Source organism: Vipera ursinii, assembly GCF_947247035.1.
Source record: "Vipera ursinii genome assembly, chromosome: 2".
In the NCBI taxonomy this organism is placed as follows: Eukaryota; Metazoa; Chordata; class Lepidosauria; order Squamata; family Viperidae; genus Vipera; species Vipera ursinii.
The window spans coordinates 213960284-214104462 of record NC_139513.1 but is presented as its reverse complement, the minus strand read 5'-3'; the positions used below and the strand labels follow the sequence as shown (position 1 = coordinate 214104462).

Sequence of the window (144179 nt, the reverse complement as noted above, 5' to 3'; positions counted from 1 at the left end):
GGCAGCTGGTGTTACTTAAGGAGGCATTAGCCCACTATGTGAATGTGTAACAATATGAGCACTGTGACTTCACTGCCTCCTGGGTGGGATTGTCTATAGAATTATTAAACAAGGTGGTTAAAAAAAGTGGGGAAAATGGTGGCAATTACTTACTTGTAAGTGGAAATGAATACATAACTAAGAGAATATCCACCCCAGTTTCTTTTTCCTTGAACATATTTATTTGTAAATATCTGGGGTAGCCCAAACTAATATACCCAAAGATAAGTTTTTCTAAGGAAAACTTATGTCTAGAGCTTCTGCATATAAATGGAATCTAGAGAATATTTAGGATTAAGGTAGACCCTATGAGTAAGTGCCATATTTCTTATTTAACCTACACACTCTGTCAACACCAAATGTGACCAGCGATTTTCTCCACCCACAAACCCAGCCATTCTCCAACAAACCATACATTGCAATTATTTCAGACCAATTAAAATTCATCATAGAGCTGGCAGCAGCATGAATTATTGGTCAAGCAGCTAGCATATCGTTAAATTTTATAGTTAAATTCAAGATTACTGTTGTCCATAAATATTCATGATTAAACTATGCTAGTTAATTTTCATGCATAGTCAAGCTTGGAAACAAGGCTAAAATTTGTGAATCTTTAAGGATGATGAATGCTACATGACCATGTTGGTATTCTATACCTCACCTCACTAAAAAGCATGGTAAGAAAATAGGTTCATTAACTGCAGGGAAGAACAGACTATCCAAAGCATAAGACAAAGCTTATTTTAAGGGCAGGGATGCAGATATGAAAAATCAGAAGTTTGAACAACCAGGAATTAAAACAGAGGACACAGAAAAGCAAAGATGCAAATATAGATTTGGCGCAGCTGTCAATCATTGCCTTCTGGTTTCCACTTCTGGTCATGAACTTCCTGGTGATGTAGGATTTTTTTTTAAAAAAAGAAAAAGAAAATAGTGTTTTTCTATGTAAATTCACTTTATTTTGTAGTTTCTGCTACCTTGAATTATATAAGAAATAAAAATAGGAACATTAAAGTTGTCTTAAAGGTGAAGATGAAAATAATAATAATAAAAAAACCTACCAGGGATGATTTAGTTGAGTTTTATGGTTCCATCAGATCCAATTTTGTGTAGTGGTTAAGTGCCGGGTGAGAAATTGGGGACCAGGAGTTCTAATTTTGCCTTAAGCATGAAGCCAATTGGGCAAGTTTGGGCCAGTCCTTCTCTCTCAGCCCTAGGAAGGAGACAATGGCAAACCACTTCTGAAATCATGGCAAGAGAGCTTCCAGGAATAGTCAGCAGGAGTCAAAAGTTATTTGAGGGCACCCCGTAATTTTCCCAAAAAGGGTCCTGGAGATGAGGAGGGGGGGACATTTATCATTCAATGTAAATTATTCCATCCATTTTTAAACAAGGTCTATTCAAGATCAAAATCAGCCTAATCAAAATAAAAAAATAAAATAAGAAGTCTTATTGGGGTGGGCACTTTGTTCTGCCCTATGGGCCTCCTGACCTCTGTCCAGTCCTTTCCCCTGTCCAGTCCTGTCCAACTCTAGGGGTGTGTTTGTTCATTTTCTTTTCTTAGATGAGTGAGCCAGCATTGTCTGAAAATGCTTCAGTGATCATGACTATAGCCGGCAGGACTATATGCTGAGGCACAAAGAACACTGTTACCTTCCCACCAGAGTGGTACCTATTTATCTACTTGTATTTGTATGCTTTTGAACTGCTAGGGTGGGCAGATGCTGGGGCAACGAACGGGACCTCCCTCCATCACACAGCGCTTGGGGCTCAAATATGGGTGCCAGGTTTCCAGTTGGCAAGCTCAACGTCTTTAACCGCTGAGCCATCACACACATCCCCCCCCCACCTCGGTTAAATACTATACCTGAGCTGCAAAAATCCAAATCACCTCTAGAGAGCAGAAAAGAGGCAGATTCCGCCAACTGGTGGTAAAATGCATCCTTGCTTTAGGGCTGGAGAAGCAAATTGATCTAAAGTGGAGAGAAGCCTCCAAAGGTTTCTTCAAACAGCTTTCTAACAAATATATAGGCAGTTGTTTAGGTTTAATGTGCTAAGATTCCTTTATGTGTGTTATGCAGGCCTTCGGTAAACTGTGTTTATATAGCAATATTTCCAGCAGCAATATTTTTGGTCTTTAGAAATAATCATATCTGACAAGCGCAGCAGAAATATGTATTCTTTAGTATCACACTCCCTGCAGCCTCCTGCAAAAAGCTGCTCGGACTGAGGAGTTGCATGTAAGTCCTTTGGGGAACCAAACACAAGCTTAGAGCCCATGTTCCTACCTTCCAAGAAGCATGAGTAATGTCTTGTGTGCATGATAAGTCTGCACTTTATCTCACAATGCATTTACACGTAGAGTACCTGATGGAGAGAAGGAACGGAGAACTTCACAGTGCAAATTCTTATAGAGGAGAGGCCTTTTACAGAGTGGGTCAGAAGGAGATTCCATTTCAGAAAATTGAGGAAGTCAAATCATCTTTTGGAAAGAGCCATCAGATTGGCGAATGTCTGTTTTCTCTTGCAGGATGGCTCCAGATACAAATGAAAACTCCTATCCAAAATTCAGAGGAGTTTTGCCAGGTAATAAACACAATGGAGAAGGAGAAGAATGAAGAATCTAAAGCAGCCTTCCATCGTTACATCATTACATACAGAATACATTTGGAATAGAATAGAATAGAATAGAATAGAATAGAATAGAATAGAATAGAATAGAATAGAATAGAATAGAATAGAATAGAACAGAACAGAATAGTAGAGTAGAGTAGAACAGACCAGAACAGACAGAACAGAACAGAACAGAACAGAATATTCTTTATTGGCCAAGCGTGATTGAACACACAACGAATTTGTCTCTAGTGCATAAACATTCAGTTGGACAATAAATATACAGTATGTGAACCATAAGTGATATATGACTATATTATGATATAATTTGATAGAACAAAATGCACAAATAATAAATGATGCTATGTTCTCACTTAAAAATAGCACCAGTCCTGTAACAGGAAGATACATTGCCTTCTGGAAAGCTGTCAATAAAAGTGGGACTCTGCAATTTTCCAAGGCCACATTCGACAAAGAGGATACATCTTGGACTCTCCAGGGCAGCGTTTCCCAACCGTGACCTCTTAAAGATATGTAGACTTCAACTCCCAAATGTACTTATCCCAGACTCCAAAAGACCCTTTTAATTTCTATATTAAAAGTTATACAGTTTTGCATTCTTGAGTTGTAGTGATAAATCTCTTTACACTTGTTCATAGTTGTCCTTGCTTCAAGATGGGGCCTCTGCCTTCCCCCATTTAAGTCTGCATTCCTGTGATAAACCTTTGTCCCCTGCTTCATTTATAACAAGATTTGTCTTTTATAATTGTCTATGTTTCAAGTTATGTTTCAAGTTATGTTTCAAGTCATGCCTTTCAAGTCATGCCTTTCAAGTTAAGATATGCCTTCTTGACTGATGACAACCCTTGTATTCTCTGTTAGCATTTGTAATATGATAAGCTATGCTTTATTGTTTCCTGTGATGACCTTTGCTCTCTTCATTAGCAGATGTATGCAATGAGTTATGTTTTCCCTTTGACCTTCCATATTTCCATATGTTGCTCCCTCATGTGTACTTTCCCCCTCCCAAATGAAACAGCATAATAAAAGGAGGGTGTGTGGAGCTGTTCGGGGGCTCACCATCCACCCCGGGCACTCCGTGCTCCCTCACCTTGAGCAAACTTGTATTGGTGCCTCAGTTTGTCCTAGGACTCTGCCTCTGAATCATCGCAGTTCCCAAGTGTGACCGTTGGAACGTCCGGCACACTGGGTCGGTGGCAAAGGGCAAGATCCTTCCATATTCAAGGTGTTCACCCTTGCGAGGGTCCCTCTAAATTCTCACCCCTGTTACGGGGCTCTAAGAGTTGAGGCCAGAACCCTGATCAACCGCTCAGCGCAACAACTGGGGGCTCGTCCGTTGGATCGCGGCTTCAACTCCACAGTATGACTCCTGTCCAGGGGTGTACTGCCTGCATTCCTGTTCTCACGCACCTCGGAGAAGGCTTTTACTCGTGAGTAATGGGCTCCTCACTTTTCAAAGTTTCGTCAGGTCATAGGGACGAACTTTTTAATATAATGCAGAAGGCTAATTTTGTTCAAAAACACAATGGCACCATGGTCCATCTTGTAGGAAAGAGACTTTTAACAAAACTTTTACAATATATTAACAAAAATTGTCTGGCTTATCCGGAATCAGGCACTTTGTCTGTTATAACCTGGGAAAAGCTAGGTAAATATCTTCACAGTCATCCCAGGGCGCCTGCTGACATTCTGTCTGCATGGCAAGCAATGATGGCAGCATTAAAACTCTTGCCATCTCCTTTAGATCTGACATCTTCTACCTCTAAACCTCTTGATCACTCTTCTGATCTTCTGCCTTCATCTGTGCCGCCCCCACCCTCTGAAAAATCAGAGAAACTTCCTCCTATTGCTGTGCATGTCCCCCCCTCTGCTTTGCCTCCGGAGAATCTTCCTTCTACTCTTTGCCCTGCTGTGCCTGTCTCTCCCTCTGACAAAGAGGAAAAAGCCTCTGAGCTTGTTGCCATTAAACCCCCCCCCTCTCCCCTTCCCTCCTCCTCCTTCTCCAAATCTCCCTCCTCAGCCTCACTCAAGAGGCACCTTTTGTTCACTCTATGCTTACAGCTCATGCCTCCGGGACTTTCACTGATTCTCTTTTTCATTAAGCCTTTTCAGTTTCTCCGCCTCCCCCTCCTTATGAGGAAGATTTGTCATCTTGTTCTCCTGTTAATTTTTTGCCGCCACCAGCAGCCGGAGGTTAACCAATCCACCCTTGCATCATGACTTCATCAACTATGTGCAAGGATTTTTAATACGTATAGGTAAGCTAACATGGTTTTGACTCTATCACAATATCTTGTTTGGGAATCTGAATATAAATAAAAAAGAAATAGAGAAAAATTCTTGTTGGATTACCTCAAGGAGTAAATAGGGATCAATTATTTGGCACAGGACAATTTGTTACAAATGACCAACAGGCTCAAAGCCCAAGGGAGGCTTTTAATTTGAAGGGGCTTTAGCAGCTTTCCACAAGATATCCTCACGGAAAAGCTAAAATGTCTTTTGCAAAAGTTTATCAAGGTCCCAATCAGGCTTATTCAGACTTTGTGGATAGATTGCAGGAAGAAAATACAAGGCAAATAGACAATGAATATGCCCAAAATGAACTCCTGTTAAAATTGGCTTATGTGGGGCTTGAAAGAGCCTCTTGGGGCGAGCTGTTCTCACTAAAGTCCAGGGGCGCGCCTGTTGATTTCAACTGCCTGGACCTGTCTGAGATCTAGCTAGCTCTTTGGATTATTGTTTTGACCTAAAACCCCAAATTGATATGTGTGTTTTGTTCTGTTTTAAATAAATGTTGTTTTATATGTGTGCTTTGTTCTGTTTTAAATAAATGTTGTTTTAATAGTATGTGTGTATATATGTCTGTCTGTGTTGTTCTGTGTTATTTCCAAGACTTGGAAGAGGGTCAAAATCCTCTCTGATAACACCAAACAAAAAGGCCTTATTTAACAATGTATGGTTTGTCTGGAGAAAGTATGAAATGGAATTTTTGTAATGTATGGTTTGTCTGGAGAAAGTATGAAATGAAATTTTTGTATGTGAAATTGTTTATGCAAGCAGTCAGAATGGAAGTGAATGAGTTAATTTGCTGATATGTAAAGCCCAGCTACCACCCCCCACCCCATCCCAAGCTGTGAAAGGAACAGTAAACTACAGATTTTATTGTTGTAAAAGCCATGGATGGTGTGTGAGAGAAAATGCATGTAAAGGAGAGCAAACTATTTTTATTTTTTATTTTTTTGGTGGTGAGATTTTTGTAAAGTTTCTTTTACTCCCCCCCAACTCTGCTGTGTTACTTTAAGAGTGAGAAAGGGAGAGACAGCCAGAAGGAGGGGGGGTGGCTGGTCCTTTTAACCATTTTTTTTCTCTGCTTAGAATTCCAGTCTGAGAAAGGGGGGTGGATGTGAAACTTGATGCCCACTCTTGCAGTTTCAGCTTGCAATTTTTTTTTACTCGAAAGAGGAGAGATTCTTTGTTGGACAAGTTTTTGGAATTCTTTGAGTTTTAGTTAAACATCACCCAAAAGAAGTTTTTGGAATTCTTTGAGTTTTAGTTAAACATCACCCAAAAGAAATTACTCTGATCTTTTTGTGGAGTTGTTTTTTGTTTTTTTTTTGTTTTTTTTGATGTTTTTGTGTCTGTGTGCAGGACACATTGATAGAAGGTGATATCTGGGAGAATTTCCCTCCCTTAATCAGCACTAGCCTGTGGATTTTATACCTTACAACAGGCTCTGAGATAGTTAATTATTTTAAACAGGCCTGGACTATTTACTGCTGCTATTGTTTAATGTGCTAACCAATTGAAAATTTTGGAGTGGATTCATTTATCCCACACGCCCAAAGTTTCTGTTTTAACCAGAGAAGCACAATTAGCTCAATTGATTTTTAAAATCTGTCACCAAACGAAAGCCTTGATTGGGCTGGAGATAGACACTCTTTTTGTGCCTATGTCTTTGCAAATTTGGGAATCATTTTTTCAAACCTCAAGTGAATTGCAATTTTCCTTAGCTGATTGGCATGGCAAGGTTTCTTGCCACCCACCACCCGATTATCCGTTTGCAATGCAAATTGTTCGCACTAACCAAGCAAACAACACCCCAGCGGTCAGCTCAAAAAGCTGAACTGGCTGCTTCAATTTTGGCTTGTCAATTTTTTTCATTTCAACCTTTGAATCTTATTGTGGATAGCTTTTATGTTTATCACACAATTCAAGTGATTTATGGATCTTATTTATCCCCCTCCATTCAACCAGATTTGTTACAACTTTTTTTAACCTTGCAAAATTTGCTTTTTGAACACCAACATCCTGTTTTTGTTGCTCACATTGTAGTCATCAGCCTTTTCCAGGTTTTTTGCAAGAGGGAAACAATGTTGCAGATCAGGCTGCCTCCGGACCTTCAGCCTGTTCCTTGCAACCCCTCACCCCCTAGGAAAGTCATTTATATTTTCATCAAAATTCCAAAGCTTTGCAGAAGCAGTTTATTTGCATGTTTCAATTGATACCTTTTCAGGATTCATCATGGCCACCCCCCTAAGGGGAGAAGCCACCAAACATGTAATCAATCATTGTATTCGGACCTTTGCAGTGCTGGGATGTCCAAAAGAACTCAAAACAGATAATGGCCCTGCCTACAGCAGTCAAGCCATGGCAGAATTTTGTCATCATTGGCAAATAACACACAAATTTGGAATTCCATATAATAGCCAAGGCCAAGCCTTGGTGGAAAGGGTTAACCAAACCTTGAAACATGCTTTAGATCGTTATAAAAATCAGAACAGGGGAAAACGAAACCCCAACCTCCCAGCAATGCAAGAAAGTCTTAATCTTTGCCTCTACACTCTAAACTTTTCCAACTTGACTGGCTATCCCTTAACCACAGCTGCAGAGCAGCATTTTTCTTCTTCTTCTTCTTCAGATCTCCCTAAGCCACAGGTTTGGTATCGAGAACTTCCAGACCTAACTTGGAAAGGCCCTGCAGACCTTCTCACTTGGGGAAGAGGCTACGCAGCTGCTCAACTGCCAGACAAAGTGCTGTGGATCCCAGGTCGCCACGTTCATCCGTATCATGCCTCCACAAACACAACTGCAGAACCCATTAAAGATGACAGCATGGTTTGTGACTTTTTTCAGCTTTGTTCTTACACCACTAAAACACAATTCTATCTGAAAGCTTACCCCAGACGTCAACTCCACTTCTCCAGCTATCCCATCCAGTTCTTTACAATGGCTCACACCTTTGACATTGCTTCCAGTCAAAAATGACTCTTTTCACACTGTTTTTGCCCATCGCGTGGACCCAGAAGGAACAACCTGTTGTTAACAACGAGTCTACCATCATCATCTATGTGAACTCTGTAGCTCATGTTCCTGTCCAAACTTGAAATGGTTTCAACTTTCAGGAATTACTTAGCTCCTGGTTTCCCAAATTACCTGGTTTACAAGCTATTGTAGCTTTTATTAGTATGATTGTATTAGGATGTATTATTTTACCTTGTGTCTTGCCTATTTTTATCAGAAGTATTACTAACAGTATTTCTTTGACTGTGCTTGACTCCATGGCAGAATTATACTTGGTATCAAGGAATGTTTAACTTTTCTCCCTGGCTGACCACCCTTTTCTCAGCTATAGCTGGTCCTTTAATTTTATTATTACTTGCATGTACAATTGGCCCATGTGTTATGGGTAAACTTTTAGATTTTCTACAACGAAGGCTGAGCAGCATTAGCGATGACATTCTGTTGATGAAACACACTGTTGACAGTGAATACAAACATCCTCTTTTAGAATTCACTTCTGACCCAGAGACTGATGCACCCTCACACCAACACTCTTTGAAAGGAACACTGATGCCGGCACAGGAGGTATCGTAGGATTTCTCTTTTTCCCGCGTAAGTATCCTAGAAGAGAAAGTTTTGGACATTGAGGGGCCTTCTCAGTAATTGGCTTTAAAAAACAGAAAAGGAGGAGTTGTACTTATCCCAGACTCCAAAAGACCCTTTTAATTTCTATATTAAAAGTTATACAGTTTTGCATTCTTGAGTTGTAGTGATAAATCTCTTTACACTTGTTCATAGTTGTCCTTGCTTCAAGATGGGGCCTCTGCCTTCCCCCATTTAAGTCTGCATTCCTGTGATAAACCTTTGTCCCCTGCTTCATTTATAACAAGATTTGTCTTTTATAATTGTCTATGTTTCAAGTTATGTTTCAAGTTATGTTTCAAGTCATGCCTTTCAAGTCATGCCTTTCAAGTTAAGATATGCCTTCTTGACTGATGACAACCCTTGTATTCTCTGTTAGCATTTGTAATATGATAAGCTATGCTTTATTGTTTCCTGTGATGACCTTTGCTCTCTTCATTAGCAATGTATGCAATGAGTTATGTTTTCCCTTTGACCTTCCATATTTCCATATGTTGCTCCCTCATGTGTACTTTCCCCCTCCCAAATGAAACAGCATAATAAAAGGAGGGTGTGTGGAGCTGTTTGGGGGCTCACCATCCACCCCGGGCACTCCGTGCTCCCTCACCTTGAGCAAACTTGTATTGGTGCCTCAGTTTGTCCTAGGACTCTGCCTCTGAATCATCGCAGTTCCCAAGTGTGACCGTTGGAACGTCCGGCACACTGGGTCGGTGGCAAAGGGCAAGATCCTTCCATATTCAAGGTGTTCACCCTTGCGAGGGTCCCTCTAAATTCTCACCCCTGTTACGGGGCTCTAAGAGTTGAGGCCAGAACCCTGATCAACCGCTCAGCGCAACAACTGGGGGCTCGTCCGTTGGATCGCGGCTTCAACTCCACAGTATGACTCCTGTCCAGGGGTGTACTGCCTGCATTCCTGTTCTCACGCACCTCGGAGAAGGCTTTTACTCGTGAGTAACGGGCTCCTCACTTTTCAAAGTTTCGTCAGGTCATAGGGACGAACTTTTTAATATAATGCAGAAGGCTAATTTTGTTCAAAAACACAATGGCACCATGGTCCATCTTGTAGGAAAGAGACTTTTAACAAAACTTTTACAATATATTAACAAAAATTGTCTGGCTTATCCGGAATCAGGCACTTTGTCTGTTATAACCTGGGAAAAGCTAGGTAAATATCTTCACAGTCATCCCAGAGCGCCTGCTGACATTCTGTCTGCATGGCAAGCAATGATGGCAGCATTAAAACTCTTGCCATCTCCTTTAGATCTGACATCTTCTACCTCTAAACCTCTTGATCACTCTTCTGATCTTCTGCCTTCATCCGTGCCGCCCCCACCCTCTGAAAAATCAGAGAAACTTCCTCCTATTGCTGTGCATGTCCCCCCCTCTGCTTTGCCTCCGGAGAATCTTCCTTCTACTCTTTGCCCTGCTGTGCCTGTCTCTCCCTCTGACAAAGAGGAAAAAGCCTCTGAGCTTGTTGCCATTAAACCCCCCCCTCTCCCCTTCCCTCCTCCTCCTTCTCCAAATCTCCCTCCTCAGCCTCACTCAAGAGGCACCTTTTGTTCACTCTATGCTTACAGCTCATGCCTCCGGGACTTTCACTGATTCTCTTTTTCATTAAGCCTTTTCAGTTTCTCCGCCTCCCCCTCCTTATGAGGAAGATTTGTCATCTTGTTCTCCTGTTAATTTTTTGCCGCCACCAGCAGCCGGAGGTTAACCAATCCACCCTTGCATCATGACTTCATCAACTATGTGCAAGGATTTTTAATACGTATAGGTAAGCTAACATGGTTTTGACTCTATCACAATATCTTGTTTGGGAATCTGAATATAAATAAAAAAGAAATAAAGAAAAATTCTTGTTGGATTACCTCAAGGAGTAAATAGGGATCAATTATTTGGCACAGGACAATTTGTTACAAATGACCAACAGGCTCAAAGCCCAAGGGAGGCTTTTAATTTGAAGGGGCTTTAGCAGCTTTCCACAAGATATCCTCACGGAAAAGCTAAAATGTCTTTTGCAAAAGTTTATCAAGGTCCCAATCAGGCTTATTCAGACTTTGTGGATAGATTGCAGGAAGAAAATACAAGGCAAATAGACAATGAATATGCCCAAAATGAACTCCTGTTAAAATTGGCTTATGTGGGGCTTGAAAGAGCCTCTTGGGGCGAGCTGTTCTCACTAAAGTCCAGGGGCGCGCCTGTTGATTTCAACTGCCTGGACCTGTCTGAGATCTAGCTAGCTCTTTGGATTATTGTTTTGACCTAAAACCCCAAATTGATATGTGTGTTTTGTTCTGTTTTAAATAAATGTTGTTTTATATGTGTGCTTTGTTCTGTTTTAAATAAATGTTGTTTTAATAGTATGTGTGTATATATGTCTGTCTGTGTTGTTCTGTGTTATTTCCAAGACTTGGAAGAGGGTCAAAATCCTCTCTGATAACACCAAACAAAAAGGCCTTATTTAACAATGTATGGTTTGTCTGGAGAAAGTATGAAATGGAATTTTTGTAATGTATGGTTTGTCTGGAGAAAGTATGAAATGAAATTTTTGTATGTGAAATTGTTTATGCAAGCAGTCAGAATGGAAGTGAATGAGTTAATTTGCTGATATGTAAAGCCCAGCTACCACCCCCCACCCCATCCCAAGCTGTGAAAGGAACAGTAAACTACAGATTTTATTGTTGTAAAAGCCATGGATGATGTGTGAGAGAAAATGCATGTAAAGGAGAGCAAACTATTTTTATTTTTTATTTTTTTGGTGGTGAGATTTTTGTAAAGTTTCTTTTACTCCCCCCCCAACTCTGCTGTGTTACTTTAAGAGTGAGAAAGGGAGAGACAGCCAGAAGGAGGGGGGGTGGCTGGTCCTTTTAACCATTTTTTTTCTCTGCTTAGAATTCCAGTCTGAGAAAGGGGGGTGGATGTGAAACTTGATGCCCACTCTTGCAGTTTCAGCTTGCAATTTTTTTTTACTCGAAAGAGGAGAGATTCTTTGTTGGACAAGTTTTTGGAATTCTTTGAGTTTTAGTTAAACATCACCCAAAAGAAGTTTTTGGAATTCTTTGAGTTTTAGTTCAACATCACCCAAAAGAAGTTTTTGGAATTCTTTGAGTTTTAGTTAAACATCACCCAAAAGAAATTACTCTGATCTTTTTGTGGAGTTGTTTTTTGTTTTTGTTTTTTTTGATGTTTTTGTGTCTGTGTGCAGGACACATTGATAGAAGGTGATATCTGGGAGAATTTCCCTCCCTTAATCAGCACTAGCCTGTGGATTTTATACCTTACAACAGGCTCTGAGATAGTTAATTATTTTAAACAGGCCTGGACTATTTACTGCTGCTATTGTTTAATGTGCTAACCAATTGAAAATTTTGGAGTGGATTCATTTATCCCACACGCCCAAAGTTTCTGTTTTAACCAGAGAAGCACAATTAGCTCAATTGATTTTTAAAATCTGTCACCAAACGAAAGCCTTGATTGGGCTGGAGATAGACACTCTTTTTGTGCCTATGTCTTTGCAAATTTGGGAATCATTTTTTCAAACCTCAAGTGAATTGCAATTTTCCTTAGCTGATTGGCATGGCAAGGTTTCTTGCCACCCACCACCCGATTATCCGTTTGCAATGCAAATTGTTCGCACTAACCAAGCAAACAACACCCCAGCGGTCAGCTCAAAAAGCTGAACTGGCTGCTTCAATTTTGGCTTGTCAAATTTTTTCATTTCAACCTTTGAATCTTATTGTGGATAGCTTTTATGTTTATCACACAATTCAAGTGATTTATGGATCTTATTTATCCCCCTCCATTCAACCAGATTTGTTACAACTTTTTTTAACCTTGCAAAATTTGCTTTTTGAACACCAACATCCTGTTTTTGTTGCTCACATTGTAGTCATCAGCCTTTTCCAGGTTTTTTGCAAGAGGGAAACAATGTTGCAGATCAGGCTGCCTCCGGACCTTCAGCCTGTTCCTTGCAACCCCTCACCCCCTAGGAAAGTCATTTATATTTTCATCAAAATTCCAAAGCTTTGCAGAAGCAGTTTATTTGCATGTTTCAATTGATACCTTTTCAGGATTCATCATGGCCACCCCCCTAAGGGGAGAAGCCACCAAACATGTAATCAATCATTGTATTCGGACCTTTGCAGTGCTGGGATGTCCAAAAGAACTCAAAACAGATAATGGCCCTGCCTACAGCAGTCAAGCCATGGCAGAATTTTGTCATCATTGGCAAATAACACACAAATTTGGAATTCCATATAATAGCCAAGGCCAAGCCTTGGTGGAAAGGGTTAACCAAACCTTGAAACATGCTTTAGATCGTTATAAAAATCAGAACAGGGGAAAACGAAACCCCAACCTCCCAGCAATGCAAGAAAGTCTTAATCTTTGCCTCTACACTCTAAACTTTTCCAACTTGACTGGCTATCCCTTAACCACAGCTGCAGAGCAGCATTTTTCTTCTTCTTCTTCTTCAGATCTCCCTAAGCCACAGGTTTGGTATCGAGAACTTCCAGACCTAACTTGGAAAGGCCCTGCAGACCTTCTCACTTGGGGAAGAGGCTACGCAGCTGCTCAACTGCCAGACAAAGTGCTGTGGATCCCAGGTCGCCACGTTCATCCGTATCATGCCTCCACAAACACAACTGCAGAACCCATTAAAGATGACAGCATGGTTTGTGACTTTTTTCAGCTTTGTTCTTACACCACTAAAACACAATTCTATCTGAAAGCTTACCCCAGACGTCAACTCCACTTCTCCAGCTATCCCATCCAGTTCTTTACAATGGCTCACACCTTTGACATTGCTTCCAGTCAAAAATGACTCTTTTCACACTGTTTTTGCCCATCGCGTGGACCCAGAAGGAACAACCTGTTGTTAACAACGAGTCTACCATCATCATCTATGTGAACTCTGTAGCTCATGTTCCTGTCCAAACTTGAAATGGTTTCAACTTTCAGGAATTACTTAGCTCCTGGTTTCCCAAATTACCTGGTTTACAAGCTATTGTAGCTTTTATTAGTATGATTGTATTAGGATGTATTATTTTACCTTGTGTCTTGCCTATTTTTATCAGAAGTATTACTAACAGTATTTCTTTGACTGTGCTTGACTCCATGGCAGAATTATACTTGGTATCAAGGAATGTTTAACTTTTCTCCCTGGCTGACCACCCTTTTCTCAGCTATAGCTGGTCCTTTAATTTTATTATTACTTGCATGTACAATTGGCCCATGTGTTATGGGTAAACTTTTAGATTTTCTACAACGAAGGCTGAGCAGCATTAGCGATGACATTCTGTTGATGAAACACACTGTTGACAGTGAATACAAACATCCTCTTTTAGAATTCACTTCTGACCCAGAGACTGATGCACCCTCACACCAACACTCTTTGAAAGGAACACTGATGCCGGCACAGGAGGTATCGTAGGATTTCTCTTTTCCCCGTGTAAGTATCCTAGAAGAGAAAGTTTTGGACATTGAGGGGCCTTCTCAGTAATTGGCTTTAAAAAACAGAAAAGGAGGAGTTGTACTTATCCCAGACTCCAAAAGACCCTTTTAATTTCTATATTAAAAGTTATACAGTTTTGCATTCTTGAGTTGTAGTGATAAATCTCTTTACACTTGTTCATAGTTGTCCTTGCTTCAAGATGGGGCCTCTGCCTTCCCCCATTTAAGTCTGCATTCCTGTGATAAACCTTTGTCCCCTGCTTCATTTATAACAAGATTTGTCTTTTATAATTGTCTATGTTTCAAGTTATGTTTCAAGTTATGTTTCAAGTCATGCCTTTCAAGTCATGCCTTTCAAGTTAAGATATGCCTTCTTGACTGATGACAACCCTTGTATTCTCTGTTAGCATTTGTAATATGATAAGCTATGCTTTATTGTTTCCTGTGATGACCTTTGCTCTCTTCATTAGCAATGTATGCAATGAGTTATGTTTTCCCTTTGACCTTCCATATTTCCATATGTTGCTCCCTCATGTGTACTTTCCCCCTCCCAAATGAAACAGCATAATAAAAGGAGGGTGTGTGGAGCTGTTTGGGGGCTCACCATCCACCCCGGGCACTCCGTGCTCCCTCACCTTGAGCAAACTTGTATTGGTGCCTCAGTTTGTCCTAGGACTCTGCCTCTGAATCATCGCAGTTCCCAAGTGTGACCGTTGGAACGTCCGGCACACTGGGTCGGTGGCAAAGGGCAAGATCCTTCCATATTCAAGGTGTTCACCCTTGCGAGGGTCCCTCTAAATTCTCACCCCTGTTACGGGGCTCTAAGAGTTGAGGCCAGAACCCTGATCAACCGCTCAGCGCAACACCCAGAATTCCCCAGATACTCAGGTTGGCTGTGGAAATCTGGGAGTTGAAGTCCACACATCTTCCAATGGCCAAGGGAAACCCTGCTCTATGGCATCAAGTATGACATTAAAAACAAGTTCCAAATTAGCACAGGTTTGTGCAAGACCTACTCAGTCTCTAAGACTCCCAGTCCAAAAAACATTGATCTAAGAAGCTTGTGAAGCCTGTTTTCCAAATTTCTAGTATGGGGGCCTTTGCTATAAATTGCTCTTATATTCCATGGGGCACTATTACTCAGACATGAAATCTGCTCCAAGTTTAGCTCCTAGAACTAAGGAGGCATTTGGTTATACCAGGGGTAGGCAACCTCAGCTCTTTTATGACTCATGGACTTCAACTCCCAGAATTCCTGAGTCAGCAGGAATTCTGGGAGTTGAAAGAGCTGAGGTTGCCTACCCCTGGGTTATACCCTTCCCAACCTACAATTCACCGTAAACCTAAGGCTCTACTGCCACAAATATAAAAGAGACCAATGGTCTTTATGTGCAGGGTTAAGTGATCTATATGCTAGTGATGTTTGGGGCTGTATCTCCCTGAACTACTATAGATTAGGCAAAGCTACATTACGAGATTTTGACCCAGGATTAAGGGAAGTGAAGAAAACCCTGCAGTTTCAACGAGTCCCTTCTACTAAGCTAATTGATCTAAGTCACAGGTGTCAAACTCGCCACGTCACGTGATGTGGCATGACGTCTCGTGACTTTTTTTTTTTTGCATTGCCGGAGCTGGGGTGGGCGCAGCCTCCGCACGATGCAACTGGCCCACAGGCTGGCAGTTCAACAGCCCTGATTTAAGCAGTGTCTTTCCAAAAGGGAAAATTAGGGCACTATTTTAGAGAGACTTGGAGGAGTCCATTGAGGGATAGTGGGGGGCTGCAAAGAGGGTCATTAAGTAGAGTTGCGTTTTAAAAGAGAGATTTCGTACAAAAGGAATCTGTTGGAGAATTCCCAAGATCCATCTCCATCCAAACAGAAAGAAGTCAGGTCTTAATGTGCATTCGCACGTAATAAACCCCTTTGGTTCCACTTGAACGAACAAGTATAAACTGAGATGGGGACTGAAAATGTGCACCTACTGTTCCCACCCTGTAAGGTCTGGATAATCAGCATTTCGCAGATGCAACGATGGAGGGCTCCCAATTCACAGCTTACAACTTTGCAAACTCTAGCCTCCCTCCTTCCCATCGCAAATGATCGAAAGGAGTACAAAGCCAGTAGGGATTTAACATGAGCAAATGTGAGAAATTATGAAGGTAGCCCAGACAAGAAGCATAGCCAGGAGTTCCAGCTCTGTCTTTATGGTAAGGTTACATCAACAAAGTCTTCTAAGTCTGAAAGTGCCCCTCCCACTTTTACTCTCCTAAAAACTAGAGAGGATCCCCTCTGAGGCACGTTCACCTCCCACCCCACCCACCCTGTTCTCTTTCAGACTCGAGTTCTGTTTATCAGATGGTTATCTAGATTGTGGTTCTTCCTCCTACCTCCCATTACAAGAGGATGATAGTATCACGTTGGAACAAATACTTCTTTGATTCCACAGTTAGTCCATCCTGTTCAGGGGAGATGAGGATGGTTAAGCCAACTTTTTCAGCTGGTTTTTCTTCTTTCCTGGGTTGGAAGAGCAGGCATGATCACCGGCTAGGTCAACCTGCAATAGACCACATTTCCTCTGGAGGTCTTACTTTCAGGTGCTGCGACGAATCCATCTGGGCAGTTTGACTATCACACTTCACTGGAGGGTCAGCAAGATTCGGTAGGAATCCTATCCAGGTGATGTCAGGCAATCCTTCCTCTTGTATTTACAGTTGAGAATATAGTGAACAGGCGTCAGGGAATAACACACCACTAACATGCGAAGCCAAAATATAGCTTTTACCTTTCTGGAAACAGACTGAAATTATTTACAGAAGGACAAACAATAGGACACTGGCCTTTCACCCAGGCGACCAAGGTCCTCCTTTGCAATTTCGAACACAATCTCAAGGGGAGAAAGACCGTGCTTTCTGTCAAGGGTGTGTGTATCTTGATCCTATAAGAGCCCTGGTGGTGCAGTGGTTAGAAGGCAGTACTGCAGGCTAATTCTGTTGACTGCCGGCTGCCAGCAGTTTGGCAGTTCCATTCTCACTGGCTCAAGGTTGACTCAGCCTTCCATCCTTCCAAAGTCAGGAAAATGAAGACCCAGATTGTTGGGAGCCATATGCCGACTCTGTAAACCATATAGAGAGGGCTGTAAAGCTCTGTGAAGTGGGATATAAGTCTAAGTGCTATTGCTATTGCTATAAGAATAAATTGGAGAGCTGCTGAGCAGGCGAACCAGGATCACTACTAACTTTAGCTAATGGAGTGTTGATGTCTCAGTTCCATCACTCTACATAAACAGAACTTTGGGGTGGGTGGGTGGGAATGAGGAATTTGGAAATTTAAATTGGTACTCAGAGCCTTGCAAATGGTTTTTAGTTACCTGACTGGTGAAATGAATGTTGTCTATGTCACAAGCTGATCAAAGTGATAAATGCCATCTGTAAATAAATTAAGTTGGCAATCTCTGCCACCATGGTGGCATTAACACCATGACAGCCACATGCCTCTATCCACCTTGGAAAAAAAATTAAACTATTATTTTATTATTATTTTTTATTTTTTGGATTTATATACCGCCCCTCTCCCAAGGGACTCGGGGCGGTGTACAGGGCAATTAAAACACTATAAACAGCACATAATATACAAAAATTAAAATGAAATTAAATCAAATAGCCCTAAACAATAAACACATTCTAAAATTTAAAATTTTTAAAATTTAAGATGTAAAATCCCAGTCCCTCAGTCCAGGCCGGCAAGTTCAAATAGCCAAGTCTTCAGGTCACGATGAAAAGAGCGAAGGTTGGGAGCCATCCGGAGCTCAACAGGAAGCTGATTCCAGAGGGCAGGCGCGCCCACAGAGAATGCTCTCCCCCTGGGGGCCACCAGTCGACATTCCCTGACCGACGGCACCCTGAGGAGGCCCTCTCTGTGGGAGCGCACAGGACAATGGGAAGTTAACGCCGGCAAAAGGTACTCCCATAAATAACCCGGACCCATGCCATTTAGGGCTTTATAGGTCATCACCAGCACTTTGAATCTCACCAACAAACCATGAAAAATGTTCTGCAGGGAGAGGTCTGCAAGAAATATTTATAAAGTATGGCAGATGGTTTGCCTGTGATCTGACTATGGCAGGGTTGTCAAACTGCCGGCCCGCGGGCAGATGCATCATAGCAAAACCGTGCCCACTCCATTGCCGGCAATGGCAAAAAAGTCATGATACGTTGTGACGCGTCACGTGACGTTGCGAGTTTGACAGCCCTGGACTATGGGAACCCTGAGCTGCAAAATGTAATTCCTTGGTGAAATGGAGAAGCAGAGATATTGAACTTCCTGAAGGAAAAAAAAAGTATACCAGATAGATGAAACAGACTGAATTGTCCCTTGTTTCTTCATACTGGTATGGGATATCTGGTGTGTTGTCAAACTTCTCAAGGGGCTTCAGGTCCTTTGGGAATACATTGCACAATTGCATTGGTAAAGTTTGTGAAGGTAGGCTCTTGGTTGGAGAAGTCTGGGATCCTCTAGAAGCAGAAGTCCCCAACCTTTTGGGCACCAGGGACCGGTTCCAAGGAGAGAGGTTTTTCCAGAGACCGTAGGGTGCGTGGTTTTGTGTGCTGCCTGCATCCTGCGGATGGGGCTTTGCTTGTTTGTGTGGCCCGGTTGCTGGCATGCCACAGCCCAGTACTGGTTCACGGAGTGGGGGTTGGGGACCTCTGCTCTAGAGAGGATAAGTCTTCAGACAAGAGCTTGGATTGTACTGCAGCCAAAATTACAGCTGGCCCTGAGCACAGCTGCAGTGTGCCAATTTGCATCAGCAATCTCCAAGCAATCTGTGTTGCAGGCTTCATACCAGAGAAAGCTAGAGGACAAGAAAAGAGCACAAAGCAAAGCATGTATTAAAGAAACATGGTAGATAAAGCTTCCCTGGGATAACTATCTTGTCACCAAACAGTACTAAAAAAAAAGGTCAAACATCAGAAAGATACTTTGAATCTGAGACAATAGCTGCCGTCTGCTGTGTTGCAAGCTTGCAGGCACAAAAGCCGTAAGAGAAAGGGTTAAGTTGGAGTTAGCATAAATAGTCCAAGATCAAAGAAGAAAGAACTCAGAGGTAAGAGGTACAGAGTCACATGATAATTTGTAGGAAATGGTCTCTATTGGGTCCAGCAAAAGAGAAGCCAGATTTGGGGGTTACATTTTTAACGCTAAGAAGGATTATCTCAAGCTGGTTTGTCTTCTAGGAAAAAAAATATTTGCAGATGCTCATTCTTGAGGAGTGCATGGACCTCATGCGAGACATCTACAATGAAGGCATTGATCTTGTGATTTACCTAGTAACAGAGCTGCTGCTGCAATAGTGTGCAAGCGAGGTGGGAAGCCCTTAGCAACTGGATCATGTTCTTTTGAGAGCTACGCCACTGGTTTGGGATGTGGGCTGGCAGATTTATATAGCACCTCATTTGCACTGCCTCCCTTTCACGGCAACATGTTTTGAAGGCGGGGACAAGAGTGTGTGCTTAAAAAATGAGCTGAGGTTCCCTGTCCCAAAATAAAGGATGAGAAGCGACTTCTGTAGTGAGAGAATAAAATGGTTTAGTTAATGCAGAACACTCAGGAAACCCTCGATGGAGTAATCCCCACAAACCTTCTTAAAGCCCATTTAGCTTACAGGACACGGGTAAGAAAGAATAGCAGAAATACTGACAAGTTTCAACTTACATTTGGGAGCAGGAGTAGGAAGACCTCTGGAAGCCAGCCTGGCAATTCTCCTTGAGAGGCCTTATGACCCTTGGGCATCACCAGCTGGGGCCATAAAGATAGGAGAGTTTTCTAGCACGACTCCTCCAAAGCGGCAGTTATCACGAAATTGTCATCATATTGCATCAGTGTAATTTCTTCTGGGAAGATCAGATCTAGCAAGGTCAGAGAGTCCCAGACCCCTGACGGATAGTATCAAATGCATCAGGGCTCCCAATAACTGATATTGTGAATTAGACTCTATAAGTGTACACACACACACACACACACACACACACACAGTGCAACAGAGATTCACAAGAGTGAACTGAGTTGCATTTGCAGGAACGGAAGCAGTAATTGTGTTTGGATTATGAACAGCAGGGTGAATTAGTGCTACACTTCCTAAATCTTGAACAAAACACAGCGTTTTCCTCGTTCATCCCCTCCTCACTTTTTAGGGTTTTAGAAAAGGCAAGACAGGAAAGCTAGCAGGTGAGAGAGTAGATTCCAAGATCCCTTGACTGAGGGGCCTTTAGAGGAGCCAGATCTTCTTCTGCTTCCTAAGAAACTGGATTTTGAGCAATGGGAGGAATCTTACCAGAGGGAGGGATCTTAATTTGGATCTGTGTCACTCTTCACAAGAGACTCAGACCACGAGAGGAATTCATTCCCAAAGAAATGGAGTAGATAGGCAAGTTCCTCCAGTTGGCCACCAGATCGTCCTCCGTGTCCCACTCGGTAGCAAACACTAACAAAATAGCCAGCAAAGATTTTTCCTGCAAGTCCAGACCAGCTTTGTCTGGGTCAGGGGTAGGCAACCTCGGCTCTTTTGTGACTCATGGACTTCAACTCCCAGAATTCCTCAGTCAGCTATGCTGACTGAGGAATTTTGGGAGTTGAAGTTCATGAGTCACAAAAGAGCCGAGGTTGCCTACTCCTGGTCTAGGTTATAGTAAATTGTTCTATTCCATTTGCATGAGACGTTTCATCCCAATATTTTTACAGGAGGGTAACAAGACATAGCCAGGATGAAGAGGACCTAGTTGTAGTCTCACAAGCTCAGAAAGAGAAGAAGTAGGCTTTCTTTCTATCCTGTCCACGTGGATAGTCTTCAAGGAGGTAGGGAGACCAGAATTAGGTTATCAAATAGAATAGGTTGCACCAGTCTGTTAACAAAAGGACATTCAGCTTAGGTACAAATAAACAAAACCATCCTGGTTCACAGGGGCGGGGGGGGGGGAGTTCAAGTTAGCAAAATTGGGGCCCTGGTTGACCTAATAGGAATATGGGATGTTATATTCACAGAACCTCCAAAGAACTAAGGAACAGAATTTGCTCTTAAAACTCCCAGGACGTGAGCCATACTAGAAGCAGGAGCTATTTTTTTCCTTGCCTCTGTACATGGCAGTAGAAACAGAAGTTCAGGGGGTTAATACAGGATGGTGTATTTGGAGGACAACACTATAGACTTTACCTGAGCTTAGGATCCATGAATCTTCTTGCAAATTTTGGATAACAGCCAAAATTTGGACAACAAGAGGTCCCATAGGCCAAATCCAGCCCAGAAGGAGTGGAAGGAGTGCAAATTTAGGCTTAGAAGTACCAACAAAGGAGAGAGCATTTGTAACTCAGGGTTGAAATGAAGGGTCCTTGACGCTCTCTCAGCTTGGTTGTCGTCTTGCAGATGTTTCATTACCCAAAGTAGGTAACATCGTCAGTGCTAGCAATTTTAGCTCTTCAGGTTTGCTCAAGTCATTCTGGGTAATGACTAGGAGACATGCCGATAGAAGTGTCGCCATCTCATCCATGTACTCTTTATCCCAATTCTGGCATCACATTACAGGAGAAATTTATCCACAGAATTCTTTAATAACAGGGTCGAAGCGGAGTCTTTTATGGAAAGGCAAATTATGGCAGCAGAGGATACCATAAAAAGAGGTAGGGATACAAACCCCATATTTTTTTATTTTTATTTATATGTTTATCCCACCTTTATTATTTTTATAACTCAGTGAACTCCTTCCTCCTCCTCGTATTTTCCCCTTACAAACAACCCTGTGAGGTGAGATGGACTGAAAGAACATGAATGACCCAAAGTCACCCAATTGATTTTTTTAATACCTAAATTTAAATGTATGTTAATTGCAATAGTATATGATTAGTTCAGCAGAATAATTTATTGGATATAGCACATTTTGGTTGTACTATGCACAATGTTAAAATGATAGCTAGGTATAGTAATGATAGTATTATAAAGACGATAGCTTAAGCTAGATTAAAGCGAACCTCTTTGACTAAGAGTTATTAACAATATATTATTTTTCTAGGAGTTATCTCCCAGTGCTGCTTCTGTCTGCTAGTGCAACGCTATTTGGGTCTAAATTTGTACAGTCCAGGCGACAATTTATTTCCCTTTGGGAAAGTGAATTTGGGAGAAGAGGTAATTTACTAGCTTTGCCTAACCTCTATTTCTTTCAATTACACTGTCCATCAGATTTCACATTTCTCCAAATATTTTGTGGCATGTCTTCATTCTTTGAAATGACTTCACCATTTAAAAATGATACTAGGTATGTATTTGGACTGCATTTTTCTTTTAAAAAGAACTGTTTGCATTTTATATAAGAATAAAGTATGGGCAACAGTACACAACACTGAGATAGGCAAGGAGGAAATTGTTAATTCCATCAGCCTCCATCCTGATAACAGATTTTTTTATTACTACATCATGTATTTATTTCTGCTTTGATATTACATTTATTACCACACTCTTTACATCTTCATTGGGCTCTTGAAATCAGACACCCTAGTGTGTGCTTCAAGAGTCAATGCTCTAAATATCTAGTGATTGACTAACGTTTTACAGGTGGTCCTCAACGTACGACCACAATTGAACCCAAAATTTCTGTTGTTAAATGAGACATTTGTTAAGTGAACTTTATGACCCCATTTTACGACCTTTTCTGCCACAGTTGTTAAGTGAATCACTGCAGTTGTTAAGTTAGTGACAGGATTATTAAGTGCCTCTTGTTAGAATATGTTGTTGAAAAAATGGTTTGTTTAACAGAGTATTATTAATACACAGTGGAAGTTGTACTGGGACTTTTAGGCAAACAGTAATGCACTAACACGAGTTTTATAACTTATTTTTACTCAGACAACAAAAAGAAACACAGTAAGAAATAGTCCAAGTATCAATCCAGTATCATGCACATAAAAGTCAGTCCATAAAAACATAGTATCAAAATACAAAAACTGCTTACCAATATCAAAAACAATATACACTGTAGCAAGCAGTTGATTCTTGAGAGAATAAATATCAAGTTAGCAAACAAGAGAACAAGAGGTATCCAAACACTAACATCAAACACATATACAAGAGCAACTATGTGTAACATCTAACTCTCTTTTATGTGGAATAATTACAGCCACACCCTTAAGCCGTTTAACTCCTTAAAGGTGCTTTTACTCCATTATATAATATTGTCACCCAAATCAAGTTTAATCTCTAACACCTCTGGCTTCCCCTTTGACTTCGCTTGTCAGAAGGTCACAAAAGGGGATCATATGACTCCAGGACATTGCAACTGTCATAAATATGAGTCAACTTCCAACCATCTGAATTTTGATCACGTGGCCATGGGAATGCTGCAACGGTTGTGTGAAAAATGGCCCTAAGTCACTTTTTTCAGTGATCTTCCAACTTTGAACAGTCACTAAATGAACTACTGCAAGTCGAGGACTAAAGAAGCCATCAAATGTAAACCAGGATCATTCATCAAAAATAATATGTTTTGTGGAATAAAAGAAAGGCATATCCTCCCATTCCACAAAACTACAAAGATAATTTTTATTTTAATTCCATTTATATCCCGTCCTTCTCCGAAGACTCAGGGCGGCTTACAAGCTTAGCAGTAGCCTTCATTCTATGTATATGCCTGCTTATTAGGGCTTTCACACACACACCCCAAGCGGCATTATTACAAAGTCAGCTTAATTGCCCCCAACAATCTGGGTCCTGTGACATTGAGAATCAGGCATCCAATTCAGTGGATTTACTGTTGCTTGTAGCCACTTATGGTGGCACTAGAAAACTAGGTAGGGATCATTTGTAACTCCAGTTGGTGGGGTGGGGTGAAATGTGGTAATACTTCAAGAAACTGGATGTGTCATCATCAAACAAGCTCTATTTCCTAGATAAGATAGTGAAATAAGGGAATGGGAATGGATTTCCAATAGGAAGTCACTTATTTTTGGACCTCCAGAGGAGACAGTATAAAACTGCCTTTGCAGCATTTCTTCTGGAACCATGGCTGAGCAATTAACAGACTAAGAGTTAGAAGGGACCTTGGAGGTCTTCTAGTCCAACCCTCTGCTCATGCAGGAGATCCTATATTATTCCAGGCAAGTGGCTGTCCAGTTTCTTCATAAAAGCCTCCAGTGATGGAGCACCCACAACTTTGCTCTTTCCTGATACTTCTTTCTCCTTCGTGATATCTTCTCCTGATGACCTTTTTTATAAAAAATAACCCCTTCCCATCTCTGAAACTTATGAATTTGTAGCTGTAGCAAAGTTGTAATCCAGGCTTGATGTGTAAACTGGGCTATTCAAAACTTTTGAAAATGATGCAGTGTTGAGTATGCGCATGCCTGTGGGGACAACTCGGAGCAACGTCTGAAGCAGTAGCTACAAGCTTTGTAGATGATGCATTGGTTTCAATGATTTGAAAAAGAGAATGAGTCTTGTGAAACACCTGTTTTGAATGCTTGGTGCCGTTGTAGATGCCTTTCTTTGCAGTACAAATATTCATATTTCTTTGCACATACACATACACTCTAGTAATATATCTTATGTATTATAATATATCTGCTAATATGTCCCATTCTAAGAACCATAGTGGTGCAGTGGTTAGAGTCCAGTACTGCAGGCTACTTCTGCTGACTGCCGGCTGCGAGTGAAGCAGGTATACTGTATAAGTCTAAATGCTATTGCTATATCTTATGACATATTCTCATTATAGCAAAAATAAAAATAAAAATTGGCATCCATAAATTATACAAACTGCAGTCAACTCAGCATCCATTCCAAAGAGTTAAGGCTTCACTACCTTTGTTGGAAAGCAAGCAAAGAGTAGACCAAACATGCTACTTGGAAGAGATAAGCCAACAGCAAACACTTGCAGGAAAGAACTGCAAATTTCAAAAGATGGCAGCCTGACAAGCAAAACTTGTCAAAAGTCCCATCTCAAATGTTTCTGTGGTTTGACGTTCAACAGAGAAGAAATCAGGCCCGGATTAAGAGGAGAACATCCTCACATACTGAATTCCACAGGGCAGTCATTTCTGTTGATAGTTTTCTGTCAAAATATATGATCGGGGGGGGGGGGGCGGGGCGGGGGGAGAGATGTGTGTGTGCTTTGTGTGCGTGAACCTCCTTTTGAAGTTCTTAAATGCATCAGAAGATACTGAAATTGTACTCAACACCTTCATTTTTAAAAATGTAGCTGTCTAGTTCTGAGAGATACTAGACAATAACTTCACATCATCAACATCTCAAGCGATGTGTCTGTGGAGATTCTCAGTCATCCAGGTCAGAGTTGTCTCTAAAGTCCTTTTTTTTCTGTCTCTTCAGATTGTCCAGTTGCCTTTTGAACATCCCCCTCCCCACCTTTGACATCTCAAGCAAGAGCATCCTGCATCATGTGCCTCGCTGAAAGAAAGCTGAGGATAATTCTGAAGTTCCTTGCGGTTTTTCACGCAAGACTCCTAACTTGTTTTGGTCTGCAGCTTCCATCAAGTGCATCCAAAAGAAACAGTGGTCAGCTTTAACAGGAATTATCTATTGTAACTGAAAAATCATTAAATAAGTGAATGATTTTTTTTAAAAAAAATACTATGTAATCTTTAAATGTACAGGTAGTCCTCGACTTACAGCATTCATTTAATGACCGTGCAAAATTACAACGCCACTGAAAGAAGTGGCTTATGACCATTTTTCACACAACCGTTGCAGCATCCCCTTGGTCAAGTGATCAAAATTCGGATGCTTGGCAACCGGCTCATGTTTATGATCGTTGCAGTGTCCCGGGGGGTGGGTGGGGGGAATCCCCTTTTGCAACCTTCTGACAAACAAAGTCAATGGGCGAAGCCTGATTCACGTTACAACCGTGTTACTAACTTAACAACTATTTATTTATTTATTTTTGGGACTTACATGCCGCCCTATCTCCCGAAGGACTCAGGGCGGCTAACAACAATAAAAAGCAACAATACAAAAGTTAAAAGAAATTAAATAAACAGCCCCAATAAATAAGTTAAACTAAACAATTAAAAGTTAAAACATTTTAAAAACCCTGTCGTCAGTCCAGGTCAGCCTGATGAAAAAGGAAAGTTTTAAGGCCGCGGCGAAAGGACCGGAGATCCAGGGCCATCCGGCTCAAGGGAGAGTTGGTTCCACAGGGCTGGCACTCCCACAGAGAAGGCCCTCCCCCTGGGGGTCACCAGCCGACATTGTCTAGCCGACGGCACCCTGAGGAGGCCCTCTCTGTGTGAGTGCACTGGGCGATGGGAAGTCGTTCCTGGCAGCAGACGGTCCTGCAAATATCCCGGGCCTAGGCTGCACTGAGTCACTTAATAACTGTGGCAAGAAAGGTCGTAAAATGGAGCAAAACGCACTTAACAACTGTCTTACTTAGCAAGAGAAATTTGGGGCTCAATTGTGGTTGTAAGTCGGGGACTACCTGCATTGTTTTTGTTTTATTGGAGATTATTTTGTTTGCAGAAAATGGCAAAAAAAAAAAGCCAGAGCAGCACTTGCAAAAATCACAGTTATGGAATTGGGTGGAGGACTGTTTCACAAATCATGTCAATCTGATCCTTACAGAATTGTTCTCTTCATCTTTTCTATGTAAAAGAGGAAAAAAAAGGACTTAAGAACTTATATTTTTTATGGCAAGCATAAAACATTTAACAGACTGTTTCAATTATTCATTAAGCACTGTCTGAATTTACATTTTTACAAATCTGTACGTTAGAACCTTTCAAAGGAGGGAGGCTTTTGTCTCCTGTTTTAAAGGAAGTGGGGGAAACACCCATCAGTGATCACAACAACAAAGTGCTTTCTTCCAACAGTGAGATTTCCCATTAAACACCACTTACTTCAACTGCAAAGCTCGGTCGGAGCAAGCAGCAAACAGCAGAGGGTTTACACTGCATACAAAGTGGATTCATCTTTGAACAAGAATTCTAAGAGAAACGAGAGGATTTGAATTTCTTACAAGCGTACTAAGAACCAAACAAATCAGATACAGATGGAAAATTTTACTTGCATTGAAAGTCTTTCTGGAAACAAAGAAACAGAAAAAGACCAGAGGCCTCTTCCTTCCATGAAAAATTAATTGCTCAGAACTCTTTAGACAAGGAACCTCTTGACACTAGATAACTGGGAAAGAAGAAGATGGAAAACTAGACACAACAACAACACTGAACTGTATTCACAAAGGGGGGGGAACCCCATTGATTTCATTGAATTTAAATGGACTGACTTCACCTAACGAAAGACAATTGTTTAATACACTTTAAAAAATACAATGCTGTACTGTTGGTTTACAAGAAACATATATACTTTTCCAAATTAACATATCATATTAATCTATTGAAAGAGAGAGAAAAAAATAAGAATATCCAGTAGCAGGAAAATGAAGGAGTAAAACTTTTTTTTTTCTTTTTACAACCGTGTAATCCCTTTTATCGGGGTAGAGTCAGGGCGACCAAATGAAGCTGGACATTTGCTGGACGGATGCCCTTTCTGACACCTATCTATGTGAAGTTCGCACCAGATATTCTCTCTTTGTGTGCCCTGATAGAGAAACAGCTGTTGCTGCCTAGGATTGAACTCTCAACCTTCTGAGCAGGAGGTGAATGTCCTCACCTCTAGGCCACCACGCCACTCAAAGGAGTAAAACAAATACCTGAACCAAAAGGTTCACGATCACTGAGGTCAAGTAAGGTAAAGGTAAAGGTTCCCCTGCAAATGCGTGCTAGTCGTTTCTGACTCTAGGGGCCGGTGCTCATCTCTGTTTCAAAGCCGAAGAGCCAGCGCTTGTCCGAGGACGTCTCCGTGGTCATGTGGCCGGCATGACTAGATGCCAAAGGTGCACGGAACGCTGTTACCTTCCCACCGTAGTGGTCCCTATTTTTCTACTTGCATTTTTTTTACATGCTTTCGAACTGCTAGGTTGGCAGAAGCTGGGACGAGTAACAGGCGCTCACTCTGCTACGTGGCACTCGGGATTTGACCCCCCAAACTGCCGACCTTCTGATCAACAAGCTCAGCGTCCTAAAGTAAGCTTCAATAGCTTGCGTGGGCATTTGCAGATGCTGGCCCACGAGTTATATTAAACCAGCACTTGTGTTTTTAAATGACAGCTGGCCTCAAAAACTGGCAACCTCCACTTTATTATTGTGCTTATCTCAATGTAAGCAGAAAATCCTAAACCTAAGCCATGTGATGATTGGCATTTGGCATCATTACTGATCAACGTTTATTATATGACAGTATTAAAGTTGCCTATTTCTTCAGTGGCAAGAACTCTGTTGTCTGTCTCCAGTGCTGTTCAAATAAACGTGGCTCAAGCAGCTTGCATACAGGTAGTCCTCAACTTACAACTCTTTGTTTAGCAATCATTTGAAGTTGCAACAGCACTGAAAAAAAAAATCACTTATGACCGGCCCTCGCATTTACACCATTGCAGCTTCCCTATGGTCATGTACTCAAGGCTGTAAAATCAGGAATGAGTGACTTAACAACTACCTTGCTTAGCAATGGAAATTCTGGTCCCAATTTTAGTCATAAGTCAAGGAGTACCTGTAAATTGAGTCATGGGGAATTTTGCTCCTTCAATCAACCAAAACACAAAACAAAAGAAAAAAGCAGTAGTTTATCTTGTCACCTGCAGGGGAGGAACTAGAAAAATGAAAACATAATGGAAGAATGTTATTCCTGAAATTAAGAAAAGAAGTTTATAGAATGTTGGCATCCCTTAATGTCTGAAATAAAAAGGAATAATTTTATGAAATACTTTTGCAAATGCTTACATAAATTATGGGTGATGAAATATTGATTCTGGAGACAAAAATAGAAAGCTGGACCTAGACTTAGCAAAATTTTCTCGAGGAGGAGAGTTCCATAAAAATGTTTTCCAGTATACGGACATACTCGCTTTGACAGGTGCCTGGAGATTACAAAATCCAGATGGAAAAAAAACCTGTACTTTTTTGTCAGCAAAATATTCTAGAATTGACAAGTATTGGCCTCTAAGGCTCTTGCATCACCTATCAAGGAAAAAGATTCTCTCAATGACATATGTGGATCAGAAAGCAACGTGATTCCAGGAAGAAAGACTATCTCTTAAATAAAGCATGAATAACAGGAAGTTACTGCAAGAAAATATACTGCTGAAATGTAAAGAAGAATCAAAATGCTTTTTAAAAAACAAATACAGTTCCTGGGCTATTAGAAACAACCATTTGGGAACTTAGTAAAGCTTATATATAAGAGGCAGTATTGTAAAGTTTGCAAAAAAATAGAAAAAAAATGGAAATTACAACTGGAAGAAAATAGAATTAGAACAAATGTGTACCATTAATCCAAAATGATAGGCATTGAGAATATTAAACAAACAACAATTAGACTTACTAGAAACAGAAAAACTCCAAAAGGAGATAAAATGCATGAAATAAACCAGGAAAAACATTGGCATATAAAATTAGAAAACAGAAGGAAAGAAGAGCAATAACAGCAAGAAAGAAATTGTTATATATAGGACCAGAAATTATAAGAAAAGTTTCAGAAATCTTTAAAAAATTATATGTCAAGAACAATGTTGATAAAGAAAGCTTGAAAACCTACCGTGGGCAGTCAGAATTTAGTGACCAATGTAGACAAATTATTTTTTTTTTAAAAAAAAACCCATAACAATTCAAGAGATTAAAGAAATTAAAGATTGTGAAAGTACCAGGCTCAAATGGGTTTACAACCCAATACTGCAAAATGCTAAAGGAAAACTGTTAAAACAAATGCTAATTAATTATGCAAATTAATTAAAGTGACAAAAGCAATACAAAAGATATGGGAAGAAGCATAGCTACAGTGATTTGATTTACAAGAAGGGAAAGATCTAGTGAAAGCTCAGTCTTACAGACCAATTTCTCTGCTGAATGTCGATTATAAGATAGTCAGTAAATTTAGCAAACGAGGCGGTTAAAAGTGAACCAGATTGGAGGGCAGCTCTGGAGATCTCCAATGGGGGTGGAGAGAAAATTCAACAAATCTGTCCCTCCAATTTTTGTCTTGTTTTGTTTATTGAAGAAATGTGGGTTCTGGGGCGTGGGTGTTAAAAGCAAGGGAAAATTTCTGGGAAGTTCATCTTGAAACTGCTGCCTTTGCAGTTTTCCCAAAGGCTAGTACAGGGGTAGGCAACCTTGGTTCTTTTATAATAAATAATAATAATAATAATAATAATAATAATAATAATAATAATAATAATAATGTAAAGTTGGAAGGGACATTGGAGGTCATCTAGTCCAACCCCCTGCTCAGGCAGGAAACCCTATACCATTTCAGGCAAATGGCTGTCGTGTCTCTTCTTAAAAACCTCCAGTGTTGGAGCATGCACCACCTCTGGAGGCAGGTTGTTCCACTGGTTAATTGTTCTAACTGTCAGGAAGTTTCTCCTTAGTTCTAGGTTGCGTCTCTCCTTGACTAGTTTCCATCCGTTGCTTCTTGTCCTGCTTTCAGGTGCTTTGGAGAATAGCTTGACTCCCTCTTCTTTGTGGTAGCCCCTGAGATATTGGAACACTGCTATCATGTCACCCCTCACCCTTCTCTTCATTAAACTACACATACCCAATTCCAGCAACCGTTCCCTATATGTTTTAGCCTCCAGCCCCCTAATCATCTTGGTTGCTCTTCTCTGTACCCTTTCTAGAGTCTCGACATCTTCGACATCATGCTGGCTCAGGAATTCTGGGAGTTGAAGTCCACGAGTCATAAAAGAACCAAGGTTGCCTACCCGTGGCCTAGTAAGAGTCAGGAGAGGGCGTGTAGTCTCCGAACAGCCAGCTGATCTGAAACCAGATACCATTTCTGAAAGAAATTGTAAGATCAGAGAAAATGGCACCTGCTTCCAGAAGGCACGAGAGACCAGGCCCAAGTCTTGCAGGGTTCTGGCAAAGCTGGATGAGGGAGGAGTAGTTTTGAGGGTGCTGTAATGTCCCTGTGGTCAGTGATAAGGGTGAATGACTGCCAGGGCACTGAAGCAAGGTCATACGTAGCGGGGTGGGTGAGTTGAATGGCCACTAAGTGACCAGTCATATCTCAAGGGCTACTTGTATATGATCTCTTCTTCTATTTTATTGTTCTGATGCCCGGTGTCAGTTGGAATTGGACAATCCTTTTAAGCCCGCGTAATAAATCAGAAATAAATATTTCTTTTTTTTAAAAAAAAATTACAGTGTTACGCTACGTGTTTTTTATTGTTACCTAGATATCCGCAGGAGCACGCATATACTTTGTTTAAGAAAGCACTTTTTTAAAAAAAAATCATTCAAGCAATTGCATGAAGAGGATTTTTAGATTAACTCCCACCCCCCTCACCCCCCAAAAAATCAAATAGAAAACTGGGCTGTGTTTTAGTGGGTGGGGAGAAAGATGTCCAATAGCCGTAACCCTTCCTCTTTGGCTGCAGTCTCCATCACAGTCTCATCCCTCCCTTCCCTTCTTCCTCCCCCCCCTTTAAAAAAATAAAAATAAAAATCTGCTACTTACAAAGAGTCACTTTTATTCATTGGTAATTTCCTTCTCAAAAGCAGCAACAATTGTCAGAAAGTTGAGGGTGGAATCAGGGTATGGTTAGGACAATAAGATGAATGTTCTTCTACTTTAACCTTAATCAGGTTCTTAATTCAGATTGGCCCCTTTGAACTTGTGAATTTATTTTGGAAAAAGCCATTGTTACAGCTGATTATGTTATGAATGATACAGTTTTGGATCGACCCTCTGATAGGAAATGAAGTGTGCTGACCTCATTTACCTGGACCAGGTCAACCAGTATGCTTCTGATCAGGGAAGCAAAACAATATGGCCCACCACAGCATTCTTTCCAGAGTGAGTGGAGGAAGAATAGCAGAATAATAGACTTGGAAGGGACCTTGCAGGTCTTCTAGTCCAACCGCTTGTTCAAACAGGAAACTCTTTAACATTTCAGACACATGGTTGTCCAATCACTTTCTGAAACCTTCCAGTGTTGGAACACTAACAACTTCTGGAGGCAGGTTGTTCCACTGACTTAATTGTTCTGTCAGGAAATTTCTCCTTAGTTGTAGGTTGCTTCTCTCCTTGGTTAGTTTCCATCTGTTGCTTCTCGTCCTGCCTTCAGGTTCTTTGGAGAATAGGTTGACCACCCTCTTCTTTATGGCAACCCCTTTGATTTTGCAACACTGCTATTATGTCATCCCTAGTCCTTCTTTTCATTAAATTAGACATATCTAATTTCTGCAACTGTTCTTCATATATTTTAGCCTCCAGTCCCCTAATCATCTTTGTTGCTCTGTCTTTATTTTTACTTTTGGGGGTATGTATAGGGTTTGTGACCTAAGAGAGCAAAAGCACCCATTTCCCCCCCCCCCCTTAAAGTCTCAAAGAATAGAGGACCCTGGACCCAGCCATATTTGAAAGCAGCTTTCAATAATTCACCTACCACAACTCCTACAATAATCCACCTTGCACTGACCAAGACTGTTCTCATGAAAAGCTCCTGCAGGGAATTTTGCCTGTGACTTAGGCCGCTTGTGGGCATAGTTGCAGGATTCACGGCCGTTCCTTGATCATCACTCTACCTTTCACAGCTTCTGTGTATTTGAGAATGGCCCTGCCTATAAGGTAAAATCCCACATCTTCTCTAACCTGTCTGTTATTTTCCCTGCTGGCCATTTTACAAGACGTGATGGGCTGCTATAACTACACCAGCAGCTTCTATGCCTGGCAAAACAGCAAGTATCTTGCGGGTTTCTTGAAGCAGCTAATACACACCTGACACAAGTAATGTGTGTTTTTAGGCTAGCACCACAGACTGGAGGATAAAGAATACTGTCAGAGCTCTTCATTAGCGAAGACTTGACAGGATGTTTTCATGGCTCTGGAATGGCTTCCACGTGCATTTCAATCAGCACATTCACAGCTCCTGAAATTATGCAGAAAATGTTAGATGTTGCTCTCTCTGGAAGACATACAGAGGAGAATCACATTCATCATACTTTAGGCACAAGGCAAGCTGAATTTTAGCATAGCTGCTGCATCTGTTAGCAGCACATTTGGTTCTGTCTCCCCTTGTCACCACTCCGAAGCAGCCCTGACAAAGAAAAGCAGACCCGTTGGGCACAACTGAAACCAAAGTGCAAATTAGAATCACATCTCCTTGTCTCATTTTGGTATCACTTCCCCTCTTGATAAACAACACTTAGTTTCACTTTCCAACTCATGGCAAGTAGCCATTGCTAACATGTGCATTGGGGATCAGTCACAACAAATTATAGCCACGTTACTATGAATCAGGGCAGAGGAAGGAAAAAAAAAGAAGCATCAGCTGTTCAGTGGATTTGGATAAATATATTTCTTTTTAGAGGCAGGAAACCTGCTCTTGAGGAAAGAAGTTAAATAGAAGGAGTCTGAAACACGTGGAGTTTATTATTCTAGACCAGCGGTGGCGAACCTTTTAGAGACCGAGTGCCCAAACTGCAACCCAAACCCCACTTATGTATCACTGGGTACCAGGTGGGCGTGGCCCACTGGGTGGGTGTGGCTGTGGTGGTCGTGGAAGATTGGGTGGGTGTGGCCAAGGTAGATGTGGTCACCTCAATGTTGCTCATGGGGAGGGAGACCTGTGGGGAGTGAGCAGGGTTGGGGGAGCTCCAAGAGGTCTCTGGCAGGTGGGGTGGTAGGCAGGAGAGTCATCCTGCAATGTGAGGCGAGGCAGAGTGGGGGTGCCATTGCCATGGGGCAAGGAAAGGGCTGGGCCAGCTGCTGCCTGACACCATTGGCCCCTGCACACAGAGGCCAGCGGGTGCATGGGGGCCAACAGTGTCCGTCAGTAGCCACAGCCTGCCGGCAGCTCAACAGGCGCACTCTGGGACTCCGCAGCCCGTCACCAGCAGTTCAAAGAAACCGCTTCCAAGATGAATGGTCGGCCAACAGCTGAGGAGGTGATGCAGTGGGTCATGCCTGGAAAAGGAGAGCGTGCGAGGCCAGGAGGGACGGGATGGGGGGGAGGGAAACCAGCCATGCCACGATGCATTCAGTCACGTGGGACTTCGGTGAATTAGCAGGCAGCTGGTTGAAGGACAGTTGCCACCTCCGGGGCATGGCGCAGGTGCCCACAGAGAGGGCTCTGAGTGCCGCCTCTGGCACCCGTGCCATAGGTTCGCCACCACTATTCTAGACAGTTTTTTAAATCCAAGATGATAAATCATAATGTTATTATTTTTTTAAAAAATCATTTATATGTGACAATTCGGTTGTGAACAAACTCTCTAAGTGGAAGCCCCAAGTTATCACTGGCCGTGTGGCATGTATCACTTAAATTGTGATAAATTGAAACTCCTCTCTTAGGGATAAACTGCCAGGCTGGCGTAGTGGTTAAGGTGCCAGGATAGAAAACAGGAGGCTGTGAGTTCTAGTCCCACCTTAGGCACAAACCCAACTTGGCGAACTTGCGCCAGTCCTTCTCTCTTAGCCCTATGAAGTGGGCAAGGGCAAACCCTTTCTGAAAAATCTTGCCAAGAAAATCACAGAAGAGAACCAAACGACAAATAAGGAGAAGACCAGAAGGAACAGCTTGCCTCTGAAAGCTGTGAGTGCTCCAACACTGGGCATTTTTCAGAAGAGATTGGACAGCCATTTGTATGGCATGGTATAGGGCAGTGGTAGGCAACCTTGGCTGTTTTATGACTCATGGACTTCAACTCCCAGAATTCCTGAGCCGGCTGGCTCAGGAATTCTGGGAGTTGAAGTCCACGAGTCATAAAAGAGCCAAGGTTGCCTACCCCTGGTATAGAGTCTCCATTTTGAGCAGAGAGTTTGATTAGAAGACCTGTTAAGTCCCTTCCCACTCTGTTATTCTGTTATTCAGGCACTCGCCAAGGGTGAAAGTTGACTTGAAGTCAGACCAAAAAAAACAACAACAGAGAAAACCTTTAGGGATAGGCTTTCATGGACTGGAGTGGCAGGCTCACAAGAGTAATTGGTAGTCAGATAGTAGAACAATAATTACCCTTTTTTGCAGTATTGCAGTAGCATGGCTGTTTCTTTCAGAGTTGCTACTCTGGAAAAAAAAGATAAGGCCCTTTCCGCAATTGTCAGCTCTGCCTGCTCAAATGTAAACAATCGTTTTCACAGCGCTAGCAGATCGTCCAGTTGACCCCATCTTGCCTTCCTCTTCCTGTTCTGTCTTCTCTCCATTCAACCAGCTTTCCACTGCGAGGGAAGGAACAACCCCCCCCCCAAAAAAAATATCAACCATGCTTCTGGAGGCTCAGGGAATTCCAGATGTGCCAATTCCCACCCCAGAGAACCTGTTCTGATCTGTAGCTTTGGAGGAAGCATTTCCTTCGCAGCCAGAGCTGCATAACTTGAGGAGTCAATTAGCTTAGTTTTCCAAGATGCCCAGAAGCCCCACAGCATTGTGGGGACATGCAAGAACGTTGCTTAGCTAAGATCGCTTTGTTCCTTCCATATATGGAAGGTCTCATAGCATTTAAACAATGCTACCAGTGTACTTTTCTTTTCTTTTTCTTTTTTACAGAAAGGGGAAACAAATAGGGCGTTTCCCGGGACCACCTATTTTTGATTCTTTCACACTTGACAGTCCACCCGAGTCTGAAAAAATCTATTTGAACAGTTCTGACAGCTTGAACTGCGTGTAGAAATAAAAATTGAAAGAATGTGAAGGGTTGGTGTGGGGTTCCCCCCCCTGCAAGTCATCCATTTTTAATTACCTACAATCTTACATATAGGAAACCAGGGAATATTTACTAGGAGGAAGGTATTACTAAATCGTAGCGACTTAGGATTACTTTGAGCGTTCAAGAGATGTGTGCTGTTATCAAATAAAAATGGAGCCTGTCGTGTCTCTCAAGACTACTTGTCAGTCATAGTGCCTGCAAGACACCCTCCAAATCCCCCGCTGGCTCTCCATTTTAGGCACTGTTAGCTTTGTCTGGAAGACATTTCCCTTCACTTTTGTTTCTTTGCTAAGCAAAAGACTGGGGTGCAAAATTAAGCCCTTCTCTGTGCCTTCTTATCGTTAATCTTGTCTTGGAATGGAATGGACTAGAATGGTGGCATTTGTGGCGGTGCAGGGGTTACAATGCAGCATTGCAGGGTGATTCTGCCGACTGCCAGTCGTTCATTTCTGACCGGCTCAAGGTTGACTCGGCCTTCCATCCTTCCAACGTGGGTAAAATGAGGAGCCAGATTGTCGGGGGCAATAGGCTGACTATGGAACCGCTTTAGAGGGGGCTGTAAAGCACTGTTAAAGCGGTAGATAAGTCAAAGTGCTGTAGGAGAGAATGGAATGGAACGGAAAAGTTTATTTGGCCAAGGGTGTACATGTGTACAAGTGCCCCCCATGTACATACAATTCATCATACAGTAGCTGGGAGTTACACTGTGCCTTAGATTTGGTCTTACACTGAGTCATGGACACACACTTTCTCTGTGTGGGAAGACAAGACTGATGTTTTTATGACAGATTATCCCCAAAAAATTGCACTTGAAGGAAAAATCCGAGTTAGAGTTGTCTCTTTCAATATCCAAGCAAATTGTGAAAGCTGTTTATCTGGAAAAATCTTCTGCTCTGTTACCAAGAGGGTTTGGTGGTCGTTATGGAGATAGATGAGCTAGTTGATCTTAGATGTAGGTTTTACAAAGGCAATGTGTTTGCAGGCTCCTAGCGTGCAGTGCACTCCTCTTGCAAACACCAACAATTCTAAAACACGCAGGGATGACACAAGCTAAGCTGGCTTTGTCTTGTATTCACAAGTAAGAAGACATAGTAGTAAATACGTGCTCTGTTGAAGCATGGTAACTGAATAAAATATTGGGATGCTTGCAAAAGATACAGGATAACTCCTTGTCAGACTTTCCAGTGCCAATTATGGAATAACACCTGAACAGAGTGTTTAGTTGGGCAAATATCAGCTGTGGGCCTATCTTTCAAATAAGATGCTCAATTGCAAATCCTATCCATTATTCCAGACTGTAGACTGCTCAAACGTGTGTGTGTGTCTCTTTCTCACCCCCACCATCCATTTAAATTTTGAAATCCAGGAGTCAGAAGAAAGATTTCTTGTTAGTGTCTAGACTTTTTCCTGATATCTCAATTCCTCTTTCTCTGCATATATATTTTGACGCATGAGGGAGTGAGACAGACAGAACCAAAGAGAGCATTCAATCAAGAGCCCCATTCGCAGTGTGAAGGGCTACAGCTCATTAGCAAGGTTTAAACCATCATGTGATGTCAGGCAGGGAAGGAGAGCCAACCTGAAATTTGACGAAAGGGTACCGTAAATGTTTGTGCTTGCTTCGCTATGTAAACAAAGCTTTCTTGCACATACAGGTAGTCCTCAACGTACGACCATAATTAAGCCCCCCAAATTTCCATTGCTAAGTGAGACAGTTGTTAAATCAGTTTTGCCTCAGTTTACAACCTTTCTTGCCATAAGTGAATCACTATAGTTGTTTAGTTAGCTACACGGTTGTTAAGTCACTCTGGCTTCCTCATTTGACTTTGCCCTCAGGACACTGCAAACATCATAAATATGAGTCAGTTACCAAATGTCTGAATGTTGGTCACATGACCACGGAGAATGCTGCAAGGGCCGTAAATGTGAAAGAGGTTCTTAAGTCATTCCCCCCTCCCCCCAGTATTGTTGTAACTTTGAATAGTGACTCAATGAATTATTGTAAGCCGAGGACTACCTGTACTGGAAGTAAAACTATTTTGCCCATTTCCTCACTCATTGGCTCCACAGGCAGAGTACAGTCATGGACATACAGTAGGTGAAGAAGAGAAAAAGGAGATATTGTCATTCAAAGGCTGAGCATCTGGCCCTAAGCTAATTTTGGGACAGATTGGAGGAAAAGAATGAAGCCACAGAGAAACTGGTTCTACAAACATGGGCTTCAAATGTCAGTCGTAGCACTATAAGCTTGCTCATAGGCCAGGGGTAGGCAACCTTGGCTCTTTTATGACTCGTGGACTTCAACTCCCAGAATTCCTGAGCCAATTGAAGTCCACGAGTCATAAAAGAGCCAAGGTTGCCTACCCTTGTCATAGGCCAAGCCGCAGGCGTATTTCAAGGGCTGTTGCTGGTTGACAAGTGTCTTCCTTCTGCTACCTTGAAAATGGAAGATTTCAGGGAGATGATGGGGAGAGGAAAGGGCATTTATACACATATCCACATAAGTTCCAGGAGACCACTCCTCCCCTTTTTTAATTGCCTTTGGTGGCTCGGCTATGAAACAGCTGCGACCGCAACAGTTCCAGCTAACTGCTCTTAGCTACTAAAAAAAAAAAAATTAGAACAAGGCAGCACAACGGGAAGATGCTTTATCAGTAAAATATTAATACATCTTTCAAGCCTCACGGCCTTCTTCTTTTCAAGTGGTCTGCTGACACAATGGAAGGGTTTTCTCAATATTCACCCATGCTTCCCTAAGAAGGAGGGAGGGAGAGAGATTTACACCCGTTATTTCCAGTTTGGATAGATCCTTGGAGCAGTACTTAAACTCCAGAGAGGTGACCGTACTAGTCCGTAATAGAAAAGGGAGGAAAATGAGCAAGAAAGCTGGCAGCACGTCAAGAGACTGACGGAGACAGGAGCCAGCTTCACATCCTGCGTGACAATGAACTAGGCTCCCAGATTCGTGACAGCTTTCATCACAGTCTGTCTGTCCATCTTTAAATGGGTGCAAAATCTTAAAAAGAGTGAATAAACACAGCAAACCAAAACTGCAATATGATTTCGATTGATGACAGATGGTTCTCAACTTACACAGCCCATCGTAAGTCAAGGTATAGGAGCAGACTTGATTTTAGAGCCGTTTTCAAAATGCTCACAAAGTGAGTCACCGTGGATCATGCGGTCGTTAAGCAATTCAGCATATCTAATGGGCATTTTTTTTACCATTTTCTGCTGGGAGATTAAATTAAGCAACAGTCGATGAGCACAGATTCCATCTCTGAGGTTATTACCTAACTTGCTGGGACTTCTGAATGTTGCAATATGGCAGCTTCTGAAGGGCCAGAAGTTTCAACACTATCACCACACAGGTAGTCCTCGCTTTATGTGCCTGATTTGTAACTTGTAATTCCTTCATCTCCAATTCCTCCGATTTCAAGGAATGGGAGAAGAATAACACTAGGTCACAGACAGGACAACCATGTGAGCAAAGATGGTAGCTATAAGCACCCTACGCAAACAGCCTGGAGTATTCCTATTGTGTGCCCGCTTACTCTCTTGCGATTCCTTCCCCTCCAATCTCACCACTCTGCAAGAGGTAAGAAGAAAATGGGTCAGATATAGGAAAGATTGCCTACAGAATTTTTTCCCCCTCAGTCTCTCATAGGACAAACATTGGGAGAAGAAGAATGTAGATTAATTCTTTTCGTTTAACAATCCTAGCACTGAGGTGAGCATTCAAAGGCAGGGAGGGGTTAGGAAGTAAATAAAAACCAGAAAATGAAATTGATTAGTCTTGCCAGTTTTAAGCCAGCTGCCCCAGCATTCCAAAGGCAGGGAATTGGGAGAAAAGGAAAAAGCACAGTTGCAGTCATATGATTTTCTACTTAGTGTCACTTACCACAGAGCTGCTGATCCCAACTGTGGTTGTCAAACAAAAATGACCAGTATATACTGTATATACGTACACATACATTCTCTTTTCTGATAATCTTAGGGAAATCTTTGGAAAATGTTTATTCCATTTTTGAGCATGTCACTGACACATTATATTAAAATGAAGATCTCATGCACATAGGCTGGACATGCAATTAATCAAGATTGGGTAATCACCATACATGACTTTTAATTTCACATATATCCACAGAACTATAGTTTAAAAATTATGCCAATATATGGCTTCTGTCAACCATTATTAAGAAGCCATACATCACTGAAGCTGAATCCAGTTTACAACATTACGATAGATTAAAATTCATATTTTACTAGCTCTTGCATATGTTCTTCTACACCTTCTTGTATGTCCCCAATGCAGGAAGAATTGTTGCAAGCTTTCAATATTTAAGAACACTTAAAGTTAAGCTGATCTTGCTGATCAAAAAATTGAAAGTAAGACAGAAACATAAGGAGGAGGTTGGTATGCAAAGTTGAAAATCCATTGATTGTAGGTTTTAAACAGGTTAAAATTAGTGTCAGCATTCTCCCATTCCTGGGTGGAAAAAAGCAAGCGTTTGTAAATTCTCCATTTTTGGAAATACATCTTTTAATTATTATTAATTTATTACTATTATAGCTTCTGTTGTGGGAGCTTTCCAAAGTTACTCCAAAAGTCTTTTGCCATATACACAAAAAAAGCAAAGCAGCATGAAAATCAACACCCCAAAACATTTCCTTACCTGGAAGTTAAGTTTCATTTCTTCAGATCTAATGTGAAACCCAGATCCACAGCTACAGTTCTGAACCCCCAATAGGACAAAACTTGTTTCAAAAATTCCAAATAATTATTTACCTGCAAAAAGTATGAACTTAAGCAGATAGTAAGCAAGTTTCTAGAATGAATCATAAATTGTACACGAACAGGCATAGTGGCTGACATGGATATCAACCTTCATCTAACAGGGTTTTTTTCTTCTATATACCATAGTTACCTAGTAAATCAAGTACAGGTAGTCCTCAACTTACAACAGTTTGTTAATGACCATTCAAGATTACAATGGCACTGAAAAAAGTGACCTATGGCCATTTTTCATACTTACAACCATGGAGGCACCCTCATGGTCACATGATCAAAATACAGTTAAGCAACTGACTCATTTTGGAGTGTCCTGGCGTCATTTGATCACTGTTTGAGACCTTCTAACAAGCAAAGTCAATGGGGAAGCCAGATTCACTTAACAACCGTGTTACTAGCTTAACAACTGCAGTGATTCACTTACCAACTGTGGCAAGAAAGGTTGTAAAATGGGGCAAAATTCACTTAACAAATGTTTCACTTAACAACAGAAATTTTGGGCTCAACTAAGGTCCTACGTCGAGGACTAACTGTACTTCCTTCAGATAATTAGCTATGAATGGGAAGAAGGGGAGAGAATTGATTATATAATAATAATAATAATAATAATAATAATAATAATAATAATAATAATAATAATAATAATAATGGACTTTTGAAAACAAATGGAGTAATAATGCAAATGACTGCAGATATTACCGGTGAAAATGTTTTTGAACTTCAGCCAATGCTTAGAACAGGGGTGTCAAACTCAATTTCATTGCGGGCCGCATCAGCACTGCGGTTGCCCTCAGGGAGCCGGGTGGGTGTGGCCAGGGTGGGCGTGGCCCACTCAGTGGGCGTGGCTAGAGTGCGTATGGCCTAATGGGTGGGCAAGGCCAGCTCAACATCATTCGCATCAAGGGGGCCTATGCGGGCCTGGGCAGGAGTGGGACAGATCTGAGGGTATCTGGCAGAAGGAGGGTCTCTGGGCCAGGGCCAAGGCAGTGGGGGCCGTTCCCTCACTGTTTCCAGGTTGGCTTCGCGGGCCACATGAAACCACTTCACGGGCCAGATCCAGCCCTTGGGCCTTGTGTTTGACATGTCTGGCTTAGAAGGAGCTGTCTGCCTGTTAAATTTTAATCCCTGCTTAATACCTAAATACCGCTAAGCTTGTAAGCCGCCCTGAGTCTTCGGAGAAGGGTGGGATATAAATGGAATTAAAATAAATAAATAAATAAATAGGACTTCTGTCTTCTTTTCTTCTTTCTTCCTCGCTTTCCTTTGCCTGTTGCTAAAACTGCATTTTTCTTCTTGGTTTCTCCCCCCCACAATGCCTGCTAAAAGGAGGAAGGGGCTTATGTATCTGTGTATCTATGCAAGAGAACAGTTTGTGTTTGATAGAGATAATGGCTATCTGGATAAGACACTAATATGTATTTGATCAATTTCATACACTAAGTTTATGCAGATAAATCTAGAAGAACACTGATCCCTGCGTATTCCATTTGGGGAAGGAATTAAAATCTAGCAAAAGGTAGGGTATGTAAAATGCAGGGAAATCACACCTCACTCTAATCACTTAGAGGGACACAAAATCGCTTTTCAGAAGGCAAGAGTGGAGGAAAAAATGAAATCAATAAAAATCACCATTTACTTTTTAACTGTGTCCCATGAACGGGGTTCATATCTACAAATTATGTGTTTGCTTTCATTTCTCTGCTCCTGGGAAGTCTGAACATTTTCTAAAGCCCCATCCAAAGGATGACCATTATGTCGATGGATATGATGGTTTGGTCTAAAGGTTTATAAATCCAAACCTGACAGCAAATGAAAGTTACTATAAGCCAGTGGTTCTCAACCTGTGGTCCATGGACCCCTGGGGGAGGGGTCACAATGTCATCACAGGGGGTCCGCAAAGGGTTTAAGAAATGTTATGATTTAAACCTTAAGTCTTGGTAGTCTACGGCCACGATCCGTGGCCACAAAAGGTATTCAAAGGGGGTCCATGGTGAAGAAAAGGTTGAGAAACACTGCTATATACTTTGCCATTTCAAACGGTTGCTTCAAAAAGCTTCAAAGTCACCTCAACGCACAGGCAACCTAACCTTTTTAACAAAACATCGTTTCACGATGCATGTAACCAGACAATGAATTATTAGGAATTGTACAGAAAAAGTAAATTAAGCAACTTAAAATTACAGTACAAAGGGAGCAATCTAAACCACCAGCTTACAAAATGTTTTTCAGAAATTTCCATGTGCATTCAACATTCTGCTAATTTTAATAAAAGCTTCCCAAAATGAAGGCACTTACCATTTAAATGCAGAATATATAATTTAATCTAATGCCAGGAAACCTGCATGAAATACAACTATTCTGAATATGTGCCTGAAAAATATTTTTAAAGATTAGTAATGACACATTTAAATATATTAAGGTTGAATTTGAAATCGCATATATACCGTGTTTGCCCCCAAATAAGACACGGTTTTATATGTTTGTTTGCCTCCAAAAGAGGCACTAGGTCTTATTTTGGGGGGATGTCTTAGGACCGCCACTGCCAGGCCTCCTACATCCCGACATCTGTTGCGCTGCTGCTCAATTTCTTCAGTGGCCACTTGCCACAACTTGTGGCCGGATGCCATGTGGCACATTGCACTGTTGCCGCTGCTCACAGGAGGCAGCATGGTGCTTCATGCCTTGCCTCCCCTCATGGCAAGAAGCCATGCGGCGCTTTGGGCTGTTTCTGCTGCACGCGGCAAGAAGCTACATGGCGCTTTGGGCCATTTCCACTGCTTGCAGGAGGAAGCTGCATGATGCTTCACACCATTGCCACCGCTCGCAGCAGGAAGCCACGAGGCACTTTGGGCCACTGTTGCTGCTTGCAGCAGGATGCGTGGTACTTTGGGCCGGTAGCAACGCCATCAGCAGCGGCAATGGCATAAAGCACCATGAGGCCTCCTGCTGCAAGTAGTGGCAATGACCGAAAGCCCTGTGCAAGCGGCGGCAATGGTGTGACGAACCAGGCAGTGTGACAAGTGTGGGGGCGTAAGAAGCCTGGCTGCGGCAATTCTACCAGTAAACGAGTGTGGGGTGCGTGGGGCAGCTCCCCACCTCGATTTTTAGGTGTGCGTCTCGCCCCCAAACTAGGGCTTACTTTTCGGGCAGGGCTTATATTAGGTCCGCCCCCAAAAATCAAGCTAGGGCTTACTTTCAGTGTAGGGCTTGGTTTTGGTGAAACATGGTATCTTGTCAATAGAGTTAGAAAGTTGTTAATATCAGAATCACAGTAGCTTAGTTTTTCTGTCTCTCCTTATTGATAATCCAGAAAATTATCAGGCTAATCCAGAGTCAATTTGTCTTTTTTTTAAAAAAAATGAAATGGAACTAACTAAAGAAGTTCTCCTTAAAAAGTTTATTTTATTTATCTGGTCACAAATCCTGAGATTTTAATTTTCTCAAAATGTTATTATTACAATGCCAGCAGCATCTTCTGCTATAATAACCTGGGATAAATGTGGTGGTGTGATGATAAATGTATAACAACTGGCTCTGCTGACTTCAGTCATTATTACCAGGCTAAATGGTGAGATGCCACATAGCTGATCAGCATGGTGGGTGCCATTGCTCTGTTCTGTTCTCAGCTGGTTTGCAAACTTCCTGAAAATTTAAAAATTGGCCACTATAAACTGGCTCCAGGAAAAGGGTGGGCGGATGACTCATCAGGGTGAAATATGAAAGAAAATCATTAAAAGTATATATTGCTGATGTGATTGTGGGGAAAACTGAGAATAGAACATTCATAAACAATTAAGAAATAATGGGTAAGTTAGTTGACAGTTGATCTCACAAAAGGCAACTTAGCTTTGCTGTCAAAAAACCTGGGAAGGAGCATATTAAATCATTTAGAGATGCTGCCTTAATTAATTCAGTATAAATAAGAATTGGAAATTTTGATTATGGTTTCCAAGATTTTAACCTGCCTGGAAGTAGTGCAGTGCTGGTACAGTGCAGTATTCTTAATCCTGTTCATCTTAATGGGATTAGATAGCTAACTCTTTTGAGAAGCGTACTTCAAAATCTAGAATAGGCAATCTGCTATCTGTGTTGAAAACTATTTTTGTCTGACTTTCAAAGGTTGCAAGAGGTGTGTTGCTAAAAACCAACAGGATGTTGCCAAACATTGGTTGTGCAGTTTTCCCTCTATTTTAGGTGGAAAATTCAGAATAAGGTGGGTTTAACTCTTTATAGACTTATCACACTTCAAACTCCTCTCTTGCCAATGTGGTATTATTAAATCATTTCTGCCTGCTAAAATGCCCCAAAGCAACTAAACATTGGGAGCAGTTTACACAGATTTGCTTTTTTTTCCTTATTCCTTAACTAGTCTTAAAATGAATTTAGAACATTATTAATAATGAGCCCAAACCAAAAGGAATAGTTTGCATATGTATAGTATAGCGTGTGGAGTACTGCGTAAAATACACAGCTGAGGGATCTTTTGAAGACCACTGCAAAATTTCTTATTTCACTTAGTTTTGAAAGCTAACTGTGGAGAAAATGAGAGCCAGTTTAGTCTTGTGTGGTTAAGGCACCAAGCTAGAAACCGGGAGACTGTGAGTTCAAGTTCTGTCATAGCTATAAAAGATGGCTGGGTGACTTTGGGCCAGTCACTGTCTCTCAGCCCAATTGTGGTTACCGTGAAAATGGGAGAAAGAAGTTCTGTTGGGTATGTATGCTGCCTTGAAATATTTGTAAACATAATAAAGGTGGGGTATAAATAAATAAATGGCTAAACAAATACCAGCCTCATACATAATACCATATATGAGGCTGGTATTAAGATAACCTCATAATAGAAGATATCTTGATATTTTAATAATAGCTGGGGGGAAGTGTCATCTATGACTTTTTATCATATTGTAAACTGACCAGAGTGTCTGTATTGGGAGATGGGTGGCAGATGGGGGGAGACAGGACATGAAGGGCATACAAATTTAATAAATACATTAATGGCTGCTCTTTTTTTAAAACTTACCTTACATTTATGTTCTAGTCTATCCTCTAGTTGTAATCTGAGGATGAGCAAGCTAGAGATTGAAAAATATAAGATGGGATATTCTTCTGGTAGAGACAAATGACAACTGATTTTCATGCCTAATGAGAATAAGTTCCAGATAGATGCCAGCTCAGTGGTGGAATATTTATGCTGTGTATGTAGAAAGCCAGCAATCACTGAATCTGCTATTCCCCATTCCACTGATTTTAGGAAGCTGCTGCCAAAAGAAAAAGTCTGACAAGATGGGAACACAATATGATTCTATCCAAAACTCTCTCATATGTCACCTATCCAAAAAAAAAGTTCATTTACAAGAACCATAATTTCTATCAGCTGAGAGAATACATCAGTGGTACACAAAAAGATAGCCAAATTCTTGTGTAGAAAACCTGTTTCCATGGCCTTTGTCATTGAAACTTGGTCCTTTTAAGTAAGGTAAACTCTCGCCAGTGAACCCAAGGGTGCTTTTTCAAACAAGGCAACTGGCCTTCCTTGATTTTTCTTTGAAGACGTTTTGCTTCTCAGCTCAGAGCCGAGGAAGCTTCTTGGATGCGAAGAGAGACGTCTTCAAAGAGAAAAACGAGGAAGTCCACTTGCCTTGTTGAAAAAGGACCAGCTGTGACCTGGATGACGGAGAATCTCCATAGACTCTCACCAGTGAAAGACCTTTAGAAAAAGACGGGAAACTCTGTTCTAAGAGGTATTAATAAAATACAGGAAAGGAGATATGATCGCCCAAGCATTAGATAAAGCTGAGTATGGTCATAGACTACTGGCATCAATAGTTCAGTGGGAAAGTCTTCTCTTTTGTACTCAGAAATTCCCTGGTGTTTCTAGGTAGGCGTTCCGTTGCCAACTATAGGGGGCAGTGCTCATCTCCATTTCAAGGCCATTGAAACAGCACTATCCGAAGACATATCCATGGTCATATGGCTAGCATGACATTATGGAGTGTTGTTATCTTCCCACCAAAGTGGTACATATTTATCTACTTGCATTTACAGCTTTCAAACTGCTAGGTTGGCAGGAGCTGGGCAAGGACGGGAGCTCACCCTGTTGCATGGCGCTTGGGTCTTGAACCTGGGCTGTTGGCTTTCCAGCCACCAAGCCCAGCGTCTTAACCACTGAGCTACCATGCCGCCCCACTAGATAGTGAAGGGAAGGGGGGAAAAAACCAATCTGAAACTCAGGAAAAATTGCATTTCTGTCAACTTTGTTAATGATCTTGATTTGGGATAAGGCATAATTGTATTGAAGAGTTTGTTTCTATTTTTCTATTCAGTGTTTATGCCAAATGTACCCTTCTCCTGGAGGTTACAAAGAGTCAAGGTAAGTAGCAGAAGTGCCACGAACACCTTCCATATTCTTGTAGTCATGTACACTCCACTGGAGGCTGACCCATCCACCCTGACACAAAGCTTTGCACGACAATCAGTACTGTGGATTAGGTCATTCCAGATCCAAGCTAGAATGTGGGGTGAGGAAGAAAGAAGATGACCTTTGCAATTCTCTAAGTTACAAGGAAACAACTTTTAAGGGTTCTGGCATTGGCTGGAAACCAAAAGCTGAAGTCCTCTACATCTAAGCCTTGTGGGGGCTGCTTTTCATTTTGGCTGGCATGGAAATTGACAAGGAGAAAACGGAAAAGAAGAAAGACTGAAGACAAGAAGATACACAACCTACGGTTTCCATGCGATGTGTAATGAAGCCCTGCCATTTCTACATAGTTCTGTGTTGGACAGGAATGGGGACTGAAAGGAGAGGGAATTAAAGAGAATGCAGGATGTAGGCTGTGGGTGTGTATATATGTGCGTGTGTTTACACACACACACACACACACTGAACCAACAAGCTACAGGCTCCGGGGACAATTGATTATATAAATTACATCACTTGTTTGAATTGGTTGCTGTTCTCTTCTAAATACTTCCTTAGTTGATTCATGTTCAATGATCTTAGAACATTCCTACGTACGTTAAAATTATCTTTGATGTTTGCAAATTCTAATGTGATGGTCTCCTTTAGATCATCAATTTGGCTTATAGGGTATGTCCTGTATCCTTCTAATTTATTAAGAATAATCTTCTGTATAATTTCTTTTTACTTTCCTGTAGCTGCAGTATACAGGCAATAGAAATACACTTAATTTACAGGCTAATTAAAAGCTACCCCTACCCGTTAATTAGGAAGATTTGAGATACTAACCTACTGATTAAATGTTAAAGTTCTTCTTATGCTTACGATAAATAAGCAACAGCAAGGAAACCGTGTAGTTGCATATGTGCATGTGCACAGCTGATGCATATATAAATAAGGAGACAGAAAAATGTTACAATTAATTAGAAAGGAAATCCTTTTACATTGTCAGAACTTAACACATTATTGTGAAATTCTTTCTTCATGAAAATGGAAAACCCAGAGGCAGAACAAACTCTAGGCAGAGAGAGAGGAAAAATGGCTAAATTCTACTTTTTAAATTTCTAAGCCCATTAGCCAAGAAGGGTGCTAAATGTACCATCACTGCTTGAAGTGGCACATAAAACTTTATTTTAATAAAGGACAAAAGGCTCAAGTTGAAAGAAGAGAGCGCTATATGAATAGTGCGAAATTTGTAAGTCTTAAGAAACAAACAATTTGGCACTCAGTCAGCTGTTGATAGGATCTGCAGCTTGAAGAATCTCAGCAGATTCCATATTTTATCTCACTTTGATAATTTTACACCAGAGCTGATATCCAGATCCCCTATTCAACTGAGCCTTCTAAAAGAAAATTCTAAAATCTGTTTAATAGACGGTGTCCCCCACATCAGAGGTAACATTTATTCAGCAAATTTAAAGCATTATACATAATGTGAATTGTCTATGCTTGTCCAGTTAGAATTGTTAACCTACCATCAGAAATGGTTAACATTTCAAATTGTACCAGGTTGTATTTAGTTGATTATGTCACCAGCCACTGAGGAACTGACAATTCAGATGAAATATCATTTTCTCAATTAAAGCTTAATGGACAATGCCATGTATAATAACTGAAAGCCAATGTGGCTCGCTGCAAATTCTCAAAATAGCGACATTTCCAAAATTCCAACTCATCACAGTAACAACGGTTTTCAATTCATTCAGATGTCGAATGCTTTTGCAAGCCCTGCTTAAAAATTACATGCTCAACATAAACAACTGGTCACCTGAACTCCAATCTGAGGTAAGACACCTGAAACCTCTCTTGGCACCATAGAAAGAGGATAGTTCTGAATATAAACTGCTTTTATGGGGGCATTGAGGAAATTTAAGGATAATTTAAGTTACTAGGCAGGATCTACTGAATTCCCATGCAAAGCAAAAAGTATAATTGTGCCCCTTGGCTGAAAATAATGCCCAAACCTGGTTAAAGCTGATGAAGTCAATATGTAGAGTTTAAATTGGATGCTTACATCCATAGCTCATTTCCTTAAAAATTCTGAGGTATTTTATTGCATGTCATTATAAAATCACAGATTGCTTACTAAGTTTCATACTGCAATTGGCAGCAGAAATTCAGTTGATTAGGTCCACGGGTTTGGTTCAGGGAATACCTGCGGTGGGGAAAACATTTGGGAAGTTACGTTAACCAGCTAATTCATTAACCAAGTAAGAATATAGCCAGATTTCCTAGATTCATGCCAAGCCTTATGTTTTTGCCAATCCAGAACACAGTTATTGAGAATGCAAGCCAAATGGTTAAGTCAGCCTTTGTCTAACAGTAGCTTGCAAACTGCTTTCATGGGATATATTCTGCCCAAATGTATTTTCCTCTGAAGGAAAGGAAACAAAAATTTTGATCCCAGGTTGTACATTTCTAGGAGCTCACAACTGTTGAGTGAGTTGCGCATATGGAGGTCTATGATCTAAGCATGAGTAGGATACGGAATCATTATGTAATAAATGAGATTCTACCATTAGAACTTACATCTCGGGGAGAAAAGAATGAAACCTGATCATCTGGAAGTAAATTGTCTCATTTCGTCATTAGATGTGAATTGAGGTCTCTTAACCTTGTATTTCCTAAAAATAACTCCCTTCAACAAGAAATTTAGCTTGCTCTTCTGATCTTCAGAGAAAATCACTAGGCATCCAAATTATATAGATGACATTTGATAAAAGTTGACTGTTTCAAGAAAAAGCTTTCCCCAAACATTTTGTCCTTTCATTCTTTTAAAAGCTTGCATTTATACTTTTTGATCTTTACTCTGCAGGCAATTGTTTTGGCTTTCATTCCATGGTTTTTAAGTTCCATTTGAGGAATTACCTCCCAACCTTTGGGGATTCAGCTACCTGTCAACCAAATATGTGTAGAAATGCAAACTATGACGTCAGTACCGTTTATTCCATGGCATACGATGCTTCTGATTAGGTAAAGGTCATGTGGCCAACATGGCTATATGCCAAAGGCAAACGGAAGCCGTTACCTTCCCATCAAAGTGCTACCTATTCATCTACTTGCATTTGCATGCTTTCAAAGTGCTAGGTGGCAGGAGTTGGAGCAAGTAACAGGACCTCATCCCACTGGGAGGAGCTCAGGGCTCAAACCCAGGCTGTCAGTTCCCCAACTGACAAGCTCAGTGTCTTTAACCACTGAGCTATTGTGCTTCTGATTATCATGATGCACTTTCATACGATACTTGGTTATGTAACCTACCTGTAATTTATAGATTCCTGTACAAGACATCCTGGAATCTCATTGTAGTTTGTAACCTTTCTAGCTTTTTAAAATTCCAGTATACATTGTTACTACTAAAAGCAGTGTGTGTGTGGGGGGGGGGGACTTTTTTTTGGGGGGGGACTCTTATGAGGTTAAGACACAATTTCACTTTTGGAATGAAAACACTGCTCCAAATCATGGAGAGGAGAATGTGCATGCAAAACCTGTGTTAAGGCTTGCCTGTTCCTGTTTTAAGTGAAAACCAATATCCTTAATTTTATAGATGTATTGAATGTACTACGTTGCAAATTTCTGCAAAAACCCAGCTAGTGCCATGACTTCTATCACAATAGAAGAGATCACAATAGGAATTTACCTAGAACAAAATGGCTGGAAAGGAAGCTCCTTTACTCAAGTTCTTTTATCTCAATCCATCAAAGTTGAATTATGGTGCATTTCACTTGGTATATGCAAAATATCTGAGCATGAGGAATAGAAAATATTTCTGGGATAATAATTATTCCTATCTCAAATGGATTTTGAACATAGCGAATTCCGCTTTAAATTCAGTGCATATAAAGTTCTACTTCATATAACCCTTCATTAAGATAATTTGTCCCTTTAAAGTCTTTTCTCTCCATATGGAAAAAATAATTTCTATGATTTTCATAATTAATTAAAAGTAAACACAGCTTGGAGTTAATCTAGGTTGCAGAAATAGGCAAATTCTGGATTCTAACATTTTCTCCATTGGCAGATTCTTTCCAGGTTTCTTATTCTTATCAGCGATATATACTGAAAATCTGAAATTTTGTTTTTCTCACAAGGGTTAGAGTTACACAATCTATGTAAACTGATGCCCTCTTCAATAAAAGCTTAATTTCTTAGTGTCATCCATCAACACTGGATGCCAACCAATGAGCAGAAGAGAATGCAGGTTGCACCAAGGTGCTCCTGGAATGAGGCGAATGTGGGTCAGAAAATGAAAAATAAAAAGGATGTTTTACATTAGCTAAACAGTTGAGTTTAAGGTTGCTGTTTTTATTTTAACAGCTGCTAAAGTGATACATTTCACAAACTTAATCAATTGACTTTTTCACCATTGTCATTTCATTATAATTTGAAGAAGAGATCATAATATCTATTTTAAGCTAGTTCTTTTAGAATGGTATATATATCAGGGGTGTCACACTGACGGCCCGCGGGCCGGATGTGTCACAAGGAAGCCGCGCCCACCCCATTGCCGGCAATGGGGAAAAAGCTTCGATTCGTCGCGTGACATCACATGATGTCACAAGTTTGACATGTCTGGTATATATGGTTTTAATGCAAACCTGGTGCAGTGCATCCAAAGCCATTTAGGAATGGGTGACATATCCATGGATAAAATGCACATGAAACAAAGCTGTCTGCTAGATTCTATGACTCGATCTGATATTCCTTGATATGTTGCTCTTTCTTCAGACAGCAGTCTCAAGTACTAATTCTTCACAAAATAACGCATCCTAGGAAAAAGGTTTCTTAAATTTTCTTCTGCTATAGGATTATTGAATGGGAATACTGAGTAGAAAGCTTACCATGCACGTAGGTATTAAGATTTGATATTGTATTAAGAGACCAAGATGCTGTGGCATGCTTAGCTTTTGAGGGACGGCTCCTGCACTAGATAGTTTGAATTTAACTTAAAAACCTAGGGGGAAAATAAATCCAGGGAGGTACGTTCAAAAGAAACATGAACTATTAAAAGACCTCTGCACCACAGTATTCTTTCCCTTCAACTTTTGTTTATTGATGTACTGAACATGAAAAAGTACAAAGGATCCAAACACAAAAGAAAACATGTACAGCCTCTTTTAAATACTCAACAGAATATATTTTTCTACTCCAACAGATGTGAATTAAGTCATACTGTACAACTTCAAATAAATACCAGCCTTACATTTTATTAAGTGCTCTGTTAAACAGTGTAAAGTGAAACCTGGTAGACATGCCTTCTCACCAATGCCTTTGTTCTTGCTACCGTAGAATATAGTAGCAGAGAGTATTAGCTACGTTTTCCCCTCCCCACAATAGATCTCTTTATTGTTATTATTATTACTATTGTTCTCTTCCAAAGCAGAGTGTTTGTGTTAGTACAGAACAATTGCTCAACGCACCTCGAGTGAACGTCTTTCAAGAAAGTCAATCAATTTGAATAGCATTGAATGGATCTAGCATGAACAATTGCTTTCACTTTGACACTCTTCTTCCAACAGTATTATGTACTGTACTATACTGAAAATTTATAACTACGATTTTTTTTTAAAAAAAGAAATAATCAAAAAAAGCAACCGCAAAGATCATGTACAAGTATGTTATGCATAGCACATTGCTTGTTCTAAGGGGAAGCATGTGAGCATCTCAGTTTATACAAAAAGCAGGACGTAACTATATAGTTGTCAGGGCATCCTGGTGAAGGCACAGCAGCCTTCAGCTTTTTAAAAATTTATTATAAGCTAGATGCTAATCAGAAAATATTTGTACTTTTTTGACCTTAAATTTCTTCCATACATGGTAAAGACTTTATTATTTCCCCAAATAAGTGATTTTAAGCATCATACAAAGTTAAATTTCAATAGCATACAGGTATTTATGATTCTGGTATGAAAAATGTAAGGAATTTGTTCAAAACCTATGGTTATACTCATTTTTTTTACCACAAACATATTTATAAACAAAAAAGTAGCATCACCATAAACAGCTGAAGCTAGACTATCTACAGACAAAATTTGCAACGTATCTGATCCACTGTAAATTCAAGTCCTCAGGACAACAAAAATGAATAAGCAGACCTCAAGTAACAATCTTAATGCCATTTACAAAGAAAAAAAATACAAAAACATTTGAACATCACTTGGCATGTTAAGTAAAGAAAATAAAAAAAACCAGAAGAAAACTCGAAGTATTAGCTGAAAAGAGGTTCATCAACAAAAGATCTTATTTACATTACACAAAGCTCAGGTGTTAGCCTTGAACATAACTTTCAAAATACCTTCAAATATATCCAATGCAAGACTGTTTCTTCCTGGTCTGCCACTATGCAAACCATGTGCAAACATCTTTTTTTTTCTTTAAGACAAAACAATTCTTCAAACAATACTGCAAGTACATCACTAAACACCATGAGCTCTATCTGAAGGGAATTCTATAGGAAGAACAGATTTTTCCCCCATCTCAGTTAATTTAAATTTCTTGCCTGCTCTTATATACTTTTAAATTTTCTTCTGTTTCAAAATCACAAGTTTAATGTGAGCCATCTATCACATAGTAACCAGGATGTTCAGAGATTGCACCAACGATTACAAAACCAAAGCCAGCAGTGCTTTCTCCCAGTGATTCCATTTCTTGAGTAACAAAGATCTCTTAAAGAATTTCTACATCATAAATCGCTCTAAAGTGTTTTCCCCCAACCACTGCAAATTTCCTGGTAAGTTTTAAAAGCTCACTAGGTGTCATATGAAGAGATTTCTCAAAGTATTCAAGTCAAAATATTTGTTCCAGGACCTGTAAAAAGTTTCTCCAAATTTTCTCTTTTTTATAAAAATAGATGCTTTGTTTTTTTTTTAAACCCACATCAAAGAGGCTCTTATCTCTTTGGCAAGGTACAGCTTTACGAAAAGTTCTCCATTAATCTTACAATAGGCTTTTATAATGCACCACCCCCCCTTCCCCAACCCAAATCATAATTACAAAATAAATATTCTTAAACTTTATAAATAAAAATGTAAACTTCAAAACACTTCTTGAACAGACTAAACAGCAAGGCATTAAAGTGTAACTCAAACACAACATAAGGTTAACCTAACTCAGGAATTTTAACACAAAGCCTCAATATCTACTCACAGGTTCAAGGCAGTCGTGTAAAAGAAAATTTCTTCCCTTAGCTCAAACATTTTTTAAAAGGTCCACCTTCTTCAAAGAAGGCAATAGAATGCATTGTGACAGGTAAAAACCCTGTACCTCTTGTCCATATTCAAACATAAGATATTTAAGAAGTTTAATTCAAATACTAGCAATAAAAAATCTCGCAATATTTCTTAGGATGCTAGTCTGTTATTCCCCCATCTCAACACTGACTTACAAAGACATTTACTAATGTATAAAGTTTCTTTTAACTTGCCTTTGTCGAATAGTTTTCAAATATAAATTGGGCTGAGGACAGACACCTCATTAGGCTTTGTGCGTTTTGTTTGTTTTAAAGGAAACCTGCAAGACTCTGTCTCCAAGGCGGTATCCATTCAGGCTGGCTATTGCCATGGCGGCCTCGTCATAGTTTGTCATAGTCACAAATCCAAAACCTTTGCACTTGTTTGTGTTGAAGTCGCGGATAACCTTCACATTTGTCACGGCTCCGAAGGGTCCGAACATTTGCCACAGGATGCTCTCATCTGCATCAGGAGCTAAATTGTATACAAAAATGCACCATCCGGTTCCCGCATGTCCTGGGATATTGATCCCAGCCAAACTGGTCATTCCGTCAATGGTCATTGGAGAAAACCTGCTAATCAATGTAGAAGGGTAAAAAAAAAAAAGACAGACAAAATACTTTTTTTAGAAGAAAACTTTTTCAAGATTAGAATGAAACCTATTTTTATATATCAACATGCTTTCAAGAAACTTAAACCAAGTGCCTTTCTGCCTATATCAGGGGTGTCAAACTCGGAACATCGCATGAGTGAAGTATCATGACTTTTTTTGCCATTGCCGGCAATGGGGCGGGCACGATTTCGCTATGATGCATCCAGCCCATGGGCCGGCAGTTTGACACCCCTGGCCTACATCTTGTGGGTCAAATGTTTCTTCTTTTAAGTATGCTTTTTTGTTACATTATTTATAGATATATACAAAGGCAGTCTGGTGTAGTGGTTAAGATGCTGACCTAGAAACCAAGAGACTCTGAGTTCTAGTTCTGCCTTAGACATGAAAGCCAGGTGGGTGACTTAGGGCGAGTTTCCTTCAGCCCAACCCACCTCAGAGGGAAGTTGTGGGGAAAACAGGAAGAGGAAGGATTATTAAGTCTGTGTGCCACCTTGAGTTATTTGTAAAGAAATAAAGGCAGGATAAAAATATTTTTTTTTTTAAAAAAAGCACTTGATTAGTGTTATAGTGCCATTTGACCAAAGGTATGTGCTACTTATGCGACTTGATGCCCTGTAGTAAGTCTTTCTCAAGTCAGATTATTCTGCTTTCTGCCTGGGCTGGGGATAAGCTGTCTAATTCAATTACTTTCAACGCTGATATGACAGAAAAGCAAATTGTAGTCTGCTATTAAAAAGTCTAAGGAATATTGTGATTGCCACATTTGGAATGTGGTTAACCAAGGATCTTGGGAATTTGCTTTTTGTGCGTTGGGAGTAATGCAAACAAAAAGATTATATAAAAACTAAGCAGTTTGATTTTAACAACTAAAGTAAGGTAAAGGTAAAGGTTCCCCCGCACATGCGTGCTAGTCGTTTCCGACTCTAGGGGCCGGTGCTCATCTCCGTTTCAAAGCCGAAGAGCCAGCACTTGTCCGAGGACGTCTCTGTGGTCATGTGGCCGGCATGACTAGACGCCAAAGGCGCACGGAACGCTGTTACCTTCCCACTGCAGTGGTCCCTATTTTTCTACTTGCATTTTTACGTGCTTTCGAACTGCTAGGTTGGCAGAAGCTGGGACGAGTAACAGGCGCTCACTGTTATGCGGCACTCGGGATTCGACCTGCCAAACTGCCGACCTTCTGATCGACAAGCTCAGCCTCCTAACCCACTGAGCCACCACGTCCCTTTCTTTTAACAACTAGCTTTGTTCAAAACTCTAGATCTATTACCAGATGAGTGGATTACTTTCCCCCCCCCCAAGATGGTTCCAAATCCCAGTTCTCCAGAACATGGGCTGCAGAGAGAGGCTCTGTTGAGAGAATACATCTACTAAAAATTCATGTTGTGCTTTTAGACCAGGGGTGTTCAAACTTGGCCCTTTTATGACTTGTGGACAGCATGCCTGGTAGAGGAATTCTGGGAACTGAAGTCCACAAATCATAAGAGGGCCAAGTTTGAACACCCGTTTTAGACAGAACCAGACAGAAATCTCTATTGTTTTAGCTAAGGACTGGCTAGTATTATCTTCTTTTAAAAAGAGAAAGGAACAGTAAGATTTTTGCTTATAGTGCTAGTATATTCAATTTCAGGAATCTTTTAATTCCTTTTCAAAAACTAAAATGCTCATCTCCGTTTCATAGCCGAAGAGCCAGCGCTTGTCCGAGGACGTCTCCGTGGTCATGTGGCCGGCATGACTAGCACGGAACGCTGTTACCTTCCCACCGTAGTGGTCCCTATTTTTCTACTTGCATTTTTACATGCTTTCGAACTGCTAGGTGGGCAGAAGCTGGGACGAGTAACAGGCGCTCACTCTGCTATGCGGCACTCAGGATTCGACCCGCCAAACTGCCAACCTTCCAATCGACAAGTTCAGCGTCCTAACCCACTGAGCCACCGCGTCCCTCAAACTGATAAGAACAGATACTACACTTGATCTTAGCCAAAAGGCCGAGAAGCATAAGTATATAAGTATATAAGACCTCTGAATTCTTTCAAAATGAAAGACAAATACAAAGGATTCCAAAATAAATCATTTAAATGGCAGGTACTGGATGGCCTAAACCAGGGATAGGTAACCTTGGCTCTTTTATGACTCGCGGACCAACTCCCAGAATTCCTGAGCTACCATGGCTGAGCACGGCTGGCTCAGGAATTCTGGGAGTTGAAGTCCACGAGTCATAAAAGAGCCAAGGTTGCCTACCTCTGCCCTAAACAATGGTAGAAAGCTGATAAAGGAAGTGATAAATGGAAATGAATCATTAACCTCTGTACATGCAAAAGTCACTCAAGATAAATCAAACACATGAAGTACCATTACTCTTAGTTCAAACAATATGTTATTAGTAAAGTTAATTATGGATGTAACACAATTTGTCATTACCTCTTTACTCCGTAAGCCATATTGAGCAGATTGTCCAACCTGCAAAACACATTTAGCAAAGGTTTACTTAGCCTTTCAATATTTTACTTTGATTATATTATGTTGCTAGGTTTTCTAAACTATACTGTGTGGAAAATTGCAGTTGTGCAATGATAATGCACTGGCATTGCTTGAATTTTGCTGAGAAGATACTGTCCACAAATTCTCATAAATACAGCTTCAGTTCAAGTTGATATTGGGTAATTATGTAAAAAAAAAGGCACTCAGGCTCAGCCTTTTAATTCTGGATGAGCAAGGCCATTAGGCATGTCTGAAGTGATACTGTATACACATTAACATAGTTCAGATGCTTTATTTAATATAGTGATCCTTTTAGAAATATGAGCATCAAAGACTAAACAATTTTGTCAATATTTTCATGCCTTACTCTGAGAACTGATTGGGATGAATGAATGAAAAGTATGTCTGTGTGCATACTTCTGCAGAAATTCTACTAGCAATTTTATTTCTCAAGATTTTAGATTATGAGTGTATGATTACAAAATTATCTTGATGCTCTGTACATTTTAAGCTGTTAAGGTTTAGCCTTGGTTAAATGCTAACTGCCAGAAAGTGCAGCTATGTCAGAAATCTATCATTTCAGCATAAACCAACAAAGGCATACCAATTTTCTTTTTTTTTAAGTGCCCCATTGCGTGGGCATGGCTGCGGTGGTAACGGCAGACTGGGTGGGACTAAAAGGTTCAATCAATTCCAACTTTGTGAGATATATTTTCCCCGCGAGAAGTTGAAAATGATTGATTGAACCTTTTTTTTTTTGCACACGGTAGCGGAGGCCTAAAGCGAAAAGTTTTTATAAAACCCAGCTGAAGGCCTAGGAATGGGGGGACGGTGCCTGTGCCCACAGAGAGGCCTCTGCGTGCCACCTGTGGCACTCATGCCATAGGTTCGCCACAACGGATATATGACATTATTTTTGCAGTTAAACCTCCTAATAACAAATTCCAAATTTGGGTATAACTTCTGCAATCTTCACATATTGATAATTGGGTATGATTTATTTTACTTAAGTAGAAGCAAATATAGAGCCCAATAAAACAGGCCATTTTGGTCGGTCGTTAAAAGTCTTCCATTCCCTAAATCTAAAATATGTTGTTAATTATGAATTAATAATTGCATGAAAGGGAGAGAAGACCAATGAATGAGGGAGACAGTTTCTTTTCCTTTTTAGAGTTGATTGAAAAATGTGTGAGAAGTACTGATAGTCATTAATGAGCTGTGTGTTTTACAGACTTCCAAACCACGTTGTAAATTGATAGGTCTTGTTTTTTTAAAAAAATCATGTTTCAGATAATAATTGCACATAAACCAGCTCAAAAAATGTCCATAAGATGATACTCAAATTATTTATTGAATGCACCAGAAATATGTATTTTACCAGTTTGGGCTCAAATATGCAAATTTTAACAATCAGGTAACTGGCAATATTTATGGTTTTAATGTAAATTCTAATAATCACCAATTTCACCTGGGATTGTTGGCATGTGAACTCAAGTCTTTCAACACGTTGAACACAAAATATCACACATTTAGATTCCTCTAGAGAATAAAGAATGGGAAGATGGAATACTGCTTTTGAATTACTGTACTGTAATTCTTTTAAGTCTTTACCTCTTAGAATATTTTAGTGACGATAGAGCATTATGTTGCTTTAACAATAGCACTGCTTCCATTTAACTACTTCCACTCTCATGAGCTTTATTGTAAAATATACACCTTCTAACAAAACTGTCAATTTACATCCATTACCAAGTAGTTAAGAATTGTGTAGAAGTTGCCATTAAAACAGTCTCCATCTATCTATCTTTGATTGTGAATAACAGTGGCCAATAATTTGAACCCAACCATCTCTATATCCGTGATGTTAAGCAAGTAGTAGTGACTGAACAGCAAACCAGCACCGATGAAATATGAATTACAGTTTTTTAAAAAAATACGTATAATGGTAGCTCCATTAAGAAATCACCGACTGACTTGCAAGTTTCAGTTGTTCCTGCATTTCCAAATAAGATCCAGGCAGGAAAATATACAGATTTTTTTAAATAATAATAATAATAATAATTATGTTTGTACAAGTTTGTATATTGTTTCCCAATGTGAAATAAGGAACATGAAAACAATAGCATTTTTCAATGTCATATGTTGAGAAGTGGAATCTAGTCAGACATTAAAATGCTGCTTTGGTTGTTGCACATAATTAGCCTGCTAAGATTAGCTGACATTTTGGCATCTTCTTTATGCAGCTGCAGATAGATATGCAATGGCATGAGCTAAAACTACTGATTTAATATTATTGGTTTCTGTAACTCAGAACGAGCTTTTCACAGGACTGGATTCAGGACTAGCTCTGCTCCTTCTCTTAAATTCCCTAGAAGGAACTTAACATTCTGGAAAAAAAACCATGAAATTTCCTCCTATCTTTTTGTCAGGAACTAAAATAAATGTAATATAAAGCTCCAGTAATGAAACACTGGAAAATACCCCCAAAGCAGGGGGAAAAGAATAACAAATTTCAGCACTGTGCCCTCTGCTGACTTCCTTGCATTATTGCTCCCCTGTTCATTGTCATTCTCAATAGTAATTTCCAAAAAAATAACATCTCTGCCCACAAAAAAGGTTAGTTCTCCTGCCAAAGCTAACCTGAATCACAGCTTTATTAAACTATCAACACTCTCGATAATGGCAATCCAAGGAATCATTTTCATTTACGAGAAGAGACCAAGTAAGCAGCATAGAAGAACATATTCTATCAAGCATTTTAGTGACTGTTCTCGCCATGCTGGTGGAAGGCCTAGAAGGCCCAAAGTCTGAAATAGCAATAGCACTTAGATTTATATACCGCTTCACAGTGCTTTACAGCCCTTTCTAAGCGGTTTACAAAGTCAGCATATTGCCCTCAACAAACTGGATCCTCATTTTACCGACCTCAGAAGGATGGAAGGCTGAATCAACCATGAGCCAGTGAGAATTGAACTGCCAAACTGCTGGCAGCCGGGAGTCAGCCGAAGTAGCCTGCAGTACTGCATTCTAACCACTGCACCACCATGACAATTTTGGGATGATATATGTATTTTAGTAAGAAGGCTATCCATTTAAAGCGTCTAGTACAATTCACACACCTCTAACGAAAAGATGAACCATACTGCCAAGCTTCAAACTTTGAGAAATTTTCTCTCAAAGAGAAACAGAGACAGAAAAACTCATATTCTTCGACTCAGCTGTCTCATTTCAATACAAGACTTGAAAATTTCACCTTCTGTATGGTTTTACATTACTTGGGAAAGTGAAACTGAATTAAATCATAGAAAGTTTAATTGAAATAAGTATTCAAACATATATTCACTCCTATGATTGGCTTTATGGTGCAATTCATCACTGAGGACTGTTTTTTTTAATCCCATTTATATCCCACCCTTCTCCGAAGACTCAGGGCGGCTTACAATTTAAAGCACAAACCAATGTGCTTAGCAATAGCCTTCATTCTATGTATATGCCTGCTTATTAGGGCTTTCGCCCCCCCCCCCAAACGGCATTATTACAAAGTCAGCTTATTGCCCCCAACAATCTGGGTCCTGAAGAAAAAAAAATACAAATCAACACATTTTATCTTGGGTGGACAGGTAGCCGTTGACTGACCCCAGTTCGTTTAGTGACTGTTACAACAGCGCTGAAAAAAAAATGACACAACCGTTTTTCACACTTATCTTTGCCGCATTCCCATGGTCACATGATCAAAATTCAGACAGTTGACCACTGACTCATATTTATGAGAGTTGCAATGTCCCAGGGTCACCTTTTGTAACCTTCTTACAAGCAAAGTCGATTTGGAAGTTAGATTCATTTAACAACTATGTTACTAAGTTAACAATTGCAGGATTCACTTAACAATTGTGGCTGGAAAGGTCATTTAACCATTGTTTCACCTAGCACCAGAAATTTTGTGCTCAATTGTGTTCGTAAGTTGAGGACTACCTGCAAAACCTTTGCAGTAACTTAACGACTTGTGGAGATACTTGGGAGTGTTCTGACTTTTAATTTTGAGAATGGCATTAAGAATACAATCTCCTATCAACAATTGTGGACTCAAGTCACAGTTGCTCTTTTAAGTGTGGTGCTTATCAGAGCCTGTACCAAATAAAAAGAAAATTTCAAAGTACGCATATACTTTCCCAGTGTCTGAAGCCTACAAGCTTTCTTTAATTGCTTTTAAAACACTTTTAACTAAGAACAATAGTAGGAATACAGCAATGGCAAGCATAATGTACTTGAATTAGTATACTAGCACTGGATCTAAATATCAGATACTCATCAAAGACAACTGCAAAGGTAAGGTCTTTAAAACCTATTCAAACACATAAACACACACACTCTTCTACATTTTTGTGTGTGCAGCTATGCCTTTCTAAACTTCACGGAGGAACCTGAACAATTCCTAAGTTGATATGAACTGAGCAAGTAACACCGTTCACATTTGGAACCCATGGCTCTTTTATTTGATAAAACACCACAGCAGAATGGATTAAAAACTCAAGTAATCCTTAACGCTCGATGTTAAAATTGTTCTGGACAACATGATTTAATGTGCTGTTTTAAAAAGAAAATGGAAAAGCAATGCAGTTCAGTCCATTTTTATGGAATGGAAAGACACGGGCAAAAATGAATGGCAACCTTGGGATTCGTTCCTCCATTTCCAAACCTGTATGCACATTCCAGCGTTCTGGGCCTATCCCTTTCACAGTCATCTACCACCACTGCTGATATAATGAACATCCTTTAGACCAGGGGTAGGCAACCTCGGCTCTTTTATGACTCATGGACTTCAACTCATGGGAGTTGAAGTCCATGAGTCATAAAAGAGCCGAGGTTGCCTCCCTGGCTTTCGACGATAAGCCGGCCCATGGCATTGTGAGAAAGATCTAGTCATGTTTTTTTTTAAGGCCACTGGAGATTGTGTGCCCCAACCCTGGCACCAACTATTTCTGCAAAAGTTCATTTACCTCTTTTTTTTCATGTCAGTGCAGCAACAATTCCCCAGTGGCCTTACATCAGGCATGAGGCAATCTGGAATTCTTCTTCTGACCATTTCTAAATCTGCCCTGGCACTCACTTCTGGAGCAGGCAGTCTGCCTATGGAGAAAGGGCAAGTCTACTTTCATTCAATATTCAGCGGCTTCACAGAATATATCCTTTGAACAACAAAAACAGAGCAGAAACTGAATACTCCAGAAATCCACTGAATACTGAATAAAAAACATTTGAGGGTTGTTTTATTCCCCCCCACTTCCTGCTCCAAAAGAAGGGTTCACTAGAATGGATGCTTTTCTGGGTGAACAAATTTAACAGCACAACATGAAAAGAAGCTGTTTGGATTAAATTGTTTAGGTGAGATTGCCATTGGCCAGGTGTTTAAATAAGCACGTTTTTTAAAAAAAATAATAAAGTCCCAAGGTTTCTTTAAAACAAAGTTTATCTGAGCTTTCTGCTACTTGATGAGCACAACTAATCTCTTTCTCTTACATTCCGGTAGGAAACTAGCATCAAGTTGAATATAAGCCTGTTTATCCCCTCTCTTGATCTCCTCCTCTCTCACAAACAAATCTTTTATAAAACAACATTAAAATAAAAGCCCTGAGCAGTTAGTGAATGTAGATTAATACAGTATTTGTTTCAATTCACGCCATCTGTCTTTTTTTAGCACACTAAAATATCACAGAGAAAAACGTATGGCTGACAGCACTGTGTCTGTGTCATCGGAAGAGAGATCCATACAAAATAAAGGAAAACTCCCCATTCCAAAAAGTATGCAGAGTAATTACAGAGACTCTAGCGCAGAAAAAAAAAGATTTCTTCCAAAGAAGACTTAATACAGAAACAGGATTTAGACGGCTTTTCTACTTTGTAGAAACATCTTATTCTTAACAGTTTAACAAATATCCCTAAAACCATCTTGCAAACTGAACAACAGACACTTTCCAGTTAAATATTGCTACCTACCTATGTAAAACTCTCTTCTTTTTATAGCTGCCAACAGATGGCAGTACCTCAAAGTACTTTCTGCTGTGTCTGTCAGATATTAAATTTAACAACCCAACAGTTTTCATGTGAGGAAAATACATTTCTCCAGAGATACTGGTTGAAAAGAAAATCCAGACCGGTTGACATAAGAAACAACGTACGGTTCCACATACCTAAAACGTTGAGCTTGCTGAGCAAGGGGTCCAGGATACCTCCTGTTTGGAGACTGGTACAGCTGGGAGAGGATGGCCTGATTTGTTTTTTGGCTTGGATTGTTGGCAAACTTTACGGTGATGGGTTCCGTGGCCCCGGGAGGTTTCTGTCCATTCAAGCCCTTGATGGCTTCTTCAGCTTCAATCCGCTTGTCAAACCGGATAAACCCCACACCCCTTGAAACTCCTGGAAAAAAAGCACAAATGAATCCAGCAATTATTTCTAAGCATTACAATAGCCTCCTCCTGCTTCAAAAGATCTCTAGGATGTTTTTTTTTCTTTTTAGGTATAAGTAAGCCAACAGAATCATAGAAAGCAAAACACAAAAAAAAAACCAGATTCGACAACTGAAGTGGATTTTTATAAGAAACAATATAACATATAAAGCATTTGCGAACGAGGAAGAACACAAGAGATGGAAACCAACAGGTGGGTGAAACCACATCTATTTATAAGAGACACAGCAAAGTGAAACAAGGCATCAAAATACGGGCAAAAACTTTTGTTATGCCCTCCCATATGTTTACTCCTAGTATTTAAGCTTTTAAAAATAATGGCTTCTTAAATGTGCATTTGATGATTATGACAACAATGGGTGATGCATCTGAGTCAGAATGAATCTGGCTGTTTGGTATTACATAATGCTATATATATATATTAATATTACCATTAAGTTGAATTTATGCTGATAGTTCCTATTGTTCTTTACTATTTTTTGACAATTTTTAATTATTTATTACAAGCTGCCTAGAATTGCCTGACTGAAACAGCACAGAAGCATCTGTACTACCGCTGTAACAAATATAATATTTATTTGTTAATATTAAAGCTGATAATAAACATGGGTCAGGATTTAGTGTAATATGATATATTTACATTACGTTATTTACTTTAATTTAGACTGCCTGAGTCCAATTAACTCTAGGAAGTTCACAAATATCTACACGAAAACCAACCAATGCAAACCAAAAACAAGATGGCATCCAGACACAAAATACAGACAAATAAAAATAACAAGGGGAGAACCACCAGGACTGCAAGGCTTTATGGAATGCGAACAGGCTTGGAGCCCAAGATTTCAGGGCAATATCATTCCAAAGGATGGGTCCTACAACAGAGAAGGTGGCTTCCTGAGTCTCAATAGCTGACATTGTTTAATTGAAGTGATCCAGATCAAGCCAACTCTGCTAGCATGTACCAGCCATACAGAAACTATGGGAGTAGGCAGTTCCTTAAATAACCTGGCCATATGCCATAAAGGGCTTTGTAGGTAAATAACCGATACCTTTAATTGCAGCTAGAAGCAGACTGGTAACCACTGCAGCTCATGGAATAGAAATATCCTATAAGCATACTGAGGCATGTCCATCACCTCACACATCACTGCATTCTGTGGTTGAAACTTCCAAGTGGTTTTCAAGGGTAGCCCATGCAGAGCGTACTGCAACTCAAGCCTTGAGGTGACTAGAGTTTGAGTGACCAAATGAAAAAACCTCCTGAATTAGTGCACCGTGTTCAGATAAGCAAAGGCTTCCTTGGCTACAGATGCCACCTGCTCTGAGCAAGAGCTGTGAGTTCCACTAAGACCCTCAGACACCGTCCTTGATTGGGAAATGCTACTCCCATCCAAGAGTATGGATGAAAAGTTCTCGGACCCAGGAAACTTTTAACCCAACCAGTAGAAGGGAATTTTGGTAGCAGACAACAGGATGAGACATTTCTATTTTGCCATTCAATTTCCACAAGACGTTTTACTACTGAAAAAAAAAAAACCCATCAGGAAAATTAATGTTGTTGCAAACAACTATATGGAGACACACAGAACACTGTGTTGAACTATATGTTCATGTTGTGTATAGCATGTTTAAATGTGTGTTATGTATGTGTACACTTTTGAGAGCAAGCAACTAAATTTAATTTTAAATGACAATAAAGGTTATCTTATCTTACCTTACCTTACTCTGTGTAGCTATGCTTTAGAAGGAATTCTAATTTAAGGAAAATTCCCTGACATACTTCTTGAGTTCTCAGTAAAAAAACCAAAAAACCTTGGGTACCAAGTAATTAAAAAAAAAACTATATACATGCACTTGTACCAAATACTGATCAGATAAAAAGCCTATGGAAACAAAGTTCAACGTATTGAAAACCAAAACATCTAGATATATTGTTGATTTGTATCTACGCTGTAAAATGACAACTTCTCCCAAACCAGCAATAAACCTGAAGTGAGAGAACTGAAATGCAGTAAATAAATTACACAAATACATAAATCAAAAGTGTAACTATAGGGGTATTTAAAATAAGACAATTGACGGTCTTGGAAAGCTTATGGGATATTTGCTTTATAGGTATTGCTATTATTACAGGGGGAAAGACAAGAAAATGTTTAAACGTCTAAGGGAGAAAAAAGGAGAAAATATCTGTTTTGATGACCACTTTAAAGTAGACTTTTAACAATTAACCTGGTAACAACTATCCATAACAATCTGTCTTATGCTATCACCACACACTTCTGCAACCCTGTCTCCTGCAGCAAAACACCTTTGTTTTCAAGGTAAACAGACACTATCCTCAGAACCCTGCAATCTCTAAACAGCCAATATTCTCTTTTTATTTCTCTTAGTCAAGGCATATGAAGGTTTGGATATTTAATTTGGAATACAAGAAGGGAACAAGGCAAAAAAAGGATAGACCCACTTTTTTTCCATACAAGGAGGATAGGTGGCTTTTTGTTTTCTTTTCTTGTTGCTTGTAAAGTGCTATTTGCTTTGTTCTGCTAACTTCTGATCTAATCTGGTGCTATCAGAGGAAACTATCCTTTATTAGATGGCGTTTTGATCTAGTAACAGACCTTTTCATCTCTCCCTTGAAGTGATTATGATGAAGACAGCCTCCGAGAAACCCAACACAGCAATCCTAGGCTTCCCGACTTAGACAAAAAGCTCCTGCTGTGTTCAATGAGACTTATTCCCACACATTACGCACAAAATTGTAGCCAAGATTTTTTTAATACTTTGCAAAGCTACAATTCTATGTATATTTACCAGGGATCAATTCCACTGACTTCAATAGGATATGCATAAGGTAAAGGTAAAGGTTCCCCCGCACATGCGTGCTAGTCGTTTCCGACTCTAGGGGCCGGTGATCATCTCCGTTTCAAAGCCGAAGAGCCAGTGCTTGTCTGAGGACGTCTCCGTGGTCATGTGGCCGGCATGACTAGACGCCAAAGGCGCACGGAACGCTGTTACCTTCCCACCGTAGTGGTTCCTATTTTTCTACTTGCATTTTTTACGTGCTTTCGAAGTGCTAGGTTAGCAGAAGCTGGGACGAGTAACAGGCGCTCACTCTGCTACGTGGCACTCGGGATTCGACCCTCCAAACTGCCGACCTTCTGGTCGACAAGCTCAGCGTCCTAACCCACTGAGCCACCACGTCCCTGTAGGATATGCATAGGATTGTGCAATTAGATAGCTAAAAGGCATTATTCTACTTATTTATGAATTATATCAAATAGCGGTTTTGTATTATGACAGAATTTATACTGTTACATTTAATAGAGAAATACTACAGTATAAAAGTATTTTGCAAAAACTTTTTTTTCCTAAAAATGTCATTTTCCCCCCCTCAGATCTTCAAAATTTTGGAGATGTTTTGTCTTTAAAGAGGTAGCTCATTTAAGCTCAGATAAAATAGTTCTGAAATCTTGGCTGCAGCAACTTGTGATCCATTAATCAATTCTTTCTATCAACAGTGATGACTAAGAAAGAAATAATAATATATAATACACACACACACACATTATCGACTTATCTGAATCTATAGAAAAGAATATTTGTAGCTCAGGGTTGAAATGAGAATCCTTCGATCTTGAGGTTGGGTTGTTTTCTTGCAGACATTTTATTACCCAAATTAAGTAACGTCATCATCTGACAATGTTACCTAGTTTGACTAATGAAACGTCTGCAAGAAAACAACCAAGTTTATAAAGCACTAAAAACTACTTATCTGAACCTGAACATCTGACATTGGAACACGGCTATTTTTAGTGGGAACAAAATTCGATTTGAAATTTAAAAATATAGTTGACAGGTATACTCTCCACAAATTTAATAATTTTCCATTTGCTTAAGCAAGTTTGCTTAAAAGCATGGTGGTACAATTCCAGTAAATACCACATTAACTCACATGTTCCAGAAATTCCAGATTGCAAATCTGAACTCCAAATTATTGCATTTCAAATTCTAGTTTTTCATCTAAATTTCCTTTTTTTAAAAAACTATCTGTGCAGCTCAATTTTCTCAACTGTCATTTTTTAGTTACATACATTGTAAATTATAAACAAAACTGAATTTTATCTCTAGAAACTCTTGAAGCTCCTTTGTTTATAACTTTATATTTGAAAAACATTTGGCGACATATATTCAGGTTTGCAAGTAGGATCAATTTTGCTTAGGTTGGTTTTAAGGGAAAATTTAAGTGAGTGTCTTGATGCATAAGACTTTGAAAAATCCAGTAGGCATACATGCAAGAAGCACATAGTACTTTGCTCACAATTCAAAAGCTGTTTAAAAAAATCCCAGTAGTTGATGTAACCCTATCAATTCAATGCCAAAAATAAAAATAAATGTTAAAATACAAATCTAATTATACAATAATAGATAACCTTGCTTTTTGAGAAGCAGATTCGTTTCATCATTCCTGTAGGAAACAAAATGTTGCATGCTATTTTTGCACTAAATGGGACCCAAGTGTTATTTTAAAATCTCCATATTTTATTAAAACAAGTCATAAATGTACCCTTTTTTTTTGCTTAAAACTTACTTCAAACTTTTGAAGGAACCCAATCAGGTCGTTAAAATTTAAGTGCATACACAAGCCTAATGAGTATTTTCCTAACATTTTCTAATATCTATGAAAATAAAGCACTCAAATTCTTGTAGGGAGTATGTTCCATAGTATAATCTGCCCAGTGCATTGCATTGCTTCATTCAAGATGCCTTGGTGGAGCAGTGGGCTAATGCCTCCTTAAGTAACACCAGCTGCCTGCAATTAGTGCAGGTTCGCATCCCACCAGGCTCAAGGTTGACTCAGCCTTCCATCCTTCCGAGGTAGGTAAAATGAGGACCCAGATTGTTGGGGGCAATTAAGCTGACTTTGTAATAATGCCGCTTGGGGAGTGTATGAAAGCCCTAATAAGCAGGCATATACATAGAATGAAGGCTACTGCTAAGCTTGTAAGCCGCCCTGAGTCTTCGGAGAAGGGCGGGATATAAATGGAATAAAAATAAAAAAATAAATAAAAATAAATATCACATACAGAAAGATAACAAAACCAATGTATTCACTGAGTTGGCAATAACTGGAGAACAAAGATTGAATTTAATAAAAAATGAACTCCTCAATATTTATGTATCAAATCAATCTTCCTTTCAGTCTTATTTTCTTAAATCCAGTGTTTTGTTTTTCTCAGGATCTTGCCTTATACTAAGATGGAAAAATGTGAATTGTAAGGTTTGTTTTAAAGCCTCAATAATTATGAGTTTCTATTTCACATTTTCTTAGTTTAAGGAAACTGCTAAGCACAAGGCTTTCCCTTTTTTGTTTTAAAATATACACTGTTTTTTTAGCATTTTATAAGGAATACTTTTATTCAGTGCTCGAGATTACAGCAACTATAAATTTATTACAAGGCATGAAACAGGCTTCAAATATGCAGCTTCAAGGTGAAAATGACTCAGCCTTGCCTGACTGCAAACCAGGAGTTATTTTTATCCATGCATATTTATGAACAATTCCAGCAGAAAATTGTATTTTCTGCCCCACATAAACTTTTTTATGTTCAATATTTTGAAGGCTGAGAAAGACAGAGCAGAGTAGGTTTCTACTTACCAGTGACTTGGTCAACAAGAATGCGGGAAGTAATAATACGTCCATATTGGGAAAACAGCTGTTCCAGTTCTTTCTGAGTCATAGTTTTGGGCAGACCACTGACGTACAAGTTTGCATCTCTAATAGAAGCTGAGCTTGGCCGTGCATAAGAAACCTGCATAATGAAAAACAAACAAACCTTGGATCATGCAAACGACCGTATAATTCAACTAGAAGGTTGCCTATTTCTAAAAACACATGTGTAACTCTACTTTCAGATCATACATCCTTGGCCATTTGTATAGGAACCTAATGGGATTATATTAAACCACAAGGAGACCCAATTTGTCTGGGATCGGCACACTCTCTGTGGCTGTTCTTCTTAGTTGCCCTAGAGCAAGGAAGGGGAACCATGGGTCTTTTATGACTCGTGGACTTCAAACTCCCAGAATTCCTGAGCCAGGGATTCTAGGAGTTGAAGTCCATAAGTCATAAAAAGACCATGATTCCTCACCCTTGCTCTAGGCTGTGGTGGCGAACCGCAAAGCCCTCTCTGTGGGCATGCGCGCCCTCGCCCCAGTCCTAGGTGTTCAGCTCGGTTTTATAAACCCTTTTCGCTTTAGGCCTCCGCTGCCGTGAGCAAAAAAAGAAAAAAAAAGAGTCAAATCAATTTCAACTTCTCGTGGGGAAAAAAAGATCTCGCGAAGTTGGAATTGATCGAACTTTTTAGTCCCACCCAGTCTGCCGTTACCACCACAGCCACACCACCCAACTGGCCACGCCCATAAGTGGAGTTTGGGTTTCCGTTTGGACACTCGGTCTCTAAAAGGTTTGCCATCACTGCATCTACAGTTTCCTAGGGAAGTAAAAAAAGGCAAAAGTGGACAAGAAATTTGTCAAGCCACATATTAATGGTGGTACCAAATCCTACTGCACCACTGCAGTTTTTTTTTAACCCTTTAACCAAAAAAAAAGTTACAAGCCAGGAAGCGAGAAGACAAATACAACCCTTGGACTTGGTAATGGCAGCAGAAAGGGCTAAAAAGAACTGATAACAAATATTCACGATTATATCATCTAGAACAGGGATGTCAAACTTGCAACGTCACGTGACGTGACATATCGCAGCTTTTTTTCCCATTGCTGGCAATGGGGTGGGCAGTTTCGCCATGATGCATCTGGGCTGGCAGTTTAACACCCCTGATTTAGAACGTATAAATGCTCTTCAAATGTATATTGGCAATATGAACAACGTCAAGGGACATTTTATCATGCTTGATGAATAGATAAAAAGCTGAACATTTTTGGATCCCCATATATATACTTTGATACACAGAATTTTAAATATTAATATTCAGTTGAAGGCAGAACTTTATGATTAATGGACAAGCAGTTAGAAAAAAAAAAGCTATGGAAGACTATTTCAATATGTGATCCAGCCACTAAGGAGGAATAGTTGGTGAAGTTGACAGGTTTTGCTGAAAAGGGTAAATTAAGTTATTTGATTAGAGAAAAATCTACATTTTTATGTAGAGATTATCTACATCTATTGGCGAATGGAAACCTCTTATGGCCTTCTTGCATAAAAATGAAAAAAACAAAACTTCTGACTTAGGGTTTTGGCAATTAGATAAGATAGACTGTGGAAAGAATAATATAAGGTAATTTTAACAAGAGAGGTTAAAATGTATTTGTATTTATAACTGCTGTGTAGAATACTGGAAGTTACCTCTTTATACCTTTTTCTTTGTTTTCTATTTATTTAACCTTTTCTTTTCTCACATTTTTTGCTTTCACTTTTTGCCTTAGATTTTATCCACCTGTTGAAAAGTCTTAAGAGCTATTTTCTTTCTTTTTTTTTTAAAGGGACAAAAAATGGAGAGAAAGGGAAGCAGTGCAGCATACGGTAATATTTCACTTTGTCTTGTCATGTGCCATGCTGTCAGATTCATCCCACCATAACTGCATTGCATAACCCCTTCCTTTACCTGCTGGTGTTCTGATGCTGCTACTAAGCAAGGCTGGGGTAGTGATGTCATTGCAACCGCTCCTGTGCCATAAACGTCTTATTCCTTGCTTGCCAGGAAAAAAAACAAAAAACAAAACACCACACCAGCCAGCTGGTTTTTTCCTCATAATTGCCAATTACCAACAAATAGCAATTTTTTTTTTTTACTGGCAAGGAATAATTAAGGCATCTTTATTTCTTGTTTCCGACCTCGGTCCGGCACCCGACCTTCGCTCCTTCCAGCGCAATCTAAAGATCTACCTGTTTGAACAAGCCGGCCTGGCCTGATGGGTTTGGGTTTTATTGCTTTTTATGTATTTTAACTTATTGTTATAGTTTTTGGGCATCTTGTTTAATCTCTTTTAATTTTTGTATTCTTGTCTTTTAACATGTATTGCCCTGTTCACCGCCCTGAGTCCTTCGGGAGAAGGGCGGTATACAAATAAAATTATTATTATTATTATTATTATTATTATTATTATTATTATTATTATTATTATTATTATTATTATTATTATTATTATTATTTGGAGTTTTAAAAAATTTTGCCCCAGAAATGAAGTTATGTGAATTGATTTCACTAGTTATACATTGGACACCCTACTGATAAAACTACTATTAAGACATTATTAATTTCTGTCTTGTTATGAGTGAAGCTCAGGAAGCCAAAAATATTTTCTGTTTTAAGCTGAGAACTGAAGTATAAACATATTTCAGGAAAGCTTTAGTCCCCTGCCCCCTTATTTGCGCTTTTCATTTATTATATTAGAGAACGTTGGCAGGAAAATTACATGTATGTATGACAAATGCAAAAATAAATGCTACCCCATGTTAGCAACTGCGTAAAATGTTCTATAGTTATTATTAAAAAAAGAGTGACTTTATTTAGAGATGTTATTTCACACAGTTTAGAATGCATTTTTTAAAAGTTACCGGTAAGAAAGTGTAACCTAAACTTTTTGAAATTAGTGCCAGCTCGTGAAAAGGTGCAGTAACTAATCATCAATGTTACAGCACAATGGTTAGGATAAACAATAAACATAAGCAAATATATAAAACTGTTTTATCACACATTTTTCTTGGTAGGTCAGATTAACATTTTTAAACGTACTGCTTTTCAAATAAGGAGTTGCACTGACTTTTAGAAGTCCTTTGAGATTTTTATCGCTGAGATTTGATAAGGTATCCTTTCAGTTATTTTAATCCAATTGAAATACACAATCCTTTTCACTGAAACCCTAATTTTAATTTAGAAGTATGGCCTGGAACTCCTTACATTGTCTTAAAAAAAGTCTTACTTCATTAAAATTTCATTTACAATGTTATACAATACTCTTACGTGATTCGTTAAGACACACTAAATTGTCTAAAGAACATTTATTTGCCTTGCAAAATTGCTTGGCCCAATGCCAGCTAATTATTTCCCAAGCAAATTGGCACTTTGGAGCTCCGGTGCACAAACACTTTTCACTCACTGAAAAAGATATTCTGGGACTCTTAAGTCAGAGATGCCAAAGTGAATAAGAGCCCCAAATACAAAAGTATTTCAAAGAACGCCGATCAAAATAGCAGCCTGTCTCTTGAGTATAAGTAGCCCTAATAGGAAGCAGGTAGAAATTGTACAAATTTCATTTGGAAATTCATTCTGTGTGAATTCTGTAGCTAGGGTGGCCCAGTGGTTAGAATGCAGTATTACAGGCTAACTCTGCTGACTGCTAGCAGTTCAATCCTCACTGGCTGAAGGCTGACTCAGCCTTCCATCCTTCCAAGGTCGATAAAATGAGGAGCCAGATTGTTGGGGGTAATATGCTGACTCTGCAAACCTCTCAGAGAGGGCTGTAAAGCACTGTGAAGTGGAATATTAGTCTAAGTGCTATTGCTGGTGCTATTTTTATTTTACATTTTTAGACTTAATTATGAACTGAAATTTATTTACCAAAAATGTATACATTTTTGAAATTTCAACATTTAGAAATGGGAAAAAATTAATTGGGGATGGTCAGTACAGAAATCCGTATACCCATGAAAATAGCATTTGCAGAAATTGTGCCTAACAGAGTAAAGTGTAAACTGTGCACCATAATGATCCAGTGTGGATTCAATTAATTCTTAAAATATCAACCAGTCTTATCTCAAAACTGACTACTATGCTGAAATTGCTTAGGTCTGTTTACTCATAGCCTTGGGAGAGTCACAACACTATTCACAGGAAGTGATAAAAATCAATAATGAATCTGCTCTAAGTACATAGGAAAAAGATATAAGTAAAAAACAACATATTTTTGAGAACATCTCTTCTATAAAAAATGTTGCTTTTGAAGTTTGGGGTAGGAGAAAAAGGGAACAGCTGAGCTCTGGATAGCCAAATTACAGTTTTATGGGTGTCCCTGCCTCAGTCCTGCATTTCAATATGTTGTCTTCCATTCTAACTAATCAATATCTGTTTTTGAAAGAAATATATTCCATTATATGCAGGTTGCATAGCATCCAAGAAACAGAACAATTTATAATTTAATGATATTTAAAAGTTCAACATCGTGTCATCGTTTCAGAATTGCCAATTTAACGTCTTATTTTAAAAATTGGTTTTCATAATTTTGTTTGTTTGAAAACACATTTACACATAATCATAAATTGTTTCTATTTGAAAAATATACATCCTCCAATAAGATGTAATCGCCTTTGCACATTTCACTACACAAAATCTGAGTACATTTTGTGAAGTAAGACTAATGCCACTGCATAAATAAATTTCAGTTACTAAAACAACATTCTGTTTGGCAGTTTCGATTTCTTTTTGGATTAACCAATATGCTATTGATCAGAAAGTTTTCAATGAAAATAAAAACTGTATGGATTCACACAAATACGTTTAATTGACTGGAAAACGTCCTGTTCAACTTTTTTTGGGAGGGGGGGAGAATCCACATTACTATTTATTTAAAAAAGAATCTATGTTAGAATAAGGATAGGATCCAGTATGGGTTGGTCACCGAGACCAGGTTATTTGTCTTATAAACTTGTGCTGGAGGACAATGCTGCAGGATCTAATCTGGGCTGGCCACCAGTGCCTGTTGTAAATCGCTTTTTAAATGTTGACTGGGGTGTAAATACCACACACGGAACAACAGAAGATGGGTCCAGCACGAGTCTGAAAGCTTGGAAGACTAAATCTCTAGTCCTTGGGACCAACCCAGATTAGATCCTGCAACATTATCCTGGGACACATATATTCGCCTTCATTCATGAGAATAAGGATAATTGGATATAGATTTGAGTTTGTTTTAAACCAAATATGAAGACTTAAGTTTCATACTCACACCAGCCATGTTTATGGAGATTCTCAACCATGCAGGTCATGGTTATCAGAACTGAAGAAACTTCTTTGATGAAAAGCAAAACATTTTCAAGGAAAAAAAGAACTAAATCCAGTGCCTTTTGAAAAGCACCCTTGGGACACAACAGCCACGGTGTAATTCCCAAGGCCAAAGTTGGAAAACTCTGCCTTCATGCATACGCTTACTTTTGAATTGGTTTGGTTGCTAAATTGGAAACATTTCCCCAAAATATAGCAATTATGGCATCAATACCTATTCATAATTAATAGTATTAAGCCTAGAGATTAGACAAAGCAACAATTGCTTAGCTTCATCCAAGCAAAATTTCTGTTCATTTACTTGAGTTGTGAGCTTGGGTAAACGTGAACAAGAACTTGGGATATAGGCTTTACCAATTTTAAATTTCGCCCAAAGATAAGCTGCCAGTGTAATATTCTCCATCTTAGTAAGTCTGCTAAGGCAGAGTTCCCCAACATTTTGGGCACCAGGGACCGGTTCCGTGGAAAGAGGTTTTTCCGCGACTGGGGTGTGTGGTATTGTGTGCTGCCTGCATCCTGTGGATGGGACTTTGCTTTTTTGTATGGCCTGGTTGTGGCATGCCACGGCCTGGTACTGGTCCACGGACTGGGGGTTGGGGACCCCTGTGCTAAGGCTATTCAGAATACAGGTTTACCAGTCTTTTGAAAGGCAAAAGACCTGCATCTAAAAGCAGACAAGCTGCTGGGTTGATGGGTAGAAGACAAGCATTCAACAGTCATAGTTTAAGAATCTACGGCTCTACCTGAAGCATGAAATCATCGAAAAAAAGCAACTAAGTAAGATTTAGCATAACTGAAAAGCCAAATTCACAATTCCTAAACTTCTTCAGCAAACAAGCATATCAACTAGCTGCTTTAATTAAAAATCCTACAAAAAGCATGTGTTTGGTAAGATGGTGAGGACTTAAAGCTGCCCTTTGTGTAATCTTTCAGTGCCTTCAACTCTAAGATAAGGCTGCTTAAAAATCTGCAATACTGTGCAAGCCTAAGGGCGATTGAAGACTCTCCCATAGCTTCTCTTAAGTTCCATACTGCCTCCTTACTTTTTTTTAATTTGGTGACTACGCATGACAACCATTCTAAGAAAGGACATCTCTCCCACACTCCATAACAGCTACACACCCACAAGTTCACATAATTCAATATGTGCCTACTGCCAAAACAAATCTTGAAAAAAAGGATTCACACATGTGCAACTGCACCACCACATCCTTCTATGTATTCTTCTACAATTTAGTAGCAGGGTAGAGACTTACAGTTTGGTGTAATTGGAACAATTAAAGACATTTTGTAAGCAGCAAGATCAATTTTTATGTGTTGCCAAAATCTAGCAAAAATAAAAGTCACTGCTTTGTGGGCATTACTAAACTTAGTTCAATGAGCAGTTATCTATCTACTCTGGTTATCTGGAGCAGAATGAGAGATCTCCAGGACTATGTCTATTAACCTAATTTTAATAGGTGTTCAGTTAATATGGTATTTTTTGTGCAGCACACCACTTCAGTTCTTTTGAAATAAAAAAAAATGTTATGTAAAAAAAACCAAGAATGTGTTGTACACTGAAGGAACTGAAGATATGTAAATGTGGTACAGAAATTTTGATCAACTCCTCAATGCAGGGGGAAAAAAAAACAGATCCATTTTTGAATCTCTTTTTCCTCAGGACATAAAAGTAGTAAGCATGTGAACACAATATCCTGAAATTCTACAAATTCCCCAGCAACTATATGGGTAGGCAATCTGACTGGAAAAATTATATCAAAGTATGCTTATTTCTTCCCTCACAGTTCCTTGGTATCAACTCCACACGTGTAAGCTGCTACCAACAAAAGAATGATATCATTATTTACCCTTTTCTAGATTAATTAAAAGGACGCGGTGGCTCAGTGGGTTAGGACGCTGAGCTTGTCGATCAGAAGGTCGGCAGTTTGGCGGGTCGAATCCCGAGTGCCGCATAACAGAGTGAGCGCCTGTTACTCGTCCCAGCTTCTGCCAATCTAGCAGTTCGAAAGCACGTAAAAAGGCAAGTAGAAAAATAGGGACCACTCCGGTGGGAAGGTAACAGCGTTCCGTGCGACTTTGGCGTCTAGTCATGCCGGCCACATGACCACGGAGATGTCCTCAGACAAGCGCTGGCTCTTCAGCTTTGAAACGGAGATGAGCACCGGCCCCTAGAGTCGGAAACGACTAGCACGCATGTGCGGGGGAACTTTTACCTTTAGATTAATTAGAGCTTCTGGGAAATGACAGAGAAAAGGGATTTTAAATCCCTTGCTCTTTTTACAACTGCATGCAAGTGCTCTGAAATTAAAAGACCTATAGGCACTTAGTTGCATAATATAAAGATTTTATCTAGTTATAGCACAAACCAAATTATTTTTGTGAAGTTTAACTGATATCTTTCCATAAAGATTTACTGGCAAAGCATGTTTCCTATCTATCAGCAACGGATTAGTTATTAGATTAGAATACTTTTGTTAGCACTAACAATATAATCTACTTATTAGTGACAGAATCAAATTCTTAATAATAAAATGTGCAGATGAAAATGGATTTGAACACGGTGCTAAGCAATGGCATTAAGAATATGGCTACCTTCCTTAACCCTTATCTACTTGTTCCCTTTCCTTGCTGGCATGAACAGGAGACAAGAAGCCTTCTTTTCCATGTCAAATTACTTGCAACTTCCTTCCTGTTAGTACACATTACAGCAGGCATGTCCAACCTTTTGGCTGCCTGGGCTGCACTGAGTAAAGGGGCCATTATCTTGGGCTGCATATAAAATATATGATATTTTAAACGTATACAAATGCACATAGAGGGCTAATGCCTCCTTAAGTAACACCAGCTGCCTGCAATTAGTGCAGGTTTGCATCCCACCAGGCTCAAGGTTGACTCAGCCTTCCATCCTTCCGAGGTAGGTAAAATGAGGACCCAGATTGTTGGGGGCAATAAGCTGACTTTGTAATGATGCCGCTGGGGGGAGGGGGCGAAAGCCCTAATAAGCAGGCATATACATAGAATGAAGGCTACTGCTAAGTTTGTAAGCTGCCCTGAGTCTTCGGAGAAGGGCGGGATATAAATGGAATTAAAATAAAATAAATAAAATAGTATTGTTAAATTTGTTCATGGTGCTACTTCTGTATGCCGCCTACTGAAATCACCTGCTTTTCTGGACTGGTTATACCCATACTACTTGTTGAGATCTCTTTTTGAACGAGACAAAAATCAACCCCTGCTCTGTGGACTGGTACTGGGCATGCCAGCAACCGGTCCGCACAAACAAGCCCCATCCACGGAATGCAGGTTGCACGCAAAACCATGCACTCTCTGGTCTGCGGAAAAAACTCTTTCCACAAAACCGGTCCCTGGTGGGGACCTCTGAACTAGAGTACCTATTACTATTACTATCCCGGGGGGGGGGGGGGAGACGGGTCTTTGCATTTAGTTTTTATCAGAGCGTGCTTCTTGAAGTAAGCTGATGGGAGAAGGTGGTTGAATAAAATGATTCTTAAAAGGAAGACATGTTAGAAGTATATAAGAAATATAAGAATCCATAAGAATCCTCTTTGTATCTTTGTTTTGCTCTGGACCATGGAAGCCTTTGTGTTTGTAGTAACCGTCTTTTTTGCAATTGGAAAAGATAAAAAATATTTTCTTACTTTTATTTTCAGGATATATAGTTAAGTGGAACTATGCAAGAATTTAACGTAAGTGATTAACGTTACTGTATAAGCACTTATGTTTTTGTGCCTTGCTAAGATGATACAAAATACGCAAACACACAAATTGTTCTCTGGCAAATGATCACAGTGGATGGTTATCAGTCCAGTCCATAGTACATGGAGTTACTATTTTTTTTCTGAAGAGGATCATGGGAGGATTTGGTCTTTTAGATAAATTAATTAAGCATCACCAATGGTTCAAGGTATGCATTTGATGGTGTTTTTTCCCTTATTTAAATAAAATGATTATTATTCTTCGGTTATACCACTGCTATAATCTTCTAGTGTCTTGCTTAAAAAAAACATAATCAGCAAAGAAAGTATTCATCATTATTCACCCTGAAATAAGGCTGAAAAAACATTTACTTGGCAATGATATCCCAACAAACCTCATGCCAATGTCTCAATTGGTACCAATATCTCAGCCAACTTACACAGCCTTGCCAGGTTGGGATCAAAATAATAATTTGCAGCAATTCAAGCATACAAACAGATGACTCAGAACTTTTATAACAAGAAACAGAAAATGCTGAGTTACCTGCAACAATAACAAAGCTATTGTCCCGCCCCTGCCAGCCACACGGGGTTCAGCAAATATTTTCTGTTCTGACATTTCAAGTTGCTGGTTTGAACAATGAAAACTAAATATGAATTAAATGATTTATGGGGTGAATCATCATGCACTACCAGGTTCTGTGGTGCAAATGTTTCTGAATTTTTGATGAGTACCTAGTAGTCTTAACATAAAAAAGAACGCTAAAATGTGCATTTTATTTGAAGAGTTCACCATTCTTTGCAAGGGCATTTGAAGCATGCATTCAATACATTTCCTACCTTAGCATTCCATAAATTCAATGCCACGCAGATTTGTTGGACAATGCACTGTGGTTATTTTAATTGTACAACGTAAGTAAGGTGGTTTTAGATTCTAATGAACTAGTTAGAATCACACTCCATAGAATAGTTATCATAGTCTCCAGTTACCTGCCCTTGCTTTTCTTGGGGAAAAACTATTGATCTCACATTCAAGATCTCCAAGCCAGATGTACAGTGTCGTTACACGACATAACAGGACCAGCAATGGGGTGGGCGCGGTTTCAACGTGACACATCCGGCCCATGGGCCAGCAGTTTGACATGCCTGATGTAGACTTACTGTTCCTTAAACAGATAGGTCTGACTAAATCTATGACTATAAAATCAGACAATGCACCTTTCACAGTTAAGACAGCTTTTGAAAAGAATGTAAATCACATTGTGTATCATGGCTACCTACATAAAGTCTTCAACTGACTTTAATGCATTACTGGACCTATACATTTCTATAGCCCTGTTCGGTAAAAGCTTCAGTCACTCAAAGGCATTCAAGATTCCAATTCCTGCTGTTCTGTTCATCAGATAATCTGCTGTTCTGTTCATCAGATTTTGTTTTCCTATGTCTGATTTATTTGCACTGGCCTATTCCAACAAACTCTGATTTGCTAAATCTGACAACTCTAGCATTGTCTGTAAGCCTCATATAACGACAGAATATTCAACAATCAGGTTGACTAGGAAAATCAGAAGCAGACAATACTTAACACTCCTACCTATTCCTGTAATGAATGTTCTTAAAAATTATGCATTTTTGGAGTTTGGACTGGTGAGGTTTAGTTATTGCTATGTTTTTCAAAAAGCTTGAGTTTAACATAGGGGTAGCTAAAAAAACACACCCCAATTTTAACTTACCCTGCATTCTGAAAATCTTTTTATTTAAAAAATATTTTTATACTAGTATTTATGCAAACCCTTCAAAAATGCAAGCTGACAAAAATCAAGCAATTTGTATATAAAAAATAAATAACAAGCGGCCATTTTTAAAGTCTTCCTATACACTGTTTAGGAAGGGGAAACCCCATCCTTTTGTCCCAACAAAAGAATCACATCTGCAAAAGGCTCTTCACTTTATCTTGAGTACAGTTCTGTGGTATTTAATTACCCTGTCAAGAGCACTAAATGATTTGGCACCAAGCCCTTTCACTCAATCTCTGCTGATTGATAGCATCAATAAAATTCACTCACTTTAATTAAACTTCCAAATAGGATCTCATTTTGCCACTTGCTAGGATCAATGTTCTATCTATGATATGGAAAGAACAAAACACAAAGGATCTGAAGGTGCTTCTTCCTCACCTTCACACTTCATTTCTTTCAGATATTCTAAAGGGGTTATATACAATACATACATATTTTACAGTTCTCTTGACACATTCACTAATAAAAAAATTGCCATTAAAACTCATCTACCTATGATTATGTGGCACATGTGAGCACACGCATGCACATATGCAAATATATACATTAAGAGTATAGTATTATTTTCTTGCAAAGCTGTCTTATCGTTCCTAGCGATAGTTCCTAGTGATAGTTCTATATTAAGCATTTTACTCACTGAAGAAGGGACGCATTTAAAAATTTATAATAAACACAGAAGTCTGTTCAACGGGATATGAAATTGGTATATTCATTTTGAAAGAATTGTTGTTGCAAGTGCTAGTAAAATAGGCTGCATCGTGTTGAAATTTTAGGGTTTTTAGGCATGTGTTGGATTTGTCGATATATTTAACTTTCCTTAAAAAAACCCCCACATTTTAGAGAATGAACTCCCAAAGAGGCAACTAACTGTTTAACTCTAATCATTGTGTGCTTCTTCCACAGAGAAAATAGTTGCAATGAAAACCCAACGAGAGTGGGATGAACTTTTCAAATTCCTCTTACTCACTCCTTCACGATAATGCATTTATAACTTTTAAATACCAGGAAGTGGGAAGAAAACCTACTTAATTAATTTGATGAAAAATAACTATGTTATTCTGATAGGTAATAATGTTACATAAACATTAATGTTGGTCAGTTCTAAAATATTACATAAATAAAACTTCAAAAAGAATTACCTGACCAGCCTTACTCCTATAGAAAACTAACATGCTTTATAGATTAAGGCAGGAATGGATAATTTATGGTCCTTAGACTAATTTTAAAAGTTGACTGCAAGAAATCAGTTCAAGATTTTGGCCAGAGCCATTTCTTTCTTCCCTGGAATTTACTGTTTGGGAGATAGAGATAGGGTTACACACACACACACACACACACACACACACACACACACTCCTTACATAAGTTCGACTACCACATGTACCCCCACAACCTGGCCCTGAGAAAATGCAGCACAGGTATTTCATTTAGTGACCGTTCAAAGTTACAACATTACTGAAAAAAGTAAATTATGACAGTTTTTCACCACTGCAGCATTCCCATAGTCCTGTCATCAAAATTCACACTTGGCAACCGACTCATGATTGTTGCAGTGTCCCAAGGTCATGTGATCCCCCTTTGCAACCTTCTGACAAGCAAAAGTAATGGGAAGTCAGATTCACTTAACAACCATGTTACTAACTTAGCAACTGCAGTGATCCACTTAAAAACTGTGACAAGAAAGGTCGTAAAATAGGGCAAAAATAAAAGAGCCTTGGTGGAGCAGTGGGCTAATGCCTCCCTAAGTAACACCAGCTGCCTGCAATTAGTGCAGGTTCGAGTCCCACCAGGCTCAAGGTTGACTCAGCCTTCCATCCTTCCGAGGTAGGTAAAATGAGGACCCAGATTGTTGGGGGCAATAAGCTGACTTTGTAATAATGCCGCTGGGGGGGGGAAGCCCTAATAAGCAGGCATATACATAGAATGAAGGCTATTGCTAAGCACATTGATTTGTGCTTTAGATTGTAAGCCCCCCTGAGTCTTCGGAGAAGGGTGGGATATAAATGCGATTAAAAAAAAATTCATTTAACAAGTGTTTTGCTTAGCAAGAGAAATTTTGGGCTCAATTGTTGTCGTAAGTTGAGGGGGAGGAGGAGAAATGCCTTTTGATTATGGAATTTCACTGGTTGAGAAACATGAGTAAAATGTTATTTCAACAATTCTACATTACATGCTTTCTCTGTGACTTGATGGTCACTTGGCCCTCATGCTAGATTCCAATCTCCATTAGCCCCAGATAGGAAAGGTGATGACTAAAAATATTGGCTTGCAAAAAAGCAAGGACTCCAAAATCCAGATTTAATAACCCATAAGAAGGGAGGATATAGCCAGCTGTGATTTCAGATACCAATGAGAAGATGATGTAACTTTCCCCATACCTTTTTTCGTTTAAAATCCACAGTGTATCTCAAATGACAAGAAAATCAATGTATTATTTTAGGAAAGAAGAGAACAATTGTGGCTCATAGGCTAGAAGTTTCCCCAACCACCCCATTAGTCACCTCCAAACCTCTCTCACTGCAACAAGCAAATTTCAATGACTGTTCCAAAGACATAATCAGCCATGCCTCCTGCAGCCCTCAGGCAAGGCAAAAAATGAATTTATTTGGAACTCTTCTGTCTATGAAAATCATGAGACAGTGCACAAGGGAATTCAAAGAAGGAAAATTCAGCTGCTGGGAACATTTATCAGGAAAGTCTTAAATATAGTGCTTTATATTTTATATTATTGTTAATATTAATACAGTATCACATAACTTGATAACATACTGGGATTTTCTTTTGATATGATTACAAATAGATGCAAACTATCTGTGTAAACTGCAGCAAACAAAGGCAATACCTTGTGAACAAATTATAATTAGTTCCCAAAATATATAGTTTCTGGAAATACATAGGACAGGTTACTCAAGCTATTTTATTCTAGCATTAATTTTACTCTCAAGGGTTTACATACTTTTATAGTTTTGGTTTGAAGTCTCAATCCATTCAGAGTATTAATTGCCTTTTCAGCATCCTTAGGGTCAATGTAATTCACAAATCCATATCCCAAACTCTGTCCTGGAGATTAAGAAAAGATAAGAAAGGGGAAAAAAGTTACATGAGTACATGAAGGATTCACATTTGCATTTGGATTCTGTATTAATAAAAATCATTTAAAGGTACTATATGAGGGAAAAACAACTTCACAATTTGAGTAGCACAGTCATTGAAACAAGAAAAATGAAAACACATTTAAAAGATGGTAACAATGCTATAATCTTATATTTAACAATTAGTAAACAATTTTATGAACAAATGAAGACATCGCTTATACTTCTATTCCTTATCCTTCCAATTCATCCCAAATCCACAATTTGCTGAAGCAGTAGCTATCAATAAACTATGAGGAGGGCCGATAAAGACGAAAATGGAGATTTGATCTATTAGAGCGACAATTCAATGACTATAAAGCGGTTGCTCTCTCTTTGAAAAAATGACAACTGGATGGTCCCCCTGGATTCAAACAACGTAGGAAGAAAGGGAGACACATTTGATAAGTTAAAGGCAATGATATGGAAGCCTGCCTGGCACAAAAAGAAAGCTAGAGTTAGATTTAAAAAATGGGTTTTTTTCTTAATGTTGGGATTTGTAATAATAAAGCTTAAAATCTCTTTTAATGGGCCAAGGGGAACTGTTAAAAGATATAAACTGATTTTATATTTAGGACCTAGATTTCTAAGGGAATGAAAATTAGCTACTAGAACATAACTTTGAATTATATTATAGAACTTGGAATGACACAACAAAAGATACTTTGTTAATCATTGATGAATTACAAAGATGACAAATAGAATGGTTTTTAAAATAAAACAAGAATCCACTTAAATGAACAATCTACGTATTTCAGATATGATAATTACTATATAATGAAATAGGGGAAATGTGGGTTACCCGAAAGTTAAGTTTTTTAGGTACTATAGGCTAATTTGGAACACTGTATTGAAATTAGATAAAACTTAAAAACAGGACGTGGATAAGTATATGTGAAAATGTATTGATAATTGCTCTAATTGACTGTGTCACAACCAGAAATGTATTAATTTGATTTTGATATTGTGACAGGGAATTGGAGAGGGAATTTTTGTTGAGGTACCCTGAGCTATGTACAAAAAGATTTTTTTATTGGACTTTTGACTATCCAGTCACCACATTGCTTCATAAATATTTGGATGTAAAATTAATAAAACTTGTTTAAAAGAGAAGACCAGTTCAACATTCTGCCTATAATACGATTCTGAGGATTAAGGGCCCTTACAACCATTAAAAAAACAAATCAGGAATGTAGCTAGTATCTAAATTTTATGAGTGATGAATCACAATCCACCAGAAAAGGTAGATAAAATAATTTCATAGCAAGAGTCAGCAAACATTTTCAGGCAATATGACATTGTTTATTTTGTTTGTTGTTTGGGTTGAAGACCAAAAAAATCAGGGTAAAATTAAAGAGCTTCTTGAAAGTAGTTTGACAAAGAATAGCAATCATAAAGTAATCACACTTCAAAGTCAGCATGTATGGCAAAAATTGCTACTGTATGGAGATCAAATCCAGCATCTTCCGCAATTGCTGAAGTTGAATTGCAATCAACTGCAGGGGCACAAAATCTCACTATTTTCTCATGGATCACTTTAGCAGGAAAGACATTCCTAAAATTCCAGAATTTCATAGGGACAAAGAAACAACTTTAAAAATGATTTAATTTAAAATTTTAAAAATGCCCAGAATTACATGGGATAGCAGGTGAAATCACGAACATCTTGAGTGAACTAGCTTCCTCATAAAGTTTTGATCCTTTAAAAATAATGCAAACATGTAACTGCATTGATGGCTCTAATAAATTCTGCAAGTTGTGTTTTTTATATTTGCATTCTACATTTCCAACAAACGGTGGCAGAGAAGAATAATACATTTAAATATAAATCAAAGGCAGAGTAAACTAAAACAAGCTAAGGAAAGATTCATGAAAGAAAAATCAGTCAACAAGCCCAGCTCCAAACAAATTGCATTATATTTATGCATCATCTCCGGAAGTAAAGAGCTAGTCTGAGCATCACTGCATTGTCTAGTTACTTAGCCCCCCCCTTTTAAACAAAGGATTCATCAACTCCTACTCAGTGTTTTTAGAAGTTTAGTGAGGAATTTTTTTAAAAAAAACCTCAGAAAATATCTTAAAGCTGTGTAGAACTTAATGGAGAAAATATAGCCAAAACCCACTGCTGGAATAAAATAGTATCTAGTAAAGTTGTTGGCTGTTATATACTTTTTAATAATCCCTGCCAATGGCAGTTTTCCAAATTAACCTATATTCACACATAAGAGAATGCTAACACAGAATATGTTCTACTTTTCAAAGTCTTTCTGATCTGGAAAGTTTTAGATGTGTGAACTCAACTTTTAATTTTCTCAATAATGGAAAATTATAGACCATCCAGGCACAAGAAAACTGTTAATAATATTATCAGAAACCTGTAATTTCATTGCATTTTGGTTCCATTTTGAACCATCTTCACCCACCTCCTTTTAAAGGATAATACTTCAAGGATTTAACAAAACAGATTATAGTCAATGAAAGGCAACCTCATAATAAATAAGCTAATCTTTAAAGGATCAGAGGAACTCTACTTTGGTGCAATATACTACTATTCTCACTGCTGTGAAAGCTGTTTATAAGCAGACAGAATTAAGACATGTGATTCACATCTATAAATGAAAAAAATGGTACAATATGTAAATAAGATGCAAGAATGATGTATAGAAAGCAGAAGCAAAATATATAATCTAAAAAAAAAACACCCGCGCACTCATTGTATAATGATAAATAATAGCAGTGATACAATATCTAAGAAAATAGTAGGTATTATAAGTAGAATTAAATTAAGGAAACAGCAAAGCAAGAATGCAATCCATAATACTAGATCCAGAAAGACATCAAAGCATCAACACAAGGAAGCTGTTGATACACCAAGGTATCAATGACACTGGAGGTTCTTGAAAGGATAAAATATTGGGCCCTTGGACTCCAGGATTTCATTATTCTCATGATTCAACCCTGGAAAATCAACAAGAGGCAGACATTTTAGAAGCGAGTCAATTTTTGTGTGAACTGAACACATGCCATATTACTGAAACAGATCAAAATTAGCACTACGCTGACAGAAAACTGATATATTCTCCTCAGCAGTTTGCTTGCCAAGTTCCTAAAGAATCTATCCAAGTAGAAAAACCTTAAATAACCATTTCAACAGCTTGCTAAAAGCAAAGTAGAAACGGAAATGATTTAATAATTTACTGAACAGGATTTACATCCTGACCCAACTCACAGTGAAGGACCCCCTAATCCAACTTAAGTATTCCAGATAAACTAGTCCTCACCTTACCACCATAACTGAGCCCAACATTTCTGTTTTTAAGTGAGACAGTTGTTAAGTGAATTTGCCCCATTTTACAACTCTTCTTGCCACAGTTGTTAAGTGAATCACTGCAGTTGTTAAAGTTGGTAACATGGTTGTTAAATGAATCTGGCTTCTCCATTGACTTTTCTTGTCAGAAGGTTGCAAAAGGTGATCACATGACCCTGGGACACTGCAACCGTCATCTATGTGAGTCAGTTGTCAAGCATCTGAACTTTGATTATGTGACCACGGGGATGCTGCAACTAAGTGTGAAAAATGGTCATACATTGTACACAGGGAGGCTTATCTCCCCATACATTCATGCTGAAAAGAAAGATGCAGGACAAGTAGTATAGGTAGGATATACAGAGAGGAAGAAATAATTTCAAAAGTAATGATAATTAAGAATGCCTCAGAAGAGATCCAAGAGACCGATTGAAAGAACTGATAACAAGTATAACTAGGGAAATGCAGTGTGACTTTATTGCAGGCAGGATGCTTGTATAGCTCTAGACTGTTTTGCTTTTCAGCAGGGAAATATTTGAACAGGTTAAAGAAAGCATATGATAAAGTAAATAGGCTTGAGTTGTAAAATGCCTTGTATTATATGGATGTAAGAAGAGCACTTGCGAGAATGTTTAGCAAATGGTTTGATTCTGAGCAGGGAATTAGACAAGAACGTAGGATAATTTCCTCGGTTCTTCAATGCATTTTTGATTACACAGAACGAGGATCATGTTGCAAACAAATACACAAAGGAAGAATGACTGGGTTGAAAGGAAGGGGGAGATGGAGACAATTGTAAGTGGATGGAAATGATAAGATTTTCAAAAATATGCCTGTGAAGTGAACAAAAAGCCAATATATGATGCAAGATATGGATGTGGTAAAAATAATGGTGAGCTCCAAAAACATACAAAGGTATCTTCTTGTATCTTTCTGATTTGGTAATCACGTAAGTCTAATAAGCAGGCATTGAGAAATATACTAAAAGGTACTGGTATAAATTAGATTTACAGTAGCTGCACTTTCTACTCTCCCACCTTCTGTCTCCTGCTTTTAATTCTGTTTGCTTTCTATTTCTTACAGTTTTCCTGTGCTTTGCATGATACTACTTACCCTGAAAGGGAGCGAAGAGGTGGCTATGTAAGTAGGTCAAATCCAATAAAATAAAAAATAAAAAATAGAGAGGTATACAGATTTATAAATCAGAAGAACATTGAAAATAATCCAACATAGAAAGGAGAATACAAATATTTAATAGATTAATCTAATTTGAGATTAAAGACTAGAACAGGTAAGACCAAGTACACTTTATTTAAAAAGACATTCACAGTTCTGTTAGCTTTCCTGAATTGGTCCTGTTCCTTTTTCCTGTAGAAGTAAAAGTCTTCATCAGGGTTCAGTCCAAGCCGGGAATAAACAACATGGCAACTGCTTTAGAAAGAAGGTTGTAGTTTATTGAAGAGGAGAGCCAGACAGAAAGATGGCTCTGGAAGAAAGAGAGCGAGCAGATGTAGCAAGTTTTTATACCCTCTGGGGCTCTTCAGGTTGTTTCCTATTCATGTTTGAGGCTTTGTGTTGTGTACTTTGACCTGAGTCTGAGTGTCTCCCTTTGGCATCTGTGGGTTAATCCTATTATGTCCTTCTTAAGAGTTTGGGTGGGGTATGTAGATTTTAGGTGTCTTTGTCTTCCTAAGCTTCTAGCTGAAGGGCTCCCACCTTCCTGAATGGATTATCACATCTGCATTTCTACAGAACTGGTTTCTGCTTGGGGAAAGGAGTCTTGGGGCTATTAAGAAAAACTGGGCATGCTTTTCTGCCTCTTTTAAGATGTTTTGAGGAAATATAATATTCTGCCCTTTAAATATTTCCTTCTCTAGGGGCGGCTGACTCCCCACATTCCCAAATAACATTGTTTCAAAACATAGCAAAACAAGTCCTCAGTTGACCATGATAAAGGATGGGCTTGTTCATGAAACACAAAACATAATGGGAAAACCAGTTCTCCTGTCGTCTATATGCCTTTGGAAAACTACTCCAGAGAGGAGCTGGTGCGCTGCTTACTCTGAGCTAATGAGGCAAAGTATAAGGCTACTAAATGAAACATATTTACAGGAAGTATGGGAACCTGAAGGAAAATGATTTCTTCAATGTGTCTATAGATTAGATGGTCAGGCCCTTCCATAAAATGTTTTATTTAGAACAAAATCATCTTAATTGTAACATAGCTGTTAGAAAACCAAGGCGGACCTGTGATGACACTTTGGAAGTGCAGACAACTTTCCAAGAGTCGACACAAAATATTTGCAAGTCTTCTGAAGACTGAAATATGCAATCTGAGCATGAAGTGCCTTCCTTTAGATAAGGTTAACATTAAAAAGTGCATCTAGCAACCATTTTGTAATCTTGCATCAATTGAAACAAATAAAACAGTAATGTGGGACAAATTCACCAACTGCTGACATCCTCAGTAAAATCTACCATCTCTGTAAAGCCATACAACAGCTTCCAAGACCACCCTTTTTACTTGTTCAAAAATATCCTTGTTGCTTTTTTTTTTATCAAATACATAATTTTCTTGATCCCAACCTAACTGCCTGTATTATACTTTTGGCCTGCAAGATTCAATCTCATGATCTAGATCTATCTTTCCTAATAAAACAATGTATTAAAGTAGATTTGCCTATTTCACACTGACCAATGAATACTGTCGGTGAAGGGGATTAGCACTTTCCTTGATTAAGCTTTTCTAGATGCTATTGCTTAAATATGGTATCACCGATGAAAAATTTAAACTCCCGTTAAAACAACAGTTTGAAACCATCTTACCCAATATGTTTACATTTTATTATTTCTATTACATTATTCTATTTCTATCTTATCTACTAACAAGAGATTTCTTATTAGTCTTTCCTTTTTTCTGCAAGATGCATTTTATCATAGAGTCTTGACTTTGTGATAACTCAGTTTGCTTACATAAATTAGTCAGTAAGGTGGTTCTCATATCAATTAAACAAAATATGATAAACCGTAAAAATAAAGTTAAATTATGGGTATTATAAAAAATGGAATATATTCCTAGAGAGTTATAGTAAGAGCTATAGCTGTGATCAAGTGATATGTAACAATGAAAGCTCAGAAGCCATTAAGTCTACTAGCTAAAAATTGTGACATTACATAGCTACTAAATTTCAGAGGGTTTGGTAATTTTGACGTTATAGGCCAAAGATCAATTTATACTGCAAGTGTAGTAAGCAATGCTGCTACAGATCAAAGCAAACTCGTTAATCATGTTATTTTTAAAAATTTATATAGCTGCCCATCTCACAAAACAAATAAATTTCGGTTGTCTGCAATGAAGTTAAAGAAACAAAAGTTAGCAAATTATAGGTGACTAGAAGGCAGGGCTAGGGAAAGAGTTAAGTGTATCATCAATTTAGAGTTGTTGCATTCACACAAACGGCCTAAGTCCAACCCCTCTTGAATTCTGTTGACCCTTATTTGGCGCCAATTTAATCCTGAAATATAGTTGACTAGATTGTGTATAGGCTTTAGCAATAAATCTTCTGAACTGGTCCTGATTCTTTCTGCCAGACACAAAATATCAACAATTATTATAATTATTATTAAAAACTATAAATGATAACAATAGCAAAGAGATGTTAATAATAATGGAATCATACTTTCGTGCAGCATCCTAATGTTTAGGAAATTCTACAGAATTGCTTACTTTACTTCAACACAGTAAAAAGTTGCCTAGATCAGAGGTTCCTAACCTTTTGGGCACCAGGGACTGGTTACATGGAGAAAGCTTTTTCCGTGGAGCAGAGGGGGCGTGGTTTTGTGTGCTGCCTGCATCCTGCAGATGGGGCTTTGCTTGTTTGTGCGGACCAGTTGCTGGCATGCTGCGGCCCGGTACCAGTCCATGGACCGGGTGTTGGGGACCCATGGTCTAGATCTAGGGTCCCGAACCCCCGGGTCTGCGGCCCAATGGGAACTGGTCCATGCAAGCAGTGGATGAGAGTGTGAAGCTTCATTTATACATGCATGGGATAAGGTTGAGCATGCGAACCCATCATCTCCCCCCTGCCACTGTTGGTCTGTGCAGCCAAAAAGTTTGAGGACTGCTGGTCTAGATAAAATGGATATAAACATCCCTACATTAAGAGAAAAATTGAATTAATGTCATTAACAGTTCCTTGTTCAGCATAGCACCAGACATTACAGCTATTCCTACAAGCTAAACTCAAATTAAAAAATACATAAGGTCATACTGAAGTTACTGTTATGATGTAGTTCAAATATTCCTGAAGGGGCTTTAGAAAATTGCTAAGGCCTGAAAATCAACCCTGGTAATGACAGGCAAATGCCATTAGTAAAAACCAATTTTATAATGTCACATTAGTTTACAAAAGAGTGCAACAAGCCAGGAAGGAAAAAATAATAATAATGTATTCAGTTAATTTTTTTAAAAATGCAGGATATGTAATCTACAAGGCACTAAGTAAATTACAAGACCGACCTCAAATCCAGCTTTCGCTATCCCAACCCCCCCAAAAAACCCACCAAAGAGAAAAAGAAAGCAACTGAGAAGATATTTTCATAAGGGGTCAGATAATTCTATAGCAGTTTCACGCTGAGGATATTCAGTTTCTATTTTGCAACAAAAAAATAGAATAAGGATTTCCTGAAGAGACAAAAATCAGATGTCTCAGATTAGACCTGAATTACCTATGAAAATGCAAAAACCTTGTTTCTGCAGTTTCACATTTCAAGGACAGAAGGATAATTCAGCATCTCTGCTCCCCAATACTAGAATTTCACTTCTTCTTTAAGAAAAAAAAACAACAACAAAAAACTGTACATGCACAAGTTTATCTGAAATCATTCATTTGTGAATGTGCATGCCACACAGTATACAACAACTTCATGCCAATTATCTCAGAGTAATAATTATAAAAATATCAAACTTTGACAACTAAAAGACAGGGGCATCATTCGGAATGTCAGCTGTCATGAATTAAACATGACTGCTGTACATCAGAACTTGAACGCAATATAAAAGTTCAGACATGGCTAAAGTCACCATTGGCAAACTTTTTGAACTTCAATGCTGAATTGTCACCTTCATAAAGGAGACAACGAAATTAAACTACTGAATCCAATGAAGTAACACACATCTTAGAACTCCTCTTAGAATTGTCTTAAATGTCTAAGGTAGGGATTCCCAACCCTCCAATCCGTGGACCAATACTGGGCCACGGCATGCCAGCAACCAGTCCGCACAAACAAGCAAAAGCCCCATCCACAGGATGCAGGCCGCATACAAAACCACACACCTTCCGGTCCACGGAAAAACCTCTCTCCACGGAACCGGTCCCTGGAGCCCAAAAGGTTGCCGACCTCTAGTCTAAGGTAATGTATTTTTACTCTAAGAATAAGCAGAGAACTATCTGGATTATGAGCCACAGATGCACAAAATCAAGGCATTAAAATCCCACAAGCAAGAAATAGGTTAGGATGATCCAACTATCTTCCTGCTTCCGTGCCACACTTTTCCTATGAATAGATGACATTGCCAAAGGAAATGCAACTTAAGAAAATAACAGTAAAGGTAGTGAGGAAAAGATGTCACCACCAGTCACGTTTCTCAAATATCCAATTCTGTCTTGAATCCTTCACATAAACTTCTTGTGCTTCTCCTAAGCTTTGAAAGCAAACGGTTTTCCTAATTAAGACATAAAAGCCAAGCTAATCATACTCCTCTTTTCTATTTCAATTTAAAAAAGATTCAAGTTTCTGACTTTAGTACATCCAACATGAAAAGTTACAGTCAGAAACCAAAATAACATTAAGAGTCTAACCAGTTTTTTTTAAAAAAATGCTGAAAGCAAACCTTCTTGTTCATTAATATCTTTAAGGATGAATGTTTAAAAATTTAAAACTTTTTTCTGTATTTCTTAGATTTTTTTTATATTCTAGCCACCAAACAAACAATGCTAGTTAACATTAACAACTTTTAGAAAAGGAGGAATTATACTATACGAAATCCATTCAGAAAATTATAATGCAATACTATGATATGGTAAAAATCAATTAAGTCACTATTAATTTATTACCAAAGTTATTATATGGTGTTTGATCAAAGGAATGATCCTGTCTATCCAAAATGAGCAGTTATTCACTGAAATATTTTTTTTTCATTGTACAATCACATGCCTTGTTCATGAAATGTCAGGTATGATGAACCAGGATAACATGTTAAGTTCCACCTAAGCCAATTTATTGCTCATGCCTATACAAGAAAATCTAGTCAACTAATGGTCAGCACTAAATTGGTGCTAGATAAGTTAATGGAATTCAAGAGTGGTTGGATTTAGTTCGCTTGTGGAAACATAGCAGCTTCAGACTGATTCCTCTCTTGACTACACCCCCAGGTTTTGCCTCCTTCTCCTGCATGAAATTATATGGAAAGGGCAGGTTAAGTGGCTGCACTTTATCTTCTACTTCCAATGTTTTGCCACTGTTGATAATTTTTGTGTTACTACTTATAAGAAAAAAGTTAAGAAAAAATATGCACAGCTGGAACTATATTCTCATTTAGTAACTTTATTAGCTATCTAAGCCTCCTTATATTTAAGAATAGCGTATGTACAGTATGTGTGTACAGGTGAAACTCGAAAAATTAGAATATCGTGCAAAAGTTCATTTATTTCAGTAACGCAACTTAAAAGGGGAAACTAATATATGAGATAGACTCATTACATGCAAAGCAAGATAGTTCAAGCTGTGATTTGTCATAATTGTGATGATTATGGCATACAGCTCATGAAAACTCCAAATCCACAATCTCAGAAAATTAGAATATTGTGAAAAGGTGCAATATTCTAGGCTCAAAGTGTCCCACTCTAATCAGCTAATTAAGCCATAACACCTGCAAAGGGTTCCTGACCCTTTAAATGGTCACTCAGTCTGGTTCAGTAGGAATCACAATCATGGGGAAGACTGCTGACCTGACAGTTTTGCAGAAAACCATCATTGACACCCTCCATAAGGAGGGAAAGCCTCAAAAGGTAATTGCAAAAGAAGTTGTATGTCTGGAGGAAGAATGGAGAGGCACACACTGCAAGATGCTTGAAGTCCAGTGTGAAGTTTCCACAGTCTGTGTTGATTTGGGGAGCCGTCATCTGCTGGTGTTGGTCCACTGTGCTTCATTAAGTCCAGGGTCAACGCAGCCGTCTACCAGGAGATTTTGGAGCACTTCATGCTTCCTTCCGCAGACGAGCTTTATGGGGATGCTGACTTCATTTTCCAGCAGGACTTGGCACCTGCCCACACTGCCAAAAGCACCAAAATCTGCTTCAATGACCGTGAGATTACTGTGCTTGATTGGCCAGCAAACTCGCCTGACCTGAACCCCACAGAGAATCTATGGGGCATTGCCAAGAGGAAGATGAGAGACATGAGACCGAACAATGCAGAAGAGCTGAAGGCCGCTATTGAAGCATCCTGGTCTTCCATAACACCTCAGCAGTGCCACAGGCTGATAGCTTCCATGCCACACCACATTGAGGCAATAATTGCTGCAAAAGGGGCCCAAACCAAGTACTGAGTACATATGCATGCTTATACTTTTCAGAGGTCCGATATTGTTCTATGTACACTCCTTGTTTTATTGATTGCATGTAATATTCTAATTTTCTGAGATTGTGGATTTGGGGTTTTCATGAGCTGTACACCATAATTATCACAATTATGACAAATCACAGCTTGAACTATCTTGCTTTGCATGTAATGAGTCTATCTCATATATTAGTTTCCCCTTTTAAGTTGCGTTACTGAAATAAATGAACTTTTCCACAATATTCTAATTTTTCAAGTTTCACCTGTATATGAACAGGTGGCCAGTGCAAAATTAAATCTGATATAATTTAAAAGTGAACCAAAGTGCATTGAATACAGTCTATATCAATGTTCCCCATGTATTTAATAATTTTCCTTTTGTGCACCATTAAAAATTACAAGTCAGTAGCCAACTTTCTGAGGCTGCAGCCCTGAGAACTCCAGTTGTGCATGATATGTATGACAATTTAGTCAATGATTGTTTCAAATGAGAAATACCACTTTTTAAAAATATTAGATGGATTTTAAAACCATTTCAAGGAAATACAGGGAGTGCAGAATTATTAGGCAAATGAGTATTTTGACCACATCATCCTCTTTATGCATGTTGTCGTACTCCAAGCTGTATAGGCTCAAAAGCCTACTACCAATTAAGCATATTAGGTGATGTGCATCTCTGTAATGAGAAGGGGTGTGGTCTAATGACATCAACACCCTGTATCAGGTGTGCATAATTATTAGGCAACTTCCTTTCCTTTGGCAAAATGGGTCAAAAGAAGGACTTGACAGGCTCAGAAAAGTCAAAAATAGTGAGATATCTTGCAGAGGGATGCAGCACTCTTAAAATTGCAAAGCTTCTGAAGCGTGATCATCGAACAATCAAGCGTTTCATTCAAAATAGTCAACAGGGTCGCAAGAAGTGTGTGGAGAAACCAAGGCGCAAAATAACTGCCCATGAACTGAGAAAAGTCAAGCGTGCAGCTGCCAAGATGCCACTTGCCACCAGTTTGGCCATATTTCAGAGCTGCAACATCACTGGAGTGCCCAAAAGCACAAGGTGTGCAATACTCAGAGACATGGCCAAGGTAAGAAAGGCTGAAAGACGACCACCACTGAACAAGACACACAAGCTGAAACGTCAAGACTGGGCCAAGAAATATCTCAAGACTGATTTTTCTAAGGTTTTATGGACTGATGAAATGAGAGTGAGTCTTGATGGGCCAGATGGATGGGCCTGTGGCTGGATTGGTAAAGGGCAGAGAGCTCCAGTCCGACTCAGACGCCAGCAAGGTGGAGGTGGAGTACTGGTTTGGGCTGGTATCATCAAAGATGAGCTTGTGGGGCCTTTTCGGGTTGAGGATGGAGTCAAGCTCAACTCCCAGTCCTACTGCCAGTTTCTGGAAGACACCTTCTTCAAGCAGTGGTACAGGAAGAAGTCTGCATCCTTCAAGAAAAACATGATTTTCATGCAGGACAATGCTCCATCACACGCGTCCAAGTACTCCACAGCGTGGCTGGCAAGAAAGGGTAAAAAAGAAGGAAATCTAATGACATGGCCTCCTTGTTCACCTGATCTGAACCCCATTGAGAACCTGTGGTCCATCATCAAATGTGAGATTTACAAGGAGGGAAAACAGTACACCTCTCTGAACAGTGTCTGGGAGGCTGTGGTTGCTGCTGCACGCAATGTTGATGGTGAACAGATCAAAACACTGACAGAATCCATGGATGGCAGGCTTTTGAGTGTCCTTGCAAAGAAAGGTGGCTATATTGGTCACTGATTTGTTTTTGTTATGTTTTTGAATGTCAGAAATGTATATTTGTGAATGTTGAGATGTTATATTGGTTTCACTGGTAAAAATAAATAATTGAAATGGGTATATATTTGTTTTTTGTTAAGTTGCCTAATAATTATGCACAGTAATAGTCACCTGCACACACAGATATCCCCCTAAAATAGCTATAACTAAAAACAAACTAAAAACTACTTCCAAAAATATTCAGCTTTGATATTAATGAGTTTTTTGGGTTCATTGAGAACATGGTTGTTGTTCAATAATAAAATTAATCCTCAAAAATACAACTTGCCTAATAATTCTGCACTCCCTGTATGGTACTTGCCCGATGGAAAGCTGTTCAGAACTTTCTCATCAGGCATTATATTAAACCCAGTATAAGTGTGTCTGGTTTGCAAGCTTGTTATATGATGCCTTAGGATTTCCCCTCTTTCTGGATTATTTCAACATTGCTTAGTGGGTTGTTTGATGTTGTTTGCAAATGGGTTCTTCACAGTCTAGAATTAACTGTTTAAGATAGGTAGTGCATAAATGTTTGAAATAAATGAATTAATGTATGAATACCCAAGAGCACCTTTATCTCTCTTTCACTATAAGTAAGATATTTACTAAATTTGAAATAATGTAGGCAAAAATGTACAGATTTGATAAAGTAACACCAATTGTTATAAACTATTTTTACCACTATAAAGAGCATGAAACACTAATTTACAACTTAACAGTTGGTGGGGAAAAATAGGAGTATGCCTTTAAATCTGTTACTATTCTGGTGACTTGGGATGAACATGAAGCTATTTAAGGAAAGCTGATATTTAAGTGTTCTCTGGTCTTGCTGGAACACTTATACCTGGGAATTGTTTAGGATGCTATTTTAAATATTTCAAAAGAAAAATATGTGTTTACTGAGGTTATCATCAAGTGATAAAAAGCTTGGTATTAAGACATGAAGGTTTTTAAGGGTCAACCAGCACTTCTGTTTTTAAATAGCTTTTTCCCTGCCTTCCTATAATTAAAATCACTTAAACCAAAGAATCTGTCATTCAATATTCACTTAAAAGAGAAGAAAAGTCAGCAGCCAAGTATATGAAAACTATTGGCGGCATTCCTTCCATCCTGTGCTACTGCAGCTTTTCCATTTTTTTAATACCTTGGTTCAAAGGTTTCCAGTTAGTAATGAAAAATTTAAGACACACCAACACTGTAGCAGACAATGAAAGCTTAGTAATATAGTATAGATATTATTCTGAAATTCAGGAGTTCTTAAAACAGGTGTCTTCAAACTTGGCTCTTTTATGACTTGTCTTCAACTCCCAGAATTCCTCAGCCAGCATGCCTGGCTGAGGAATTCTAGGAGTTGAAGTCCACAAGTCATAAAAAGGCCAAGTTTGAAGACCCCTGTTTTAAAACATGCTCTGGGGACCCTTGAGAATCCCAAGACCATGTCAGGGCATCCATGAAGTCAAATAACTTTTTAAAATGTTTTTTCTCAGATTTAATTACTAGTAAATATTGATAGATACAATTTGATGCATTAATAGATACGTACTGAGATCAAAATGGTTGAGAACTATTGCTCTAGATCAATGGTTCTCAAACTTTTCTTCACTACTGACTCCCTTTAAATACCTTTTGTGGCCACGGACCATAGCCATGGATCCCCAAGACTTAAGATTCAAATCATAACCCACTGCTTTAGGATGTTAACATGCAAACAAATAAAGCTATCTTGAACTAAATTAGACTCCTCTATTAGATAAGGGATCATCCAAGGTTTCTCCAAGTTCTCTTATCCCGATCCTTTTTTAACTGGAATGACAGATAGCAGACCTAGAATATATGTGACTGTGGTTGTTCTGTCATTGTATTATTTTCCCACCCCAAAAGCAGAAGGATCTAGATGTACTTTAAAAATCCAACTTCATGAAAAATAGGACGAATTACTCTGCCTTGTTTACTCCTAACTGCCAAACAAGGGTTAATGAGTCCAGTGAAGGAAGCACAAAAATTAGCAGGCATTAGAATAATGTAGAAGAATGTTCATGATTTTTAGTTCTTTGACTTTGCAATTTATGGCAAAAGGTTTGCTTGGTAAATCTTTGAGGGAAGTTCAATCACTCCCATCCTTCAACCAAGAGGATGTAGCGTGGCCATAATTTTCAGAGGATTAACCCCTAAGCAGAACCTTTTGAAGGAAAGCGACAATTCCGCACCTTATTTTATGCCATTGGCCTATCAATCTGGAGATGGACTACTGCTAATTAAGAGCTGATCTCCTAACTCTTTTAAACAGAGTTGGAAGGCTATAGTCAACTGAAGGGATTATCATACACTGAAATACTACATTCACACAACACTTGTGTAACCCATTAAGCAAAACATTAACGTCTACCGATGATAATTTCTCTAGGACAAAAAATCTAAAACAGACACTTTCATAAAATGGAATGAAAACCAACAGGTGGGAAAGCAAAATAAGCTTTGGAGAGTTTAGTAACAACATCCTTCAAGTATTCTAACCGAGGAAAAGTTGATCCATCAAGGCTGACTCCAGTAACCTCATGATTAAGAAGCCTGACCTTGTCGGTTTTTCTCTTCACTGAAATTCTTGATTTTTCATACCAGGTCCTATTACTTCAACCAGCCTCATACAGATAACAAAATGGCTGGACAGCAGTCTGTCGTCATAACTTATGAGATTAATGGAAGCAAAAGATTTTCCAGAAGAGAAAAATACTACAGAACAAGTAAAATAAGGCAAGATTGCAATATAAATTACTAAGAATTTGAAGAAGGAAGAGGATGAAAGATGAACGCATATCGAAGTGAAGGGGAAAAAAAATCTACTGGTATAAAGGGGCTTCAGTCCCAAAGACAGCAAGAAAAACAGGGATAACGTATGGCATCATAGGCCTGGAAGGGATTTCAGAGGTCTTCTAGTCCAGGGCTTTTCAACCTTTTCACAGATTGTACCACTTTTAGGACATGACAATATTTGAGTACCACCAGTGCTTAGGAAGGTGTCAAAAACTTGATGACTAAAAAAAAGGGGGGGAGGATTTGGGGTTTACTGATTCATTTGTTGTTATAGAAATGGCTGGTTTATAATATTATGGAAAAGTAAAAAAAAAGTTGTGGTTTAATGTTAATGCTTCCTTCTACTGGAATAGAGGAACTCTGTTCTTTTTCCCTTCTCCCCCTCCCTTCCCCCCACTTTTTCCTCCCCACTGTGTCCTACCATTTGCTTTTGTATTCTTGTATTTTATTCTATAATCTAATACGCTATTACAAACTGTAGGGGGAAAAAAAGTACCAGTTTTAATTTCTTCAGTGGCTGTTCCTTTGCTGAATCACTTTCCCTTTGCACTGACAAATGTAGGATGAATTTATCCATGTTTATTAATATGCACCACTACCAGCTAGCTGAGGGGGGGGGTCTTCAAAGTTGTGGATTTGAACTCACAGAATTCCTCAGGCACCCCGCTCCCAAACCCTTCCCTGTACCCTTAAAGACACAGTAATCAAGTGCAAAGCAAGAAAATAAAGAAACACAAACTCTGTTGTTGTTTTTTTTCTCTCTTTAAGCTGCCTCAAGCGTGTCACAATGTTGCAATTCCAGACAGAAAGGCTGGGGCAACTGCGAAAAGCTTTAGCTTTAAATTAAGCCAGTTTACCTTCCAAGGAAACTTTCTAAAAGCCACAGACAGACTCAATTAGAGGGGGTAAAACTAATTACATTTGTTTAAAGGGATTAACCCTTTCCTTTTGTCTTTTTTTCCCCTTCCCCCACCCAAACCACGTTCTTTTATAGCCTCCTTTCTCCTCCCCCCCCTTTTTCCCCCTTCAGTTCACCTCCAGCTCAAAGCTGCTTCTGGAAGCGCCAATCAGCTGGAGCTCTGACGGGTCCTGGGGATTCTGCCCAGACAGTCCTGCAGCTACAGCTGCCTCTCCCTCTCCCTCACGCTTGGCTCGCTTCAGCTCATTCCCCTCCCCTCCTACACTTGGCTAGCAATCACTACCACCTACCATGTGGCAAAGTACCACAAGTGGTATACGTACCACAGGTTGAAAAGCCCTGTTTTAGTCCACCCCCTGGCTCAAGGCAGGCATCTTTATTTAATAAGTGTTTATTTATTTAATAAATGTTCATTGGACAAACACTTCTGCTCAAGCCAGGAATTTCAAAATACCAGCACGCCAGCAAGGCTGCTCTTTTAAAATCCAGGTTGCTCTCTGCAGCTTTAGCCTTCTTGAGATTTTTTTTGAAAACGTTAAGTTATTCTGAGAGCTCCCTGTGAATGACAAGACACCCACGTATGCCTTTTATGTTTATGGATTTAGCCTCTGTTGTACTTTAAATGTGGATGGTTTAATTCTGAGTGCCTCGTCTGGTTGCTCTTAATTACCATAATCCACTGAGAACCCTCTTTTGATTGCAGCAGGCACAAATGTGATAAACAAATAAGAGGAGTTACATTCTCCCAAAAAGAGACAACCAGTTGGTAGGAAAATAAGAATTTACTTCCCTGGGCTATGGGGAATGCTCAAGGTGAATCTATTTCCCTATTAAATGGAAGGTCATACAGAGCTTTTCACAGCCAACAGATCCATTGTACAATACCATCCTGACTGAATTAAGAAAAGACCTTGTCCTTAAGTAAATTCTAGATTTTCCAGGCCAGATTAGAACATAGGACACCTAATTTCTACAGAGACAGGATTGTACAAGCACTGTTACGTTCACTTCTTAGCCTTCTCTGTATTCCAGCTGAAAAAAAGCTAACATGTAAGTAAGCCAATGCTTCTCTTTTCCATATTAATTCCAAATGTAATTCAATTTAAGACCTTCCAGAGAATCATGTAGGGAATCTCATGAAGCAAAGAAAGATCATGCTTTTGATTTGGTCCTCCTTATCTCTGCAATTTGAAAACATTTTATGGACATAATAGATATCTTTCAGAGAAGCAGCGCCCGAGTGGAGTTAGGCCTATGCAATTAAGAGACCAAAGTCCAATCAGACCATTACTTTCACGTGGAATCCCCAGCAATCCAAGGAGTTATAGTAGTGTGTCCCTAATGAGCTAGTTACATTTCAAGATAGCTTATACCTTTGCCCATTAACCCACTGCTACAACGTCTGTAGTAAAAGCAAAGTCAGGAAATGAATCTACTCTTATATCTAGCACTATACATTAGCCTTTACCTGCTGAATCTCAGCCAATGGAACTCAGAAACTCCAACAACAAATAAGAAATGTTGAGTGTTATTTGAACTTTCATCCATTTACATCCATTATAATTATTCTATGGGATTTCGAGGGAGAAGAAATGGCACATTTCAGGAAGTTATTCTTAATTATACTGAAAGAACAAAAGTTGGTTTTGTAACAAAAACCTCCACTGAATAAAACTTATTCAATAAAGGAACAGATAAAAGGCATGCAGGACATCACATAGCATCCTTGAGACTTTGCCATTATACTGCCCAATGCTTATGAGTATTTTGGTAAATGCCCAGCATTTATATCAATATAACATGGGTGTTTTGCAACAGAAAAAGCGGTAATATGTGTTTTTGGTTTGTAGTGGTTTTGTTTGGGGGATGTGTGTATATGTGTGCAGACTTATATTCCCAGAACTCTTCCAATTTGGAATGTATATCTATGATCTGAATTATTTAGCAGATGTTAAGTTCTGAATAAACAGGTGAATAAAAAAAACCTGTTTGTTACCAGAACGAACTTAATACTTTGTTCATCTTGTTGAAAGGCTTGAAATCTATGACAGTCTTGACAACATTTTTATTTCAGATCATCAATAAAAATGGAAAAGAACGCGGAGTCAAAACTGGAAAGTGCTTGAATTGCTTTCTTTAGAAAATATTCTAGTAAAACCTTATTTTTTCTGAAACTGAAAAACTCAAAACTAGCGAAGTTCATAATTTTGAGTTTTAATCTAACTCAAAGCCAATTACATGTGCCACACAATTAAAACCAGAACAAAGTCTGAAACAATTTTTTAAAAAATCAGAAAGAACATCATGTGGGAGGGAAAAACACATATTACAAACAAAACTAACAGTGCACATCAAATGGGAATATCATCAATCCACACCATATCCCTTCTTGCTCCAAGTCTTCAGCTATAACGCAGTGAAAAGCAGGAAGGTAAAAGAAAAAAAACAGGTCAAGCCAAGCATTTGGAAAAAAAAATGCTTCATAACGTTTCTTTTCTGGAAGCACTAAAGCTTCATTTTTTTCTTGCAGCTTTAAAGTAACTGCATCCTCTGGAATGCTTAGTGACTGCTTCAAAGGCTATCTCCAAGCACATACATTTGGTTGCGCTTATTGTCCAGCCCAATTTGCTGGGCATACCTGGTAGAAGAAGCTGCTTTAATATTTAAAGGGGGGGGGCTGTTCCACTACTACAAAAAAGCTTGGTAAAGCACTTCTTTCAAATATTTTTCATGACCCCAGAAAAATAATAGCTTGGATTCTTAAGAGATGCCACCTGACCTCCTCTCTCTTCTCACTAAGCAGCACCTTATTTTCCTATGAAACAAACGAACAAACAATGTGACTGAACCTGCATATCTTCTAGAATGGAATCAGCCACGCCATACTCTAGCCGCATGCATCATCCACAGCAAAGTAATTATTATTGCCATCTATATCTGGTATGTGCAGACCAGAATGCTAAGAGGACAACTTTAGCTATAAAGAAAATGAATGTGTTTTCAAATCATCTCTCAACAGACTACTTATTTTATCAAACTGAACTAGTAAAATTAAACCACAAAGTTAAATGGTGTCTTAATTCTATCTGTTGGGGCAGAGCAGTCAAACCATTCTACTTACTAAACAAGGACTTCTGTATATGTCCCAAGGCCATTTCCAGTACATGTTGCGACAGACTGCAGTTAATTTGCCCAGGTCCGGAAAACATGAACTACCTTGCTACATGACTTATTGCACAACTCCCAACAACTTATATTGAATTGTTGGGAGTTGAGCAGCATAAAAAAATAAAATCACATTCATGTTGATGCCAGAGATTCCTTTACAGCCTCGTATAGTAAGATGGTAGTGGAATCCTTTGAGAATGCATCAGCCTTCAAAATTTGGTCTAGAAAACTCTTGCGAGAAGATGCTGTGTCAACCTTCTCAAGTCAGGTCTGAGCAAGAAGAAGAAACTAAATCTTTACTGTAATTCAGGAAGGGTGACAGCCACTGAACAGATTGTAAGTGATCCTCTTTTTCCAGGCTGCCCCTAAGTAACAAAGCTTTGACTTCCCTTTTATCGTGTTCATTTACTGACGCATGGATACATTCTTTGACAATGCTGCTCTGAGAATTTTTTCTAATGGAATACTGTAATAAAGTCCTAAGTGGAGTTGTCCGTCTTGCAATTACATTGGATGGATCTCTGGCAATTTCCAGGTTTGTGAACTTCAATTCCCAGAATTCCATAGCCAAGATGATAACGATAGCTGTGGCACAAGACCCACTGCATGTTTCTAAATGTACGAATAGTACGCCACTGAAGAGTTTCTATTTGTGAAAATTAATTTTCTCAGTGCATAAAAGGCCAGGAGCCAGGATTCCACAAGCAACCAAGAAAGCATCAAGAAAAATCCCTAGAGTGACTGGTTTAGTAATAATTCAGTAAAGAATAAAAATGTACAGTACTTCCATTTTCCCACTCTTATAATAATAGCCAGCAGGCAGTTAGGCTGGAGAAACCCGGGGGGGGGGGGAGAACAGGTTGGTATGGATGCGAGAAACAATCCCAAGCCTTCATGTTAGCTTTTAAATTTGTGAAAATTACTACATCACGTTTTAAGTCCAAACAATTGCTAGAAGACTGCCAGTCTTCAATAGTGTACTATTCACCATTACTAAATCAGCCTTGCAAAGACATATCCCATAGCTAACAAGGAAAACACACAAATACCTGTTCAGCAGTAAATAACACTGAACTGTGAAGAATTATCTAGTAGACCGGGGGTCCCCAACCCCCAGTCCATGGACCGGTACTGGGTTGCAGCATGCCAGCAACTGGTCCGCACAAACAAGCAAAGCCCCATCCTTGGGATGCAAGCCGAACACAAAATCACGCCTCCTCCGATCCATGGAAAAACCTCTCTCCATGGAACCAGTCCCTGGTGCCCAAAAGGTTGGGGAAGCAAGTAGGAAGCAAGTCTTACTATCAGCAGCTTATCATCCAGAAGTCTGCTTTAGTTATGTTCTATGGTTTGTTCAGATTTAGCTAACATGTCATACAAAGACTAAATCATATTCTCCACTAAGCTATGTTTATTTCAATGCTTAAAGGTCAATACACAAGTGTTTATAAGAACAGCATGGAGAAAGAAGAAACTTGATTATCCAATTTTTATCAATCCTCTGCATGACAAAAGCATGAGAAACAAAATTTTAGATGGCTATATACTGCATATTAGCAAAACAACGTATTGTCGAAGTATTGATATCCTCTCTAGGGGGAAAAAAGATTTCACCCAAAATATATGGTACCAAAATTTAAAATCAAGAGGAAAAAAGAGACTTTAAACAACAGCGTTGAGCTTCCCCTTGTCTTATTATTTACTTAAGTGTTGGTTGTGCCAATTTATTAACACTATCATCAAATCAATCAATCAATCAATCAATCCAAAACACAGTGAAAGTTTAATTCTTTTCCAGCAGTTAACTATACTGGGTAGTAAATTAGTGCCCTCTAGTGGTTTATGTAAGTAACCCATTCAAAACAGAAATTGACACATTACTCTACAAAGAGATGGAAATTTCTTGTTACATAAAATTTAGACTCGTATTTTAGGGAAAATGTAAAAACATGTTTTACAAAGAGAAGAATGTTTTGAAACAATTTATAACACTTAGCTTATTTATAGCGCTCCATTCCCTTTATATCTTTTATAAATACAAAGATACACTTATTTTACAAATCAGTGGGTTCTGACTATTCTAAGTTAGTGCTTCCTAAACTTTTTCCTTCATTATCCAAAGCCATTTTCTGGGTTCAAAAAAACAGTCGTGTTCTTTATAAAGGTAAGACTGGAAAATCCTACTTGCACATGCAGGTGTTTGCAAATAGCTCCCCCCCCCCAGTTCCCACAGGATGTTCCTTGTGAATTGTTAATCAGACATATTCCACACGATTCTTCTTTTCTTCAAATAACCTTTTGCACTGTCTGCTTATCCTAAGCTTGATCATTAACCTAAGCTTTGTAAAACCATTAATGGTTCGGGTGTTGTTACCCAACGAAAAATCACTTTTACCCAATTCTGGGTCATTTATCCAGGTTTGGGAAGCACTGATCTAAAAGGTTTTTTAATATTTTGTTTAAAAAAAAACTAGAAGAAAAATAAAAGGAAGAGATCAGATTTAGAAAGTTAAGAATGTCTCAGGGACTGGACAGTATCTAAATGTATATAAACAAAATATCAACATGGACCTAAAAGCTGTTTACGTGGAACCGGAGATGTTTATCCATCATTTGAGTAAACATTTGAAAAAGACAGAAAGGCTGCAAAAAATAACAAACCAAAGAAATTAAAGCTATGAAAGGTAAGAAAAAGAGCTAAATCTGGTTTACATGAGCAATATCTATAATAAACTGACACCTTTTTATCTCTACCAACCATTCTTTTTCCCGCCACATTTATATGCCACTTCATACAATGCCGCCTTCCTTCCTTTTTTTCATTTTAAGAATCTCATCTAGGCACATTTTTTCTCTTCCACATGGCCCATTTGTTCTTTCATACATTCGTTTTATGATTTGTGACATTTATTCTCTCTGTATGACTAAACCAGTTCAACTTACTTTGCGCTCAATCACATTCATTCAGCTTCTATCTGTGGCCCGACCAACACACTGCAATGTCACTACAAGCATTCCTTGTACACCGATGGGTAAATATGATGCATAATCTAGTAGACATCACTTATTTTTGTCTTACTGTTTGGTCAATGTGTAACTTATTCATTAAGCATTCTGCTTTTTCCCTCCTTGCATGCTTTACTTTCTTCATATCCTATCTTTCTCACATTTTTTTTCATGTGCAATTTTCATAGGAAACACGTTACAGTACAAGTCGATTCACTGTTATTATATGCTTCCTCTACACATTAAATGCACAATAAACTTGATTTCTCACACTCATACATTTCTCAATGACCTGCAGGAGAATAATATCTGGTCTCCACTTTTCTTCATTACTTTGCATCACTTTGCTGTTCCATCTGGATAGCTCTCTTCACAAACTTTGAAAACAATAAATCATTCTGCATTTTCTTTCTACTTTTTAATCTTCACAATTCCTTGATCTCTTTGATTACATTCTTTACTATTATCTTTTATAATACCACTCTAGAATGCAATCTTATCTTCCTTGTTAGATCATTGCCCATGCATCCTGTGCCACAGTTCCCATTAGCATAGCTTCCCACACCACGATTTTGCTTGGTAATTCTTTCCACTGTGTGGTTTTTTTCCCCCACATCTTTTTTTCCTCCTTATATCCACTTTCCATTCATTGTGCATGGACACTGATCTATCTTTTAATATTTCTTCTATACAAAACTCACAAATTCTATTTCTTCAGTATTAGTCTTTTCATCTAGATGGTATATTCTTATTTTTACTTTTCCTCCATGCCCATTTGCCCAAGCTCCACTTTTGATACTGCCAAAAAATGTTCTCTCTTACACTCACCTCATCTGTCTTCACTAATTCCCTCCATTTTTATCATAAACAGTGAAATCAATATGCATTCAATTTTATATTCATTTCTTTACCTTTTATATGCATGAATAGCCTAATGCTCAGTGGCGTAGCGTGGGGGGGTGCAGGGGGGGCCGGCCGCACCGGGCGCAACATCTGGGGGGACGCCCATTAAGCTCGCCGGAGGGGGACGATTCTGCTTCGCCGAGGGTCGGAGGAGCGAGCGAGTGGGCGGAGCGTAGAAAGCAACCGCATTCGCTGCGCCCAGCCAGAGCGGGATCCCGTCCTCTCGCGGCTGCGGATCGCCTCCTTTCTCGGGTGGGGGTGGGGAGGCTTGGCGGCGTCTCGCCTCCCTCTCTTTCTCCCGCCGCGGCTCTCCTCCGCTTGGCTCTCAACCTGCAAGCCCGGCCCCCCCGACCCAGCTCCCGCCCCCGTCTCCTCCTTTCCCGGAGGTAAAGGTAACAACTGCAGCCGCCGCACCTGCGGCTGCTTGCTGCTCCTCCTCCTCCTCCTTCTCCTCCTCCTCCTGCCGTATTGACTCTCTGTGGCCACTCGGTTCCCCCTGCAGGAGGTGATCGGGATGCCCCCCCGACACACGTCGCCAGCAGCGAGAGTTTCCAGCCAGTCTGGTGAATCTTTGGGGCGAGGTGCCAAAGAGAAGGAGGCGGCTTGGCTTGGATAAGCAGCGTCTGGGCAGAAAATAGGTCAGGCGCCACAGCAAGTATGAACTCCTGGGGTTCAGCCTAAGCAGGCAAAGCTGCAGGGTGGGTTGGTTGGCTTTTCCGGCTTTGGAATAACCTTGGGAAGCTGAGGCATTGTAAGTTGGAAGTCATTGTTTGTTGCCTAACATGTTGGGTCACCCCACACCACATGCTAAGCCATAAACCGTGGTTGGTATCCAGGGTTTAGGACAAGATGGAGAAAACTAGCCAATTGTGGGATCATAAATCTTGATGAAGCCCATCATCGCTCCATGTGATGTATGCACTCAATCTACAAACGTAGTCCAAGCCTATTCACATCTGTTGTAAGGTCATTCTCTCGTGGGGTTTATCTTGACATCCACTAAGAGTGGAACAAACATGCCCCATTAACCATTTTCAACGCCATGTCCTCTCTTTGTCTCATCCTAAAACACAGCTGAGGCACCTTAAAGTTGCCTTGTTTCAGTTTTAAACTAGCATTTTCCCTCTTCTCCAGAGACCCTTTTTTGCCTTGAACCTAACTCAAGGGTAGGCAACCTTGGCTCTTTTATGACTCATGGACTTCAACTCCCAGAATTCCTGAGCTAGTGGAAGAGACTCGAGTGCTAAAATCCACGGGTTAGGGGGCGCAAATTACTTGCCTTGCCCCGGGTGCTGACAACCCACGCTACGCCACTGCTAATGCTTAAAACACACGTGCAAAAACAGATACCTTTTTCTGCACAGATATTTACCAGTCACTATTCTCATTCATACGTGGATTTCTAAATGATTCAGTAACTTTTTATGAACTATCTTACTTTAGGTCATTTAACAGAATCCTTTTCTCCTCCCTAATCACATTCTGTTGCATATATTTCTCAAAAATGCTTCTCTCATTCTTCCTTTAACAGCCTTCAGTGGAATAAATCATGCATTTACTAACAATAATCAGATTTCTATTTTAAAATGCACTCACATTAATCTACATGATACCAATTCATGTCTTCTAACAGACTTTTAACTCATTGATTCATAATTAAACTTAGCCCTTCAGTTCTATGCATATATTTAACTCCACTCCATCCTCATTCAGAACTATTAAATCTTTCCCATTTCGGCTAATTTCAGACATACAGAATAGCTAGTTTTTTCCCCTTAATTTATTTCCTACTCTTTACCATTTATTTCTCTTATATTTCACACCATAATCTTTCATATGATTGTCATGAAATGTGCCTAGAATATTGACCTCCACCGCTAATACTTTCACTTTTTAGTAGGGGTAGAGTAGTTAACTTACCTACGTTATGTCACATTTCTTGCTAAGAGAAAGGGTCAGTTATGGCACTTTCTTACCACAATGCCACAAGTACAGCCAAAGCACAGTATTATTCCAAGCGTGTTCATCCTATTCTTTGTAAGCAGTATCTCTAATCCTGTAATAGCATGTGTGAATGACTTTGGGAGACAGATTGAAATAGTCAAATAAAAGGAAACTTAGCTTGCAGGAAAAATATGGACAGGGCAAGAGACTCAGAAGAAAGTCTGTCTAGTTTCTTGGGCTGTAAAGGGGACAGAAACTTTCAGACTTGCAAGATTATGTTAATATAACTTTACAATAAAGTAGAACTAGCTCATCTGGTCAGGTTTCCTGTTTGGCCTACGTAGCAATAGCACTTAGACTTATATACTGCTTCATTGTGCTTTACAGCACTCGCTAAGTCAGGGGTCTTCAAACTTGGCCCTTTTATGACTTGTGGACTTCAACTCCCAGAATTCCTCAGCCAGGCATGCTGGTTAAGGAATTCTGGGAGTTGAAGTCCACAAGTCATAAAAGGGCCAAGTTTAAAGACCCCTGTTCTAAGCTGTTTTCAGAGTCAGCATTTTCCTCTAACAATCTGGGTCCTCATTTTGCCGACCTCAGAAGGATGGAAGGATGACTCAACCTTGTGCCAGTGAAGATCGAATTCCTGGCTTTGGGCAGTCAGCCTGCAACACTGCATTCTAACCATTGTGCAACAATAATAAGGCTAACAAATCTAGAGATTATTTTTCTAACCAGGATAGTGTGTCTTGCATCCCACTCGCTTGGAGATATACATATTGGATTGATATAGTGAGAAAGCAGAGTTTTTCTTTTTATTAAATATTTCATCCAGAATTAAGTCTGACAATTCTATAAATAAATGGCCCAAAATGTGACATTCATGAGTAAGTTACTCCACATTGTAGCCTCTTTGGCTATCAGAAGAATAAAAGATCAAACTCAGTATTTTAATAATTATACCAGAAAACATGATGCCACACTAAACAGACTGAAGCCTAAGTTACTGTTATTAAATATTCTTCTTTATGGACCCAGGATTATGAAACAGCCTGCCTGTAGATACGAGAGTTGCATACACTTTGACAGCCTTTCAGAAGCATTGAAAATCAAATTATTCCAGAGGGCCTTTGGTGTGTGAATGTTGTCTTGGTGGTGATTGCTATTGTAAGATTGATATAATTATGACTTTTATATTAATCATCCATTCTGGATGTTATAGGTTGTTCACCATGCACATTGTATTCTAATAACCGTCAATGGTGTGTGTGTGTGTGTATGTATATATGTATATGTATGTATGTATATATGTATGTATGTATATGTATGTATGTATATATGTATGTGTATGTATGTATGTATATATATATATATATATATATATATATATATATATATATATATATATACACACACACACATATATACACACACACACACACATATATATGTAATTTTTTTAGATTGCTAACAAAGAATTAAAGGAAGACTGATATGCATTTCAAACTTATTTGTTTTCATCAGTCTTCCTTTAATTCTTTGTTAGCAATCTAAAAAAAATTACACAAATATGAGCTGTCACTGTTGTGACTACTGCCTGTCGATGGCCTTCGGTTAGGCTGAAACAGGAAATAAAGATTTGTCCCATGTTTAGGGCCTAGCAAGGTAATCTAAATAGTTAACAAGCATTTAACATACATATATACATACCTACATACCTATATATACCTCTCTCTCTCTCTCTCTCTCTCTGTGTGTGTGTGTGTGTGTGTGTGTGTGTGTGTACATTACTAACAAAGAATTAAAGGGAAACTGAAATGCATTTCTGACTCTTTAGTCTTCATCAGTCAGCTATACCCTTCTGAGATTCGAACCTGGGCTGATTGCATATTAGGCAGTGTTATTTGCAATCAGCCCAGGTTCGAATCTCAGAAGGGTATAGCTGACTGATGAAGACTAAAGAGTCAGAAATGCATTTCAGTTTCCCTTTAATTCTTTGTTAGTAATGTACACAAATATATGAACTGTCCGGTGTGACTACAGCCTGTTCGATGGCCTTCAAGATAGGCTGAAAACAGGAAATAAAGATTTGCCCCATGTTTGGGGCCTAGCAAGGTAATCTAAATAGTTAACATTTGAAATATATATATATATATATATATATATATATATATATATATATATATATATATATATATATATATATATATATACACACACATAGTTGTTGTTGTTAGTTGTGAAGTCGTGTCCGACCCATCACGACCCTATGGACAACGTTCCTCCAGGCCTTCCTTTCCTCTACCATCTTCTGTAGTCCATTTAAGCTCACGCCTACTGCTTCAGTGACTCCATCCAGCCACCTCATTCTCTGTCGTCCCCTTCTTCTATTGCCCTCAATCTTTCCCAGCATTAGGCTCTTCTCCAGTGAGTCCTTCCTTCTCATTAGGTGGCCAAAGTATTTGAGTTTTAGCTTCAGGATCTGGCCTTCTAAAGAGCAGTCAGGGTTGATCTCCTCTAGGACTGACCAGTTTGATCGCCTTGCAGTTTATATACAGTCAGGTCCAGAAATATTGGGACATCGACACAATTCTAACATCTTTGGCTCTATACACAACCACAATGGATTTGGAATGAAACAAACACAATGTGCTTTAACTGCAGACTGTCAGCTTTAATTTGAGGGTATTTACATCCAACTCAGGTGAACGGTGTAGGAATTACAACAGTTGGCATATGTGCCTCCCACTTTGTAAGGGACCAATAGTAATGGGACAGAATAATAATGATAAATCAAACTTTCCCTTTTTAATACTTGGTTGCAAACCCTTTGCAGACAATCACAGCCTGAAGTCTGGAACGCATAGACATCACCAGACGCTGGGTTTCATCCCTGGTGATGCTCTGCCAGGCCTCTACTGAAACTATCTTCAGTTCCTGCTTGTTCTTGGGGCATTTTCCCTTCAGTTTTGTCTTCAGCAAGTGAAATGCATGCTCAATGGGATTCAGGTCAGGTGACTGACTTGGCCATTGCATAACATTCCACTTCTGTCCCTTCATAAACTCTTTGGTTGCTTTTGCAGTATGCTTTGGGTCATTGTCCATCTGCACTGTGAAGTGCCGTCCAATGAGTTCTGCAGCATTTGGCTGAATGTGAGCAGATAATATTGCCCGAAACATGTCAGACTTTATCCTGCTGCTTTTGTCAGCAGTCACATCATCAATAAATACAAGAGAATTAGTTCCATTGGCAGCCATACATGCCTACACCATGACACTACCACCACCATGCTTCATTGATGAGGTGGTATGCTTAGGATCATGAGCAGTTCCTTTCCTTCTCCATACTCTTCTCTTCCCATCACTCTGGTACAAGTTGATCTTGGTCTCATCTGTCCATAGGATGTTGTTCCAGAACTGTGATGGCTTTTTTAGATGTCGTTTGGCAAACTCTAATCTGGCCTTCCTGTTTTTGAGGCTCACCAATGGTTTACATCTTGTGGTGAACCCTCTTTATTCACTCTGGTGAAGTCTTCTCTTGATTGTTGACTTTGACACACATACACCTACCTCCTGGAGAGTATTCTTGATCTGGCCAACTGTTGTGAAGGGTGTTTTCTTCACCAGGGAAAGAATTCTTCAGTCATCCACCACAGTTGTTTTCCATGGTCTCCTGGGTCTTTTGGTGTTGCTGAGCTCACCGGTGCGTTCCTTCTTTTTGAGAATGTTCCAAACAGTTGTTTTGGCCACGCCTAATGTTCTTGCTATCTCTCTGATGGGTTTGTTTTGTTTCTTCAACCTAATGATGGCTTGCTTCACTGATAGTGACAGCTCTTTGGATCTCATCTTGAGAGTTGACAGCAACAGATTCCAAATGCAAATAGCACACTTGAAATGAACTCTGGGCCTTTTATCTGCATATTGTAATTGGGGTAATGACGGAATATCACACACCTGACCATGGAACAGCTGAGAAGCCAATTGTCCCATTACTATTGGTCCCTTACCAAGTGGGAGGCACAAATGCAAACTGTTGTAATTCCTACACCGTTCACCCGAGTTGGATGTAAATACCCTCAAATTAAAGCTGACAATCTGCAGTTAAAGCACATTGTGTTTGTTTCATTCCAAATCCATTGTGGTGGTGTATAGAGCCAAAGATGTTAGAATTGTGTCGATGTCCCAATATTTCTGGACCTGACTGTATATAAACTGATGAGAACAAATAAGTTTGAAATGATCATATCGGTCTCCCTTTATTCTTTGTTAGCAAGCAAAAAAAAAAAATTACACACACACACACACACACACATATATATATTTGGATTGCTAACAAAGAATTAAAGGGAGACTAATATGGCCATTTCAAACTCATTTGGAAATGGCCATATTAGTCTCCCTTTAATTCTTTGTCAGCAATCCAAAAAATAAATAAATAAATTACACAAATATGAGCTGTCACTGATGTGACTACAGCCTGTGGATGGCCTTGGGTTAGGCTGAAGCAGGCAATAAGATTTGTCCTGTGTTTGGGGCCTAGCAAGGTATATTCATATTCTATTTCTGTTATACTGAAAACATTTTTAACTGTTGCCCATAAGCCAATATGAATCTTAAAAACCAGTGACATTTTTAAGAAGTTGGCATAGTATCCCTTCACTCCCTCTGTGTAAATATACAACAGACTAGCAGAAAATTAAATTACATTGTTACCCGTTTATCCCCTATTCAGAATACATTGTATTTACTTACTTATTACTCCACTGCCCTGGTTATTAGTATGCAGCCCTTATGTAGTACTAGCCATGCTGGATGGCCCAAAATCAAAACTGTTCACTTCCTACATTCAGACCTGAAAATTTCCAGAAATGTCGCCAAGTTCTGCTCAATCCCTATTAGCGTTATCATTTACTTTAAAGAGTTTTATAGATAATCTCAACTACACTGGCTCGTTTTTCTTCCACTTTTCTTCATTAAATTGCTTCGTTGTGCATTACATTTTATTTTGTTTCTTCCTTTTTAAAGGAAGCAGAAGTACACCATAAAATGAATCCTCCTAGCTAGAGACTAGTATCCATTATTCTGCCCCAATACAGGTAATTCTTGACTTAAAACAATTTGCTTAATGACTATTCAAAGTTTCAGTAGCACTGAAAAGAAGGGACTTACGACCGTTCTTCACTTATGACCACTGAGGCATCCCCATGGTCACATAATCAAAATTCAGACCCTTGGCAACTGACTCATATTTATGAGCATTGCCATGACTCACGGTCATGTGATCACCTTTTACGACTTTCTGACAAGCAAAGTCAATGGGGAAGTCAGATTCATTTAACAACCTTGTTATTAAATTAACAGCTGAAGTGCTTCACTTAAATACGGCAAGAAAGGTTGTAAAATGGGGTAAAAGTCACTTAACAACAGAAACTTTTGGCTAATTGTGGTCGTAAGTCGAGGATTACCTGTACAACAAAGCCAGTAAAGAGACCACCACAGAAATTGGCAAACTAAAACTTATTTGTATCTCAAATTCATTGTATAGCTCCCCAGAGGGTTTCAGGTGTGAGTATCTCCAACTTGTTATTCAGAGATTGAGGAGCTATGAGGAAAAAAATTGATGCCCAAGAATACCCTCAACAATAGTCATTTTTCTCATTAAGAGGCATTAAAAACAAGATGGAAGACTTGAGATTATACAAAAGAAATAGAATAAGGCTATGCAGATAGCAACTCAATTATCCATAACGAGATCCCCATCTCAGGCCTTATTCTTCCTACTGACCTTCCAAGTTGCTAGGACTACAATATTCAGAAAACTGGTTAGAATTTCTAGAAGACAGAACCCAAAATATACAGAGGGTACCAGGTTAATGAAGGATATTTTAAATCTCAGAGCAATTTCTAGGATTTGAATCCTGAAGCAAGATCATTCAAGACAGGTGCTCTTCTACGGTATTATGAAATACACTTTTCTGGAATTAAAATATACTCATAATAAAGTCAATGTACTTAAGAACATTTCAGAGAGCCATAAAACAATTAATTATGCTTATCTTAATTACAAAAAACAAAAAGGTGCCAAGCCAATTACATTAATTTTATTCCTATTCCTCTAGCTAATAGTTTTTTTTAACTAGACCAATTATTCCTTGAAGAGCTGTCAAACATTTTCTTGATTGAAAGTAGATATTTTGATCTCTGATTAATATTAATGTAACGTATCATCCATTGTGCATTTTTTTTAGGTTGAGGAGATTTTAAAATGAAGTATCAAGATAAAGTATCAAGACTGGTTGACCTAGCAGAGAAAATAATCACTCTGATTCTCAATCTTCCCATGCTATCAACTTCAATTTAGTTGCTAAAACAATTCTCTCCTACCAAAAAAGGAGGGAGTTTTTTCTTTTTCTTTTTTTAAGAAAGAAATCAGTTGTTTGGGGATTAAACTTTGATGTCAGGCTAGAGGTAGACCAGGTAGGAAACACAACCAGATCTGAAAGTACTTTTTTTTTACATTCCCTTTGCAATCTCCAAATCCTACCCCAGGGATCTTCAAACTTGGCCCTTTTATGACTTGTGGACTTCAACTCCCGGAATTCCTCAGCCAGGCTGGCTGAGGAATTCCGGGAGTTGAAGTCCACAAGTCATAAAAGGGCCAAGTTTGAAGACCCTTGCCCTACCCTGTCCACATTCCTCCTGCAGGCTAAACTGCCTTTTATTTAAATGTTTTTACCTGTTTCCACAGGTAATTGCCAAGTACCATTACACTTTTGGAACATCCTCTGTCCCCCCCCCAGGACTCCATTCTTTTAGCCTTCAAGACCTGCCTTTTTAAATCAAGCTCTGGGGAAAAGTGGTGGAACCAATGGACAGTTGTGTATGCATCCCAGGGAAATGACTTTGTCCTGGATTTTTGTTTCTCTGTTGTTGTTGTTGTGAGCCATCCAGAGTTGTACTGTAAGAAGTGTGGATATGCAAATCTTTTAAATAAATGAATAAATATTACCATATATACTGGAAGCTAAGCCAAGGATTTTAAGGACAAAAATACACCACAAATATTGGATTTGGCTTATCCATGAATATACATATCTTAGATTTTTCTTCCCTCAGCTTTTTAAAAATACCCGTATACCTCATATATACTCAAGGATAAGCAACCCGCTAATAAGCCAACCCCCCAAATGTTCATGTTTTAATTTTCACAATTTTCCATATTTCAGTTAACATTTTGAACATTTTGCTTATCCGTGGTTGGGCTTATATACAAGTGTGTATGGTATCTTAAACTCCTGTAGGAAAAGCGGGATATAAATCTAACAAGTAACTAAAATAACACTAGAGTGGCTAGTAAGTTGCATATGAATAAGTTAAGAGGCAAAACACCAAGCAATTTGTTTCTCAATGTTACCCTGGAGCTGAGCAATAGAATAACAATAACAATAGCAATAAAGATAGCCACAAAGACTATATTCAAGGAACAAGGAAAAAAAACAATCACTGAATTTCATGGGCAGCTCTGTAGGATTATGTTAAGAATGAAAGAGTCCTAGCGAGAGAAGAGTAAAACTTTATTTTTATAAAAAATTTATAAAAGCATTTTATTCCTACAATTCCCAACCAATGGAACCAATACGGAGAACCTTCCCACTTGTGCTAATATGAGAGCAAATTCTTTCCTCTAGAACTGAGCTTCAGAAAACTTTACAACCAGGGTGATTTAAAAAAAAACACCAAACCCCCCCCCAATTGAAATCAATTTTAATTTAATCAAGAAAACTGAAATTAATTAAAACAATAGTTATAATGAAATCCCTCCATAAATATTTAACACTGATAGTCATATAAAAACAAAATTACTGGCTGCATCACACATGCATATACACTAAATTTCCTATCAAATACCTAAATACATCAGTTTTTCCATCTCATGAAAATGTTGTTTTTTAATCTTAGTTGACTGCTGCTGCTTCAACCAGAAATTCTGAGCTTTCGAAGCCTGCTAATCTGAGTACCGTTTACATATGCAAAGATGGATTTTTTTTTTTAAAAAAATAATAATTTCTGTGCTTATGTGGGAGAGCAGCATGTAAAGCAAAGCAAGAGGGGAGATTCTTATGGCACTGCATCTTGTAACAAATGGCTATCGGTATTCCCTCAATTTAAAAAATCACACTTGAGTCCCACTTTAGTGAGAAATGTTTGCTCATTGTAAATTAATGTGGTTTTCATTATTAAACTTTCAGCATGCAAGGAATGTCAGAAATGTGAACAAATCTCAGTGGCTCACTTTATTTAAGTCAGGGATAAGCCTGCAGGCATCAGTATGTTACCAAGTATGTTGCTTGCTGCTAACCAGGTTCCTACGTATCTCACGCAACCTTTTCTTAAAAGAAGTTTAATTTATATATATATATATATATATATATATATATATATATATATATATATATATATATATATATATATATATATATATATACATCATACATACATATGTATATATATGTATGTGTATATATATGTATATATGTATATATGTATATATATACATATATATGTGTGTGTGTGTGTGTGTGTGTGTGTGTGTGTGTGTGAAATGTTTGTTAAGCATTCAGAATACACTTGCTTAGTCCCAGACACGGGACAAATCTTATTTCCTGTTTCAGCCTAGTCCAAGGCCATCTACAGGCAGTAGCCACAGCAGTGGCAGCTCATATTTGTGTAATTTTCCCCCCATATATATATATATGGAAACACCTACTGAAAACTGCATGTAGATTGTCCTCTCTTAGCAACAACCCTCTGAAGTCAACACAGACCTTTGCCAGAGCTATTTACAACCCAATTTCTAAGTTCTGACACTGTATCCCCTTCCACAGTCACACGATTGCATTTTGGATGCCTGGCAACCTGTTTGCATTTACACTCATTTGTAGCATCCCACCATGAGGTGACTGTGATTTTTAGAAAAATTACCAGTTTCTGGCATTTAATTCTGGTTTCCAGCAATAACAATAATAATGATAATAATGATAATAATGATGATGATAACATTCCTTAACATTCCTTAATACACAGTGATGACATGGTTCTGAAGGCAAGTTCTCAAGTTAGCCTCAGAAGGCTTCTCCTAAAACTATCGAACTATTGAGTTTTTAAAATATGACCAAGCTCATAGTGGTAGTCTAGGGCAAGAGGAATATGAAATATGCTTAGCATCTAGATAGAGGCTCAACAAGTTACATCCTTTCTGATAAGTTTGGTATGACTTCTACTGCCATGGGATCACAGGTAGGCATTAAACATTCTGGCATTCTGACTCTATACCAAAGATACATAACATCACATTTATGTACTTGTACAGAAACAGCTTTTTGTAAGATGTTAACATAGGAACTGGTAAAAACACTCCTGCTTCTGCATGTATTCTCTACAATGACAAGTCCTAATCAAAGCCTCTAATTATGAGTGGAAGACCTATCCATGGACCCCAAGTGACCCCAACTCTCACCAGAAGAATAGCTAAGCACATCTCTGTGTTGCACTTGGGTAAACCAGTTTTTTAAAGTTATGGCACTGCATGGGTCTTGTTCACATTCTTTTCTAGTTTCAACTGGAGAAGAGTCCAAGGAAATATTCAAGCAGAGCCCTGAATGTCAGTGCTCAAACTCACACAGAGCTGCTTACAAGCATTAAATCTCCCAAATGGCTGCTCAAAAAGAAAGGTCATTTAAAACATAAAAAAAAAAATACTTAACCATGTACTTGATCCAGGGCCAAAGAACAGTCTTTGCCTGGGAAAGAGTTGATTGGCAGACTTCGTGGAAAAATATGACTGATTCCAGAAAATAGGATCAAGAAAGAAAGTACACAGGTGGCACACCAGCAATGGAAGACCTTAATCGCCATTTGTGTGCCTTTGCATGGGTTTTGTAACTAGATTAGTTATTAGACAGAACACTTCACTGGGACTCTAACAACAGACTGTCCTATTGCCTTCAGGGGATAGATGTGCCAATGTATTATGAGTGTGATATAGCCCACTTACTAATCAATACTCATTTTTCTCCTCCTCCTCCTGCTCTAGAAAATACGTGTTCTTCTAATTTGTCACGTAGGCAAACTTTCCCAGAGCAATCTTAACCCTAACTCTCAACCTGTGATGACAATGATTCTGTGTGATTAAAAACAAACAAAATATAATACAAAACATAGAAACCTAAATAACTATTATTATTAATTATTATTATTATTATTATTATTATTATTATTATTATTATTATTATTATTATTATTATTATTATTATTATTTAAAAAAAACATTAAAACAGGTCTGGGCCTAAAAATTCAATATTTACCAGTACAGACCAAGCAACATCGTCATCAAGGGGATAACATATACACCAACAGTGGCTGGGGAAACAGCCAGTCTTTAATGCCTTAAGGGTCATCTCTGGCAGATGCTCTTCTGTAAGGCAGACAATACTGTTCCATAAAACATGGAACACCCATCAGATCTTGCAACACAGGCAGAAACAATTGGGAGACAGGCAGCCCCACAGGTAACCAGCCAGGTAGGGCTGAAAAGATCAGCAACAGTTAATTAGTTCTATGAACTGCCCTGGAAATGTATTAGAACCCACTGCAGCTTACAAAAGGCAATCTACATTGAGCACTCAAATAAAATAAAGGGAGTTAAAATTAAAGATCAAGATTATAGATTGAGAGAGTTTGCAGATGACTTGGTTATTACATTACGTCAATCGATTCAATCGGTTATAGAATTAATGGAAATAATTTTGCAATATGGACAAGTTTCTGGATTTAAGGTAAACAGGCAAAAAACTAAAATATTGTCTAAAAATATGACTACAGAACAAAAGGTAGTTCTAGAAAAATTAACAGGATTTGAAATAGTTAAAAAGATTAAATATTTGGGGGTATATCTTTCAGCTTCAAATGCAAAATTATATAAAAATAATTATGAATTGTTATGATTAAAAATACAAAAAGAGTTAGATAGTTGGAGAAAATTACAAGTGTCTTTATTGGGAAGAATTGCAGCAGTGAAAATGAATGTTTTACCAAAATTTTTATTTTTGTTTCAAATGATACCTATACTTAAAAAAGATTCAAATTTTGAGGAATGGAAGAAAGGTATTAATAAATTTATTTGGGCAGGGAAAAGATCGAGAGTAAAACTTAAGATAATGCAAGATATACGTGAAAGAGGTGGTCTTAAAATGCCCAATTTTAAATTATATTATGAGGCTGCGGCTTGATTGCCAATTAGTAATTGGTTTAATTTAACAGAAGGAAGATTATTGAATATTGAGGGATGTGATTTATTTATTTTGCTGGGTATTCTCATCGTGAAGCTGACTGACTTGAAATTCTCCCCCGCCATCTGCGATTGGATTCAACTTTCTTAGGGATCGGTTACAAACAGTGAGGGTTGGGTCTGCTTTGTCCACCCCCCTGAAGCTTTGCACCGGCACGCCACAGGGCTGTGTGCTTAGCCCCTACCTGTACTCTTTATACACTTATGATTGTGTATCATCTGACCCATCCACTGCGATAATCAAGTTCGCAGATGATACAACTGTGGTGGGTCTTATTATAGCATATAGGGCGGAGGTACAAAAACTATCCATATGGTGTAGTAACAACAACTTGCACATAAACATCGGCAAGACGAAAGAGATGGTGTTAGACTTCTGGAGAAAAAAGGAGGAACCTGCCCCACTTTACATTCGGGAGGACTGTGTGGAGAGAGTTTCCTCCTTTAAATTTCTGGGAGTCTACCTCTGTGAAGATCTGACCTGGAAAGTTAACACAACCCAGGTGGCTAGAAAGGCCCAACAGAGGCTTCAGTTTCTTAGGGTCTTGCAGAAGAACAGGGTAGAACAACGGCTAATGACCCTCTTTTACTGGTCTACTATAGAGAGCGTCCTCTCATATAGTATTGTGGTTTGGTATGCTGGTCTGACAGCCGCGGACAGGAAAGTATTACAGAGGGTAGTGAGAACAGCACAAGACATTGTGGGCTGTCCCCTGACACCACTGGATGACATCGCCAGGGCTCGTTGCCTTGGAAGAGTGAGGAAGATTCTCAGGGATGACTCACACCCTGGACGGTATCTCTTTACTCTCCTACCATCCGGTAGGAGATATAGGAGTATAGCCAGCCGTACCAACAGGCTGAAAAATAGCTTTTATCCATGGGCTGTTAGGCTTTTAAATGGGATATAATCTCTGTGCTTATGCAGAATTGACTTGGGAGGCCGGTGTGTGGTGTAGTTGGTTCACATGGTGTGGTAGGATGGAGGGTAGGATGTGTGTTAGGGGAGAGAGCACGGGGGGGGGGGGAGGCTCAGCTAATCTCAATGTACACGTTGTACTTTGACAATAAAGGTTTATTATTATATGACTGGCATGCATATTTATTGTATGATAAAAAGGTGGATAATGTTTTTAAGACACATATATTAAGGTATGCCCTGTTGCGAGTTTGGAAAAAATATTGATATAAGTTAAATTATAAAATACCAATTTGGGCAATACCTAAACATGCGATAGAAAATATAAGTTTGGGATTTAAACATGATGTGATTACATATAAAGATATTCTTAGACTAGAAAGGAATGTATGGCAATTAAAGCCATTTAATATTTTAAAAGAAGGGAAAATAGTACAAACTTGGTTTCAGTATGGCCAGATACAAGCTAGATGGAAAGAAAATCAGAAAATTGGCATTTTGACAACAGATGAAAATTTGGTAAAACACATTAGAGATCAAAGTCAAGCGCATATAAGGATATATAATGCATTGATAGAAATAGATTCAGAAATGGAACTTGTTAAAGATTGTATGATAAAATGGGCCCAGAATATTCAGGAGCCAATAACGATGGATACTTGGGGAAAAATTTGGGTCAGAAATGTAAAATTTACTCAGGCACAAAATTTAAGAGAGAATTTTTATAAAATGTTTTATAGATGGCATTTAGATCCTAAAAAATTAGCATGTATGTATCCAAATTATCAGCCTAAATGTTGGAGGTGTGGTTGTGAGGATGCAACGTACTACAATATATGGTGGACTTGCAAAAATGTTAAAGCTTTTTGGATTAAAATTTGGTGGAATATGCAGAAGATATTTAAGAAAAAGATAAGGTTTTCTCCACAGTTATTTCTGTTGGTATTATTACAGATTGTACCATTATAGAAACTAAATTGATGTTGAATTTAATAAAGGCAGCAAGACTTTTGGTTTCGCAATACTGGAAGAAGGAGGAACTGTCTACTATAGAAGAGTGGACTTTAAAAGTTTCAAACTTGGCAGAAATGGCAAAAATTTCAGCACATTTGAAAGAACAATCGCAACAAGAGATATATTTCGGAATGGAGAAGATGGATCGATTATATTCAGAATAAATATGGGACTAAAGAATTTCATTTAGCATATGAATGAGTATTAGAATTATAAGATGTATCATTATTTAGTTTTGTTTAAGTGGGGTTAAAGTGTGATAGGATTTAAAGTGTATTTATAGATGGTTAGCATATTTTAGCTCAAGTTTGTTAGAGGCAATACCCTGTATTCAGCTCTGGGAAGTCGGGGGGGGGGGAGGGGGAAAGTTTGGGGGGAGGGGGAGGGAGGGGAAGTTGGGGGGAGGGGGAGGGAAGGAGTTTATGCTTAAAATGTATTGTAAAACTTTTCAATTAAAAAAGAAAGAAACTAAGTTCCTTTCCTTTTTGTTTCTCTAACAGCTTCTGAATACTTTCCGTGAGGACATGATATGTGTAGATATCATGAAGTGCCCAAACCTGTCTAGGCTACTGCGCTATAGATCAGTTACAGCTTCAAAATGTTCTTCAAGGGTAGATCTATATACAGCACGCTACAGTAATCCAGACAGGTGGTGACTAGGGCATGAGTAATCATGAGGTCTAGCGGGTCCAGATATGGGCACAATTGTACACAAGATGAACCCATGTAAAGACTCCTCCAGCCATGTTTGCCACATGTCCTTCAAGCAAGAGCTGTGAGTCCAGAAGTACCAAAAAAAATGGCACCAACTCTGGAGTGTTAGAGATAAAGATGAAAACTCACTGGATGCAGTGGGTAGGTCAAAACTCAGATTGATCAAAGCCTGTTCTTTCCCATCCAGATCCATGCCGCCTCCAGATACTTGGGCAGAACCTCAACAGCATCATTTGGGTCAGTTTAGGGCAGAGATGTATATCTATGTATACTGATATCACCTTGCTCCAGGTCAATGGATGACCTTCCTCAGAGCTTGGTTGTTAGCTGCGAAGTCGTGTCCGACCCATCATGACCCTATGGACAACATTCCTCCAGGCCTTCCTGTCCTCTACCATCTTCTGGAGTCCATTTAAGCTCACGCCTACTGCTTCAGTGACTCCATCCAGCCACCTCATTCTCTGTCGTCCCCTTCTTCTCTTGCCCTCAATCTTTCCCAGCATTAGGCTCTTCTCCAGTGAGTCCTTCCTTCTCATTAGGTGGCCAAAGTATTTGAGTTTTAGCTTCAGGATCTGGCCTTATAAGAGCAGTCAGGGTTGATCTCCTCTAGGACTGACTGGTTTGATCGCCTTGCAGTCCAAGGGACTCGCAGGAGTCTTCTCCAGTACCATAGTTCAAAGGCCTCAATTCTTTGGCCCTCAGCCTTTTTTATGGTCCAACTTTCACTACCATACATTGCAACTGGGAGGACCATAGCCTTGACTATATGCACTTTTGTTGACAGGGTGATGTCTCTGCTTTTTAGTGTGCTGTCTAGATTTGCCATGGCTTTCCTCTTTTGAATGGGTAGCACAAGGTTGACATCATTATATTAAAAACTTTAATTATTAAGAGAGAAACCCATATCATAGTATTAAAGCAAAGGACTTAGGCCAGAATGAAATGGAATGGGGCAAATAGATTTGCATTTTTTCTAGACTTAAAATACATTAAACAAAATGATGCTTTTAAAGCATCACTTAATTAGAAAAGCCACCAATTTATTCAAGCCAGTTTTCAGTTATAAGTGTATGTCTTATGAAATATTAGATTTTTTGCAACCTATCAGATTCCTAGATTGACTCTTGAAGCTGAAATTTCAGGAGATTTGCCAAAAAAACAACAACAATGTATTGTCTCGCCAAGATTCCAATGTGGAAATGTGTGAGAATACTGGACAAAATGAAATGCAGTCCTAGAAGGTGCCAAGAAAATTCTGCAAATTCAGTATACTGAAACTAAGTCAAGAGAGACATCTACTCCTTGTTACTCTAAAACACAACATTCAAAATTTGAGAAAATGACCCAGATGAACAGTACAACAACGGTAAATTACGGCCAACTGGAAACCACATAGGGAATTGGATAGAAAAACATTATGCAGGATCTGGAAGTTTAATAATTCATGGATTTCACAATGTGAAATCACATGAAAAACCTATGCCTATGTCCAGAATAAAGTTAAAAGAGGAAGGAAGGAAGGAGGAAGGATAGCAACACAGATATTGCAGTAGGGGTACACAAAATATTTCAGTCTTTCCAATGATGAAGTATTGACCATTCAGAGCTCAAATCAAAATGTACAAACAAAACTTGGCTACTTTCAGTGATGTCCCTTACAGTGTATTAGTGAGTATTACAGTATTGATTTGCAGCTTTTAACTAGATTGCTTTTCCTTCCATTTTTCCAGCTTAGCTTTTACAATAAAAGGGAACAGTCATGTTATAGATACTATTATCAAAAGCTAATGGCACAATGCTGAAGGCATGGAACGTGTCTCTCAGGGTCGAGTCTCTCAGATAGGTTCAAGATACAGAAGGATCTTAACAATGTGAACACTGGGCCCTATCTAACAAAATAAAATTCAATGGGGGAAAAAGTAAGGTTCTACATTTAGGCAAATAATAATAATAATAATAATAATAATAATAATAATAATAATAATAATAATAATGATGATGATGATGATGATGATGATGATGATGATGATGATGATGATGATGATGATGCAAAGGTATAGAATAGGTGGTGTCTGACTTCGTAGTAGTAACTTTTAGAAGGATCTTTGAGTCCTAGTGGACAATCACTTAAATATGAGGCAGCAGTCTGCTGCAGCTGCCAAAAAAGCCAACACAATCCTAAGATGCATGAACAATGGGATATAATCAAGATCACATGAAGTGTTAGTACCACTTTATAAGGCCTTGGTAAGACCACATTTAGAATAGTGCATCCAATTTTGGTTGCCACAATATAAAAAAAAGATGTTGAGACTCTAGAAAGAGTACAGAGAAGAGCAACAAAGATGATTAGGGGATTGGAGGCGAAAACATACAGTATGAAATGCAGCAATTGGGTATGTCTAGTTTAATGAAAAGGAGGACTATGTGGTGACATGATAACAGTGTTCCAATATCTAAGGGGCTGGGAGCATCTGTTACTCCCAAATACAACAACATTTCTGTAATGATATCATTACACAAATTATGTAATGTGTATCAATCTGCATAATGATTTCATTACACAAATGGAATGGGTTAACATAAATTTAATTATCTCATCAACTTCAAAGAAAATGGATTTATCCATCATTTTTTGTGGGGGGGAGGTCAGGGGAAGAGGATATCTAAATTTTGTCTAGGTCTAAATTTCTCAATATTACAAGTTCAACTGATCTTTTTTTTGTAGCAAATTTAATTTGACAACGCTGACAAAGATGGAAAATGATCAACCTTAACATTTAAAGCTACACAGAGTCACTTGGGATAGAAAGATGGGTGGCATGTAAATTTAATAAATGAAACATCTTGTTAACCAATTCACCTCAACTATATAACAAATCATCAACATGTAAGGCAATTTTATACTTCTTACTTTCCTATTCCTTTAAGAAGCAAACAAATAGTGTGTTGTCTTCGCAACTAAGTAATTTTGTGCAAAAGACACTGTCAGCCCGTACAACTATTTTTTGAATATGTTTTTAAGCTCATTTCTCATGTTGTAGCTCACAAGAGATATTAATCCATCTTCCAAAGGAATGTGACACTATTCTGCCATTCACAACTAATGCTATTAGAAACGTTCAACAGAGGACACATATTACACACAATTGCAAAAGCCTGTTGTTTACATACCTGTGATTTTGTCCCTTACAAGTTTGCAGGATTCTATTTCACCAATGCTCCCAAACAGACTTTTGAGCTCCTCTTGTGTCATATTCTGAGGGAGATAGTTGACTATTAAATTGGTTTTGCTGTCCTCCGTGTTCCCAGAATCAACTGGTGATGAGCAGTTGTTGTTTATGGTAGTAGGGCCATTGGCTGTGTTATTGCAAGTTGGCCCATTAGACAGTTGTGTTTCCATGGCAGCAATTACCTGCTAAAAACAGAGAAAATAAGAACTGTCAGAATTCATATTTCATCATCTATTAGTGATTCTAGCTACGAATTTAAAGCTTTGACATTATGCAAGAGTGCCCAATTGTCAAGGCTGCAATTATCGTTCTACAATAAAAACAAAGCTGTTGTAATTCTCTAGCAATAAAGACAATTTAGAAAAATTAAAGCTACAAAGGTTTAGTGAAACATTTTCTGAGCTAAAGCTAATTCAGTAAACCCCAAGAAATAACGGGTTAAGTATTAAATTCTGATCAAGTTTCAAAGTTGTTCAGATGAATTTCTCATAAAGCGTTCAATAATTATTGCAAATGATTTACTGACAATGACAATCAACAGTAGACTTCATAAAAGACATTATTAGAAACAAATGTACTGTTTTGGTTACTTTTCCAATATTAAAGTGGATTGGCCACATTAGTTATATTGCTGGCAAAATAAAAGTTTTCTCTTCCAAACTTTGTGATGGACAAGGATTAAGAAGTACCAAATGCTGGAATAACCACATGAACACTTCCTTGCTTCATCACCAATTATTATCAACTACTTTTGACCTCTCACATTGCCCCCCAAGCAGTGAATCCAGACCTGTATAACTATGTTTCAGTTAAACTAAGCTAATGGAAAACTGAAGTTATTGACAGAGGAGTAAAAGATTTTGTCATTTTAAGCAAGAGCTTTTCTAAATATAGAAAAACTTTTTTATTTTAGGAATGCTACTGTAGAATACCTGTTAGCTATTATTTCCAGATAAGAATGGAATTTAAATTTTAATCAAATCTGAAAGGACAGAACTCAATTTAGAACTCAAGAACTAGTTTAGTGTGCCCGTAATACTGCTTCAAAAAGGAATTCAGCCTCAGCTTCTCAGCTGGCCTTTTGATAATCCATTTTTTCAATCTTAGGAAGTTTAATAAAGTCCAAATTATTCTCTCAGTAAAAATGGAATGACAATACTTGTAAATTATAAATATAGCCCTTGGAAAAAAAGGGAAGGTAGAAGATTATGAGCTATCAACCTGAGAATGACCAATTCTGGGATAATGAGGCATGCCTTCAATATTTGTTTTAAGAGGTCCAAATGTCTCCTAATGAACACTCCTTTCAGTTCCTCTAACATATGCTCACTTATGAACCTCTTCCTCTTATTTCAAAACAGAACTAAATTGTTCATGTACAAACTATCCAAGGATATTTTAAGCAGTTTGTTATTCAAATGTTCCTACTGTATCATGCAGAACATATGGGCCACAATATTGCAGACTGAAGCTTTCTAGAAAGTTATTTTAAGCATTATTAAACTGATCTTTTCTTAAAGGATAACTAACCATCTTCACATATCTTCATATTTATTTTTGTGCTTAGATGGCAAGAATGAAATCCTAAAGCAACATTCAAATGAACAGCTGCAATAGCCTATATAATCTGAAATTACGGTGTCTCAGTTACAGAACCATCTGCTACTCAAAATAAAACCATATCAATATTCTATGTTTTAAAGAAATATATCCTATCCATAAATAAAGCTTTCACCTGTTGGAAAACAGGTTTTTCAGCAGCTTTGAATTTTTGCTTTTATTTCCAGCCAAGAAAATTTATGACTTAAATGGAATTCTATAATTTCTTTAGTAACCAAAAAAATACACAATGTAAGTCATTTCCACAGTTACGATTATTCAGCATTCAGACCATACCAAAGCAGCTTTAATACAAACTCTGCTCTTTTTATTAGAAAATTGTACTGGAGCAAAACTCAAGTTGTTATGAAGAAAGACAGTATTAGAGAAAGTTGTATCTATATTTATAAGTTTCAAGTATGCCATGAACCTTGCCCCAAGCCAGGATATAGTCTAATATCTATGTCAGAACTTAGAAGAGAGTGTACAAAATTAATTCAAATGTAATTTAAAGTGTTTGGTATGGCCTCAGCACTAGTGTAACATGTTAATAATAGCCTACAGAATTTAAGAAAAATCCCACAGACCCCAGTCCAAGGCTCTGCTGCCCACGAACCACTTCTAAGCAGAGAAGCCACATCACACAGTCTGACTGCCATGTTAGTTTGGAGTTGCCGTCTGCAATATGGACACAAAAAGTACCATATGTTAGATTAGCAAGATAATGCAACAAATCAGTTCGTACAAATTTACATTAATTGTATTGATATTCCCAGCACGTCCATGCAGTGTGGCTTAATAGAATTTCAGGCAATTCCAATCTAATCTTTTCAAATTCATTCAATGTCTTTTTTCTTTTCTTTCAGGAATTAAGATATTTTTAGAAGCCGGGTTTAAAAGAGCAGAACAAACTAATTACTTTGCATCCATCTTTAAACCTATTTTAAATGCATATATACCGACATATGGCTACAAGAACTCAGCAAAACAAAGATCTGGTGCTGAAAAACAAATGGGTTGGGTGAGGTAGAAATGAGGGCAAAAATATACAGCCAGATTATTATTATTTTTGTGTGTCCCTAGATTGATTTCATAGTAACCTTTTATGAGGTTTGTGGAATTACATCAGTTGCTGTCCAGCTCTGTAGACTAACCTGTTTGCACAGTTACGCCATAAATATCATTGCTGGTATGAATTCAATGGATATTGCAACTGCAAATTTAATTCAGTATTTATTTACAGAGAAAGTTTAAAGACTCAAGTAGTTTTACTGAAATAGTTGAGCTGATAAACATATAGAAATGTCTTCAATAATACGCTGTCCCACACAAATTGTAAAACCAGAAATCTGAATCTTGCAGAGCTAGTATGCCATTTATAGCATATCATGATTTTAACATATCTTTGTAAGATGGGTAACTAACACTGATATCTATATTAATTCCCTGAAGTTTCTGAGGCACCATTGTCCTGAAAAACCAGTCATTGGGCCACACTTTAAATTCACATGGCTCATTTGCTGGTTTTATAAATTTATATGGTTATTTACAGTATGAAATAAGTTATTTACAGTAAGAAATAAAATAGCTGATTAAGACAGGCCTTCTTGTGGATCCACCAAAAACACCCAAACACCCATTTTCTTTGGCCAATACAAAATCTGCCAGATCCAAAGCTTGAATAATGTGTACTTTATTACAAATTTATTTTAAGATTAAAGCATTACTTGCAACAGTACTATACATCGATTCATTCAAGCAGTTAGATATTAGCAACTGAGGGTTTTTTTTCCCTTCTCAATGCAGAAATGCACACACACTACTGTACAACAGTGAACCTCTTAAGGACAGAAGTTACATGTAGAGTATGAATTAGATAAACTGAGAAAAATCCAGCATGAAATGGAATGCATTCCAACCAAAGCTGAATTTATTAACTGATTGTATAATACCTTGACAAACAGCAGTACAGGATGCATGTTATGTTCTATTGTTGGTCATATTATCTGGTCAATATATCTAACTTCTCTATCGTCTAGTCCTCTCATTCCTCCAAAGAAGTAAAAGTTATTGCCAATTTTCTTTGCCAACGTGGGCCTCAGTATTACAGCAAGAAAAATTTAGGTTTAGCACAGCAAAGCAGTTCAAAGTCATAAATGGGTCATCAATTGCAGAGTATGTCATCTCATTAGGAATGTCAACCAGAGTTTTATTTTGCTTTGTTCTGGGGGCTTTCAAGTCACTTTTTGATTCCTGGTGACTGCCTGGACAAGTCCCTGCATTTTTCTTGGTAAAGTATTTTGGAAGTGATTTGCCATTGCCTCTTTCCCATTGCTGCGAGTGTGTGAACTGGTAAAAGGCCACCCACCCAGCTGACTTTGTGCCCACCAAGGGTTAGAACTCAACAGTCTCCTAGTATCTAGCATAGTGCCTGAAACATCACTTCAAACCAGGGTTACATAGAAGTTACCCAGATAAAAGCCACTTGTAAAATTAACCTGGGAGGAGGAGGGCAGAGGGTTAAAAATAGTTCGCATGATTCAGTATGGAAGGAGAAAAAAAGAGAAGAAAGGTTGTTTTTTTAATTGGAAAAAAAATCATTTGGTAAGATTCTGCCTTAGGCCAATTTGCAACACCTTCTCTTACTTTGTTGCCCTATAATTCTTTCCTATGCTTATACTAGAAAAACAACACACTCCTTTAGCATGCTTCCCTTTTTTAAAAAAAAAAAGTCTAATCCTTGAAAAACTGCAGGAAAAGCTTTATAGAGCAACAGAAGAGATATACTGTAATGCAAAGCTTCAATAGGCCTAATCTTAAATTGTCAATATGCATAGAAGCAATGCTAGTTATAATTTAAGACTAAAGAAAATTCATCTGCTGCTTTCAAAAAAATACATTCTCTTTCACAAGTAATATTACACAAACACATCCGCGCGCACACACACGCACACACACACAAACATGCATCAAACTAAGAACTGAAGAGTTTAAATTTGTCTGTAATTACTGAACTGGAATATATAGTTGGGAGAGCATGAGAGTATATACCAAACATCTATATGTGAACTAGATGAAAAGATAAAAATGCCAACACCAAATAAAGATTTCTTCTTGAAATCAGCGTGACAGTTCCTTCTTACATCCTGGAAACTTGGATCACAAACTGTTAACTCTCTCTTTGAAACCTGATAAACATTCAGGAAACAAAGATACATTAGATCTTTAGAAGAAATACAATAACATGTTAGGCAAGCAAGGACAAGAACTCTAAAAAATCTAGTCTTATCAAAATGGTAGAAGTGGAGATTTGGTAGGATTTCCGAGAGAGAGAGAGAGAGAAGAAAACCTGGCACTGCCCTTTGGGTGACATGTCTTAATATTTGAAAAATACCAATAGTATCATCTTTCTCATCCCATTTATACTGTAAAGCTTCAGTACTGAAGAGGGAAGGATGGATTTTATCCAAATACAAATTTTGCTGGATAGGAAATTAATACAATAACCAACAGTATACCACCCTCGTAATAAAAACAAAATTAAATATTTTGCAACTAGCATACAAGTTCTGGTTTTGGATTAAGGACAGGGAGACTCAGGACTCACTCTTGCCGAAACTAAAGAAACACTATGTAGGACACCTTGAACCCCTGGATATCAACCTAATAAATAAATAGACTAGACAATAACCTAGATCTTGTGCAGTTTCTTACCATTTCATATATTTGTGTATTTGCTTGAGGCACCTAAGCAAAAGCAAATTCAAACTTAAAGGATCATTAATCTTCAAGTCAGCATTAAAAGACCCACCAGAGTCAAAGTTAATTTATGATTGGTAAGTCTTCAACTTATAATAAATTTCATTAATCTGCATTGTTGAAGCTCAGGGGTAAAGCATACTTCCAGCAGAAAAACTGAATCTTTAATATGTGCAGAAGAGGTTAAAAAACAGATTATAAATCCAGTAAATCTCCTGTTGTCTAATATTTATAATACTAAGCAAGTTGGATCAAATGTGTCAGCCTTATAATGGCTATCAATAATGGCCAACTTATAATAGTTACCTAGAATATGTATGTAGGACTACAAGAATGCCGAGTTCTATCACTATCATCATAATCACTATAAATCAGAAATGGAAAACAATGGCTAGGTGTGCATCATTAGACCAAACATTTCAGCACAATATTCTATCATAGATACTATGCCCAGTTGTAAGAAATTACTAGGCCACGAATATGCTGTGAAACAGCAATCTTTAGCATTATAATGTATTGGGTATCTTCATATTTTAATATTTTTAGAAAGATGATATTTACCCTATATATAATAATTTTATCCACATTTCATTCATGTGTCATTTCACCTCCTATTTGCCATTTCGTCCTCTTAATTTACAATCTCAAAGATTGTAATCCAGGAATGTCAAACTCATGATGTCACATGATGTATCAAGACTTTTTCCCCATTGCCGGCAATGGGGTGGGTGTGGTTTTGGCATGACACATCCGGCCCGCGGTCCGGCAGTTTGACATGCCTGCTGCAATCCTTTTTATTTATTTATTTAATTAGATTTGCATACCGCCCTTTCCCGAAGGACTCAGGGCGGTTTACAGGGAATTAAAACAAGCAATACAAAAATTAAGAACAATTAAAAAGATTATAACAGTCCCTGAAAGAGTAAAAAAACCCAATTAAAATTAAAATTAAAATTCTCAGCCTGGGCCAGAGAGCTCGAAGAGCCAGGTTTTCAGGTCCCGGCGGAATGAACGGAGGTCGGGGGCAGTCCTTAGCTCCACGGGTAGCTGGTTCCAGAGGGCAGGCGCACCCACTGAGAAGGCCCTCCCCCTGGGTGTTACCCGCCGGCAATCTTTTACCGGCGGCACCCTGAGAAGACCCTCCCCATGGGAGCACACTGGACGAAGGGAACTTGATGCTGGCAGCAGGTGTTCCCTCAGATATCCCGGACCCAAGCCATGTAGGGCTTTATAGGTCATTACCAGCACCTTGAATCTCACCCGGAGGGCAACCGGAAGCCAATGCAGCTCACGGAGTAGAGGTGTTACATGGGAGTATCGGGAAACCCCCATCACAACTCGTGATGCAAAAGTGACTTATGCACCTTAATAAATCTGATTTTCCATTTCAATATATTTTCCATGTCTACACTATCCTTGGAGGTATCATAGGAACATACTGCAATGCAAAGGTGGGTGTTATATGCATTTTAATGTAGGTAACAGTTTCATTTGCAATAAATGACTTTTTATTTTTAATGACTCCCCATATAGAACTAAAATGTCTTCAAACACTAACCACAGAGGGGCTGTTTCACAGAGATATGCTACAAAACACTTCATATCAGCCATTAGCAGCACTTACCTTTAAGATTTGCTTTTCGCATCAATAAACATCATTTTATATATATATGTCCTTGGAAAATCTGGAAAACTTTCAAAATCTTTGCTTTGTTTCTTTCCTCCCCTCCATATATTTGATAACATCAGCAGATTTGGACCCATTATTGCTCAACTTAACACAAAGTTATTCATCAGTAAGTTATAAACAGCAATCCCAGTAACATGTTGCTGTTTATAAGCTTCTATAAAACTGTAGTTATTCCACCTTTACTTTCTTAAACAATTAGAAATCAGTTAAGAATACTTTCTCCTGTTGCCCTTGGCTACCAACATTTTTTCATCAGTTCTTAAAGCAATAACCAAAGACCATTTGAAAAATCCAAATAAATAATGACTACAGGACAGTATTTTTATTCACTGCATGCTGCCATATTCAAATATTTTTTTTAAAATTTACTTAAGCAAGACTTACATTTGCAGAAGAACATGTTTCTTCTGCATACTTTAACAAGACATGCTATACGGTATGTACTACAATTTGAAAAGCTAGCATTTTACAATACCTGCACATCTCCATTTTAAAATCAGCATTTATATAGGCCAATTCTGTCTTTTTTTTTTAAATAGAAAACTTTCTTTGCATTGGGTAGAAAGTTTTCTCTCTTTTTAATTAAGAAATTTCAGATGGGTACCATTAAGACTTGATGAATTGCAAACAACTTGTTAGCAAGATCTAGAAGAGCATCTCTTTTCATCATTATTACTACAGTTTAGTCCAATTTAATTCAGAATTTGCCTCAGGCTGTCTTCTTACTATCCTTTCCTACCCTGTAGGATATGGAGTAAAAATGGAACCAGAGATCAATATTATTGCTTCATTTCCATGCAGTGGATATATTTTAAGATTCTTGATGTTAATATTAGCAACTGCTTCTTTGCACTATTTTTTTACTTTTTATATTCCCTGTGTTAAGGTCTAGGTTGCTTTTTGTTCCCTGAAGAATATTTTATTCTTCTTCTAACAAAATCCTTGACACCACACAACTATAATATTGATGACTTCCTGGGTTTCTGTGCACTGTTTCCCGATTCCTGTTTACTGTATACGTTATAACTGATAATCCATCGTTGAGCATTTCACCCTGCTTTTCAACCAATCCTTCATTTGTAGCATTTCTTTTTCTTTGAGTTAAATGTGACCTCCTTGATCATGCTTACCCATACTTAAAACTGATCAGCATCACAGTTATATAACCAATCAGTTCGGGAGCAAACATCTTTCACTATGTGCTTTAAAACCATGGATAGGCAACCTCTGTTGAATTTTGGATAGTTTGCTGCTGATAACAGACAGCATATTTTTTTCTGCATTTTGAAACATTAAGTGTAAAAACTGTAACGTACAATCTTAGACATGCTTCATGATAGAAAGAGTCCTCTTTAGGGGAAAAAAAATCTGAAAAAGCCTTACACGTATACCCAAGAAGTCGCAACACTGCCCAATTCAGCCCCTATCCTGCCAAAGTAAAAAGTCAGCTACTAAGAGACTACCCATTACTGATTTAGGACACCTAGAAATGTAATTCCTTTAACTGTGACCAGATTACATATTGATAATTCATGGTTATATGTAATTCAATTGGTAATGTATAGTAATGGTAAAAGAATTGAAGCCTTTGAACTATGGTGCTGGAGAAGACTCCTGCGAGTCCCTTAGACTGCAAGGCGGTCAAACCGGTCAGTCCTAGAGGAGATCAAACCTGACTGCTCTTTAGAAGGCCAGATCCTGAAGCTAAAACTCAAATACTTTGACCACCTAATGAGAAGGAAGGACTCACTGGAGAAGAGCCTAATGCTGAGAAAGATTGAGGGCAAGAGAAGAAGGGGACGACAGAGAATGAGGTGGCTGGATGGAGTCACTGAAGCAGTAGGCGTGAGCTTAAATAGACTCCAGAAGATGGTAGAGGACAGGAAGGCCTAGAGGAACGTTGTCCATGGGGTCGCGATGCATGACTTCACAACTAACAACAACAACAACAACAAAGTAATGGTAATTTAAGAAAAAAAATCATTTTGTCCATGTGATTTCTTTGATTTTATTCACAATCTTAAATTCACGCTGAACATTCTGTCAAGACATCTATAGTGTATCCCCAGCATTAGCTTTTCTGTGAACCTAAGATGTTATTTTTAAAAGAGTTATGTGGAGGAGTTTGTTTTTAAGCCTCCAGTGTATTATTATTTTTATAGTAGTTCTTAATGTACTTGATGACAAATGCTTTTTTGTGCACTCTTACAAAAGCAATATCCAGAGATTATAACCCACTGTATCTTTTTACTCCAATGTTCTTGTATTATAGATTTATATGCTCATTCTCACATTAACACAAATTTCTTTTCCACTGTCAATGGATGAATAATCCCAAAAGAATATGAAATTAAAAAAAAAAAACAATTAATATACCATATGCTTACAACCATAAACCATGTTAAAGTTCTACAACACAGGACACCGGGAGGAAACGGAACAGAAGGCACAACAGCACAGACTTAACCACAGTTATGGGTGAACAGATACATCATAAGCTGGCACCAAACGTTCACAAGGCTTGATGCCAACTGAAACTAAACAGAGAAAAAATTGTTTCACTTGGTGTTTCGACAAAGAATACCTTCTGGCCACCACACAAAGTATGCTCAAGAAGGAATCTCCACTAGAATGTACCGTACTTGCAAATCAGGCACCACAGAGGAAATGTATATAATCTTAATATGAAGTTGTATCATTTTAATATATCGTTACAAGGAGTTGCAGGCATTTCCCGCTTTTAGGACATTACTCTAAATCTGTCATCTTGGAGCATTTCACCTGTAGTCTGTTTTGGCTTGGGGCTTTCTAACACTAACCCAAATATTTAAAACAATTTATCCCTTTCCAAAGTTTTTCGCCATGTGCATTATCCTCCTTGAATCATCAACCTTGTTCTATATCTATACCCTACCTTCTTGGACAATCAAACCTATTTCCTTGAATCCCTTTCAACTTAAACATGTCTATTAGTTTCTATCAGTATCTCTGGGATTCATTTTAAGAGTCTCCACTATTGTTTTGATGCAAAGGCCTACAGCAGTGATGGCGAACCTATGGCACATGTGCCAGAGGTGGCACTCAGAGCCCTCTCTGTGGGCACATGCGCCGTGCCCAAGCCCCGCCTCCCCCCACGGCCCCCTCCTCACCAGCAGCAACCCCAGAGGAGAGTCACCCCTGGGCACGGCCCAGGTGGAGCAGCACAGCCAAGGACATGGCAGCCGGGAGAAGACTCCACCCTTGCGCCCCGTCGCTCGAAGATGGTGCTGCGGGGTGCAGGCGGAGGGCGTAGCCACCGTGGCACTGCTGGGCTGCCTTGTGATCTGCTGCGGTGGGCCATAGAGGTGGTGGGTGGCCCTGCAGGAGGGTGGGCAGAGTGAAGGCAGAGAGGGCAGGGTGGGGGCAAAGTGGGCGGTTTTGGGGCACTCAGTGTCTAAAAGGTTCACTACCACTGGCCTGCAGTCTTGTTCAGCAGTAAATTAAGTAGACACTTTTCTACATAGTATCAGCTTCCTGTGCCCAGTGACATACAAATCTAAGGCCTATAAACTCTCCTCATTATACCAATCAAGCACCGGGCTTTTCATTTTCATCTCTGCAAATGATCAAGCTGCACTGCAAAATATTGTTTAATGACACTGAACAGCTGAATCCGTTATCTCTACTTCCAAGTTTCCAAAGGCTGACATCAAGACTGAGGGATAGTGACTTCCTTTCTCTCCTATGACATTTCATATATATGTTATAAATCTGGAAAAAATATTTGGGTCAGGAATGTCCAAAAATAAAGTTAGTCAAGGCTTATGAATCCCTATTAAAGTTGCTATTGATTTTGCAACTGAATATAGGAATATGCATCTGCCTTATTTCAATCGGGTTTTTTTGTGTACTATATATACCTTGCTAACACAAAAGTATCACTTAGCAAAACTTACATTTAAAATATAAGAAAAATAGGAAAAGGGCAAGACTTAAAGCCAATTTATATATTTTATAGAAATCCAACTTAGAGAAAAAAATATACATATTCATGCCCCATTTTATGACCTTTCTTGCCACAGTTAAGTGAATTACTGTGGTTGTTAAGTTAGTAATACAGTTTTAAGTGAATCTAGTTTTACCATTGACTTTGCTTGTCAGAAAGTCGCAAAGGATGATCACATCACCCCAGTCAATCATCACAAATATGAATCAGTTGCCAAGCGTCTGAATTTTTGAAATACTGCAACAGTGTGAAAAACGGTCATTAAGTCGCTTTTTTAGTGTCATCGTAACTTTGAATGGTCACTAAATGTGCTGTTGTAAGTCAAGGACTACAGGCAATACATAAATTGTATGTTCCACATGAGTGAATACTTTTCTAAAAATAAAAGAAGTGACCCATCAACAAATCATCAGAGGGATTTTTAGTGTTAATGTGTTTCATTGAAGCAGTAGGCGTGAGCCTAAATGGACTCCAGAAGATGGTAGAGGACAGGAAGTCCTGGAGGAACATTGTCCATGGGGTTGCGATAGGTCAGACACGACTTCACAACTAACAACAACGTTTCAATTTAAGACACCATGTTTCATGTGAAAAATGCCCCTTGTACAACTTGAAACAGCTATTTTGAATGCAAAACAAGATGTTTTAAGCATTTTAATAAGGTACTATGCTTAAAGTAGCTTGTTCCAAGTAGCGTACGGTATATTGTTTTGTGCTCAAAACACTTCCAATATGTTCAGAACACCCCATTTCCCACTCAAAACAACACTTTCAAAATAGGGCATTTTGTATTTAGGGCATTTTAAATGCAGAATGACTCTATTTTAAATATTCTGCACATATCGAGTGGAAGCAATGATTTCTACAGTCTTAAGAACAGCCTGTGTTTTTTATTCCAAGGAAATATATCTCCATCACAATTGAGACATAAAGGACATTGAGATCCTATGAATAATGGCATCAAATAATTAGTACACCTCCAGAAAAGAAACAGATTTACATCAGTCATTTCAATACAATACAAGTGGGATCTCAACATTAGCTTTGGATAAATAATTAAATTATTTCTGTGTTTTACATCCACATTCTATCAATAAAATTTCTTCTCCAATTATACCAACACGTACTGTACTGTAACATTAAGATGTACTGGGGGAAGTGCAAAAGAACTTAGCTAAATTTAACTTACTGAATCACACCTAGCTTCTTGGTGAATTTCAGAAAACTACAGAAGAGAGAAAGTTAAAAAAAATGCTAAGAGATAACAAAATTTCAACAAACAACAAAACAATATACAGCATCAAACCAGGGAAAATATCTGACTTACTCTTAGGAGAGGAACTGGAAAGTAAATTTTCTTTCATCCAATTAAATGAGAAGAACAAAAAAAAGATAAAATTTTTAACAGAGGTATGTATGATACTGCTTCAATAACGGAACATGAAATGCCATAAATATACACAAGTTTTATTCTCCACCCCAATTAAGCACCTGAGAAGTTAGTACTGCACCTCCCAGAATTCATACTGAGTTATGTTGAGATGGGCAGCCAAATAAATATTTATTTAAAAAATAAAAATTATTGAAACTACCTAGGGTTACAATCCAAAAATAAATTGACATTGTTAGGCTAGGAGAAGCTGTTGTAATATATTTTTTCCCTCTACACTGATTATATAATTGCACTGCGCTTTTGAAGTACCAAGCACTTCTCAGATAAATCGGGCTTTTAAATGCCCCCCTAAAAATATCAAGTCATCAAGCATTTCACATATAATGTGCTCTCTCAGCCTAATTATGAGAGAGAGAGAAAAGTCTTTCAAATTCTTCATCTACTACGCCTTGTTATCTCTTCTGTTTAAGAGCCAGATTCGGTGTTTCCTATCTCCTTTTTGCAGATTGGAGCTGCATCTTTTTTTTTCCTTTTAAGCCAGAGTGCATCAATAAATAAAATGCCTTTGAATTTGATAGAAACTAAAATGCAAACCCTTCGTAATAGAACTTATGAGCAACATTCACAATAAGATATTCTTTTAGCTTTCCAAAAAAAAAAAGCTTTTTGACTACTATGACAAATAGTTCAAAGCATCTGGCTGCTATATGGGAATAAAAGGTTTCTGTTAATACTAAAATGAAACAACATAAGCCTCTGAAAGAACTGTCTCCCCAGCAGGAAAAAAAATGCAAATTGCATCATTTTTCCGCTGGGAATTCTTGCAACTAGTACATCAAATCACAGGAAAAAGGGTCATTTGTCAAATACCTTGGAATACCTGACATGTTATTCTCCAAGCTTTGGGATAAGAAGCAGCAAACAGTTCATAAAGGATTCAAATGGAGTGCTTCTGAGAGACTACGGTACTTTCTTTCCGAGATAACAGTACGACACCTGCACAACTTTAAACTGGTGAGCAAAAATTAAAAGAATGCTAAAAGCAGTGGATGAAGATTTTACCACTGGAAAGCTGCAATCTTCCTCCCATCTTTCCCCTCTAGCTTTCCACTATTTAGAGACTTGTATAAGCAATTAAACAAAGCAGAACACACTAGCTGTTGTAATCATGCATCAATTCGGAGCCAAGAGAAACAAAAATATGAGGCCTACTCATCAGAAGACAGGAGAGGAAAAACATGAAAATATATTGTGTATTGTTGTTTGGAGGAACTCACCAAAAAAGTTCCTAAATTATATTTTAAAATGTGAATTATCACAAGAAGTAATTAGTATTTCCAAAAGTACATCTGTAGATTTCATTTTATATACACAAGGAGCTTACATGTAGCTGAAGAAAATCAGGAAACATGTAAAGCTTCAACTTTATAAGCTATCAGTAGTTTAAGGATAATGTGCCAATCACAGCCTTCCTGATCCAAATCATATGATTTGAGTTTGACAATGAGCTGTTGACTAAAATGCAGAAAAACACTATGTTACTGAGAAACCATAATAGCCTCCAGATTTTTAAGACTACAGGTCCCATATGTTACAGTGTTTAGAATGCAAGACCTATAAAAAAAGCCAACGTAACCCTTGATAAATGCAGAAATCAACAGGGTTTGGATTAATCAAATTCCCTTATTAAAAATGGCATAAAACTACTTGAATATCAACTTGCAGAGTTGATTTAGTATGTTCATCAGGAAAAAAGAAACATGGTAAAGTTTTCCCTTGTAATTAAAAATTAGCGATTTATCAGATATTTTTTTGAATATCTGAACAAAATTTAATAATCTAATACATAATCCCCAAAAAAGATCTACTGCAGACATCAGTCAGACTCTGTATAGTTCTACAATTACATTCTTTGACACCTTCTGAACTTTCAAGAACCACACATACGCACCCAATCAAGAAGGGACTATTTGTACTATATGGAGATCATGTTTGAAATATTATTTATCTGCTCAAGATAACAGATGTTGTTAAGGTACCTGGAAGGGTTTCCTCTCACATGATTATTGTACAAATCACAGTCTTATAGTCTAAGACTAAGTGGTGTCACATGTTACACTGAGTATCAACCCCACTTTACAAAATAAAGTGGACACATTTTACACAACTATTTTATAGCTTGTGCCACTAATTGTAAGCCGAGGCAAGAGCTACTTCAGTTTTGTACTAGTTAAATGCAATAGTACAAATCTACTATTGGAACCAAAAACCTACTGGTTGGCTGAAATTGATCAGTGCCTTAAAATTGCTAATATGTTAATATAATGCATGAACATATGCACTTAGAAGAAAGATGACAAATATTCCAAGCTAGTTGATGGAAAGAGTAGACAGCAGTGATGGAGACTCAATTAGACATATTAACAGAGATACAGTAAAACCCTATGGCAGAATACTCAAAGGTTTTGTTCTTCTGGGACACTCCAAAGCATTTTTCTAAGTAGGGATTTTTGGTTCTTTTAGAACTTTTTTTATAAAAAAATTCAAGCATACCCTTAGCAAATAGGATAGGGACATTATTCACATTTTTGAGTTATTATTGCTATGAAAACTTAGGGCTGGATTTGGCAATCATTAAAATCATAGAAGAAGAAAAAAATAGAAGGGAAGAACACAATCCAGGAATTGTAACTTCATGTCATTAACACCTTAATTATAGTCATAGTTTGTATCAATAAGGAAAAGTTTTGTATGGTTACTTGAAGCTGAATCGAAGCAACAGTAATATAAAACACTTATTTTATTTTTCCGCCTGGGTGAAGTCATGTATTTTACAGTAAGATTTCATCTGAGACAAAATGGATTCCTGTTGACTAATGTTTGAGATTTTTCAAAAAGCAACCAGGACTATATTTAATGCCTACCTTGGATTAAAGCCAAGTTCAAATGTGTTGAACGTCAGTATATGTGTATCTTAAATGTTATCTATTTGTATTCCATAACCAAATTAAAAAACCCAACAAAATAAGTTATAAAGTAATATCCTCATGAGGTACCATAAAATGATCATTTCCCCAATCTTGCTAATGCTGTATTTTTGAAATAACTGGACCTTTGTTCTGGCAAGGGTTGACATTTGCCCTATTCCACAAAATATCAACTTCCCATTGTTTGTTGTTTTTTGAGACAGGCACGGTACACATTTTGAGGAGCGTAGTAGCGTTCCTCATAGGTTCAGCTGATTCATCCTATTTTTCAGAATTTTTGATCAAGGAGCTCGAGTACTATTCTATATTATCACTATCGTATTACCTATATTACAGAGTTAACTTCGTTTTGTGTCTCGGTGGCCGGCAAAATCTCTTTGTACTATATCAGTGATGGCGAACCTTTTAGAGATCGAGTGCCCAAACCGCAACCCAAACCCCACTTATTTATTGCAAAAAGTGCCAGGGCAGCATCAGCATTGTGGTGCCCTCGGGGGGGTATATCGGTCATGGCCCACTGGGTGGGCGTGGCTGTGGTAGTCATGGCATATTTGGTGGCCAGGCTGGGCGTGGCCACCTTGATGTTGTTCATGGGGGGGTTGCCTGTGGGGGCTGGACAGGATTGGGGGAGATCCAGGGGGTCTCTGGTGGATCGGGTGGTGGGAAGAAGGCTCGTCCTGCAGGGTGAGGCAGGGGGTAGGGCATGGGTGACATTGCTGCAGGGCAAGGCAAGGCGAGGCAGGGGCAGCTGAGCGCACCTCTACTCGATCTTGCTAGCTAGCTGCTTTGCCTCCTTTGTGCTGGGCGGGGCTGCCACTCTGGGCACTGGCGGTAGCCTAATGGGCCTGTGCAAGCGGCAGGCGTGCCTACAGAGAGGACTCCCTGAGTGCCGCCTCTGGCACGCATGCCATAGGTTCGCCATCACTGTACTATATGATTTTGTAGTATTTCAGCATAGTTGTATAAGCTGATTGTTTAGCGTAATAAATTATCTGTCTATCAATCTGTTATCTAGTTTTTCACTATAAGATTTTTCAAATTAAAGACAACTAAAAAAAAACACAGAAGAAAATCTAAAAAAACCTTCACCAGAAGGACTTTGGATGCTAAACGGAACTGATAGAAAAACTGTGATATGTTTTTTTAAAAAAAATTACACATGCCTCAAACATGGGAAACCAACAGGATTTCAAGCCAAGTTTGACTTCAACACATATTTCTATTTTTTAAGTTATTTGAAAAAAAAACATCCAGATAGTTTGATGAAAAAAAAATCCAAGATCGAGAATATTGTTCTTGTTCAATTTGAAGCTTTTTTGTGCCCAATTAAATATCAAGCAATAATTTTAATATGTTGTATACTTTATTAAGGCATTATTTTACTTGCTTTAAAACGTTAAGACAGCTTACAACACAAATATTGGTGGAGTGCAACATTAATAGAAAAGCAAAGATTAAGCAAAATTTCCTTAGCCTACTAATACACTAGCAAGTAAACAAACAAGCTTGTCTTTAAAAACATATTTGAAAATAGAAGCAAACTAGTATTCTAGATTTCTATAAGTCTTATTCCCATACTCATAAAAACTAAGTAATTTCATTTGGAAAAAATACGTACTTGCTATTCTGTGCATACTTTCATTATGCTCCATTTTGCTTGATATTCATCAGTTCTGAAATATTCACTAGAAGCTCTAACATCAAGTAAAAAGCATTTTGGGGGTGAGAAAACTGAAGAGACTGTTAAAACTTAACAAATTTGAAACACATTACTTTCATGCCAGCAGATATATAAGTTCTATTACTATATAGTTTGGTGTTATTCACAACTATATTGTTGCACAGATACAAAGAATTACACCTACTTGTTAAATAATGTCTGCATTAATATTGGAAGCCGAGTATAAAAATAAATTAAAACTGAGTCCCAAAAAGAGGCAAGATTTGAAGATATCATATATTGTTCTAAAACACAGCCCAAAATCTAATGTGATAGAAATCAGGTCTACAGCATACAACCAAATGCCTACCAAATGGAAACTTTCTACATTTTAGTAATTCACTCTATCGATAGACATAGATATAAAAAAGTCAGGACTGGCTCTTTTCTTTTTTTCATATTTTTTTTCTCAATTATTTTTCAACAGATACAGGTAAAACTTTTACAGAGAGGTGAATGTTTTAACTTATTTGTATGTATTCAAATAACACATTGCCAGTTCTCCTTCTGCATCCTTCCCTAAATTTAACTTTTAAAGGTAAGAATTTTGGTTGTGATTATGCCATCACTATGTGAAAAGCCTGACTGAATGGGCAGTGAGAGGAATTGTGCATAGCTCCCAAACTGGAAGGCGCGCCACTCAAAATATACGTGAAATGATCAGATATACCACATTTTTCATCCAAATAAAATTGATTAGTACAAATCTAACGTGAAGAGTTATTTTAGTATTTTTTTTTCCTGACATTCTCCCAATTGGCTTCAACAGATACAAATTAACGAAGGAAAATAATTAACAATTATGAGCCATGGTAGCGCAGTGGTTAAGAGTGCACTACTGCAGGCTAC

General features: G+C 38.6%; 1 protein-coding gene across 7 annotated transcripts; it reads right to left on the bottom strand.

Moving 5' to 3' along the window:
* Positions 1 to 54511: 54511 nt before the first annotated feature.
* Positions 54512 to 128470, bottom strand: ELAVL2 (ELAV like RNA binding protein 2; the record flags this gene model as incomplete). 7 transcript variants are annotated; one of them, XM_083351963.1, is made up of 7 exons in its annotated part: positions 54512 to 54842; positions 57302 to 57340; positions 63550 to 63775; positions 69482 to 69635; positions 83319 to 83422; positions 126139 to 126382; positions 128384 to 128470. In XM_083351963.1, the coding sequence occupies 7 exons, from the start codon at positions 128453 to 128455 to the stop codon at positions 54512 to 54514; spliced, it is 1170 nt and encodes a 389-aa protein (XP_083208089.1). The 7 variants fall into 7 exon arrangements, with proteins under 7 accessions (XP_083208089.1, XP_083208090.1, XP_083208084.1 ...); XM_083351964.1 differs by having other exon boundaries at positions 54512 to 54839; positions 128384 to 128467; XM_083351958.1 differs by having other exon boundaries at positions 126139 to 126379; positions 128384 to 128455.
* Between the last annotated feature and the right edge of the window lie 15709 nt (positions 128471 to 144179).